The sequence below is a fragment of the Poromitra crassiceps genome (genome assembly GCF_964638095.1).
Source record: "Poromitra crassiceps genome assembly, chromosome: 2".
Classification (NCBI taxonomy): domain Eukaryota; kingdom Metazoa; phylum Chordata; class Actinopteri; order Beryciformes; family Melamphaidae; genus Poromitra; species Poromitra crassiceps.
This window is the reverse complement of record NC_139624.1, coordinates 111134534-111278712: the sequence shown is the minus strand read 5'-3', so window position 1 is coordinate 111278712 and position 144179 is coordinate 111134534. Positions and strand designations below refer to the sequence as shown.

General features: G+C 44.8%; 3 protein-coding genes across 4 annotated transcripts; all 3 read right to left on the bottom strand.

Moving 5' to 3' along the window:
• Positions 1 to 7934: 7934 nt before the first annotated feature.
• Positions 7935 to 21979, bottom strand: LOC310771342 (uncharacterized protein; the record flags this gene model as incomplete). The annotated part of the gene is made up of 5 exons (XM_083631904.1): positions 7935 to 8295; positions 11548 to 11697; positions 16224 to 16313; positions 17054 to 17143; positions 21912 to 21979. 5 exons carry the CDS (start codon positions 21977 to 21979, stop codon positions 7935 to 7937), a joined length of 759 nt encoding a protein of 252 aa, XP_083488030.1.
• A 9769-nt stretch (positions 21980 to 31748) lies between these two features.
• LOC310772003 (MICOS complex subunit MIC26-like) lies at positions 31749 to 54370 on the bottom strand. Its single transcript, XM_083631963.1, has 9 exons — positions 54331 to 54370; positions 53859 to 53960; positions 50883 to 51005; positions 45570 to 45602; positions 40634 to 40688; positions 37699 to 37794; positions 36918 to 37009; positions 35088 to 35177; positions 31749 to 32841 (listed from the first exon to the last, which is right to left on the bottom strand). The coding sequence occupies exons 1-9, from the start codon at positions 54346 to 54348 to the stop codon at positions 32797 to 32799; spliced, it is 654 nt and encodes a 217-aa protein (XP_083488089.1). The 5' UTR covers positions 54349 to 54370; the 3' UTR covers positions 31749 to 32796.
• Positions 54371 to 63077: 8707 nt separating this feature from the next.
• Positions 63078 to 137452, bottom strand: klhl15 (kelch-like family member 15; the record flags this gene model as incomplete). Of its 2 annotated transcripts, none has more annotated exons than XM_083658489.1 (9): positions 63078 to 63834; positions 76958 to 77148; positions 78823 to 79032; positions 88791 to 88952; positions 93882 to 94106; positions 96587 to 96775; positions 115508 to 115649; positions 135842 to 135929; positions 137386 to 137452. In XM_083658489.1, 9 exons carry the CDS (start codon positions 137450 to 137452, stop codon positions 63078 to 63080), a joined length of 2031 nt encoding a protein of 676 aa, XP_083514615.1. The 2 variants fall into 2 exon arrangements, with proteins under 2 accessions (XP_083514615.1, XP_083514616.1); XM_083658490.1 differs by having other exon boundaries at positions 115508 to 115646.
• Positions 137453 to 144179: the final 6727 nt, after the last annotated feature.

Below are 144179 nucleotides of genomic sequence, written 5' to 3'. Positions count from 1 at the left end.
CGACCAGCAGCTCTAATAAGTCACTCTGTTGGTCAGTCAGCAGCTCTATAAGTCACTCTGTTGACCAGCAGCTCTATAAGTCACTCTGTTGTTCAGTCAGCAGCTCTATAAGTCACTCTGTTGTTCAGTCAGCAGCTCTATAAGTCACTCTGTTGGTCAGTCAGCAGCTGTAATAAGTCACTCTGTTGTTCGACCAGCAGCTCTAATAAGTCACTCTGTTGGTCAGTCAGCAGCTCTATAAGTCACTCTGTTGACCAGCAGCTCTATAAGTCACTCTGTTGGTCAGTCAGCAGCTCTATAAGTCACTCTGTTGACCAGCAGCTCTATAAGTCACTCTGTTGACCAGCAGCTCTATAAGTCACTCTGTTGTTCAGTCAGCAGCTCTATAAGTCACTCTGTTGACCAGCAGCTCTATAAGTCACTCTGTTGACCAGCAGCTCTATAAATCACTCTGTTGACCAGCAGCTCTATAAGTCACTCTGTTGACCAGCAGCTCTATAAGTCACTCTGTTGTTCAGTCAGCATCTCTATAAGTCACTCTGTTGTTCAGTCAGCAGCTCTATAAGTCACTCTGTTGTTCAGTCAGCATCTCTATAAGTCACTCTGTTGACCAGCAGCTCTATAAGTCACTCTGTTGACCAGCAGCTCTATAAGTCACTCTGTTGGTCAGTCAGCAGCTCTATAAGTCACTCTGTTGGTCAGTCAGCAGCTCTATAAGTCACTCTGTTGGTCAGTCCACAAAACGTTAACCACCCTTTAGCGGAGGGTGAGATTTGGCATGGAGGGCAAGTGTGTGTGTCTAAAGGTGTGTGTGTTCATGCCTATTGGCTAAAATGGGGGCGCTAAGGGGCATATTTCAAAATGCAGGGTGGCAGGGTAGAGTGGGCTGCCCCTGCCATCCTGCATGTTGGTATGTGGTCACAGCTATTCACGCTTGTGATTATTTACCTCTCCTGTGGGGACATGGCTCTGGAGCAATTATTCTGTTGTTGGTGGTTCTACAGCTGGGTCATCTGCCCTGAGGGTCCTCCGTCTTGGTAGTCCCCTCCCTGACACCAAACGTTTCCCAACAATGGCTCTCTGTAGGTCAGGGATGTAAGTGTAGGTTTTGGCGCTCTTAATGTTGTGCAGGCTATACCTCCTTGACTTCTTGTTGTAGACCTTCTTGTACCTGGGGAGAAACAGGTGTAAAGACCAAAATCACATCACCACATCAGGCAAAGCCACCTTCACAGCACAATACTGACAGTTAACTAATAGTTAATGACAACAACAGATAGACAAAGCATTTGCACTAGGGTTGAGCGATGTCAGCCAAATAACCATCACGATGGTTCCACAAGTGTTTTCGCTCCACCTCCTGCCCTGACCACCGCCATCGTCATGACTCCTGATTGAAGAATTCCCTATGGGGGATTTCCTATCCTATTCTTCACTGACGACGCCCTCTCATCATCTCAGGAGAGCGTCATCATATCATGGAGTCATACGCCAAAATTAATTTGTTGTATCATTAAAGCTTGTTAAACTTTCTACTAGTCTCTCAATATTGAAATTGTCTTATATGGCTATTATTGGGGGGGGGGGGGGGGGGGTTCATTAATGATTTATGAAGTCGTTGCGGTGCTGTTTGGCTGCCCGGCACCGCAATACACAATACAGCCAACTTCTGCTATATTCTCCCCTCCCCTCCCCCCTCCTCTCCGACCACTCTGAACTGCGGTGTTGGTTTAATTCCACCCTCGTGTCGCGGGTGAGTGCAGTTGGCCTTTTTATTATTAAATCTGTACAATTTTAATTTTAGAACAGTTAATTAATCACGATGGTCTGATGTAGAAGGCTCAGAGGTCGATGGGTGTCGGAACAATCATGATGGTCGATGCCATCGTCCATCGCGCCAACCCTAATTTGCACACAAACTATGGAACTCTGGAATAACATGGCATGACATACATTCTGTTGCCTTGTTTGTCCATCATTGGTGGTCTGTCGTGGTGGTGGTTGTGATCTAATGCAGCAACCAAAGTTCTGGTTTCATCATCCGATGGATGAGAGGGAGAGGTCTCCGGGTCACATGTTTTCCTAGGTAAAAAAAAAAAAAGTATTTGATGAGAGAAGTTAATCTATTCAAATGTAATATAAATATATATATATATATATATATAGAGAGAGACAGACAGACAGATAGAGATACATACATTCACAGTATATTACATTGCATTCTGGATTATGAGAACATGTCCTTTACAAGGCAGATAATGGCTGACCTGTTCTCCTGCCAGAACTCCTTGATCGTGTCAACACAGTAGCAATCTTGCACAGCAAAGAAAGTGGTATCAACCACAATGCCCATGTTCATGAATTTGAACAAAAGTGTAATGTTATGCAGACTGTTTTCAGAGAGGAGTATATTTGTGGCCAGCATGAAATCCCCTGCCTGCATGCCAAACTTGAAAACGGGCTGAGAGTTCCACTTCCAAAGGCTGTGACCTCGCGAACACACCTGTGAAGGACAGTAAAACATACAGTGAATGTGAAATGATGCATAAATAGTGCCAACACCACACAATGTACAGTCTATGCCACAACACCACACAATGTACAGTCTATGCCACAACAACACCACACAATGTACAGTCTATGCCACATCAACACCACACAATGTACAGTCTATGCCACAACACCACCACACAATGTACAGTCTATGCCACAACACCACACAATGTACAGTCTATGCCACAACAACACCACACAATGTACAGTCTATGCCACATCAACACCACACAATGTACAGTCTATGCCACAACAACACCACACAATGTACAGTCTATGCCACAACACCACACAATGTACAGTCTATGCCACAACACCACACAATGTACAGTCTATGCCACAACACCACACAATGTACAGTCTATGCCACAACAACACCACACAATGTACAGTCTATGCCACAACACCACACAATGTACAGTCTATGCCACAACAACACACAATGTACAGTCTATGCCACAACACCACACAATGTACAGTCTATGCCACAACAACACCACACAATGTACAGTCTATGCCACAACACCACACAATGTACAGTCTATGCCACAACAACACCACACAATGTACAGTCTATGCCACAACACCACACAATGTACAGTCTATGCCACAACAACACCACACAATGTACAGTCTATGCCACAACACCACACAATGTACAGTCTATGCCACAACACCACACAATGTACAGTCTATGCCACAACACCACCACACAATGTACAGTCTATGCCACAACACCACACAATGTACAGTCTATGCCACAACACCACACAATGTACAGTCTATGCCACAACACCACACAATGTACAGTCTATGCCACAACAACACCACACAATGTACAGTCTATGCCATAACACCACACAATGTACAGTCTATGCCACAACAACACCACACAATGTACAGTCTATGCCACAACACCACACAATGTACAGTCTATGCCACAACAACACCACACAATGTACAGTCTATGCCACAACACCACCACACAATGTACAGTCTATGCCACATCAACACCACACAATGGACAGTCTATGCCACAACAACACCACACAATGTACAGTCTATGCCACAACACCACACAATGTACAGTCTATGCCACATCAACACCACACAATGTACAGTCTATGCCACATCAACACCACACAATGTACAGTCTATGCCACATCAACACCACACAATGTACAGTCTATGCCACAACAACACCACACAATGTACAGTCTATGCCACAACAACACCACACAATGTACAGTCTATGCCACATCAACACCACACAATGTACAGTCTATGCCACATCAACACCACACAATGTACAGTCTATGCCACATCAACACCACACAATGTAGTCTATGCCACATCAACACCACACAATGTACAGTCTATGCCACAACAACACCACACAATGTACAGTCTATGCCACATCAACACCACACAATGTACAGTCTATGCCACATCAACACCACACAATGTACAGTCTATGCCACAACAACACCACACAATGTACAGGCTATGCCACAACAACACCACACAATGTACAGTCTATGCCACATCAACACCACACAATGTACAGTCTATGCCACATCAACACCACACAATGTACAGTCTATGCCACATCAACACCACACAATGTACAGTCTATGCCACAACACCACCACACAATGTACAGTCTATGCCACAACAACACCACACAATGTACAGTCTATGCCACAACAACACCACACAATGTGCAGTCTATGCCACATCAACACCACACAATGTACAGTCTATGCCACAACACCACCACACAATGTACAGTCTATGCCACAACACCACCACACAATGTACAGTCTATGCCACAACAACACCACACAATGTACAGTCTATGCCACAACAACACCACACAATGTGCAGTCTATGCCACATCAACACCACACAATGTACAGTCTATGCCACATCAACACCACACAATGTACAGTCTATGCCACATCAACACCACACTATGTACAGTCTATGCCACAACAACACCACACAATGTACAGTCTATGCCACATCAACACCACACAATGTACAGTCTATGCCACAACAACACCACACAATGTACAGTCTATGCCACATCAACACCACACAATGTACAGTCTATGCCACAACACCACACAATGTACAGTCTATGCCACAACACCACACAATGTACAGTCTATGCCACATCAACACCACACAATGTACAGTCTATGCCACATCAACACCACACAATGTACAGTCTATGCCACATCAACACCACACAATGTACAGTCTATGCCACAACACCACCACACAATGTACAGTCTATGCCACAACACCACCACACAATGTACAGTCTATGCCACAACACCACCACACAATGTACAGTCTATGCCACAACACCACCACACAATGTGCAGTCTATGCCACATCAACACCACACAATGTACAGTCTATGCCACAACACCACCACACAATGTACAGTCTATGCCACAACACCACCACACAATGTGCAGTCTATGCCACATCAACACCACACAATGTACAGTCTATGCCACAACAACACCACACAATGTACAGTCTATGCCACAACAACACCACACAATGTGCAGTCTATGCCACATCAACACCACACAATGTACAGTCTATGCCACATCAACACCACACAATGTACAGTCTATGCCACATCAACACCACACAATGGACAGTCTATGCCACAACAACACCACACAATGTACAGTCTATGCCACATCAACACCACACAATGTACAGTCTATGCCACAACAACACCACACAATGTACAGTCTATGCCACATCAACACCACACAATGTACAGTCTATGCCACAACAACACCACACAATGTACAGTCTATGCCACATCAACACCACACAATGTACAGTCTATGCCACATCAACACCACACAATGTACAGTCTATGCCACAACAACACCACACAATGTACAGTCTATGCCACATCAACACCACACAATGTACAGTCTATGCCACAACAACACCACACAATGTACAGTCTATGCCACATCAACACCACACAATGTACAGTCTATGCCACAACAACACCACACAATGTACAGTCTATGCCACATCAACACCACACAATGTACAGTCTATGCCACATCAAATGAAGTGGGCAGAGTATGTAAGATAAACATGCTTTTAATGGTTTAAAGGAGAATTTAGTTTTCCCCCCCCCAAATGTACTTGGCCAATTCTCCCTGCTGTCCCGGTCATTGTGCCACCCCCTCTGCCCATCTGGGGAGAGATGTAGTAGACACACATGCTTCCTCTGATACATGTGCAGTCGCCAGCAGCTTATTTTCACATGCACGTCCTGTAAAGAGCTTATTTCTGCCACGCACAGGCTCATATCGTTATTATAGATACAGAGAGAAATGGAAGCGCTTCTATTTACCTCCACCTGCCTGGGTCTGTCTAACCGTGAGAGTCTCGTGAGAGTTGCATTGCTGCAGGAAAAGTCAGCTGTAGTGGGGCAAGCCGGGAGCTGCCATGTGTCGCTTAGAGTAACAGAAAGTGTAGCTGAAAGATTTTGGAAGTTATGGCTGAATATTGTATAGTGCTGATTTCGAGAATATGGATGAGACATTTGAATTCGATGGCTGCACGTTTTTATTTGAGTCGGAGTAACGTTATGTGGATACAAACGGAAGAGCCAGGCATGGAGAGACAGGCAGAGAGAGGGAGGGACACGCTGCTGCAAGGTAATACAAGGGTTCATTTTCTCTAATAACAATCTGAGTCTGTGTCCGTTGCAAAAATAAGCTTGTTTAGTTTAGCATGCGCGCAATTTCAAAAATGTCTGCTCACATTAGTTAAACACAAACGATTACAAAAGGAGGGTCCAGGTTGAAAAATACCCAAATTCTCCTTTAGCAAGTTATTAGAAGCACTGGAAAAACACAATAAAACTTCAGTGCAACATGGTTACTAGGGCTGAGTATCGGTACTCGATACCGAAATAACCCAGTACCAAGTAGTATTCCAGTCAAACAATACCTGCATTCCATCCTTTTGTACACAGAAGACTCCCTCCCGCACACTGACTTCACTTGAGCAAGACTTTTATTATAAACACACAATGTTTCGGTCAAGCGACCTTCATCTGGTATATCATAAGCCAAGGTCGCTTGACCGAAACATGTATTTTATAAAGTCTTGCTCAAGTGAAATCAGTGTGTGGGAGTCTTCTGCCTCTATGACTTGGGGTTCCTCCTACGCACCTGACGCACACGGTAGTGCAGAGATTACTTCTCATTGGCGCCATGTACACAGGTCTAGGGGGAAAAAACACTTTGTATAGTTTTGTTCACAGCCAATCACCGCAAGACTAATGCCTACCCCACACTACAGGATTTTCAAATCCTTGAAGATTATAAAAATCTTGAGAGCCCACACACTACAGGACAGAGAGAGCCGATTTTTTAACATTTCAATCTTGGGACACACACACAATCGCGTCTGTTCAAACGCAACCCCACACACTAGAAGATTATGCCGAAGATTCACCTTGGAAGCAGGGCTCGACATTAACTTTTAAAATGCCTATTCAGTGTGCGCACCGGGTGTAGTACGGTAGTAGTAATAATGATAATAATAATAATAATAATAATAATAATAATAATAATAATACATTTGTGTCATTTCGTTTTCTAAACAAATCTTATTTTTTGTTTTTATAATGCATTTGCACTGAAAGGATTTGTTTAACTAATATTTGCGCGGACAGCCGCGTCCATTCGGGGTGTAGGCCTACTGTGCACGGCCAGGCGAAAACCGTCTGTAGGTGCCTTGTGGAGGGGCGCGTCTGCTGATTAATTTTGACTCACTTTTCCGTGCGGACATTCGCCGATGCGGGAAGCATATGAGACCTAAGCGCTTGTTGTAGGCTACATGCTTTGCAGTATAGCATTAGTTTTCCGTCCCGTTCAAAGACGCACGGGTATTTCACCTCGATGACAATTTCCTCGTTTCTGTGCGGGGCTGCGGGCGGACGCGGACCAGATTATTTTGCGAAAAACTAATGGAAACGCAGCTACTACTGGCTCTCTGCTCAAGATGCAATCGCCTGTCGGGTTGTAAATATCTAACATGTTAGATATGCCCGATTCACAATCGTTTGAACCCCACACACTACAGGATCATTTGGGAAGATTATCTGCCCGACGCGCTTCAAATCGGGAGCACCCCCGAGAAAATCGGGAGGGGGGAATCTTGGCCATAATCTTGCAAATTATCCTGTAGTGTGGGGTAGGCATTATTCGATTTAATGTGACGTGTGATAAAGTATCGAATAAAGTACTATTGGTGATCGGTATCACTTTAATGGTACTGGTATTGGTACTGTTATCGTATTTTTTAAACGATACCCAGCCCTAGTTGTTCCATAAGAGCTTCCTCACCCATTCAATAATGGTTCCAGTTCCCCGTGACTTAATGACGACATCAAAGGGTTGAACAGCGTCACATTCAACTCCGAGGACAGGGTCACTGTAGAAGCACTTTGTGGCTGGGAATTTGAGAAAGCTTGTAAGTTGCCTGAGGCTCTTCTCGTATGCTATGGAAGCTTTCTCATCAACAATGTCATCTTCACGTAACACCTGCAGGCAATCTGGAACAGATAAGATGTCAGGCATCGGGGGTTCTTCATTCTCTCTGAGATCGGGCGCCGTTTCTCCAACGCCTGCTGTTGGGAGTGTTTCAACTGGAGAAGGTATCTTTAGGGCACCGCCAGTTCTGTGTTGAGAAACACAATATAGTGTCATAGGAAGGAAGTACAACAGTCGTCCATCAATCTCACATAGCTTTTAAAGCCCTTACACACAGTCGATTTTCAGCCGTCGGCAACGTGTGGGCTGTCGTGAGCATCTGTCGCCCTAGTCTTTGCGGTGTGTCCCGCACCGTTGGGTGTAGTAATGGCTTTTTTGGACGATTCTACTTCTTGATTTGGCATCGGGCCAACATCTGGCAGTCAGTGAGAGAAATCACTCCGATTGGCTGGTAACGAAAGCAGTGCACACAAAAATTCTTCTCATTTTTCAACTCTCATTCACACCTATCTCGTTTGGAGCAGTTGTTCCGAAACAGAGAGCATTTTCCCCCTCGGTGCGGTTCGTTTGGGGGAGTGTGAACACAGCAATCGCACTCAGATGCGGGACAAAACAAGCGGACCGAGATCGCCAAGAAAGGGTGGTCTCGGTCCGCTTTAAACAAACTCTGGTGCGGTTCGTTTGTGGTGAGAACGTGATCCGACCTCGATCCGACACAACTGCAGGAAACAGTGCGCATTTTGATAAAACAGCTGCAGTAGTCAGCTGCGCTGTGCTAATGGCCTGAAGAATGAGCATTTTTATCGTTTAAAAACATCTTCATTCAGATCCTACCCTGCTAGCCGGGCGCTCCTAAATTCAGATCATGTTTTGGCGACTTGTGAAATCATCACATCACATCACATCAGCAGTTCGAACTCGATCAACTTATCTGGTCTCCATTAAATAAATGAAAACAAGTCGTGGTAATCAGAGCCAGCCTTTTTTGTGATAAGATTGTCATGGTTCAATCAGACAATCAAACGGATTGCATGTCTTCCTCGAAATGTCCGTATAGATGATTATGAAATTATTTATTAATATTTTATTCCTGACAGGACAGGTGTTCATATGCGTAATCCTCTGAAGTCTCCGTGATCGTAATAACAGAAGTTGCAAGGGTCTTTGATCTTCTAACTCCAAATTCCCGATAGATAGATAGAGATAAATAAGATAAATACATACTTACATAGGCTACATAAATAAATAAACAAATAAATCTCTCTCTCTCTCTCTCTCTCTATTCTCTCTCTCTCGGGGCACGCCCGACGTAGCCTACAATGTAGGTCTAACAAAACGCATTCTTATAATCATATAGAAAAATCTCCGGGAATTATGTTTTCCATCCCATCGGAATAAAGCAAACGACCCAGAGGTGTGAATACACCCTTAATCTCATCTGAGAAATTCTAAAACAGCAATATTTTCATGATGACGTGCCTTTGCGAAAGCCCCTTGAGCTTGCCTCTTTTCTTCTTCAAGCAACAGACCAGGCAAGGGCTGATAACGCCAGTGCCATTTGCAACTTTTTATCAGATACATTCTAGATTAGAAGTAGCTATCAGGGATGCAAAGTCATGGAGTGAAAAAGGTGACATACCAGGACAGACATAAAACCACTCATAAATCCTCCTATTTTGGGATGAAAAAGGTGACTGTCACCGAAAGGTGACTAGTTTGCATCCCTGAGCTATTAGGGCTGTGCCGATTCACTTATCTCCCGATTCGATACTATCACGATACTTTGGTGCCGATTCGATATATATTGCGATTCACGATTATTGCGATTCTACGATTATTGCGATTCGATATTACGATTTATTGCGATTTTTGTTTATTTTTTTCTTTTATTTTTTCAGTTTGTTTGCTTTTTTACACTAGATTAGAACATGGGAAAAGTTGAATCATACACTAGAGACTGTATATTATATATCATGAGTAGGGCTGGGCGATATAGTTAAAAACAGGGGCGGACTGGGATCATAATTCAGGCCGGGCATTAGATACCAAGCAGGCCAGGCCGATATGGGCCAACGCGCGTGAAATTTGGGCCGTTTGAAGCCAGATTTGGGCCGTTTGAAGTCCAATTTTACAATGAGATGCACCCACTTTAACCCTGAAGTGTAATTATTACTTCAGACTAACTAATAAAGTAATAAAACCACTAGTAAACCAGTAGGCGGCGCCTAGCCTGCTGTTCAGTGAGTGGCCTGACTGCAAGCACCAAAAAAAAAAAAAAAAAAAAATTTAATTTGCGATTATCGATTCTGGAATAAAAGATCGATCCAAAAAATCGTGACATTAAAAATCGCGATACTTAGGTGAATCGATTTTTTCTCCCACCCCTATGAGCTATATTACAAAAGCGTTGAAGTGGTGAGGTAGAGTGGTGTGTACATGGTCTCACGCGTGACGCAGGCACAGAAAGTTTAAGTTTAAGTGGTGAGGTAGAGTGGTGTGTACAGAAAGTACGTGCTAGTTTAAGTGGTGAGGTAGAGTGGTGTGTACAGAAAGTACGTGCTAGTTTAAGTGGTGAGGTAGAGTGGTGTGTACAGAAAGTATGTGCTAGTTTAAGTGGTGAGGTAGAGTGGTGTGTACAGAAAGTACGTGCTAGTTTAAGTGGTGAGGTAGAGTGGTGTGTACATGGTTTAAGTGGTGAGGTAGAGTGGTGTGTACAGAAAGTACGTGCTAGTTGACCGTCGGCTGGTGTGTTCAAGTGCAACTTCTTGCTCCTGACAAAGGCGATGTGAGGCGACACAACAGTCAGCCTTCGTTGACACTAGTCCTTTCTAGTTATACTGGTGTGTCAGCTCCTTTATAAACGTTACACATGAAAGATGAAGTTTTAGGCAGAACACTACTGTAAGCTATCAGGATCCCCTCTCCCACTCAGTTTACCCAACATGATTAAAGCCATGGCAAGGAAAAAGATCAATTAAAATGTTATCTCTTCACCAATCTGGGAACCCAGAGTCTATTTTTATTGGAAAAAAGACTCTAGGACAACCCTACCTTTTCTCCCAGCTTCCTGTACAGCGCGCCTCTCCTACCACCGTCACTTCCCTTTCCGTGTCCGTGCTCCACTGTTTACAGTCTAAATAGCAACTTGCGCCGTGACTTTAGAGTAATTTCCCACTGTTGTTGTAAGACTAGTTGACGTCTTCTATGCAGTTTTAACGTTATTAGTAAATAGCCGAAATGGATGCAGAAAAGGAAGTGACGGTGGCTTTTCCGTCACTTCCGCTTTCCTTTTCCACGTCCATTTCGGCCCAGGAAGCTGGGAAAAAAGGTAGGGCTGTCCCAGAGTCTATTATCCAATAAAAATAGACTCTGGGTTCCCAGATTGTCTCTTCACCTACTACTCCTCAATGTAATATCATTATTTTCAGACAAAACATACCGCACACTTTGAGGGGGAACATATTCTTCATCAGAGCTGTTTATAAGGGGAACATAGACTTCTTCAACAGAGCTGTCTGTGTCTTCCTCTGGGCTTGACAGATCCTCCTCATCAGAAGTGTCTCCGTCATCAGGCACCTCCCACTCGATACTAAAAAATAAAACAAAAACATATGTCATACATTTGTTGAAATATTCAATATGGAATGAACATAATCTTTACTATAAATTTGTGGCCTCTGTCTGTCTGTACTCTGTCTGTTATCTGTTATCTCACAGCTATGCCAGTGATGTCACAGCTATGCCAATGATTTCATCAGTGATGATGACTATTTTGGGACCCGCCATGTGGCGGGTACACCCCTGAGCGTCACACTCCAAATGTAAAATCTAGTCGCCATTGGCGCTTGGTGGGTGTTAATTTCGGGCCTGACATTATGTATGTCTCCTTCGCGTATCTCCAGAAACGTTGTTTGGATCGACTTCAAACTTGGGGAGTGCGTTTAGGAGGACCTGACCGAGTGCAGCGCAAGATTCTTTTTAAATAAATGCGCCCACGGGGGGAGCTACAGCGATATTTTACATTTTAATTGTGACATCATCAGTGATGTCAAGGGGGAGGGGAACGGGCACTGTGTAACGGTACTGCACCATTCGGGGGGGGGGGGGGCTGGCAGTGAAGAGTGGGAGAGCATGATGTATGAATGGGGGGAAGGGGAACGGGTAGATGTACCCATGGGGGTAACATTTCTCAGTCATTGCCACAATACCTATAGCCTATTGTTTCTAAGATAAGTCAATCATTTCTATAATAATAATAATTCAGGCACCACTAATGGCCTGATTGTTGATGCAGGAGGTCTGATTTATGATCCGATGTGTGTTATTCCTATTCCCACATTACTGTACCATATGGTGACAATATGGAAACATATTACTCCACTGGTATAATGTTAGACACTAGGCTGGCAGAAAAAAATACGTTATGCATGTATCTTTAACACTGTGTGTGTGTGTGTGTGTGTGTGTGTGTGTGTGTGTGTGTGTCTCTCTCTCTGCATGTGTTTGTGTGTGCCTGCTCAGGGAAAGAGACGAGCAGGTCTAATACACACAGACTGTAAAAGTTTAGACTAGGCTTCGCTTGGGCGGTATTAAGGTATTACCATATACCGGGGTATTTAGAAATACCAATGGTATTTTTGTTCAGCCAAAATAGGTGCAAGTGTCCTTGCCTGTGCTGGGCTTAGCCTAAATTATTTTTATTCATTTATTTAGTTTTTATTCGACATTTGTAGGCTACCGTACTTTTTTTTACCTTATTAATAGGCAGGCATCTACGCGTTACAAGCAACACTATATTGTTTGTGAGACTACTTTTAACTGAGCTTGCCCATAATGGTGTCCATTCCGTTTAATTGTCATTCTCCATTGAGGACATTTGTGAACAACATTGATCATGTAAATAAAGTTTTCTGAAACGCAGAAGTAGAATAGAATCTGTTTCAATTCTGTCCCCGAAGTGATGTCACTCAACTGGAAGTGATGTCACGTGAGCAATTGTGCATTGTGACATCACTGATGATGTCATAGGCATTGTGACATCATCAGTGATGTCATAAGAGCAATTGTGATGTCATCAGTGATGCAAAGTTGTGACATCATCAGTGATGTCATAAGAGCATGTGAGCCCGCACAGCGGTCGAGCTGCAGACCCCCTTCCCCCCCTTCTATCTTGTAAGGGGTCCTTGGCTGAAAGAAAGTTTGAGAACCTCTGCCCTAAGTGCACTCCCCAAGTTTGAAGTCGATCCGACAAACGCTTCTCGTGATACGCGAAGGACAGACATACAGTACATACATTTGGAATACGGTAAGTCCAAATTGCATGAAATGCAGCACCGCACTCCATCGGAGTCCGAGCAGCGCACTCCCCAAGTTTGAAGTCAATCGGACAAATCTTTCTCGATATAAACAGCTTTTTGTGTTGCCAGTAGGTGGCGCAGGAAATTGCAAGATTTGCAAGAAATTCAGCGCCGTACTACTTCAAGTTCCTTCAAGTCAATCGGATGAACGGTTCTCAAGATAAACCACGTTTTGTGTTGCCAGTAGGTGGCGCTGTGCCGAATTGCACAAAATCCGCTGCTTTATGTCAGGTTCCCAGCAGAATTGCAGCAGAAGGGCACTGCACTGCACAATAGGGCACACTCCCAAAGTTTGAAGTCGATCTGACCAACGGTTCTCGATGGCATGCAGCAGATGATGCTCATCCATAAGCAGTTGTGGAAATAGCCAGGTTTTACTCTGGGAACCCTACTTACACAGGATGGGGGTTCCCGGAAGTGGTGTGGCCCTAGAGCACGGATACTCAACTTGCTTTACCTGGGGGCCCCTTTTGCAAAATAACAGGAGGCAAGGGGCCAGTCAATAAACATTAATATTAATTTTTCTGTAGCAGATTGTAGGATTTTGGGGTGTCAGCCGGAGTTTAGTCTCACATTTCTTTGCATAGTTTATACATATACTGTAAGTGCCTGGGTGGCAAGCAGACAGCCATATTTGACAATTTAGCTGGAGCTCAGTCAAATTATATTTAACCTTGGTTTTCATTGTGAATTAGGAAATTGTCGGGGGGCCACTCTGCACCCTATCGCGGGCCGCATCTGGCCCCCGGGCCGCAAGTTGAGTATCACTGCCCTAGAGGATATTATTTCCGAATGCGTGACTCATTATAGCCTACCATTATAGCCACATAAAAATCTCTTAGAAATCTCACTTAACTAAGATCACTGAGCTCTACTGATTATTTCCCCTTCACATGAATATTAATGCTGCTTATTCAGCTTACAAATACACCATTCTCATACTGGCCGGCCCCCCTCATTTTGTAAGCTGAATAAGCAGCATTAATATTCAAGTCGGTCATGAATAAAATCAAGGGTAAAAATCAGTAGAGCTCCGTGATCTTAGTTAAGTGAGATTTTTAAGAGATTTTTACGTGGCTATAATGGTAGGCTATGAGTCACGCATTCAGAAATAATATCCTCTAGGGCAGTGGTTCTCAAATGGGGGTCTTGGCACTTTGCCAGGGGGTCCGTGACAAGCTGAGCCCAAAACAAGCTGAGCCCAAAATCACAAATCAGAATGAGGGGGTCCCCGGTATATTTTCCCAGGAGCACAGTCCCCAAGTTTGAAGTCAATCGGATGAATGATTCTCAAGATAAACAATTTTTTGTGTTGCCAGTAGGTGGCGTTGTGCAAATTGCACACAATTTGGCACTGCTCTATGTCAGGTTCCCAGCAGCACACTTACCAAGTTTGAAGTCGATCAGATGAATGGCTATCGAGATAAACCGCTTTTTGTGTTGCCAGTAGGTGGCGCTATGCCAAATTGCACATAATTCAGCTCCCTGCACCTCCTTGAGTCCCCCTAAGCGCACTCCTCGAGTTTGAAGTCGATCAGAAAAACGGTTCTCAAGATAAACCACTTTTTGTGTGGCCAATAGGTGACGCTGTGCCAAATTGCACGAAATTCGGCACTGCACTGTATCGAGTTCCCTTCAGCACACTCCCCAAAGTTGAAGTCGATCTGACGAATGGTTCTTGAGATAAACCACATTTTCTATGTTGCCAGTAGGTGGCGCTATGCCGAATTGCACAAAAACAGGGCACTGCACTGCACAGTAGGGCACACTCCCAAAGTTTGAAGTTGATCGGACCAACGGTTCTCGATGGCATGCAGCAGATGATGCTCATCCATAAGCAGTGGTGGAAATGGCCAGGTTTTACTCTGGGAACCCTACTTACGGCTCGTGCACACCATGAAATGCTCGCCGGCATGCCTCCTGTGAAAGCCTCTGACGCTGCATCTTGATAGGCTGTCTTGCACTATTTCTGCGTCTGATTGGTCCATTTCAACCTCGCGCCCCCTGCCGCTGGAACCGCCCAGCGTTTCGCTGTCGCAGACTAGAGGCGGTGGGCGGTTCCCCGAAGTGGTGTTGCCCTAGAGCAGAGGTTCTCAATGTTGGGTCAGGGATGTTATGGTACATCTCAAATAGGAGAAACAAATACGCCATACGTGGTTCGGCTCAGAAATATCTTAAGAGTGTGGGGTCCTTTTCTGGATTACTTCGATCAAAAATACCTCTCTCCTGCCAATACTGCCTAATTGAGATTCAGAGATTCAAGTGTTGGCTTTTGATTTGTCTAGGGTTTGACACTGTACTGTGTATTGTGGATGTTATAGTATAGTATCTGTCGTGTCGAGATAGCAAAGCTCTTGACAGTGGTTGCCAGAGAACATATCCTCAGCACTTAGCGTATCCCCTGCAAACTGTATTGTAATTGTTTTGTAGAAATTATTTTTAGTCTTAATTGTCTGTGTCTCTTGTATTTTTTGTATTATTATTATTATGATGATTATGATTATTTATTTTTTGGTGCTTCATGCCTTGCTTTTCCTTATGTCTCTGTATATATGTAGTATGTTTTGAACTGAAAAACCCAATAAACAAATTTTAATAATAAAGTAAAATGGTGAGATGTATGTATGTATGTATGTATGTATGGTATGTATTTATGTATGAGTAATTCAAACAATAATGTATTTCCAAAGAACTAGAAAGCCCTAATAAATAAATCCTGCTTTACTCATCATAGCTTATTAAGATTTTTTTGTTTTACCCTTCCTGCTTGATCTCCACTTTGATCTCGTCCGTTTGCTCTTTCTTTTCGTGAGCACAAACTTCAGGACTGTGGAAGATGTCATCATCCCTGAAAGTACAGACAGATTTGTAGGTACATTAATGAACATAACAAGAAAACACTATTGCCATAAAATAAATATACAATAAAAATCTTGAATCTTCAGCCTGATATTCTTCTTCCTATGTGTGAAACTGTGTCCTGTACTCCCTCCTCATGCGACATCACAACCTTAAAGCAGCTACTGGGAACTTTCACTTGAGTTAGGGTTAGTTTTGATGCACTATTGACCTTGGCGGAGTGCACTTCTAGTTAGGCCTGCACGATATGAGGAAAATCTGCGATGTGCGATAACATTGTTCAATATAGCGATGACGATACGACTTGCGATAAATAAACAAATATTAAAGTATGCATATTACAGTAGCTATACAGTTCCTATGTCTTTCTGCTTTAATAATGCTAACATAGGCCCCAAACACAGCCTATGCCCACTGAATAAAGAAATGAAATACACACTGACTCTAGCGGAAACTATACACACAGCGTGTTTGGGCTTTGGCAGAGGGGCGGAGCGCACTGTTGCAAGGGAAAGGTGTACGCTGGATTTACAACACAAGACAATGATCAGATGCTGAGTGGGAATGCATGATGCATGTAAATAAAACCACTTTTGTTATTCATTGCGTTTCAGGCAGTCTTTGCGATGTGTTTATTGTGCATGCTCATATTGCGATGACGATGAAAATACGATTAATTGTGCAGCCCTACTCCTAGTCATTATTTATTTTTACATTTTCTATTTTTACCTTTCTTGTTTGATCTCGACCTTGATGTTGTTCACTTCCTCTGGCTTTTCAGGAGCACAAACCCCAGCAGGACTGTGGAACATGTCATTCCTGCAAGTAGACACATTTGTAGGTCAATTAATGAACGTCATAAGAAATGACAATGTGCTGTGATTACAAAGAGTGCTCATGCAGCTGGGGGGAGGGGCCACGTAAATGCACTGTCAAGCGACCTGGGCACTTTCTCTCAAGCTGATACTGTGGGGAGGCGGAGAATGACTTGATAAACAAAACGTGTGCGCTGTTGTGAGGACCAAAATTAATTAATTCACGTAAACTTTTATCAAAATATTTGGACATATATGCTATTCACATCGGAAAAAAACACATTTAAAGGGTCTTGAATTTGAAATCGACTTAAGACTTTTTAATACTTGTCAAGGGTCTTGATTTTCCCTAAATTGATTTCCCAAATTAAATACTTTTCAAGCCCCCGTGGATACCCTGTTGTACAGTAAACATGTTTGATTTACAGAACACCCTGCAAAACTATCTCTCTCTCTCCCACACACACACACACACACACACACACACACACACACACACACACACACACACACACACACACACACACACACACGCGTGCGCGCACACACACACACACACACACACACAGATTTGGAAACAAAGACAGATGCACAGATACAAAGTCATACTGTAGATTGGCAGCGCTATAGGCCCTTTTCACAGTGGCCATTTTGTGTGGAAAAGGCAGGATAAACACAGGTGCAAGCAAAACAGTAATGAGGGTTTCCAAGGCGTATGACTCCATTGTAAGACGGCACTCCTCTCGTGGTGAGAGGGGGGCATCTGTATAGGCTAGGATAGAGAATCTGAGTGGAAACGCTGCCTAATTCGCAAAAACCTCCAAATATCGCAAAAAAGTTTTCACGCTTGAGGGAGGCGGAAAAGTCGGGTGTATCGATAAAAAGAAAATGCGAAACGTGCGGTGGAAACAGTTTAAGCGATATTCTGTTGTCTCTCCATTCAAAAACAACACAGTTTGCCTTGATCACTGCAAAACATGACATGCCGTGTGTAGCCTCCACACAATGGGGCTACACATGGTAAATCATGGTAAATACGCAGCACAATACCCGCCGTGGTAAACAGAAGAAGACTGGGATATTAACTTTAAGGCGATTCACTTCTAGACTTGAATGAAATTGTATTCACTTACTATCTGCTCCGTGGATTACCATTTTACAATTTCGGAGCCGAAATTGTAACATAGCAACGTTGGTTCACAAACGTTGCTATTTAAAAAAAAGAAATTTAGATCCGGTTGGGATTATAACGTTAATTTGCCGAGTCGCACCTGGTAATCCAGAAATGGCGTTATGGTACCTTTGTCTACTTGTAGATCATCAAGAAACTTTAAATTAATAACGTTAGATGTGTTTAACAGAGCTGTATTTATTTTATTTATTTTTTATTTTATTCGTTTATTTGGATGGGACAGTGCAAAATTAATGAACACAGAAACCACAGAAACAGATAGTAAAACCTGGAACATAGTAAAAGTGTAAAAATTGCCGGATTTAGCACGAGGCTAATTTCCATCCGTTGTCCCATAAAACATAAAAACACAAAAAACATAGAGCGTAAAACGTAGAACATAATAAAAACATACATAAAACATAGGTAGCAGCAGTACACTCTAAAACTACATAAAACATGAGTAGCAACAGAACACTCTAAAATACATGGCAGCAATTACACTTCGAAAAATAAAAATACATAATAATAATACACACAAAAAGAGAAGAAAAACATACTACCTGTGGACACATGACTGGTTTGTTTTCAGCCATTTTTTAAGTCCACCTTTAAAAGCGGCAAGGGTGGGGCTGTCCCTTATGGAGACGGGGAGACTATTCCATATTTGGCTGCCTTTTACCGATAGGACATTTTGACCAAACGTGGTCATTCTGCGATGGACCTTACAATCACCTCTGGTGTCTGATCTAGTGCCGAGTCCAGTGAGTCTATTTTTTTGGATGAATTCCTGTAGCGGAGGGGGAGCTAGTCCATGTAGGCATTTGAAGAAGAAACAGGCACTCTTTAAGACCTTGAGATTTTCAAAGCTCAGGAATTGATGTTGTTCCAGAATGTTACAGTGGTGGTATGACAAAGGTTTTCTAGCAAATGCCTTGATGGCTCTGTAATATAGCTGTTCAATAGGTTTTATGACAGTGGCACCTGCAAACGACCAGTTTGTGAAGCAGTATTCAGTGTGAAAGAAAATCATGCAGTGAAGATATTAGGGGTGGGGGAAAAAATCGATACACCACAGTATCGCGATATTTTGCCTGACGATATTGTATCGATATTTGGACGCCAAGTATCGATATTGCAAAAAAAAAAATTTTTTTTTTTTTTTTTTGGCAGGCCATGTCAGGCCACCGGGCTACTATCAACTTTAGTTCCAAGGCCAGCAGTAAACAAACGGTAGCATATTTTCATTTTGTTTTAACAGTAACAGTTTTGTCATAACAGTCATTTACAAATTCCCCAGTTACTGAATGGGCTGCACAAGATGTTTTGTGTAAGTGAAGTGAAGTTGCAAAAACTACATAAGTACAGTAGTCCACACACACATCCAGTTAAGGTGGACTGTAAGTAGACTGTAACAAACAGTTCAGTTTGTCAGGTGCATGCAACTATGACATGACTTTATGAAAGTTGTTGGTCTGTCTACTTGACAATGTTGATGCAATAAAATAGTTGAAGTCAGATGTACAGACTGAAAAATTGTTCTTATATAAACCAGATGTTGACAAAGTTTTCCTTTGGGGAGATCATTTGCAGTTGAAAAAGTAAGAAATAGCAATATATAAAAATATCGCAATATTCAATATATCGCAATATCGATATATCGCAATATCGAAAATATCGCAGTATCGCAATACTATCGTATCGTGACTCAAGTATCGTTTCAGTATCGTATCGTGGGCATCTCGTGATTCCCACCCCTAGAAGATATGTTTTAGCTGCATCAACTGTTAAGAAAGGCCGGGATTTGTCTAAAATTAACTAAATTAAAATTAATTGTGCTTTTCATTTTTTTGATGTGTTTCCTGAAGGAAAGGTTCAAGTCCAAAATGACTCCGAGGTACTTGAAATGGGAGACCAATTCCATCCCCCCCCCCAGAAACACATTGGACCTTGTGATACCAACTGGTCGTTTGCTGAACATCATGCATACAGTTTTTTTTGTATTTAGCAACAGGCATGTGTTTTGCAGCCAGTGTTGGACCTCTTCCAACACATTTGTGAGTTTACATGAAATCAGGTCGGTTGTTTTTCCCTGTACAAAAATGACCGCGTCGTCAGCGTACATCTGCACGCTGAAGTCAGGGCATATGTCCGGCAGGTCATTGATGTACAGGGAAAATAATAATGGCCCAAGGATCGATCCTTGTGGCACACCAACTGGGTTATCAAGAAAAGGGGACTTGACACCATCAACCATATCGGGTCTAGCAGCTGATCAGCAGCTCAGACAGCCTCAAACACGAGGTGATTGACAGCTCTATAATTCGCAAAATAGCAGTGGATGGAAACACGCATTGTTTCGCATTTTATTTTGCCGACTCTGAAAATTCGATTAAAAGTTGCGATACATTTGGATGGAAACCCAGCTATTGAGTCACACAATCTAGTTGCTGCAACTTGAGATGGTATTGGATATGCATCATGTGTGCTGATGCTCAAAACACTGTCGATCCAACCACTCGTTCAGGCGTTTCTGTGTATTGTGACAGCCACGCACTGCACAATGTGTTCCAGAATAACCCATTGTTAATAACGTCTGCTAACGTTAGTGTAGCTGATGTTAGCGATCGTTGTAAAAAAGTTTGGATATTTCGGCTGCTGCCTTCTGATGTGCTCGCTGCTGTGGACGCAATGTGGACTTAACCGGAAGCCGGAGACATATAAGGCTGCTATGGCGCCGCCCTAGGCCAGCACGGGGAAACTTGTCTATATGTACAGTACTTAGGATGAGCTGACGTCAACTGATGTCACAACTGACGTCACGGGCTGATCAGATACAGTATGGGAATATGGTGGCCTTCATGATTGAAATTCGGTCTCTGCAAACCACACTTCAACCATGAGAGACCAGTTGGTAAGATTTAACAAGCGGCTTAATTCAGCAAATGGCATGGCAACTACTTTGGCCTATGACCCCATTGTAAGATGGCGCTCCTCTCGTGGTGAGAGGGGGGCATCTGTATAGGCTAGGATAGAGAACCCCCCCCCCATGGGGGATTCTTCAGGAGTCAAGACTCATTGGTGGTGGACTGGGGAGGTGGGTGGGGCGAAACAACAGCTTCAGAGGAGACGAACAGCCGTGATGCTGCTGCTATGATCCAGCCTAGGAGGGAGGTGACGTAAAACCCTCGCTATATGTACAGTACTTAGGATGAGCTGACGTCATATCTGACATCACGGGCTGATCAGATATGAGAATATGGCGGCCTTCATGATTGAAATTCGGTCTCTGCAAACCACACTTCAACCATGAGAGACCAGCTGGTAAGATTTAACAAGCGGCTTTATTCAGCAAATGGCATGGCAACTACTTTTGCATATGACCCCATTGTAAGATGGCGCTCCTCTCGTGGTGGAAGGGGGGCATCTGTATAGGCTAGGATAGAGAAATTTGAAACCCTCATTATGGTTTTGCTTGCACCTGTGTTTATCCTGCCTCTTCAACACAAAATGGCCATTGTGAAAAGGGCCTATTGCAAGAAACACACACACACACACACACACACACACACACACACACACACACACACACACACTCTACCTTTGAGATTCAGTGCCATTGCTGGACAGTGATGGGGGAGGTAGCTGGGGGTCACCATGGGCCTTCATGGGGGCTGATGCCAAGAGACCCTTGGTGTATTTTTCATAACTGTAACAAAGAAGATTGGAAGTTGTAGGCAGTGTAGGAAATTCAAAAGTACAAAAAAGGCACACACATCCAGTGAGGGGTTAAAACCAGGTGCAGGACCGAGGTGCAAATAAGTAATACAAAAATAGAGTCCGCACACTGGCAGCTGCTCCCAAATATTTATTTGACCACAAAAATAATGTGACGTTTCGGGCAAAGCCCTTCCTCAGACATGAATATAGTGTAGGGACACACCCCTTAAGTACCCTCGCAGGGGTCACCTGACACATCATGTGATACATAAAATTAAACATACATTGCACTTGTTCACATAATCAAATGTCAACTGGCAATATCAAAACATAATTGTCTCAAAGGACAAGTAATAATGGACGTTTTCAGAACAACTTGAATATCACATAGACTGGGGTTATCAGGTATAAACCGTCATAATGAAATGTAATATTTAAGAAGAAAGTGTGAACTATTACAAGGTGGTCTCTACTACTTTGAGATTGTGGTAGTAGTAAAAAAGTATATGAAGATACCACAGCTGTGAAGAAAATGACACAGGACAGAGATACTAGACAGAGCAATATTCACTACAATGTGGACATAATGAGATTAGCACACACAAAAGCACACCTACAAGCACTCCTGCAAAAGGACTACAAATGACTACAAAAATGGCCACAAGTCAAAATCTTCGTTCATCCCTTTTGGGGCTCGAGTGTCCAGGGTGAAAATCCAAAAGGCCTCTCTTTTAAGTAGTAGAGAGTTGATGTCACCTCCACGTACAGGGTGTTTAACAAGTTCACTGCCAGAATATCTAAGAGAAGAAACATTGTGAGAAGCTTGTGTAAAGTGGACAGCCACTGGGCTTCTGATGTCATTGTTACGGATGTTGGATCGGTGTTCTGAGATTCTGGTCTTAAGTGGTCTGGTGGTTTTGCCTATGTAGGCGAGGCCACATGGACATTTGAGCATATAGATGGCATTATTACTTTTACATGTTATTATCACTCCTTTGATGTTAAAGGGTTTTCCTGTACGTGGATGAGTAAAAGTGGTGGCTTTGTGTGTAAAGTTACACTGTGTGCAGTTGCCGCATCTGTAGTTACCGTGAGGGATAGACTGTAAAAAGTGGGGCTGGGTAGGAGGTAGGAGGTAGGCTCTCACAAGCAGGTTTTTTAAGTTAGGTGGTCTCTTATAGACGATCCGAGGTGGTGTGTCAAGGGACTTGAGAGCTGGATCAGATTCTATAATGTGCCAGTATTTTTGAACAATAGATTGAAATTCCCTGCCAAGGGGTGAATACTGGATTATACAATTAACTCTAGATTCAGATGCTCTGGATCTGGTGTGGCTGAGACACTCTGCTTGTGATACATTTTCAAAACGGTGACGTGCACGTGTGACCCATTGATGTTTATACTGTCTCTGTTGGAAACGAGTCCATTCTGCATGGACATTCGTTCCATCCAATTCCACTCAAAAGAAGTCTGCCCATCTCTCAGTTCAATCGCATTCGCCGTATCTGTAGCTCTGATGATGATTTTCAAGCCCAGGCTGCTGACCTAGAAACTCATTTCCAACAGAGACAGTATAATCCAGGGGCAGCCCTATTAGAAACTACAGAATATTTCGGAGTACCTAGGCCAGTTGGCCCCGTAGAGTTGGAAAACAACATTGTGTCTGAGGGGGGTCCACCCGCTATGTCGACCACCCGCAGTGCCGACAGCCCAACACATTTCTCACTCCCAACTCCTCAAGCGTCCGACGTTAGGTTTAGGCTTGGGGAGTGGGACAGGTTAGGTTTAGGCGTGGGGGCTGGGAGAGGTTAGCTCCAGCCGGTCCACCGAGACGCTGCCTCGCTCAGCTGGTTCTGCTTGTGGGCTATCGGCATTGTGGGCTGTCGGCACATAGACGCAGCACCGTCTGAGGTAGGTACAGTTTTATTGTGATTGCATGTACAGTATATCGCATGCAACCATTGGAGCCGACCTCCCAGTGGATATAGCATCTGTGACTCTGAAGGAAGAATGACTGATGAGTCTCGCGTTGAGGCTAACATCACTGATGTCATAGACATTGTGACATCATTACTGACCAAAATCATCATAAATCTCACAATGTGACCAAAAACGTGGAACAAAAACCGCAGAGACACAACCCACGGCACTTAGTCAATTTTATGATGATAATATGATGATGATGATGGTGGTGGACCCGGACGTTGATGGAAAGTAAATATATTGACATTTTAGCTGTATAAAGCTTTTCATAGTCATTTTATATGTCTGAGTGAGGAACATGTTGATATTCTCAATAGTCTCATTTCGTTTCCTCTGTCATCATCATGCCTTTGCATTTCCTGCATTAACGTAGTTAGCCACTCGCTACTACTAGCTAGTGGTAGCTAAATTGTTAGCCTCGGTGGCATTCTTCTAGTTAACTGTGCATGTTCACGACGTGACCACTTGAATGCCAAGCATGTCGAGTACACGACTTCCGGTCTTGTATTCACTCACGGTAAACACGAGCCGACTTTCTGCTGCGTTCCTTTATCGCAAAATAACTGGCATGTGGAGGCTAAATGACGTCACACCCGTTTTGTTAGCATTCCATTTGCAGAAAACTTGAGCTGGGAAGTTCACTGTTCATTGGTCAGATCCAGTCGCTAGCCAGGCTAGCCATTGTTAGCAATAACAGTTGATAACATGGCATTTCGCGGCATTTTGGAGAAGGGTCTGCCTGCAGCTGCTGGGCGGACCTCATGCCTCCGCAACTGACAGGAAGTCACGTGACCTCCGCAGCGTAAGTTCTTCTTGCATTACCTCCAATCAGTGTTGCCAGATGGCAAATGTTGAATTATCGTACCAGAGGGTCAAAATTATCGTTTTTGGAGTGAAATTATCGTACGCCCCCTCCCCGGCGCGCCTATGTCAGGGGGGCTGCGGCTGATCACAGGCTACTTTTTGGACTTGGCATGATTTTTCAACACTGTGATCTCAGCCTGCGTTGCAACAACAACAAAACACCCTGCACGTATTGGCTGCAAATATGTTGTTTGACGATTGTATAAACAGATAGAGTGATAGACGTAGGATTCGTCTAAGTGTCACAAAATGATGAAATTATCGTACATTTGGGGGATTTGGGGATTATTGATCGTACATCGTACAGAGGTCGAAATTATCGTACAAATACGATAATTATCGTACGACAGCCGAAACTCCAGTAGGTGGCGGTAATGCACATACATATGTTTGCCAACCACTGTAAAACAGAAGAAGATTTTGATGGTCGCTGACTGTCGGAAGAAGAGGACTTTGGTTTAGCTTGTTGGCTGCCTGAATAAATAAGTAAAGTTTTATTGATTTGTGTGTGGTGGTGTTTCTTTTACCCCCCCCCCCCCCAATTGACTATTGATTGATGTTCTGAAAATAATATAGACTGTAGGCTACAGTATATAAGTCAGACACTGCCTCTCCCCCCCTGCTGCTCAATCCCTCATCCATGCCTTCATCTCCTCCCGCCTCGACTACTGCAACTCCCTCCTCACCGGCATCACCTCCCGTTCCCTCCATAGACTCCAGATGGTCCAAAACTCAGCCGCCCGCCTGCTCACTCACACCCGGTCCCGCGATCACATCACCCCTGTCCTCCACTCTCTCCACTGGCTCCCCGTCAAGCAACGCATCGACTTCAAACTACTCCTCCTCACCTTCAAAGCCCTCCACAGCCTAGCCCCCCCTTACCTGACTGACCTCCTCATCCCCCATCGCCCCTCACGTACACTCCGATCCTCTTCTACTGCCACCCTCACCGTCCCCCCATCCAGACTCAAAACCTTTGGTGACCGTGCTTTCTCCCGCGCCGCACCCCGACTTTGGAACTCCCTCCCCCAGACCGTCCGAGACTCTCCCTCACTCCCCACTTTCAAAACCCGACTTAAAACCTATCTGTTCTCCCAAGCTTACAACCTCCCCTACCCCTGACCACCTCCTCCAAACCATCACCCTCCGCCCCCCCCACCTGCCCCTCCCTCCTGTTCTCTTCCTCTCCTCTGCTTCTCCATACAACCTTGCCCTGAACCGTCACTGTTATCTGTACCTGTCCCCTGTTGCCTGTGTCTGCTGCCTGTTGCTTGTTTTACTGTTAAGCGTCTTTGAGTCTTGAAAAGCGCTATATAAAATAAATGCATTATTATTATTATTATAAATATAGACTGCAGGATACAGTATAGACTGTAGGCTACATAGGCCACAGTAGGCTATATAAATATAGACTGTATGCTACAGTAGATCAATATAGACTGTAGGCTACAGTAGCCTATATAAATATAGACTGCAGGCTACAGTATAGACTACAGTATACAAAAATTTGAAGGGTCCAATATGAATGTTTTGTTTACACGTTTTTGACAGGGCTATGTAGCCTAGGTGTGTGTGGGGGTCTCCATGGCGACCAATAATTCCGACTGTCACTTATTAGTTAGATCTTTACTTTAGAAATGCTATCCATAGCACATTTACCTGCTAACTTCTCAGTTTTATATATTGTATAAAGCCTTTTAAATCTGTGTTCAAAACATGAAGACGAACTGCCGACGTCATGTAGGCTACTTCATTGGCAAAGTTGCATTTATGTTCATTGTGTGTCTGTTTAACTTCAATATGTCAATAAAGATTAAAAAAAGACAAACTTCCGCTGCCGAGGTGTGAGTAGTGTGGGTGTGAGGTATGAACAACAATAAGTACAACAACAGAGGGGATATCATTACATTACTAATGTTAATAGCAAGTCAGCTGATTAGCTAGTTACTTACTGATCCAACAGCAATATGCCCAGATCGGCGTCAGTCTTGCAGCCTTTTTCTTCCCGAAGCTCCCGCCAACGGGTAAAATAGGGTCCCAGATTTACTCTCGTCTTGTCTCTTGCTCGGTCAACCTCTTTTTTTCTCTTCTTAGCTGACTCTGTCAAAGCTTTCCTGACTCTTTTCTTTGGCTCTGCCATGATAGCACCCGTGCGGGGAATAGAGAGCTAACGTTAGCTTCCTAGTGGCTCTCTTGTTGTGTGGGGCTGAGAGTCTCGCAGAGAAGAGCCTGGTGGGAGTCCTGCCGTAAAGCAGGACCACACATGCGCAGTTCGCGCCGCAGCGGGACGTGGCAGAGAAACTGCTGAGTCCCAGGGCTGGCCAATGGAGGGCGGTGTGGGATAAATAAAGAGTCTCCCTATCAGTAAAAAATGTCAAAAATCTTACTGATTTAAGTCTAATTTCTTATGGATGTAATTTATTTGGCACTACTACTAGCCTACTAGAGGGGGAAACATTCCAGCCACTTGAACGTTTACACGCTCATCAACTGATTCAGACTAGAGCAAATTTGATTGATATAAATTTAAATATACTAATACAGAATGTTTCATAAATAAAATCGACATATCGGGCTACAGTATACCTGTCTAGGAGGAAGCATCGGTTTGGAATCCTTTCAGATGATGCAATTTCTTCAGTAATCCTGATATTCTTACCCTAACCCCAACCAATCATCACTGCCCATTCCTAATCCCAACCAAATAAATCAGAGGTAGAGTAGGGCGCCCCTACCGACCCCCACCACGCTGATTGATGGTCTTAGTTTTAAGCCTAAAACCATCAATCAGCGTGGTGGGGGATCCGTTAAAACTGCTGAATCGACTCTCGCCCATGTTATAGATGGGCAATAGGCTACTTAAAAATTATGCATCAGTTCTATTTTTGTCGGATCCTGCATAAATCTGCTGACAGATTACAGTACATGAGTGTGGGTCTGTTCAGATTACAGTAGGCTACATGAGTGTGGGTCCGTTCGCAGCCGTAGGCCTACCAGAGCTGTACCGCTCTGTTCTGGAGCTGGTGTACATTGCCTATTTATTAGTGTTACTCGGTAATTCATCATTACTTCACCATTATACCATAGTTGTGCCCCCTCAAGTAAAGCAGGGCTTCATAGGCTGTTACTAGGGAATCATCATTACTTAATTCAGGAATTACCTATTAACTAGTCATGAACTAGTGGTTCATTCCTTAGTAATTACACACGTTTTTGTGCTACAGTATTGTAAAGTGTACCACAAAGACATTGTGTTAATGGATAAAGATGAGCCGATTTAATTGCACTGAGTTTTTAAACGTGCTGCTCCACATCTGACATCCTGTGTATTCAAATGTTTTTGTTACTAGTCTGACTCACTGGAAGCGGGTATAAGCTCTGCCATTGGCTCCGACCATTTCAGTCGGTGCAAAGGGAAATCCCTTTCCACTCCCCGAGTGTCCGTTCTCAAATGCCCTCGCTGTGAAACAACAATGCTAGCTAGCAACCTACATGCTGAAAATGGCAAGTTTTGATGAAGATTTGGACTATGCAATAAAGCAGGCCTTCTTGGTACTTTCAGTGGATGGTTGTAAAGATAACAGAGCATTTTTCCCCCACTGGACCAGAGACAGAGAGAAGAAATAAGAGACGAAAGTGAAACAGAGCAGAGCTGTGTGTGTGGCGTCTAGACTGGCCAGCTGCAGCATGACATCGGGTTGCATCCCCCCAAAAGTTAGATCGCCCTGAGCTCTCTCGACGTACGACCATTGCATGTCTTTCACGCAGCCCCCTGCCGGAGCCTGATGCACTACCCCCATTGAATATGACTGGAGTGCGGGGGGCCAATACAGAGCGCCAGGGTCTGTGTGAATCCAGCCTTACTGTCTGACCATGAAAAGCCCTCAGCATCACCATAATGTGCATAATGCAACCCAGTCGCCACTCATCAGAATACAATTTTAACATTTTACGATTCTGCAAAGTATGCATGGATACATTGAATATCAATGTTTCTGAACCAAATATAGTAAAATATGTTGCATATTAACATTTCAACAAGTCCTCCAATCACAGGAGCTTCCAACTTAAATTTGAAGACCGGTTCATTTGAAAACGTTGCCGCGTTTCCAATGTTGATTTAAAAACGCTACGCAAACAAAAACAACGTCGCTTATGTTATGACAACTGGGCTGCATAACGCATTGTGGAGTCCCCCGAAGGGTGGGCTAGGGTTAGGTACTGATCTGTCTCTGAACACCCTGTCAGCCATTTAAAATGTTGAGTTAATGTGAACAAAGACAATGAAACACAGGTTTGATTACATTATATTGGGACAAAACCACTTCATATATATATATATACAGTATACAGTGCATTGTTGGACACAGACAATCAACACATTATCACAGTTCATTGTCAAGTCAATCAAGCGCAACATCTGTCCTTTACTGTAGCATAGTCAAACATTTGTTGTATCCTGCAACCTGAATAGAACATCTGGGTTAATAAATACGTCAAGATGTCTGATACAAAAACAAAAATGTCACTCGCTACCAATACGAGGGCCGCAACTTTGCCCCCCGTGATACATCCCTAGCCGGATTAAGGGTATGTGTCCTGGTCGCTGCACTAGCACCTCTTCTGGTCGGTCAGGCCTTTTCGGTGGGGGGTTGTCTGGGGGGAATAACGTGATCCTCCCACGTGATACGCCCTGCCGTTGAAACTCTTCACTGTCAGGTGAAAAGAAGCGGCTGGTGCCTCCACATATATCGGAGAAAGCATATGAGTCTACACACCCTCTCCAGATTGACAGAAGGGCTGGAGCAACGACCGGGACAGTTTGTCAGGGGAATTGGCTAAGTACAATTGGGGTGAAAGGGGGTGGCGGGGGGAGGACATATAATTCACACCAAACGCTCCGGCTTGCACTAGACAAGAGTTTATGTAGAGAAGACTTCTTACTTCTCCATACAGAAAGTGACACAGAAAAACTACTGACATCACTGCACAGGATTTGTGCCTGGGGTTTTAAAGTATCTCGCCTCTCACCACCGACGTGTGAAGTCGCCTTAACAAATAAACCAGTCGGCCCATGAGAGTGAAGAAGTGAGCGGTAGACCTACAGTTACTAGCAACAATGCTTTTCTGCAGCTTGCCAGCAGCTTGGAGGGTTAAAGCTGTTAAGACGTGATGACAGGTTGGTCCTGTATGTAAAGGGGGACGGGTTGTGTTACAGGTTAGGATTGACTGGCTGTTAAGACGTGATGACAGGTTGGTCCTGCATGCAAAGGGGGACGGGTTGTGTTACAGGTTAGGTTTGACTGGCTGTTAAGACGTGATGACAGGTTGGTCCTGCATGTAAAGGGGGACGGGTTGTGTTACAGGTTAGGATTGACTGGCTGTTAAGACGTGATGACAGGTTGGTCCTGCATGTGAAGGGGGACGGGTTGTGTTACAGGTTAGGGTTGACTGGCTGTTAAGACGTGATGACAGGTTGGTCCTGCATGTGAAGGGGGACGGGTTGTGTTACAGGTTAGGGTTGACTGGCTGTTAAGACGTGATGACAGGTTGGTCCTGCATGTGAAGGGGGACGGGTTGTGTTACAGGTTAGGGTTGACTGGCTGTTAAGACGTGATGACAGGTTGGTCCTGCATGTAAAGGGGGACGGGTTGTGTTACAGGTTAGGGTTGACTGGCTGTTAAGACGTGATGACAGGTTGGTCCTGCATGTAAAGGGGGACGGGTTGTGTTACAGGTTAGGGTTGACTGGCTGTTAAGACGTGATGACAGGTTGGTCCTGCATGTGAAGGGTTGTGTTACAGGTTAGGGTTGACTGGCTGTTAAGACGTGATGACAGGTTGGTCCTGCATGTGAAGGGTTGTGTTACAGGTTAGGGTTGACTGGCTGTTAAGACGTGATGACAGGTTGGTCCTGCATGTGAAGGGGGACGGGTTGTGTTACAGGTTAGGGTTGACTGGCTGTTAAGACGTGATGACAGGTTGGTCCTGCATGTAAAGGGGGACGGGTTGTGTTACAGGTTAGGGTTGACTGGCTGTTAAGACGTGATGACAGGTTGGTCCTGCATGTAAAGGGGGACGGGTTGTGTTACAGGTTAGGGTTGACTGGCTGTTAAGACGTGATGACAGGTTGGTCCTGCATGTGAAGGGTTGTGTTACAGGTTAGGGTTGACTGGCTGTTAAGACGTGATGACAGGTTGGTCCTGCATGTGAAGGGGGACGGGTTGTGTTACAGGTTAGGGTTGACTGGCTGTTAAGACGTGATGACAGGTTGGTCCTGCATGTAAAGGGGGACGGGTTGTGTTACAGGTTAGGGTTGACTGGCTGTTAAGACGTGATGACAGGTTGGTCCTGCATGTGAAGGGTTGTGTTACAGGTTAGGGTTGACTGGCTGTTAAGACGTGATGACAGGTTGGTCCTGCATGTGAAGGGTTGTGTTACAGGTTAGGGTTGACTGGCTGTTAAGACGTGATGACAGGTTGGTCCTGCATGTGAAGGGGGACGGGTTGTGTTACAGGTTAGGGTTGACTGGCTGTTAAGACGTGATGACAGGTTGGTCCTGCATGTGAAGGGGGACGGGTTGTGTTACAGGTTAGGGTTGACTGGCTGTTAAGACGTGATGACAGGTTGGTCCTGCATGTGAAGGGTTGTGTTACAGGTTAGGGTTGACTGGCTGTTAAGACGTGATGACAGGTTGGTCCTGCATGTGAAGGGTTGTGTTACAGGTTAGGGTTGACTGGCTGTTAAGACGTGATGACAGGTTGGTCCTGCATGTAAAGGGTTGTGTTACAGGTTAGGGTTGACTGGCTGTTAAGACGTGATGACAGGTTGGTCCTGCATGTAAAGGGGGACGGGTTGTGTTACAGGTTAGGGTTGACTGGCTGTTAAGACGTGATGACAGGTTGGTCCTGCATGTGAAGGGTTGTGTTACAGGTTAGGGTTGACTGGCTGTTAAGACGTGATGACAGGTTGGTCCTGCATGTAAAGGGTTGTGTTACAGGTTAGGGTTGACAGGCTTCATGAACAATGTGCACATTCAACACTGCTGCTGCCAGCCAGGCTGCAGTAAATTATCATATACTAATAACATCCACCTGCAGGCATTTAGCACTAGGGCTGCAACTAACCATTATTTTCATTGTCGATTAATCTGCATGTATGGCTCTGGGAGACGGCATAGCTGTGTGTGAGGTATGTATTATAGTTCAGATGAGTAGGTTCATTTGTTTCCTCATCCATCGCCTGTGGCTCTGGGACTCGGTCACATAAAGTTACAATCTGTGGTGTGAGGTACCAAGTGGATAAAACTGTTCCTTACCGGTTTCTGATTTCGTATCAGATTTGAAGATTTATATTCTTCTTAAAGAAGGCAGTAGTATGTCCAGAGGTGTTAAAATGATATTCCTGTGTGAAAGAACCGTTTAAATACAGTCTTTCGACAGCCTGTGTCGAATTTACAGCAGAGTGTGTTTCATATTACTATCATGGTGCACCACTTGCACGCGGCGAGCAAACATTTCAGACACACGGATTCGGCGGCGCAGTGAACAATTCCAGCGCACCTGGGAAGTAAAACGCATCATGGAATACTCAAAATCCCAAGGTTCCTGTGTCGGCACTGGCACTCTCCTCTCCTAAATTCGGCACAGGCTGCCGAAAGACTGCTTTTAAATGGTTGTTTCACGCGGGAATATCATTTTAACACCTCCAGACATACTACTGCCTTCTTTAAGAGGAAATATAAGATCTTCAAATCTGTGATACATCGGAAACGGTTAAGGAACCGTTTTATCCACTTGGTACCTCACATCACAGATGGTCAACTTTACGTGACCAAGTCCCAGAGCCACAGGCGATGGGCGAGGGAACACATGGGGATAATACAAGAGGAGCAAGTGTGTGTGTGTTTCTTCTTGCAGTCTCAACTGGCTGTGTCGTTGCTCTCCACCTGCTCTTTCTTCTCCGTCTTCCAAGAAGAATCACAATCAGAATCAGACGAGACAAGACATGAACAGAGTTGACTAACACAATGAAACAAATACATGATGTAAAACTGTTAAAGGCACTATTTGTAATATTTTTGCCCACTAAATGTCACGCTGGAGCTGTAACGTCAAGACGTAAACACATGCAGTCGATAAAACAGTCACGGCTTCCCATGCCACCATAAACACTCGCATTGCTCTGATATAGCATCTGCCATCTACACTATGCAACCCCAGACACTCATCTGCCATTGAGACATGCATAGCGAGCCACACACCCGACATACCGTATTGTAAACAGACCAGGAAATACACAGTGCCAAAACGCCATACAAACGGAGACTAACCTTATTTCCACAGCCATGGTCGCTTTATTTTCTCAATCAGAGTCACGGCTTGATCCAGCATAATGCTGTCAAGCCTCACTGGGTCACTCTGTCCATTTATAAATGCGAGGAAGAGCTAAAGCCACAGAAACGAAGCAGGAGCCTCGCACCGACGCTCCAGCAGGCTCGAATCAACAAAGCGTGTTTTCACAACACAGAGAGGGGGCGTGGCTTCTTTTACTGGTCTGAACATTATAACTTGCATGTTTCGCTAGATATATAATAGTCTTTCGCGGGCATCTAGTAGTGCTGAATATCACATTTAGTGCCTTTAAAGGGACAGTTCACCCCAAAAACAAAAATACATATAGTCACAACCGGTCCTTGAATGTCCATCTACTCAATCTAATAATTAATTAGCTGCAACTCGTTAATGGACAATGCCAAAAGAGCTGTGAGTTGTCCTCTTTATTAAAAACATGGAGACTAATGCTGGCTCCTGTCGCCTCAAACCAGTAAATTAACAGTTACAGCGACGGTCTTTGGAATGTGGATAGAGATAAGCCTAGACACTGAGCATGGTAAATGAAAATATCGAGTAGATGGACATTCAAGGACCCGGTTGTGACATGTCTTTTAATGTTTCCACATGGTATGGATGAGCTCCACTGCAGAAGACAAAGTATTATTTACCATCAGTGTTCAATATTCTCCATACCAAACACTTTTCCATCCACATCCTCACAGCGAGCACAACAGGGACAAACAAGACAGATTTCCTAATGCCAGGCTCAGACTACACAAATTCAGCCCGATATTAAAACTATTTGGTCGCGCGCGACACATTTCCAGCGTCAGGCCTGACCATGACCATCGGGAATGACGAGTGGCCGTCTTCAGCTCTTGTAGTGCGACATAATCAAAGACCAGCGTTGGGGCATCTGGGATGCCTCACCCCGACGAAAAGATTGGCATGCTAGTCTTTTCGTCGGGCTGAATTATTTTCTTGCCTAGTTTGACAACTAATTACGACGAGTTCCTTTTGACTTCCGCTTGGAGTGCGGAGAAACACAGTGTCCCCTCCCCGTAACGATAGCAACTCACTCACTCTCTGCCTGCCTGTTGAGAGAGGAGAGGGAGAGTTACAGCAGCATGCAACACAATCATTTATTATATTGTAGGCTACAAATATACCTGGCTGGATTTTGTAACCTATAGGCTATTTCTTGTTTCCTGCTGTGGCGCTGTGCTGTCTGTCTTGCCTGCCCGTGCACTCAGTCATGTTTTCACTCCGTGACGTTATCAATTATGATTTTGTTTTTCACCGTGTGAGAAAATGGACTTGTGGCATGCGGGTCGTTCCCGATGTTCTACGTCAGAGTTGGCAGGCCTGGTTCGAGATCAGACTTGTAGTGTTGCCACTCTCCCGGCCAAGACGCGTCACAAATCTATGGCAGAATGATTGCCTCGTCTGATATGGTGACATCGTGAAAGACAAAAAATATTGTGTAGTCTGAGCCCGGCATTACCAGTTTGGCCTAGAGCAGTGGTCCCCAAACTGGGGTACATGGAGGTACTACAGGGAGTACTCGAGAGAAAGGGGGAAATGGAAAAATGTAAGAATAAATCATCATGAAAATAAATGAAACATTAAAATAAATCTGCTCAGGAGGCACTAACTGCAACTCTTTTCCTCCATTTTGTAATGTTATCTTCTTCAAATGGTGGATTATCATTCATTCATTGCATCATGTGCTATGGTTTTCTCTTGCAGTTTTCTAAAGGGGGTACTTGGATTCAGAAATCAGGGAAAGGGAGTACTGAAGACAAAACAGTTTGAGAACCACCGGCCAAGAGGAAATATTTCAGCCTGTGTGCAGGTTCACTGGCTGAAGACTCACCTTCTTTTTGCCAAATGGCAGCTCTTTCCAGAGCGTCTCCATGGCAACGCAGCCCTGCTGCACCCGGCTGTACACAGAGTCCCTGCTCACCTAGTGAAAATACATGACTTTGTTAACCAACCGCAACACACGTGCGCACACACACACACACACACACACACACACACACACACACACAACACACACACACACACACACACGTGAGACATGATCCCCTAATGGAAAAACACTCCAGTCTTGTCAGTTCACTGATCAGAAACAAGGCTTGGATTTAGACCAGAGGTTCTCAACGTGGGGTTTGGGGACCACCGTGACCAAGAGTCCTTGAGGGGGATCCAGGGGGTCCCCAGCAAATTGATTAATTGTTCAACTTCACTGTTACTTAATTTACAAGAAGTTAACACCATAAGAGAATGTAGAAGAATTGTTATTTTGATATCGGATATCTCTCTACTTGCAAGCCATCTGGACAAAATCATATTGAACAACTAGAACGACCGCACCGCGGTTATATGCCTCCGCCAACAAGTGAGCAGTCGACATCCATGTCTGTCCAGACGTGAGCCAAATGTGAAGAAATTCCGTCAAGATGTTACTGAGATATGGCGTTAACGAGCTTGCAAATGGCGTTCGTGAGGTCACAGTGACCTTGAACTTTGACCTTTAAGCACCAAAATGTAATCAGTTCATCCTTGAGTCCAAGTGGACATTTAAGGCAAATTTGATGAAATTCCGTCAAGACGTTCCTGAGATATCGCGTTAACGAGCATCGGACGTACGGACGGACAACCCGAATCCATAATGCCTCCGGCCTATCGCCGGCGGAGGCATAATAAATATATTCTCAGATTTGGGTCCTAGAGACAAAATCTCATCAAATGGGGGTCTGGGGTAGGGTTGTGCCGATTGCGATCGGATCGTATATTGCCGACTCAATGGCTGAAATGACGATTGCTTTTCCCTAGCCGATCTCCATCGCCCCGCCCCCCGTGTGTGGCTGCTCCCTGAGAGCAGCAGTTTGACTGAGCCAAGTGTGTGTTCAGACCAGACCATTAACAAATGCTAGTAGCCTACTGCATTCAAACATGTTTCTGATGTCCGCAACGAGCCCGCCACCAAAATCTTTAATTACAAATCTCCCCGCCGTCGCCCGTCCCCCGATCTGTCTCATCTCATCTCTCTTCTCATTCTCCACATGCCGCGCCACCTGACATGCAAAACTACTCTGTGCTCAGCTCCATAAGAGTAACGTTATATGTAGATGTAGGCAGGCACAATGACTGATGAATAAAAAGTTGTTACACCTAGGTTTCACAAGATCTACCCTTCCGTCTCACCACTATGTGATAGGTGTCAGGTGTTAAGAGGGTACACTAGCCCATGCTTTTTGGTTTTGCCCTTCACTATCTGGATTATGGGCCAACATATTTGATTGGTACTCTAAGGCCTATAAAATAACCCTTCAGCTGGAGGCAGAACTCGCCATCTTCGGCTGCTTGGAATCCTCTCTGCTCCTCCCTACAGCTGTACAACAGTCTCTGACGCAGGGGATGACATTCGCAAAGAGACTCATTCTGAAGGAGTGGAAGGCCCCCTCTCCACCTTCCTTCCAGCTGTGGCTGACGGACATGGTCTCGGTTATACGCATGGAGAGACTCCGGTTCCTGAGGATCAATTCACTTAAGAAATTCTCAACTACCTGGGACCCGTTTCTAGCCTACTTAGACGAGGTTAAAAGCGACAAATAACTGGCTCAGCTTGACTTTTCATGGACCCCTCGCGTGGAGTGCTCATTATAGACTCAGTGGAAAACAGACAATGCAAATATACCTTGAATAAGGACGCAGCCTGTTGAGGGTAAAACATGGAGGCACTCAGAGCCATGAGGCCAACTGGAAACACCAGCCTCCTCACCCTGGAGCCTGAGAGAGACAGAGAGAGGGGGGAGAGAGAGAGGAGGAGAGGGAGAGAGAGAGGAGAGAGAGGGGGAGAGATACAGAGAGAGAGAGAGGAGAGGGAGAGGGGGGAGAGATACAGAGAGAGAAAGAGGAGAGGGAGAGAGAGGGGAGAGAGAGGAGAGGGAGAGAGAGGGGAGAGAGATACAGAGAGGAGAGGGAGAGGGGAGAGAGAGAGGGGGGAGAGATAAAGAGGATGCACAAAGTGAAAGAGAGATTCATTCGAAGAGCCACAGGAGTCCAAAGCGATAACACCTGACCTGCTAAAAGCTACCAGCCAAAAGTTTGGAGACACACCACATTTTTCTTTATTTTTAGTTCCAACGACCTTCATCAGATTTTTCAAAAAAAGAAGAATGTGATGAAGGTCGTGTTGGACCGAAACGTTATTCTTTTTGTTAGATAAACCTCTATTTGCAAGTGTAGACAGTGTGCAGAAGTTCTCTTTTCTTTAGATTCTTTAAAGTAGCTGCCCTTTGATTTGATGGAAAGCCAAAGGCTATGGATTGGAAATAAATTAATAACTAGACATCAACTTCACTATTTATATTTGTTTCAGAAACTAATTCCAAGCATTTAAGCAGAAGCCTTTAGATCAGAATGGCTTTAAGAGTGTGAGAAACAGAGAACATTCAGTCAGGTGGGTCCAGACTTACCTTTGGCCAGATAAAGTCCCAGGAAGCCGGAGAAGCCCACCAACCCGACGCTCGGGTAGAGGTGAGGGGGCGGGTCGCTGAGGACGCGGTACACATCTGGAACACAGAGGAAGAGGAGGAGGAGGAAGAAGAGGAGGAGAGACGGCAGGTCAACATGTCAGCTCGGCATCTTCCCACCATTTACCCTATCAAATATGGACCCTAAAGTGAAGCAAAAACATCTCCATCACCCCGTGGTGGCTGGCTGCAGTATAGAGACACTGCATGAAATAGGCCACGCCCATCATGGGGGAAAAGCTCTAGTGCTGCACGATTTGGGGTAAAGGTGCGATTAGCGATTAGGGTGGACAATATTGCGATTGCGATTGTGATTGCGATATAATAAACAAGAGTTTTTTTTTTACCTTTATTTATACAGGGGGAGTCTCACTGAGAGCAATGCTCTCTTTTTCAGGAGTGCCCTGTTCACATTCACACACACATTCATACCTGGAAGCTGACCAGTACAACCACAGTCTGATCTGCTGGCCACTGATCAGCTCCACTGGAGCAGTTGGGGTTAAGGCCTTGCTCAAGGGCACCTCAGTGGTGGTAATGAGGGAGGGGCAAGCGCTGCCTTTTCACTTTCCCCACCCAGATTTATCCTGCCGGTCCCGGGGATTGAAGCTCGCTTCTCTAACCGTTGGGCCACCACTGCCACTAGGTATCTAGGGATGTGCCGGCATGAGTTTTTGACGGTATGATAACCTTGGACAAAAATACCACGGTTTCACATATCACAGACTAAAATACATGAAATATGTTACAATTTAAAATATATTAAAACTAAAAAAATAAAACAATTTGAAATTAAATTATCTTTACAAAAAAATAAAACATTTTGAGACATTTGCCTGCCCCAAACATGTAAAAAAGAAACACCAGTCAAATAGAAACTGCACTGTGTTACAGCACATAGAAGATGGCTCAGCAAAGTTGCAAAGTTAGTTACATGTCTGTCCAGCAATACTAATGAATGATACACCCCGTTTATTTATTTTGTAGCGACAGATGGCCTTAAACGCCACACTCACGTGACGCTTCTTGAGAGAGAGAGGTGAGAACGTGCATCTGCAGACTTTTAACGAGGGGACCATGAAGGCGTCATGTGACAGGCTAGTTAGCTAGCCTGGAGGTGATGCTGCCAGTGCTGGCAGCTGCGACAGTGTTTTGCTATCAACCTTGTTAATCTCGTTATATTCTTCATCACAGCGGGTCATCCCCACTGTGTACTTAATCGCGCACTAGTTCTGCATAAGCACCTGCAGCTCTCTCCTTATTTTACTGACGTTCTCACTGATCACACGGCTGTTTACATGCGTTTCTGAACGAACGGCTAGCTAGTTATTAGCATAGCTTGCTGTTAGCGATCATGGATGTTCTCTCTCGCCCTCTCTGTAGATAATATGTACCTTGCTGCACATAACATTACTTATTTGCGGGAGTGCATGGGAGAAGTCTCCCGCTAGTATTGATGCCCAGTGTGTCGCGTGTAACGTTAGTTTAAAGGAGGCTCTCACACACAGTGTGTGTGTGTGTGTGTGTGTGTGTGTGACTCAAAAAGACGTGAAAAAAATAAAATAATCGCACACTTTTGCGGTTATGCAATCGCACGTGCTGACATCGCGATTGCGATTGCGATTCGATTAATCGTGCAGCACTAAAAAGCTCTGTTCATTTCCACACACCAGCGTCATTTTCCTTGAATTAAACATAGCTAAAAGCTGTTGTGTGGTGGGCTGCGCAGACAACAAATGTAAAAAATCGCCAGTTAAAGTTTTTTTTGTACTCCCGAGGAAAACAAGGAAGCCATTGAGAATTGGCGAGAAGAAAAATCTGGATGTTGCTGTCAATGAAGTAAGTTGGAGTGTTCATCTTCCGTATATACGATGTTTTTGTGCAAAACCCGACCATGCACGCGCCATATGAGAACGCCAGGATTGGACAGGAGTTTGTGTTTTCCCCGATTTTGGGCGTGGTTTCTGGTTTCTAGTAGGGTAATTTTGTTTCCCGAAAATCGAGATAAACATGATTCATCATAATGGTGATCTCAATATTCAGCATAGGAATCATGATTACTGCCATAAGCATGTAGTAGCAGATGATTTAGTCTTAGCCCTGTGGTGAACTGGTGACATGCCTTTCATCCAATGCATGCTGGGATAGGCTCAAGCCCTTCAGGGAGAGACCGTCAGGATGGAACGGAGAAACGCCATGAGACTCTTCAAACATATTTCATTGCATGTTTTTTTGTTTTAAGGATCTTGGCTGTTAGTGTTAGGCAAGTAAAACAACTTGGCTAAGGTTAGGGTTTTGTCATGGTTAGTCTTGCATGCCAGACTTGCCATTTTCAGCATGTAAGTTGCTAGCGGCGGAGTCATTTGAGAGCGGACACACAAAGAGCAGAAAGGGATTTCCCTTCGCTCCGACTGAAATGGTCTGTGCAAATGGGAGAGCTTATCCCTGCAGCCTACTTCCAGTGAGTCAGACTAGGTTGTGGTTAAATAAGAAAAACATTCATTACAACTTGTGGTCGGGGTGGCAGATGGACATAAACTTTTGCCTTTAATGCAGATGACCGGAGTTCAATTCCCAGGTAAGCCACATTAAAATTTTTAACAAACATTTTCCATGACCAAACCCCAACATTAAGGAAGTTGTTTTACTAGCCTAACCATAACCAAAACAACCAAACTTTGGGATGTAATTCAACATTTTCAGTTTGTCGGACCACAAGGCATTTTGGGGATTGAAGGTAAAGACGATGCTCTGGTGGTTGTTGAGGCACAAGAGACTGCGCCTCAGGCTCTCTCTTTCCCCACCCAGTCCTAAGATCCAAACCAGCTCCTAGCCCATCACAAGCGGCATCTGGAACCCTGTCAGTGTGTTTTCTCACCTGTGACTGTTGTAACAGAGGTGTTGATGATCGGCTCTACGGTCCTGTACGCTTCCTGTGGACCGAAGATTGATATGATTTGATTGATTTGAAAATGTATTTCAAACTGTTAAAAAAACAATTATATTAAAACAATACATTAAAAAAACAAGAGTAGAAAAAGACAAAAGTATCTCAGTAAAACAAAAAAGATCATCAGTGGACAGAGAGACGGACAGAACAGGTTACAATACACCCAACTTCAGCCTCTGTCCAGACCAGTGACTTACTCTTACTGGCTCTGTGCCTGCTTTTCTCCCTGGCTTTCTTTACCTAGCATTTCTCTATTGTGTATGATCCTTCTACTAGTGTCACACAAGAATAGTGTTATAAGTGTCTTTATTATGACATCCTCCGTGATTTCATTGATGACAAAAATGTTTTTATAGTTCAAATTAACTAGGGTTGACTTCAAATATTCGGATATCCGTTCATAATGCTGACATTCGAATTTAATATTTGATTAATATACATATATCTATACATATATATATATAATAATTTTTTTCTTTTCTTTTTTTTCTAGAATGAACCTATCCCCAACTAATCATCACTCCTTATGTCCTACAGGCCCATTCATTCATGGATATTAAAGGATGGCTTTACCAGTAACCAACCCACTTTGTATCATTAATAATCTCTGTAATATAAGCACATGGGCAGTGTTCACGGAGATCTCCCATTTCCTCCTGTGGCAAAGCGCCCTGTTGTGACACGTTTTACGTCACAACGAAGCTGCGGACGTTCTGCTATTGTTTATTTTAAATTTTTTAAGTATGCGCACATTGAGAGCCTTAATGAGCCTTAACGACTTGCAGCTGGGGGGGCAGAGTTTCTGCAGGAGGATTTTTCTCTGTGAGGTAAACAGAGAGAGAGAAAGTAAACACTGCCCATGTGCTTATATTACTGAGATTATGATACAGAGTGGGTTGATTATCGGTAAAGCCATCCTTTAAGGCAGGGGTTCCCAAACTTTTCCGACCAAGTATCACTACGTACCAAACCAAATTTCCCAGGGACCACTTCCACTGCGTATACCCCCCCCCAATAAAATAAAATTAGCTGATTTAACCATGCAATAGCAGCAGATTAACTAAATAACAATATAAGGCTACTAGCTGATTCAAAATGGACACACACATTCACACACACACCTGCCAACTGTGAAAAAAAGGACCGCTTTGAAAGGTTTTTTCCCTCGCCAAAATGTAGCCTAAATTTGGAGTGTTATTTAGCTACCTTCCTGACAAGCTAGCATGACATGGTTGGTACAAACCCATTCCTTAAGTCTTCTAGTTTCATATGATACCAGAAACTTCACTCTGGCTTTAAAACTGAGCCTGCTGCAGCCTTTGAAAGTAAATGTTCAAAATTGTGATGTTTCCCAAATATCACGATATTTCCAAAAATCTGCCCAATCCGGCAACTGCTCAGGGTTAATGTGTATATAAAAACTGTTGTCTGTAAAAAAGAGATTTTTTTTTTGCAATTCCCTGGCGGACCATCAGGCGGAGCCCAGTGGTCCACGGTCCATTGTTTGGGAACCAATGCTTTAAGGAATTAATCCATAGAGAGCTCCAGGAACGAGTCCGGAAATCATCGATGCTAACAGCCCTGGTTCTTCACAGTTTTCGCCTATGGGAGTTTTGAATGGGTTTTTGGCGCGATGCTTCTAATAATCTCTCTGGGCAACGCTGGCTTAATCAAACGCGAACCAGTGTTTAGTAACATCATCTTCACACATGAAGACCACTTTTATGAGTTTTGAAGCTTTTATGTGCCGTTAAAAGGGTGGCTAGCTAGCAAACGGCTAAATGAGACTACAATGTCGACGCGGATATTATACGTCATCACGAGTGAACGCGGAAATTCTTTCTCTCGCAATCAATGCGTGGATGCCTATGCGACACTGTGTGTAGTTCTGGATTAGCTTAGCACGAGCTTTTTACCTCTAGGGCTCGCAGTTACGCTTCAAAACTCATGAAAGTGGTCCTCATGTGTGAAGATTATCCCGCTGAACCTTGGTTCGCGTTTGATTAAACTTGCGTTGCCCACAGACATTATTTGAAGCATCGCGCCAAAAACCCATTCAAAAATCCCATAGACAGAAACAGTGAAGAACCAGGAAGTTCGGGACTTCCGCATTCAGCCTACAAAAATACGTCATCCCTGGAGCTCTCTATTGATCCAAGGATTATTATGTAGCTTTAATATAACAATCCAGTAGGTGGCGATAATGCAACACTTAAGTCACTGGGCTCTATCTTCCCCCTGGACTTAAATTTGCATTTATGGCTTGGCCCAGCGCTATTAGTGGGCGTGGTCAGGCGCATTCCCTAATTTTCCCTTGGCGCTAAACAGCAGAATCCACAGCGCTAACCATTTAACTACGCCTTTTTAAATTATTCACAAGTGCTGGATTGGTGGTCTTGAGTAAACCAATCACATTCTTCCCTTCCAAGGTCCCAATCCACCGAGATACTCCAGTCCGGTAACTCCGGTTGCAGCTGCATGCTGTCATCTCTTCATGTCAATTTGGATATCTCAGCGCATCACAGATCATTGCCTGAATAAAACTATTCAACCTACAAGCAAATACAGATCTGTTCAGCAGGGCTGATGGTCTCCCTGTACAATATAGAACGTTAACTCATTGAGTGCCAGCCACTTTTGGAGAACGGACGCTCCCAGTGCCAGAGTTTCAGAGCGTTTTCAGTGATTTCTCGAGGCCCACAGAATATTGTGTGATATTACTATGTAAACACCGAACACGCACAAAGAACGATGAGACTCTCTTCTATCATCTGCAAAAAAAGTTTATTGATATCATTTTCCATTCTTTAGTTATCAGCCGGAGAAGATAGGTTGATTTCAGCAAAAAAACGCGTTTCAATTTAGAAGCTGAGATATTCAGCCTTTTGTGAAATTAAGCATTTCAAGCACATCACTGACTCTGAAGGTAATATTTTCTGATGTAATGACACCTCAAAAATAATTTCCTTCAATAAAACAGTGAAAACAAAGGAATTTTGTTTGGCCAAATAATATTTTTTAGCTGCAACCAGCAGCGCTGGCCCCTGCGTGCGCAGACCCTACACCTTCTTGCTGGTCTTGATTTACTGCTGGTGGGCATCAGATATTCTAGCTTGTTTGCCTGTCTCTGTGCATCGAGCCTGCTGTCTGGGTCTGTGTTTACTGTCAATGGTTGTAGCCTATGCTGCCCTGCGTGCCCCACCCCCCCCCCTCCTCCTCCGTGGGAGTGTCTCTGGGGCTCTGCTGCGTTTGCTCTGCGTTTGCTCTGCACTGAAAAGTGCGCTGCACCCCGCTTTTTCACAGCATGTCGCCGGCTCCCAGCTGAGAATAATGTAACTTTTCAGAAAGACGCTGGTGTCGGCAACTAAATCATATGGAGGGGCTATCGCAGCGGAGACGGAGGGGCTCAATTGTGGCAGCATATTGACTGCTGTTCACAGGCACAGCTAACGTTATGCTTCATGCATATCGATGCGATTTCCGTTTCCCCATGACTACTTCTCTCTTTTTTCCTCGCCTTTCTCTAATCTGGAGAGCACTGTCGCCACCTAATGGGTCGGTAAAATAGGTTATACACATTCAACATGCCCCAAAATTTTACAGGAGATGGATCTGGCTTTGATCCACGTCCCACCGTCAAAAAACGCAATTGACGACTTTAGTCGTCATTGGCACTCAACGTTACTATCCGAATTGACGACTAAAGTCGTCATTGGCACTCAATGAGTTAACTATCAGTGACATTCCTGATACCATCCACTTCCATGATCTTTATATGTTGTAAACACATAACTTTCACAATAGTGAACAAGCCCCCCCACTCGGCTCATTCAGGACAGTCTTAGTTTTATAACTTGTAGGCTACCTGCTGCTCCTGCACATCACAGCACAGGCTAAATGATGCAACATAAATATACATTATGTAAAGTCATGGCATAAATGTGTTTTTATTGAAAAAGTACGTGTCAAGTAAGCCAAGTCTTATTGGAGACAAGACATCACAGTATAACTGTGTTACGGTTGTCACTCGACTATAACACGTTGTATTTGCGACGTATATACGGTACTCTCGTAACGGACAAGCCCGTCTTTTATTGTCACACGAACACCAAAATACATGCATGCGGCCACAACACACTCATGCTGACGGTGGCCGGTGAAAAGTGTCCTATAGTGTATATATATGTATAAGTGTATATGTGTATATATATACGTGTATATATAAGTGTATATATATACGACCTGGATTACATGTATGTTTCACATAGGGTTGTGTTTTGATTTTTATGTTTTATTTTGTCCAATATTGAAATGTTCTAGAATTGCATGTTGTGTTAACATAAATATAATTTCTATCTACCACTTAGCCTACTTCGGCTGATTTGGTTGCTTTTTCTTGTCAAAATGTATTAAGCCCCAATGCATGCTGGGAGAGATGCACATGTGTGTCTGTGTGTGATGTTTGGTAGGGGAGCTGGCACACTGAATAAGGCCTGGTTTTGAAAAGCATTAACCGCAAAATTAACGCCAGTTGGGAAGATCGCTTTAGGCTGGTATTTAAGCCCGAAACGCCCATTCTGGCCTATTCTGGCACTGCGCCACGCCTCTTCAACGCAAAGCGCATTTCGGGGCGTAAAAACATGACTGTATCCTCCCGAGTCACAGGTAGGCAGTGATGACATCACAGCAGACATTTGAATATTTGTGGAAAACCTCAATGGGATATTCAAATTTGAAAGAAATGTATTCGAGGACAGCCCTAAAATTAACCAATTAATTTAAACAAGGAAAACAGGTCATTTTTGCAAACATACTGAACATAAAAGAAACCAAAACACTCTTTACAGGCCCGACAGTCTCTTACCTCGACTTTCTCCAGGACAGTTTGACTCGTTTGCTGCAAAAAACCACAACACTCATTACTATCACACAGGTCTCTTAGGGCCCTATCATTGCAAAAGCGGTAATTTAGTTTGCGCTTGTTTAGCGCTGAGTGCAATGCCGCGCCATTACCTCTATGCCTGTTATAATTGTACATGCATGGGGTAGGCGTGCCACATGCCAAACCAGGCCTTTCTGCGCAGAATGCGGGGCATAGATGGCATTCTCCTATCGTTAGCATGCGCGCAAAAGCACCTCTTAGGTGCAAAAATACCCCTCTGCGCTTGAGCGCACCAGAATCTCCGTGCTGCACAACGCAGAAACATCATGGCCAAACAACTAACGAGGCAGCTGGATTAGCGCGAGATCATGAGATCACAATCACATGACAAATCCATCTCGCCACGCTCCAATCTATTGGTTTCAATCCCAACCATCAGTGGTTTGCACCAATCAGCATCCTATGAGTCAGCTATGGGCGGGCTTTGGTGTGACGCCAGCAAGAGTGAGCTCGTGATAGACAGATGGTTCATCCAATCACCTGCCAGGTATGTTTTGAAAATGCCTGCCCTTTGAAATGGTTTCCCGAGCAACTCGTTCCAAGATGGTTATGTGAAAACAAGCCATCTGGCAGCGTCAGGTTAGCCATTCACATTATCCATGGATTTCTTGTTGCATTCTTGCTCTATAGACCCTGTTTATGTTTGTAAACACTGATTACGTATATTGTGGGCGGAGCCGAACTGGTTGCAGAAAGTTACAACTAGCGGTTCAGCTGTCAGAAATATGGAAGATCCGGACGCCTCCCCCACGTATTTTAAAGCTTTTCCAGGAACAGACAGGTTACCTCTCACACATAAGCTAACTCTTTCAATGGGGTGAGATTTTCTGACTCATACTCACTGTCAGAATGGGTCTAGGATCTAACTACATCGCAAAGTTGCAGTGCCGGACATAGTCATATTCATAGTGGGAATGTCCAGCGTCTATCTATACGCATACGACACAGGACATATTTTTCCTGTATTCCAGGAATCTCTCTCGTTTCAGCTTCAGTTCCTCAGTTTTGGATACCGCGATGCATGCGAAACTAACCCTGTGACGTCCACTCCAAATGGATCTATAGGATATGTTGAGAAAAATAATTTCCAAATTGGAGATTTCCCATGAACGCAGTCCAAAGTTGGATGATTAGGTCGGAAAATCAGAGACACGATTTGCTACCAGAGTTTCAGAGTTATATGACACAATGTGACCTTTAACCTTCTCAACAAGGTGAAGAAGACATACACAGTTTTGTGATTTAACAGTAAGAAAACAAACACATGCATGTTTATTGCAAGTTTGAAGTCAAACAGTCTAGTTTGTGAATTTAGCTTGTTAAACTACAAGACGTCTGTTTTTGTTTTCCTTGTTTGATTTGCCAACAAATCAAACAACTTGAAAGTCAGAGATGTCCATAGACAGGGTTCATACACATTTTGACCAATGGATTTCCATGACTTTTCCATGACTTCAAAACAAATTTCCATGACCAAACATTTTGTGAAGTCTCTGTGTATACATGAAAAAGTGAGTGAGTTACGACATTCTGCTTTAAAATGTCACTAGCCTACATTTCACCGGCTGTAATGCAGCCTTTAAAACCAGGAAAAGACAACATTTATGCCGTATCACCATATTACCATATCCAACATCTAAGACAATATCTACTCTCATATCACAAACAATATTAATATAAAATCAATATATTGCCCACCTCTAATATTGAGTGCCAGAATCAACCTCCCAATGATGCAATTTCCAGAAAAACATCATTATTAGATTTTATTGATTATCAATCACTGCTTTCAACTTCTTTCTGATGTACGGTAAATATATCTTGTGAAGTTACCGTAAATGAGCCTGAGGTCAGTTGTTTATTAGTTTTAAATCGCTCACTTTCACTCTTTCAAGTTGCTTAAATGCTTTGTGGTTGACTCTAAATTAAGGGATCCACTTTCACTTGACCGACCTGTTCCTGCCCTGCTTTTGAGCCCTGACCAACTATAGCCTATTATAACAATGAATGCTTGCTATGCTGATATCACTTATTGGTGATCTGATGTCCCCTATACTTGCAACCAGATCACTTATTAAACAGCGTCACCATGACTCAATAACGTTACTTGGCACTCCAAGGCCTATAAAGTAACCCTTCAGCCGGAGGCGGAACTCGCCATCTTCGGCTGCTCTGAATCTTCTCTGCTCCTTCCTACTGCTGTGCAGCAGTCTCTGACACAGGGGACGACCGTCGCCAAGAGACTCATCCTAAGGGAGTGGAAGTCCCCCTCCCCACCTTCTTTTCAGCTATGGCTGTCAGACATGGTTTCTGTTATACGTATGGAGAGACTCAGGTTCCTGAGGACCAATTCACTTAGGAAGTTTTCTACCATCTGGGACCCATTTATGGCATACTTGGACGAGGTTAGGGGCAACGGGTAACTCACCCAACTGATATCTCGTTTATTCCTCACACTGGATTCTATATATCATGGTAGCACCTCACTACGATGTTGTAATGTTGATATGTGTATGCTTTTTCTTTCTTTTCCTTTCCTGTGACTGAGCTTGTGTGTCTTTGTTTTTGTTTTTTGTTTTGTTCTTGTGTGTCTTTATTGCATATAAAAAATGAAAAAAAAAAAAAAACGTTACTTGGCAGAGGGTCTGCGCTCGTACTGAGTGCATTTCCTCGTCCAACTCAAACGGTTAAAAAAGTTTGCTTGTCACAAAATAACACTCGTTTGACGACTTATTTGAGGGAATGTAATTATGATATCGATCACATACATTCGTTAACCTGTTGCTCTTTGAACAAGTTTGGATGTTATGGGCGGCTGTGGCTCAGGAGATAGAGCGGGTCGTCCACCAATCAGAAGGTCGGTGGTTTGATTCCCGGCTCCTCCAGTCCGCATGTCGAAGTGTCCTTGGGCAAGACACTGAACCCCAAATTGCTCCTGATGGTGTGCCAGCACCCTGCGTGGCAGCCTGCCGCCATTAGTGTATGAATGGGTGAATGTACCTACTGATTGTAAAGCGCTTTGGATAAAAGCGCTATATAAATGCAGGCTATTTACCATTTACCATGTTTATCAAGCTGGCCGTGTCGGCTTCGCCTGCGCACTTTTAAACATTGTTTACAGACGGGCTATGTTGTGTCCATGCGTGGGCTTCCACTGTCAGCAATGTAACGTAAGCAAAAATTATTCCATATTTCGATCTCTGTGCATGTCCAAGACAAGACCGCGTGTGGTCAGAGCAGCCATGTTTGTTGTGCTGAAGCTAAGCTACAGCACTGAATGAGTGAGAGAGAAGAGGGGGCAACACCCACGACTGGGAGTCAGAGCACTTGGCTCTGCCTGCTGCACACACACCCACACGGACACACTAACTACCCCACTGTCACATACATGTAATGTTACATTATTTATTTTAAAAGCACACAAATTATTTTAAACTCAGGGTAAATGAATGCCATGAAAATATTTATTAAACAAATTTCCGTGATTTTTCCAAAACTTGGGCGATTTAATTTTTTTCTATAACTTTTACAAGACCTGGAAATTGTATTTTAAATTTCCGTGACTTTTCAAGGTTTTTCATGACCGTACGAACCCTGATAGAGCGAGAACAAAAGCAGTCTGCAGCAGAGAAATTCCTTGCATTTCACAAAAGCGGAATCTAAAATGCTATTATTCCAGTTCTTTGTTGCCCATTGTTTAAATGGAAGGTAGTGACAGGTGTAGGGCTGCCCTCGACCAAAGATTATCCTGGTCGACCAGAAATCGACCACAGCTCCGTCCAATCGATTGGTCGAAACGGGGTCTAAATTATTATTTTTTGCAGTGTACTTTTTGGTTTTCATTTTTTGCAGTGTATAAATAAAAGCTATTTGCAGCGTTGTAACGTTACCGGAATGGACAATGGACAGACTGATCAGTGTGCCATGCAACACCTGGCCACCTGCTCAGTTCAATGAAAGCCTGTGCGATGGTTATGTAACGTTAGCACACGTGGCATGGTTAATTAGTTGGTAGAAAGAACAACTAGGTAGTAGGTAGCTTTTGCGATTTATTCCAGTAACATCTTATAACAGCCTGTCTAACATTACCGGAGTTGGAGTGCAAGTGAGTGCGAAAGCAGCTGGATGTCCAGTCTCACTGATGACTCAGGGGCACTTTACACGAGGACGGTTTCCTATGGTGACGGGGAATTATTTTATCGTTAGTGCCTCCCTTTTAGACGGCGACGGCGAATTTGGGTTTAGGAAACGACACATTTTGAAACCACCCTCCAGAGTGGAATTCTTGGTGACGCTCCCCGCTGAGCGCTCCATGTAATCGCTTGAGACGGCTCATTTCAGGAACTCTGACGTGCCTGCACACGCGACACACGCGATTACGCCATAGCCGTGCGCGAGTTGGCAACCATTTTCAAAATAAAACGTCAGTATCAATGAAGTTTGGCAACATTCAGAATTAAGCTACACTGTGGCCAACTTCAGTTACATGTTCATAACGTTACTGCTGCGAGGAGCCGATGGCTGTACCCGGTCGGCATTTAACGTTAGTTACAAAAGCACGTCGACAGTGTTTTCTCACTGCCAGTAGCAGTAGGGTTTGACAGATCACAGTCAGCGCTCCCGGTCCTCGCTGCTCGTTAAAGATTTCCAATAGGGGTTATTCTGATAAACTGGTCACATATACGTTACGTTCTCAGCTTTTACAGTCTATGGTTCTCACCCGACAAATATTAAAACTTTAAAACAGTTTGGAATTTAAAAAATTCAACAGCGCTCATGTAAACAGGGAGAAGGTGTGAAGGAAAAGGTGTGAAGGAAACGCTATTGTGTCATTTCTTCCAGAAACTGTCCTCGTGTAAAGGGCCCCTCAGTCTCATCTCATAAGGTGCGTACTGCGCTCGTTAACAGCTTGTTAACAGCTGATGGTGGCTGCGTGCGTCCATTGTTTGCACTGATAGCTGCTGGGTTGCTCCCCTTTCTGCTAACTGTGGTTGCCTGTCTCTAGCCTGGATCACTCCCTTTGTGCTTCTAGAAAAGGTCTGTGTTGCAACTTGCTTCCGCGGCACGCTACTTCGTTCCGGATCGCTTTTATTTTTATGAAATTGAATTTCGCCTATGAAATTATTAACACCAGCGATTGCTCGACCAACGTGAATCTCGTCGACCAAGAGCACGTCGACCAAACAATCGACCAATCGACGTGGAGGGGGCAGCCCTAGACAGGTGTGAGCGTACCTGACACTGGTTGGTGTACGGCTCGGCCCATTTCCTCAGGCTGGCCACGCCCTGCTCCACTGGTCCTGCCTCCTGCTCCACATACTGAGCCTCCGCCTCTGGACTGCTGTAGAGAGATGGCAGCTGCAACCCCCACACACACACACACACACACAAACACACACACACACACACACACAAACAAACAAACAAGATGATGCATGCTAGTGTTCACTCAGCAGCCTAACTTATAGATAATAGAGTATAGCAGGAATGACGTATTTTTGTAGGCTTAACCAGAAATCACTGCCATGTTGGGTCGTCACTCGGAAAAGGCCATGGGATTTTAGAATGGGGATTCAACTTAAATGCATGAAATAAGGTCTGTGATTAACAAAAGTTTATGGGAGTGGTCATTTGTGTTCAGCAGGATAGTCTTGACAAACAAGGCCCACCTTTATGGCTTTTTTTACATTTTCTGAAAATCGCATTAAAAAAACGCATTTACGCTTCAAAAGTCATAAAAGTGGTCCACATTTGTGAACTTGAAGATTATCCCTCTCTCTCTCCCCACCCTCCCTGTCAACCTACTGTCCTATACAATAAAGGCAAAAATGCCCCAAAAAATAATCTGAAAAAAACAAATGCTATGTAATATTTACCATAAATACCACCTGTCATTAACCTTCCAAGGCAGCTGGATTCGCACGAGATCATGAGATCACAATCACACAAGATTCAAGATTCAAGATTCAAGATTCAAGATTTTTATTGTCACTCCATGGTACAAGTACCACGTGTGAAATTCTTGTGCAGTGGACTCCGTTTACGACATAGTACAAATAGGCAACAGCAATAAGTAATAGGCAATAAGAAATAGGCATCAATAAGCAATAAGACAGCAATAAGGCAATAAGAAATAGGCATCTTATAAGCAATAAGACAAGTCGGTGGCTTATACGACAGTGGCATATTCATTGCACATAGGTGCACATGTCATGTGCATACGTTAGACGTGTTCAGACATTCCAAATTCGACGTTTTATACATACATGTGCAAATAGCATGTACCTTATTAAACATACACTTAAATTTACAATTAAACGTTAGGCACCTTATTAAACATACACTTAAATTTACAATTAAACGTTAGGCATCCGTAATAGTAGCAGCTGCAGTACGGTACTGCGGTACGACTACTGCACTATTTGTGCATATTTAGGAGTCTCGTGGCCTGCGGGAAGAAACTGTTCCTCAAGCGATTTGTGCGTGTTTTTGGAACCCTGTATCTCCTCCCTGAGGGTAGCCGGGAGAACAGGCTGTTGTGGGGATGGTTTGTGTCTTTGATGATCTTCAGGGACCTCCTGAGGCACCGCTGGTTATACAGTTCGTGCAGTTCTGGCAACTCGTCTCCTGTTACGTGCTGGGCCGCGCGCCTCACCCTCCGTAGCGCCCTGCGGTCCATGGTGGTACAGTTCCCGTACCAGGCGGTGAAGCAGCCAGTCAGCAGGCTTTCAATGGTGCCTCTGTAGAAGTCCCTGAGGATTTCTTTCCTTAGCCCAAACTTCTTCGGCGCCTGAGTCCGTGTATTCGCTGTTGGGCCTTTTTGACAACAGTGGCGGTGTGGCCGGCCCAGGTCAGGTCCTGGTGGATGTTGACTCCCAGGTACTTGAAGCTGTTCACCCTTTCCACCACTGTGCCGTTGATGGTGATTGGGGGGTGTGTGCCCCCCCCTCTCCTGTAGTCCACAATGATCTCCTTGGTCTTGGAGACGTTCAGAGAGAGGTGGTTGTCCTGGCACCATTGTTCCAGGACCCTCACCTCCTCTCTGTAGGCCGTCTCGTCGCCCCCCGAGATCAGCCCCACGACTGCTGTGTCGTCTGCAAACTTCACGATGGTGTTTGAAGTTTGAGTCGCCACGCAGTCGTGGGTGTAGAGGTCGTACCAGAAGGGGCTGGAGACGCACCCCTGGGGTGCTCCTATGCTGATGGTCAGCGGGGAGGAGGTGAGGTTGCCCACCCTCACCACCTGGCGGCGGTCTGTCAGGAAGTCCAGGATCCAGTCGCACATCGCTGTGTTTAGTCCCAGGTCCCTGAGTTTGCTTACAACAAATCTATCTTGCCAGGCTCAAATCTATTGGTTTGAATCCGAACCCCCATGGTTCGCAGCAATCTGAATCAGCATCCTATGAGAGGCGGGCTTTGGTGTGATGCCAGCGAGAGCGAGCCTGTGAGGCAGATGGTTCATTCATGGAAAGTGGCTGCCATTTGAAATGGTTTCCCGAGCGACTCGTTCCCAGATGGTTATGTGAAAACAAACCATCTAACAGCATCAGGTTAACCTGTCATGCCTACATCAAAATAAACATAAGTAACCTGAAGGGCTGGGTTGTTAAGAGCAGTGAGTTTGCTGGGTTGTTAAGAGCAGTGAGTTTGGGTGGCACTAGAGCACCTTTTAAGATGTTTCAACCTGTTAAACAAAACTGAAGAAGAAAAGGAGCAGCAAGTGTGTAGTCGGAGTGTTAGGCTTGTTGACGCCTCGCTTGACTGCACTCGGCTACTCTCACCTATTTTCCAGGTGAGCGAGAAGTCATCTCTAACAAGCTTAGAGGGTGGGGCATCCAGAACCTAATGATGTGCCAACATTTGTTTCCCTGGTGGTACGTGCCTTGGTTTCATGCCAGCAAATAGAACATCATTTCAATATTTAGATAGTTTTCATGGCTTTTCAAACAATACAATATTTTTTAAAACATGCTGTGGTATTACAAAGAATGAAAGTAACCTAGCCCAACAAAAAATATCCTGCCTGGTTTCCTCATAATGAATAGATATCACACGTCTTTCTGTTTATCTTAAACCATAAGCATCCACTGGTTCTACAAGGGCAGGGTAAAACAACAACACAAAGGATGCTCACACGCTGTAAACAAGGACACACAGCCAGAGAACAACACCCTGTGCTCCCTCCCTGTCTCTGTCCATGTCAGTGTTGTACCTCGTCGATGCTGAGAGCTGGCGCTGTGTTCTTCTTCTTCCTCCCGGGCTCCATGCTGGCAGCCAGCAGCGAGCCGCTCAGGGCAGCGACAGACAGCGACACCTGGCGTCGGAGGGCCGGAATAAACAAACGGTTGATGCTGCTGCTGTGCTGCAGCAGCGAAATGACGCGGCAATGTCAATAAATTACCTTAAAACATGATTCAGAGACCGTAGACTCTACCAGAAATATATGACGTTCAACTCAATGTACTCTACAAAAACGGACTCAGAAACACAGCCTACGTGACCTGTGAGTAGCTAGCAACTTGCTAACGTTAGCTGTTAGCTAACTTAGCAGTATGGAAACCAATCATATCGTTCTCAACATCGTTCTCTCTCCGTTGTCAAACAATACCTTATAACACTGTCGACTATTTATGTGGTCATAAGGTTAACCTGGTGAATGGTAAATTAATTCACGTTTACGTTACCAATTTCATGTGTGACATGTCCGTACGGCAATGCAGTGCGCTTTTCTACGGCAAGCCCGAGAGTCTCTTCTTCTTCTTCTTCTTCTTCTTCTTCTTCTTCTTCTTCTTCTTCTTCTTCTTCTTCTTCTTCTTCTTCTTCTTCTTCTTCTTCTTCTTCTTCTTCTTCTTCTTCTTCTTCTTCTTCTTCTTCTTCTTCTTCGTTGGTGCTTTGCTGCCTCACACTGTTATAACTACTTCACTGCACATTGACCTATTTAGTATATCTTCTGATACAGGTCTGTAGTATAAGGAAGCGTTAGCGGACTACTTCCAACATTCTTTATTTGTGCCACGCCACCCCATCACCCAGCAGTGTTTTAAGGGAAAAACCTTTAACTCCCAGTTTGCCCAGCTCTATAAATAGCTCCCTCCTTTCCTTGGCATAGTGTGGGCATTGCAACAAGACATGCTGCACAGTTTCTATGACTCCACAGTACTCACTTGCCATCTCTGTGTTCCCCCATTAACATCAGCCCACTTGGAAGTGATGTTGGTTTAAATGGGCCATTGTACAGTATTCTACCATAGTGACCTGTATGCAGAATAGATATGTAGGGACGGAGAGATTCGTTCGTCATTGTAAAGCAACAGCACAGTAAAGAGGATATTCATGTGATGTATGTAGTTCTTCATAGATCTCTTCTTTTGGTCTCAAAGTGTACCATATTGACATGGGCGGAGTTAATGGGTCGTACATTTTTTTTAAATGCTCACCATTGTATCTCCATCTCACTGTCTGGCTGAATATGATCATACAATTTATATCCACTTTGACAAGAATCACAGGTATCTCTTTGCTAAAGCTGTGACAGGGGGGCCTCTGACAGGGCCTTGCTGCAGCCGCCCCCTCCCTCTGGAATGCCCTCCCCAGTTACATCTGACAGGCCAAAACTCATTGTCTTTCATACTCATTATGTCATCTTTCCAAAAAAGCCCTTTTCACTGTTTGCTTTTGACCTATAATATTTATCTCTCTCTCCCCCTCTCTCTTCTATTTTAATATTTTCTCTCTTTATTAAAGTTGTTTTATCCTGTATTTGTAAAGTGTCTTTGAGCACGGTCAAAAGCAACAGTGAACAGTGAAGCACTATATAATATACATTACATTACTAAACATACAATAATGAGTATTACCATCCACCATATATATATATATATATATATATATATATATATATATATATATATATATATATATATATATATATATATATATATATATATATATACATACATAATTAAAGGAGTGGTGTGAGATCCAAAAAGGTTGTTTGTTGCCAATATATATATATATATAATTAAAGGAGTGGTGTGAGATCCAAAAAGGTTGTTTGTTGCCAATATATATATATATATAATTAAAGGAGTGGTGTGAGATCCAAAAAGGTTGTTTGTTGCCACCTGGGGGAGGTCAACATTGGCAAGCTTAGTCACTGAAAATAACATTACTTGCCAACACCATCTGACAACATTTAACTGGCACTAATTATGCCTCACACACTTTATCAGAGGTTTTCTCTTTCACACAAAACAAAACTACACAGTTGAAAGTTGAACAATATGAACATTTATTCCTGGAAAGAAATTACAAATCGTTCCAAAGAGTTACTACTCAGATTGTAGTTACGTTAATCTGATTTCTTTTAACTTCCTTTTTCAGATACAGTCGTTGTAACAGGGTATGTTTGTTTTGATCCTCATTCTATTCTTTTCTCCTACTGAGAGACTGAAGACAGTGGACTAAAGGACAGGATGTGCCTCCAAGGAAGGACAGTAGTATCGGTTACATGTTTCCAAACGGCAGCGGAGAAGGGGAGCAGAGTGGATTTTGGCATTTTCCATGTTCATGATACTGTCTGCACAATACACGTTAAGACACAAAAGACGTGCTTTCCCAATCCCACTTGCCGCTGTTAATGCTTCACACACACAGTAGCCTACCCTCAACAGAGATTACGATTGATTCTATCTGGATGTTCAGCCGTAGTCTCAGCCGACTACCGGCAAAATTACCTGATGTCTCCCTTTATATTGACCCTACTTTTCCATACATGAAGTCTTCATGTATGGAAAAGTAGGTAATCACAAAAAAAACAGTACTTGCTACTAGGGGTCTAATACTTCACAAAATTCACGGTTCAGTAACCGTTTGATAGAACACAATGGTCGGTGTCACGGTTCGGTACGTTTTCAATAGAGCAAAAAAGTAGAAACGCCAGAGAAATTTCCTTGATTTAATTTTTATTTATTTATTTTACTTAGGCTATTTATTTTATTATTTTCGAGTTTATTTTCTAGTTTAAAATTTTTATTTCAATTTAAGACCGTTTTTTTCTTAACACCTTTCGTCTTAGTTTAGTTTACCATATCGTTGTAGAAAACTTGCACTGTTCAGCAGGGAAAGTTCGGTTTGCAATGCATATTGAACCTAAAGCCTCGTACCTAGGCTAAATGGACGATGGTTCAATACAAATGCGCATATTGTTAAACCCCTAGTACTTGCATAAAGCCACGGTTGTTGTTCTTAAATATTGCGTAGTTTTCAATACAGAGGGTTTTTTGTCATGTCTTTTCTGTTCTTCAGCTATGTAATTCCAGGTTTCCACCAATAGCCACAGAAGAGAGGGTGCCGTTTCCCGGGTGTGAACCTGAAGCAGTTTTCAATTGTTTTTGAGAGATATGACATGACTGTGTTTGTTGTGTTCTTGTTTTGCTTTGTGTATGGAAAAGTAGGGTCGATAAAAAGGGAGGCGTCAGCAAATTTTGGCGGTGAGACTATGATTGAACATCCAGATATCAAAATCAATCATAGTCTCTGTTGAGGCTACACACACAGATCGTGAAGTATGGAGTTAGTTTTGTGTCATTATTTTCAAAGTGGACGGGGTGGGGCGGTGGGGGTCGATGGGGGATATCCTGGAAAACTCAAAAGTGAAAGTATTTAGGTTATTAAAAAAAATGCAGTTTTGAATTATTTTCCATTTCTAATTTCCCTGTTCTTTTATTTTGTCACATAAGTTTAGAAACTGGCCATATATTTTTCTCTCTCTTGTTAGCATAGAGCCTGGAACTGGTGCTCAGTTTACTGTCATGGGAACAAGGAAAATGAAGCTAACAAAACAAACATTTACAAAGGCGATAAACTGTATAAACAATGTGCAGTGGCTGTTACCATCATAAATTATTAATCCAATTTTATCTCACTCATTCAATTCACACAGTTTTGCTACCTCACAGAATAAATTCAAACTAATATGCACAATTCCCATTATAGCTAAGCAAACTATGGAAACTTGCACACAAACAGACTGAAAGTGCTGTTTCCTGGGGTTGTACGAGAATCCAATTTCAAACTTCGCACCAATCAGTGCTGCCTTTGGCTCAGCAAGGTTGCGTTGTGCCACGTTTTACGTCAAGAATTTATCCAGACCTCTGTTGATTGAGCTGCAGGTGTGGTTACGCAAGATTATCTTAAGGGTGATATGATTTTTCTGCACAAATAAGGGATTCAAGATACTGAAATGTATACAGAGGTGTAAAACAATTGCCTTTAATTGCGTCCAAGACTACTTTACTTTTTGCTTTCAAAGGTTACTCTGTTTGCATTTCTTTAATTTGTAGAGGTTAATTCTGATTAGATTTGAAACTGCAATGAAAAAACAACAAACACTAGCCATACTCTTGATTACATTAGTATGACGACTGCTTTGGCTACTTTTTATTTCAAAATTTTCACGTAAATTTTTTTCTTTCCTCATTCAAACATTTTTTCATATCTGAACTTTTTTCTTTTTTTTGCCACTTTCAAAATGAAGACACAAAGGTAACTCCATAGAGAAATAAAACACTCACTGCTGAGGCATTTATATGGAAGGTTACACAAACTAATATTTCTCATAACAGTGCCACAAACCAGCAAAGATTTCATCACAGACAAAACCATGTTGATGTGCTGCTGTGTGAAGCCTGCAGGTGGCATCAGTGAGATAATTGGTAGAACTAACCATAAATGAAAGGAAAATAGCGGTGCTTCTTTAGAGTTTGCGCCAATGCTCTCGTTCCCTCTCTGGTCTCTGCACAGTTGGCATAGTTGCAGATATCATTATTACCTGCAGAAGAAGCCATTTGCTGCCATTCATTCTTTCTGATTAAATATCGGCGTGTTCCGCTCTGCTTTTATATAAGGCGTCTTTGTTAGCTGGGACATCAGTATATTTCAAGCTAGGTTTGACAACATGAATTATGGAAAACAAGTAAATGTTAAAAAAAAAATCAAATTGCATACGGCATGCAAAACGATTGGGCTAAATATAAACTAGCTGTAGAGGGTAGGGGGCTACAAGTCTAAATGACACCGGTATTCTCCTTTAAATGTAGCAATTTCTGCTTGATTGACAATCCAAAACACCTGACAATTGTCAACTTTTTCTACTGTAGGCTAGCTGGTGTTGTAAATCCCACTTCTTGGCAATCCGATCGAAAAAAGAAAGTCTGTCCTCAAAAGCATCCCTTCATTAACCAGGTACAGTGAGGTGAGATGGAGAGGACAGAAGATACAGTAGATAAGGATGATTAAATGCCATGGCCCCTCTCTCTCTCAACGCAAAAGAATGATTCACAATGAAATTAATATCAAAATAAATAATCCCACTACTGTTATACTTGGTGCATAGCTTGGTGGAAGCGACGCCTTGGAAAATAAATAAATTAAATACATGGCCGAAAGACAGAACTGCATCAGTATGTGCTCTAGCCCTTTTCACAGTTGGCTCATGAAAAAAATAGGGGGGGGGCAATAAATACAGTATACAGAGAGGACTAGGTCCAAAACATTTAGTTGGTTATCAAGCTGGGCTGCAGGATCAAGGTGAATGCGCTGGACAAAAAACAGATGCAACCTGTAAATATGAGTCTTCTGACATAATAATAATAATCATAATAATAATGCTCTTTAAGCTGTGTTATTTAATGTGCAGGGTCCGAAACTAACACGGCAAGCACCAATCACTGGTACAATTTGTCTTTGGCAGGTAAATCAACAAGGGCCAGTAACATTTTGAGAGGTTAACATTTAAAGATATTGGGTTCCATTATGCTCCATGATGAATTACAAACTTGGATAACTCTCAGTGAGCAAGTTTTAAATTCGCACACAGTGCCTGATTCTATACATGAAAAGGTATTGCAAACAGGTAGGGTCATGATTCCGTGTGTTTATCAATTATTTAGGCAGGTAAAAATTATGCTTGGCAGGTACATCTTTTTTTTGTTTACCAGCCTTTGGCACATGAGCCAAGAAGTTATTTTCGGACGCTGCATACTGTATGTCCATAATCGTACAATATGTTATAATGTTACCGGTTGATCTCACAAGAGCCGCAATGAAAACCAATCAAGTACAGAGAATATTGACATGAAGAAGTACAGCAATGGTGATGACTAGAGGGATACGAGGATGGCCTTTCACATACAGGTCCTCTCCAGAAAACACAGACCAGTGTCACTGCAGTGCAGCCATGACATCATCACCACCATCGTCTTCGTCACCACTTGAAGAACGTGGCCTCACACACCAAGTAGTTTTTTTTTTTCAATCTACGTGCCCTCACACACAAAGTAGTTTTTTTTCAATCTATCATTGCCTATGTGCTCTCTCTCTCTCTCTCGCTCTCACACACATTTGCTCAAACCGAGAAAGGAGGGAGGGCACAAAAGGACAGTGATGTTCCATGAACGTGAGTACAGTACAGTGGATATAGGGGAGTGAAGAGCAGAATTAAGACTAACAATCCAAACGCACTGGAAGCCATAAGCAGGGTTCCCACAGGTCATTGAAATCCTTGAAAGATTGTGAATTTGAGAATGGGGCAAAAATCAAGGCCTTGACATTTTTTGAAAATAGACAAATAGACATGGGTCATTGAAAGTATACAGTACATAAAATAAGCACAACCAAACGTCGGATTGGTCGGACCACCGTGTTTAACTATTTTGTGCAAGAATAGAAATTGAAGTTCTTTTGATATTTTTTTATACTTAAAGTTATAATCCGGAAGATCTTCATGTAAATAAATGTCTGTAAAGTCACTATATATTGCCAGCTGAGTTAACGCAATGGTGATTGAGCCTATGGCCCATTGATGAAAGCCCTTGCATCTCTCTGTATTGCAACATTTCTGAACTTGTGTCTGTGGCAACACTTTCCCCGCCCCCCAAACAAACCCCCCCCAAAAAAGATATCACAAGCGGCGCACAGTTCTTGACGTGTTTCCCATCACCCAGCAGTGATTGGTCCACCAGAGAAGGTAGGCAGAGTAGGAACAAGTTGCTGTTGTTTTGGTGTGATTATGGATCCCACTGGAGATTTGGGCAGAACACACCATGCAGCATTTATGTGCGGGGATTGGCCAGGAGCAAGCCTTTTGTTCCCTTTTGACAGCTGAAATCTCCCACACACACACTCTGCGCCCAGCCGCCCACGTGTCATAGCAATCTCCAATGGGATCCATAATAACGCACCACTGACCAACTTCTTCTTTTGAGTTGTGTAGCAGTTGGTATCCAAGGGAATGTATTAAAGGATGGCTTTACCGATAATCAACCCACTTTGTATCATTAATCATCTCTGTAATATAAGCACATGGGCAGTGATTACCTTCTCTCTCTGTTTTGGTCACGGAGATCTCCCATTTCCTCCTCTGGCAAAGCGCCCCGTTGTGGCGCGTTTTACGTCACAACACGTCACAACGGAGCTGCAGAAGTTCTGCTCGAGGCAGAATCTGCTCCGAGGGCTGCTGTTACGGTTTATTTTTATCTTTTAAGTATGCGCACATCCACGGAGAATCGCATCGAGAGCCTTAATGACTTGCAACTGGCGGGGGCGGAGTTTCTGCAGGATTTTTCTCTGTGAGGTAAACGGAGAGAGAAGGTAAACACTGCCCATGTGCTTATATTACTAAGGTTATATATGATACAATGTGGGTTGATTATCGGTAAAGCCATCCTTTAAGAAGAAAAAAAAAATCACGTCTCATATGCGACACTGTTCGGATCTCACCTGCAATTACTGCTCATGGCCATAGGTGTTGTCAGGGACAACAACACTGAAATCTTCCGGATTATAACTATAACGTGTAACTGCACAGTTGAGAAGTGTTCACACATTCAAGCCTCTCTCTCTTTTTAATTGTGCGCTTCTGTAAAGCCTGCTAGTTCTCATTATAATACTGTTTAATTACCCTTGATCCATGTCTCAAACTATGCCATGTTGGGTCCTTGAATTTGAGGGAATTGGGCCTGGAAAATCCTTGAAAAGTGCTTGAATTTGATGTTTAAGAAGGGGTGGGAAGTGGGAACCCTGGATAACTGATGCGCATGATGTGATATATTTTCAGATAATGGCCTCTTCTACAGTCTGCATCATATATTTGGAGACAAGCTATTAGACCAACTAGACTATATAGTGTTCATATATTGTCCTGATTGTATGCTACTAGCTAAATTAACTGTTTAGCTTGCAGTTATATATGACCAACATGTCCTCCAACTCATACGATCCATGAGGTCGTAATACAGCAACACCTGGCACGTCTGCTAGACTAGCACCCCTCAGTGGCAGAGAAAAAGTACTATGTGACTTCTGCCCAAGCAAGATGAAAAGGTGACTTTTCTTTAAAAAAATGTTAGGATTAGGGCGTGGGTTAGGGTAAGAGTTAGGGTGTGGGTTAGGGGTACCAGCAACGAACTGGTAGCTGAGTGGTTATGACAGGCGGCTGTCAAGCCAGCGGACCCAGGTTCAAATCCCGCACGCCTCGAGGTTACCCAGTCACCAAACTCAGACTGGGCTGTTATTCACATGACCGCTAGAGGACACTTAACGTTTCAACGTGATGTCAGGTCGTATTCGGCTGCTTGTACAAACGACATCGTGGGTCATATCCAGTTGGAGGTCAGGCTGTATATTACAGGACGTTTACAGAGTTCATTAATTAGCCTGGGCCATTTCTTGACTTGCTGTACTTGCAGCAGGAACAACCTGATTAGGTACTAAAACACAGGATGTCTATTTGGCTTACAGAGGTCAGAGGTCAATGGTCCAGAAACCTCATGAAACCAGCAGCTTGGTCATCTACTGATGCCCCAAAATCAAACCAACTTCAGAAAAGATGCGTCACAGAGGGTTGACAGGCCGGTTGTGTGCATTGGGCCATTGGAAAAAATGAAATAAAATAAGAAATACAGCAGTAACAAATACATGTACATTTGTAAATGTGTGTGTCTGACGCTTCCAGTGCATTTCTGCCATAAGCCTGCCTGGACATCCTAAATACAGAAGGTAGAATAGGAAGCTGACCATAGTCCAAAATAAACCAGCAGAATGAACCCCTCCCAGCTCCCCCCCAACCGCAAATAATATTTCCCTTTATTTTCTGAGAAAGCGAATTCTGAAAATGTTCAAGCTGACCGTTAATTGTGACTCTAGCCACGCTCCCATTGCCTTCGTTGAGGACAGCAAAACGAGGGCCTGTGCCATCTTTTCTCTTCCTCACCTTCAGTAAGCACTGGTCTCTAGTTTAAAAGCTTGCGCGTCAGTAGAGTATTACTGTAGTCTCACACCTGTAAACACCTAATCTCCCAGTTGGAGGCTTCAGTCCGCGTAGGGTGCATTCCCGTAAAAAAAAAAAAGGCGTCTGGGTGTGGAGCAGACCTCAGCTGCAGCGTCTGACGTGCTCCAGCACGTACTCTGGGAAGTGCAGACTGCACACCTGCAGACCGTCCAGTTTGCAAGGCATCCTGGGATACTCGTCCTCCTTCCACTTGTTCTCGTCGGGGTCGAAGGTGAGGATGGAGTCACTGTAGTGGCCGTTATAACACAGGCCGCCCAGCACCATGATCTGCCTGTCCAACACCGCCACCCCGTGGCCACTGCGCCCGATGGGCATGGAGGCCAGGATGGTCCACTCGTCCGTCTCGGGGTCATACACCTCGGTGGACGGGCAGCCCTGCGACTCGAACGACGCCCGCAGGATCACGCACACGCCTCCGAACACGTACAGCTTCCCGTTGTGAGAGATCATCTTGTGGAAGCAGCGGGCATAGTTCATTTTGGACTTGTTCTCCCAGCAGGTGGTATGGGCAGCGGGGAGCAGCGGGCTGCGGCCCGTGCGCGTCCGATGCGCATCCGCCCCGCCCAAGCTCCCCCCTCCCCCGCCTACCCCCTCCCGCCCCGGGTCAAACACGCACACCTGCTTGGAGGTGGATGAGGAGGTAATTCCCCCGGTGATGTAGAGTTTGCCGTTGAGCACCGTTCCCTCGTGGCCGTACTTGTTGACCGGATACGGGTCCACGAACTCCCAGCGGTCCTCTGTGATGTCGTAGCGCTCAGTGGAGTAGAAGGTCTCGTCTCGCGTCCGGCCCGCCACGGCGTAGATAAACTTGCCGATGACGCCCACGGCAAACTCTGACCTGGAAACAAATAGCATCAATATGCATTAGTCATTAAAGGAAAGGACGCAATGGAGTCTGGAGTCGAAAAGTCCAAATTTAAGCACCAGGCAGAAGAAAAAATAAATCCGAGGAGCAAGTTTTGTTTTTTTCAAGAATAAAGTCAAAATGTTGAGATTAAAGTCAAAATTTCGTGAATAAAGTTGAAGAATAAAGACGAAATGTTGAGAATAAAGTTGAAATTTCGTGAATAAAGTTGAAATACTGTAACGAGAATAAAGACGAAATGTTGAGAATAAAGTCGAAATGTAAAAAAAGAAAAATCAACTCCATCAAAACAAGTTAGGAGAGCACCGCCTTACTGTTTTTTTTTTTTTTTTTTAACCTTTATTTAGACAAGCGAGTCATTAAGAACAAATTCTTATTTACACTGACGGCCTGTGGGGTAAGGGAGAGGGGCTGCAAAAAGAGTCATGTTAAGGATAAAAAGGATAAAAACAGTGCATTATAAAACAGGGTATAAAACATATCAACAATCACATAGGATAGAGCCAAAACACAACATAACACAACACGGCACAACATAGAACCAACACAACACAGCACAACGCAGCACAACACAACAAGACAAAACAATACAGGATAAACCAAACAAAACACAGCATGATGGGGGAAGGGGGTAGAGGGAGGGAGGGGTAGAGAGGGAGGGAGGGGGGATGGGAAGAAGGAAGGAGGGAGGGAGGAAAGGAGAAGGGGAAAGGGGGTAGAGGGAGGGGGGGAGGGAAGAAGGGAGGGGGAGGGGAGGAAAAGGGGAAGGGGGTAGAGGGAGGGGGATGGGAAGAAGGGAGGGGGGAGGGAGGAAAAAGAGAAGGGAAAGGGGGTAGAGGGAGGGAAGGGGTAAAGAGGGAGGGGGGGATGGGAAGAAGGGGGGGTAGGAAAAGGAGAAGGGGGAGGGGGTAGAGAGGGAGAGGGAGGGTAGGAAAAGGAGAAGGGGGAGGGGGGGGTACTATGAGGGGGGGAAGCAGACACAGCGGTCAACAAAGAGCTGTTGGAGTTTCTGTCTGAAAATGGAAAGTGATGTCAGGGTTGCGAGTTTGAGGGTGCTCTGAAGAATATTCCAGTCATATGCTGCTGCAAAACGGAAGGAGGTGCGGCCGAAGACAGTTCTATACGCGGTTGAGCTGGGGATAGAAAGTTTGATGTACCCGCTTGATCTTGTACTATAGGTGTTTGTTGCTATGTGGAGGAGAGATGAGAGGTAATGTGGTGTCTTGCCTAGTATAGACTTAAAAATAAAGTGGTGCCAATGGAGGTATCGTCGGGTTTTAAGGGAGGGCCAGTCTACCAGATTGTAGAGGTCACAATGGTGAGTCTGGAAGGGTGCATTGGTAGCGAAACGGATAGCTGAATGGTGAAGCGTGTCTAATTTTTTGAGGGCTGATGCTGAGGCTGTTCTATAAATAATATCGCCGTAATCCAGAATCGGAAGAATTGTCAACTTGACGAGGGTGTGTTTGGCCGGGTGAGTAAAGGAAGATTTATTGCGGAAGAGGAAAGCTAATCTTGCTTTGATTTTAGTCTGAAGGTTATTGATGTGTGTATTGAAGGAAACGGATGAGTCCAGCCAGATGCCCAGGTATTTGTATGAGTCCACAAATTCCAGGGCCACGCCCTCAGGTGTGCCATCGGCACAGATGATCTTGGGGGGGCTGGGGGCATCCTTAATTCGGGAGAAGAGCATACACTTGGTCTTTTTTGTGTTAAGGCGGAGATGGAGATTGAAAAAGGAATTCTCTACGTCCGTGAGGCTCTGTTGGAGAGTGGTTGCTGCAGATTGGAGGGAGGGGCCAACTGAATACAGGATGGTATCATCGGCGTAGAGGTGGATACGGGAGTTGCCCGCTGCTTTAGCAACATCATTAATATAAATGGAAAATAAGGTAGGGCCCAGGATAGAGCCCTGGGGCACACCTTTGAAAACAGCGAGAGGATCAGAGATAATGTTCCCAGTTTTCACCTGCTGGATACGGTTAGCGAGATAGCTCGCGAACCAATCACAGCAGGAGGGGGACAAGCCGATGCTGGAGAGTCTACGCAGCAGGGTATTGTGTTCGACAGAGTCGAAGGCTTTAGCCAGGTCGATAAAAGTGGCTAAGCAGACCTGCTTGCTGGCCAAAGCTGTGGTGACATCATCGAGGACCTTCATGGTGGCGGTCAGACATCCATGACCGGATCGAAAGCCAGATTGTAGGTCTGATAGGATATGGTTAGTTGTAAGGAAGTGGTTGAGTTGTTTGTGGACCAGCTTCTCCATGACTTTGGCTAGGCATGGCAAGATGGAGATCGGCCGATAGCAATTAGGATCAGAGCCAGTGCCACCCTTGAAGAGGGGGAAGACCATGGCTGTTTTCCATGGCTGTACAGTGTGTAGCCTACATAGTGGCTGTACTGTACATAGTGTGGTAAACTTGTGGTAGGAAAGATGTTTGGGAAGGGGGGTGTTGCGCAATCACAGACTGATTGAGGTGATTGCCTCCAGCTAACCTCGCGTCACCAGGCTCTTCTCGGCGAGAAAGAGCCTGGCCTCCGTTTACAAGTGATTTTGTCACCCGGCCTGTTTGCGGCCTAGAGCCCGCCCTAGACAGGAAACAAGCTGCGGAAATAGCTCGTTAACTTGAGAATCAGACACAATGAATAAGAAAATAAAACGGCAAACAACAAAACAAAAGATGGACGTACCGAACAAAGTTTTTGAAGAAGTTCTTGTAGAAACATCGCGGATTCACAATATCACATATTTTAAGCCAATACAGAAGCTTTACTTTTCAAACAAATGGCCAGTGGATGGAATAGTTATAGTTGTCTGTCCACTGTTATTGATAATGGAGGATCAAGTACAACAGTTGAAGCATCTCTGCTGCCTGTGCTGGGAAAGACATGGACATTGATCATAAGATTTCACATGGCGAGTACTCCATTGCCTTTGCCTCTCCAGAAACCTTCCTCGGCAGTGACTACTAGAGAAATGTGCTAATGCTACAATACAACTCCAGTGCCCACAGGAGATGAGGCTAGCTACCTCCCTTAGCAGATAGGGCCGGAGGGCAACCCTGCTGAATCGAGCAAAGCAATGGAAAACTTGTTGACTTGTCACCATTGGTTATAACTGAACATGTTGGACTAGCATATATGAGCTTTACCCAGGAAATGAATGAATCGCCAAACCCGAATCTGTGCAGTGACTCGAACATATAAGGCCACTCAACCTGATCCAACGCCTTTACATTAGATTACATTACGTCATTTGGCAGACGCTTTTATCCAAAGCGACTTACAATAACACATTTTTGTCAGCAATAGAGCAATCAACTATGCAACACAGTCTATGACAACTACAACTTCTGAAGGAATAGTGGTAAAGTTGAGTTTAGGTTAGTTTTTTTGTTTTTTTTAGAGAGCTAGAGAGAGAAAGAAGTTAGTTTCAAGAAGGCCCCAGATGGAGCCTGAAAAGGTGTGTCTTTAGTCTTTTCCGAAAGATCGGCAGTGATTTGGACATCCTGACCGAAGGTGGAAGCTCGTTCCACCATTGTGGTGCCAGGGACGAGAAGAGTCGCGAACGAGATGAGCGACTTTTGAGCCCCCGTAGCGGAGGGGCGAGACGACCTGCACTGGTGGAGGAGCGGAGGGAACGGTGAGAGTGTTTTGAATTTAATGCGTGCCGAGACTGGAAGCCAGTGAAGGTCACGGAAGAGGGAAGTGACATGAGGAAAGGTAAAGCTGAGTGTCATCGGCGTAGCAGTGATAGGAAAAGCCATGAGATGAGATGACATGACAGAGAGATCTGATAGAGAAGGAAAAGCAAGGGGCCCAGGACAGAGCCCTGTGGGACACCGTGGTAAGAGGGCAGGATCTGGAGAGAGATTCTCTCCATAAGACCCGGTATGAGCGGTTAGAGAGATAGGAAGCAAACCAGGAGTGTGCAGATCCTGAGATGCCTAGGTCAGACAGGATGGAGAGAAGGATTTGGTGATTGACTGTGTCAAAAGCAGCAGACAGGTCAAGGAGGACAAGGACAGAGGAGAGGGATGAGGCCTTAGCAGTGTGAAGTAGGGTTTAATATTTTTCCCGAAAATGAGCCATACCGGGAAAGGGGAAATGAAGCCCTCTTTCCCGGGAATCTGGTAGTTTTTTTTTAATACATCAAGGAGAAATATACCTATTAGTTCCAAACCTGACAAATGAATTATTTGGTGCCATTAATATTTATTAATTAAGGCAAAACATCGCAATTTAACTAACTTCTTAGGCTGTTTTTAGGCTGTATGTAGGCTGTACCTAAATGTATTAGGCTATATAGTGCCGTTAGGATTTATATACTGTAATTCACCAATCGCCTGGATTGGCGTATGAATAAATCCTAGCTTTTAGTCTAACATTTAGACTAAGAGCTGAGCTCAAGCTGATTCCTTTGAAAATAAGTGGTCGAAGTGGCTTGCCTATGTATCGGATATAAGGCCTGACTTTGTATAGCGGAGAAGAAACATGAGAACTGTATGTGGGTGCAAATGAATGACTATGTGAATGTAGATGAGTGCAAGATTGAATGTTTAAAGATCCTCCCCTGTCTTTTTCATTCATTTATGTTTGTTTTGCTTTTGTACTGGTTTGTTCGGTATTGTATTGTTTTGTTTGTCATTGAAAATAATATTAACAATAAAAAGTAAATGACAAAAAAAAAAAAAAAAAATTACTGGCTATAGCATTGTTGTCAGAGAAGCTAGTATTAAAATCTGCCTGCAATACCTCGTTATTTGGCGCTATATAAATAGAAAATTGATTGATTGTTAGTTGATTGATTCACTTTGATGTCTCCGAAATGCATATAGGCCTACATTGTGATTATTTAATGACTTTACAATGCTTACAGCAGCCTAATATATTACATGTTCTTTTAAAACATAGGCTACATCATTTAAGAAAGTAAACTGTCGGCATATTTCTAAATATAGGCCTATTCCAATATGTTCTGCATGTAAAAATAAAAAATAAATCCTCGGTTTCCCGTCATTAATTTTCCGGGAAACGGGTTGGACGGCACTTCCCGGGAATCCCGTTTCCCGGGATTAAACCCTAGTGTGAAGGGCCTCTGTGACTGCAAGGAGAGCTGTCTCAGTAGAGTGAGAAGCCTTGAAACCAGACTGCAGAGGGTCCAGGAGGTCGTTATGCGATAGAGAGAAAGTTGATCGGAAGCTGCTCGTTCGAGGATTTTGGAAAGGAATGAGAGAAGAGAGACAGGTCTGTAATTTAGTGATAAAATCGCCGCACCGCTGGTCTTACTATGATCTGCATATATGGTGTTGAGGAGGCGTCTGACTGACATCAGGATAAACCCTGTCTGGTCAGGATGAATAATGGATGACAAATGTTTATTTAGCCGGGTAGCCAGCGCTTTAGTGATTACCTTTCTGTCAAATTTCTGGAGCGCTATGGGTCTGTAGCTCCTGTAGCATACAACCTGTAGCAGTCGTTATCAGCTAGTTCTCATTAATGAAAAAATAGACAGCTCACACTGTCACTCTGGGGACCCGGCTCCACGATGGAAATCCTCCACTTCCTTCGGTGACGAAAAGAAGCGCAGTCTCCTGTTGTGGAGAATCCTCATCTTGCATGGATTGACCTGGATTCCGCGGAAGGTTCCCTTGTCAACAAACACTTTCTTGACCGTGTCAAACTCACATCGTTGTCGCATAGTCTCAGCGCTGTCAAGTGAAGCGGAAGACGAGCTCCCGATCTTGAAACTTCAGGAATCTGATGAGGACCGCTCTGTGTTGGTTCGTTTTCGGCGGTGCTAAAGTTCTGTGAACTCGCTCCAGCATGAAGAGCCCATCGGCTGTGTCCCGCTCTAGCCAGTGTGCAGCATGTCCTGGACTTATTCCAGCAGTGGTCGGCTGCCCTCAGCGCTCTCCCGGAGGCCAAACAGCCGTAAATTCTTCCTTCGACTCCGGTTCTCCAGGTCTTCAGTCTTGGTCTCCAGGTAAGCGATACGTTTTGCAGCGCTGGCTAGCTCGGCCTGTGTTTTTTCCAAGTCTTCTTCTGCCAACACAATACGCGCTTCAGCCTCTCCCATATGTGTGGAATTGTCAGCAATCTTTCGCTTCACCTCCGACATAGTGGTTTCTAAGGCAGCGACAGAGCTGGCCATCTCGCCCATGCGCCCATGCCCCTGCCCATGCCGTTATCTATGCTGTCCAGTTTGTTTCCAAACCCTCCAAACTCTGAACGGAGCGACTTTAGCTCAGCTAGCTATTTCGTAGTCAGCGATTGTTTTGGGTTGTTTGGATTGTTGCTTTGCCATTCCAGGTCACTAATTCAGGGTTTTAAAGCAGTTTCTAGTAGTGTTGGAGTCGAGACCACCTAACCCGAGACCGAGACAAGACCAAGACCGAGGCGAGACCGAGACAAGACCAAGACTGAGGGGGTGCGAGACCGAGACAAGACCAAGACCGAGGGTGGGCGAGACCGAGACCAAGACCAGACAAATGCGAGACCATTTTCAAGACCATTTAACCTTTACACCATTGCTCTGCTAACAACAAAATAAATCATTATTTAGGAATTATAGTAAAATATAAATGGCTGTACAGCAGTGTTTCTCAAACTTTTTCAGACCAAGGACCACTTAACCAATAAAAAAAACTCAGGGACCACCTAACTCCCAAAACATCCCCAAAAACAATAGGCCTACTACTTCAACTGTAGATGACAAATTATAGGCTAATTAAATGACAAATAGCATTAAGGCTGTACAATTAATCAAATTTCTGGCTTGCCACAATTATGAAAACAAGATAACCGATATAAAAAATATTTATTTTAGTCCATTTACCTTTTTTTTTACCTTTTCTTTTACATTTATTTCTCCTTTTCAGTTCAAATATATTCAAAGTTCAAAGAAAGTTTTTTCAAGTTCAATAAATGCACAATGTTGCCAAAGTCAAATAGGCTATCTGTTGCCCTCTTAAAGTTGCATTCAGTGATGTTTTTGTGTTCAAATAAGTGTTAAATGGCTCTATATTCTCACAGCAATCACTGAAATAGAGTGTTTGGTCAGTAACTTGGAACTCCCAACCCCCTGCTGTAGCCTACTCTGTCTCTCTGCTGTAGCCCTGCATGCAGAGTGGACCTATCTCCGCAACCATAACTCGTAGAGACTCGCGGGTGGTGGCGTTGGATTCGGGGTGAAGAAATACATAGTCCTTAACTCATTGAGTGCCAATGACGACAATCGTCGTCAATTCGTTTAGTGACGTAGAGTGCCAATGACGACGATTGTCGTCAATTGCGTTTTTTGACGGTGGGACGTGGATCAAAGCCTAATATATCTCCTGTAAAATTTTGGGGCATGTTGAATGTGTATAACCTATTTTACCGACCCATTAGGTGGCGACAGTGCTCTCCAGATTAGAGAAAGTTGAGTAAAAACAGCAGAAAAAGCCGTGATGAAACCATTCTCATGAGAATCGTTTGGCTTTTCGCTGTCGCGCTGGGAGCCGGCGCACAACGGTGGGGGGCTCCGAAAATAGACTCTGGGTGCAGCACACTTTGAAACGCGCAGCAGAAAGCCCAGAAAGCCCAGAATCGGACGCAGCTTCATCCCAGCTCACAACCGAAACCCCAGAAACGAGCGAGCCCGATCCAGACTGCCCCGACGAGCGGCCGCCACCCAGGCAGCAGAGACTCGCCTGACACAAGCAGCACTCAGAGCGAGCAGAGCCACCAGAGACACACCCACGGAGGAGGAGTTTGCAGTAGAGGGGGGTGGGGGTGCTGTTATATTGAAGGAAATTACTGTTCAGATGTTTCAGGTCAGAAAATATTAGCTTCAGAGTCAGTGATTTGCTTGAAATGCTTAATTTCACAAAAGGCTCCATATCTCAGCTTCTAGATGGAAACGCCTGTATTTGCTGTTTTTGACCTATCTTCTCCGGCTGATAACTAAAGAACGGAAAATGATATCAATAAACTTTTTTTTGCTGCTGATACAATAGAGTCTCATCGTTCTTTGTGCGTGTTCGGTGTTTACATACTAATATCACACAATATTCTGTGGGCCTCGAGAAATCACTGAAAACGCTCTGAAACTCTGGCACTGGGAGCGTCCGTTCTCCAAAAGTGGCTGGCACTCAATGAGTTAAGAGGCATCGTGATCTGACCTTCCCTTTCCCAGAAAACGGAACATTTCTCTGATTGGATAGTGGGAGGGAAAAAAAGGGAAAAAAGATAAATCTACTCGCGGACCACTAGGGGGCGCCGGTCCGCGGGCCACTGTTTGAGAAACACTGCTGTACAGTATATACTCAGTGACAGAATGCAATCCTTTGATCTGAAACACTTTAATTCCATATCACTGACCTTCAGAAAGGCTCAACACAGTGAACAGAATGAAGCATGAAAACACCTTCCTGCTGCTAAATTATGATGGACGACATCTGTCGAGCCACCTTATCGACCTGTGTTGTCTTCCTTTGTGCATGAACGTGAGGGGAGTGGCTACAGCATTAGAAGCTTTCAACCCGCAAGGTTATTGGTTGCGATTGAAGTTGGGAATTTTACACCCAATCACAGTAAAAAAAAATATACCCAGGCAAGTAATGATGTCACTGCAGTTGTGGTCTCGGCTGGTCTTGAAATAAAATCCAGAGTCCGGCTTGCCCGAGACCGAGACCGATGGAGGGCGAGTCCGAGACGAGACCGAGACCATCAAAATGTGGTCTTGAGACCGGTCTCGAGTACTCCAACACTAGTTTCTAGTGCGGAGTTGTACCGAGCTTCAAGGCTAAACCGCCATCTTGGTTCTACGGAAGCCCCATTCTCAGAGACACTTGACAGTAGAGTCATATATCCTCAATTCTTAATCAATGTATTTATTTGCCAGCCTAATTTTCGGATTGCGGCCGTTAAATTCGGCTGTGTCAACCACGCTTATATAACCAGCAGATCAAAAGCGACGATGTGCACTGCAGGCCAAGCCATGGCTTGTTGAGATGAGTATATGACCACTTGTCTTGCCGACAATCCTTTCTCAGAGGAATATACTGTCAATATGTCAACAGAACTGGCTGAGATTCCTACAAATCAGAAACTATGTTCGATCCAAGATTCAGGCCTTTGAAGCGCTCCCAAATGAACATGCTCTTTTTGATGTTTTGCTGAGCCCTCCTCACTCCAGGCACCTCATCTCTAGATTTGTGTGTCTATTTGATGATTGTACCATGGCCTCTACTGAGAGGATCAGAGAGGCATGGCAGGAAGAACTTGGTACTGAATTATCTGACATTATATGGGAAAAGAGCCTGTCGGCTGTACAACTCTGCTCAGTTAATAGCAGACATCAGCTGATTAAATTTAAAGTCGCTCACCGTCTCCACTACTCTAAGCAGAAATTACACAAGATTTATCCTACTATTTCACCACTGTGTGAAAGATGTCAAGTATCGGAGGGCACACTGTGTCATGCCTTCTGGTTCTGCCCTTCACTGACGGGATTCTGGGCCAGAATATTTGACTGGTACTCTAAGGCCTACGGGGTGGCCCTTCAGCCGGAGGCAGAACTCGCCATCTTCGGCTGCTCAGAGTCCTCTCTGAACTTTCCTATAGCTGTGCAACAATCTCTGACACTGGGGACAACTGTTGCCAAAAAACTAATTCTGAAGGAATGGAAATCTCCCTCTCCACCCTCTTTCCAATTGTGGTTGACGGACATGACCTCTGTTATAGGCATGGAGAGACTTAGGTTCCTGAGAACCAATACACTTAGAAAGTTTGCGACTATCTGCGACTATCGTTTTTGGTCTACCTCAACGAGGCTAGGGGTGACGGGTGACTCGCCCAGCTGGCTTCCCATAGACCCCTTGAGTGAAATCCCAAGTATATCGTTTACAAGAACATAAGCACTTTAGGTGGCTGGCGGCACCACTTTGTAATGTTGATTAATGTTGTTTTGTTTTGTCTTTCCCCTGTGTCTGAGCCTGTTTGTCTGTTTTGTCTTGTTTGTGTTCTATAAAAATTTTAAATATGAAAATAAAATATATAAAAAATAAAAATAAAAAGTCAACAGAAGTGAAAATAAAGTGTCAGAATATTTGTAATAAAATCTGAACAAACACATTTTAATTTTTAAATCAAGTTGTGTGTGGTTTCTGCATTGTCAGGCTATTTGATGTTGTTGAGATGAATATATGACCACTTGTCTTGCAGACAATCCTTTCTCAGAGGAATATACTGTTAACACATTCACTGCCAGCCATTTTTTTTTTACTGTAGGTAGCTTCTGCCAGAGGGTTTTTTTGAGGATTCTGGCTCATCTTTCAAGACCCGAGGATTCTTTTCTGCTAAGATTTTGTGAACACAAAATATCTCAAAAGAACTAATAGAATGTGTGCTTTCTCTGTCTAAAAGAGTTAGTTTGTAGAGTTAGTAGTTATGTAGGCATTAGCACTTGAATACAGCATGGTTTCAGCGTCTGAAAATTTAAGCTGAGATAAATAGCTTTTTGTGAAATTCGATAGAACAGTCACTTTAACCATTCATTTTTGGCATCAGTAAGACGTCAGACATCTAAACAATAGTTTTGAACAGTAATTTCCTCCATAACAGCAGGAAACCCCCCTCTACTTCAAACTCCTCCTTCCGTGTGTGTTCTTCTTGGCTGCAGCGGGCGTGTCACAAGCTCGTTTCTGCTGCTGCTCCTGCTGCTGCTCCTGTCTGCTGGCGGCCGCTGGGCGAGGATGGGCTCGCTCGTTTCTTGGGGTTTCGGTTGAGAAACCCCAAGAAACGGGGTTTCTTTTGCGATTCTGGTCTTATTTATGCTGCGTGTTTCAAAGTGTGTTGCACCCATAATCTATTATGCAAATTTGCAATCCCCCACCGCCAGCAATCAGCGCGAAAGCGTTTTCGCCAATCCATTTTACAGTATAAGAATGGTTTCATCGCGCGTTCCCCTGCAGTTTTGGCTCGGCTTTTTCTAGAATGGAGAGCACTGTCGCCACTTAGTGGGTCGGTGGAATGGGTTGTACACGTTCGGTGGCTTCAATATTTATATAAGAGATGTAAAAGGGTTAGATCAACGTCCCACCGTCAAAAAAAAATTTTTTTTTTTTGACGTATTAACACGTCATTGGCAGTGAACCGTTGGATTTTTTTTGACGTATCAACACGTCATTGGCAGTGAACGTGTTAATATGTCAACAGAAGTGAAAATAAAGTGTTGGAATATTTGTAATAAAATCAGAACAAACACATTTTCATTTTTAAATCAAGTTGTGTGTGGTTTCTGCAATGTCAGGCTATTTGATGCAGATATCACGGCATTTTGAAATAATGGACATCTCGTTAACAGGATGGCTATTGTATTTATCTTAAACATAAAATAGGCTAAATAATGCACACACAAAAACTAGCCTACCTTTTTTATTTAGCTGCCAGCCATATTTACAGTATGATTACCAGTATAGCCTATTTAAAATTCATATTTGAAAGGTTGAATCATCCATCCTTTCAGGGGGCAGCCCATATAATCCCGACAACAGTCTATTTCAGAATATGAAAATATCTATATACCGTACTATAGCCTATATAGCCTGCAATGGGGAATTCCAAGCCTCTGCGTTTTCCCCATGTCCACACTCCAACTCTACTGCGGATTTTGGTGACGAATACGTTTACATTTCATCAAATGACTTGATACTCAGAACAATAGAGGTAGTGTGGACAATAGGTGCAAAAGAAAATGAAGTGCCGACCCATCAAATACGAGGTAATGTAGGCATTGTCACTGCAAAGGTCCCAATGCGTTCTGGCATATGGATGGGTGGGTACGATAAACTGAAGTCATATGCATTGTGATCAATACAGTGGCAACACTTCAGAAACTCACGTTCAATCACATTCCAAGGATATAGCCTACCACTGACTGAGTTGAAGACTGAGCTATGTACAGTATGTAGGCTACACACTGTACAGTAAGGCGGTGCTCTCCTAACTTGTTTTGATGGGTTAGGGTTAGGGTTGATTGAGGTTGATAGAGTTGATTTTCATTTTTTTACATTTCGACTTTATTCTCAACATTTCGTCTTTATTCTGGTTACAGTATTTCAACTTTATTCATGAAATTTCTACTTTATTCTCAACATTTCGTCTTTATTCTCAACATTTTGTCTTTATTCTCGTTACAGTATAACTTTATTCACGAAATTTCGACTTTAATCTCAACATTTCAACTTTATTCTTGAAAAAAAAGACGCTCCTCTGACTTATTTTTTTCTTCTGTCTGGTGCTTAAATTTAGACTTTTTTCACGAAATGGAAACTAATTTTTTCCACCTGTCATTGGAAAAAAATCCTCCTGTAATTTTTATTTTTCATCATGCATGGCCCTAATACTCCGTCGTACAAAGGCCATTGCTCTATTGACATTGTGAAGAGCGATTTTTCTGAAATGTGTGTTGAAATGAGCCACTTACACATCCTTTGCATAGGCATGTTACATTAAACTGAGACCACTGACACTTTTAAAGCAACTGACAGTAGCAGGCTGGTAGCAGGGCACTGCCAAGGTGGCCTTAGGGATCTCAGGGCATCACGGCAAGTGGGAAGGTCAACGGAGGCCTTTGAGTAATTCCCACCCTGATCATGAGTTTGATTTCTATAATCAATTTCCACTTCAATAAATTAAATCGTTCCATACAAATTCAAAAAACAGAATTTAAATTCAGGCCCTTCACTTTCAATCCAAGTCATTTACACAAACACAAGATCTCAAGTCAAGACTTTAGAAAACCTCTCAAGTCACCAGAACCCAAGTCTCCACTTCATGCATCAAGTCAAGTCTCAAGCAATGAAATTTGTGACTCGACTGCCTCACCTGACTTGACTCCCCCACCTCAGTAAACTGTCGTGGCTACATCTGTTCCTGTATTAAACTTGTAAGATATGGAGAGCCCCCCCCCCTCACCTGGGCACAGACATGTCGGCCATGTGCAGCCAGGATATGGAGAGCTCCATTCCCCCCTCATCTGGGCAGACACATGTCAGCCAGGAGTTCTGTTATTAAACTTGTAAGATATGGAGAGCTCCGTCCCCCTCACCTGGGCACAGACATGTCGGCCATGCGCAGCCAGGAGTTCTGCCGCGGGTCGTAGCGGTAGACCTTGGAGGAGGCGTGGAACTCCCCGTCCGGCCCCAGCTCCTCTCCGCCCAGCAGGAAGGCAAAGTTGTTGACGATGGCCAGGCAGTCGGGCCGCAGCGGCACCTGAGGTCCCTCCAGCTCCCACCACACCTGGGGATCAGAACGCACGTCACCAAACACACTTATTATACTGCAGACAGATTAGGGGATTACAGGTATGATGTATGACTATGCAGGAGTTGGCCGGGCTTGACGTGCCAGGACGGCTTGTACACAACCCAATGCTGTAATGTCTGTCCCCATGTGACATGGCCACATGACACAAAGGCCGCAGTTTCATAAACTTTTGGTTACCACAGACCTTATTTTATGCATTTGAGTGAAATCCCTAATTCTAAAACTCCATTGACTTTTCCCCAATAAGAACCAGGAAGTCCAGGACTTCCGCCTTCCGACTACAAAAATATGTCATCGCTGTGGTACTCTATAGTGTCATGGAACAGTCTTCCAGGGGAAAAAAAGTAAACTTAGATTTTACCTACATTCACACAAACCATCCTAATTTACAATTTATGCTTTTAACTCGTTTTCTTTTTCTTCTTAATTCTTTTTCTTTTATTCTTATGTGATACATGTTTTTTTGTATTCTATTTCATTGTTTGTCTGTCATGTAATGTATATTGTTGTCTTGGACCCCAGGAAGACTAGCTGTCATCTAGGCGTCAGCTACTGGGGATCCTTCCTTTTAATAAACAAATAAACCGTTGTCCCACAGACACAGGGAGATCCACCTTGGTCCCACAGACACAGAGGGAGTCACCTTGGTCCCACAGACACAGAGGGAGTCACCTTGGTCCCACAGACACAGGGGGAGTCACCTTGGTCCCATAGACACAGGGGGCGTCACCTTGGTCCCACAGACACAGGGGGAGTCACCTTGGTCCCACAGACACAGGGGGAGTCACCTTGGTCCCATAGACACAGGGGGAGTCACCTTGGTCCCAAAGACACAGGGGGCGTCACCTTGGTCCCAAAGACAGAGGGAGTCACCTTGGTCCCACAGACACAGGAGTCACCTTGGTCCCACAGACACAGAGGGAGTCACCTTGGTCCCACAGACACAGGAGTCACCTTGGTCCCACAGACACAGGGGGAGTCACCTTGGTCCCAAAGACACAGAGGGAGTCACCTTGGTCCCAAAGACACAGAGGGAGTCACCTTGGTCCCAAAGACACAGAGGGAGTCACCTTGGTCCCACATACACAGGTGGAGTCACCTTGATCCCACAGGCACAGGAGGAGTCACCTTGGTCCCACAGACACAGGGGGAGTCACCTTGGTCCCACAGACACAGGAGGAGTCACCTTGGTCCCACAGACACAGGGGGAGTCACCTTGGTCCCACAGACACAGGGGGAGTCACCTTGGTCCCACAGACACAGGAGGAGTCACCTTGGTCCCACATACACAGGTGGAGTCACATTGATCCCACAGGCACAGGAGGAGTCACCTTGGTCCCACAGACACAGGGGGAGTCACCTTGGTCCCACAGACACAGGGGGAGTCACCTTGGTCCCACAGACACAGGGGGAGTCACCTTGGTCCCACAGACACAGGAGGAGTCACCTTGGTCCCACAGACACAGGAGGAGTCACCTTGGTCCCACAGACACAGGGGGAGTCACCTTGGTCCCACAGACACAGGAGTCACCTTGGTCCCACAGACACAGGGGGAGTCACCTTGGTCCCACAGACACAGGAGGAGTCACCTTGGTCCCACAGACACAGGGGGAGTCACCTTGGTCCCACAGACACAGGGGGAGTCACCTTGGGGCGGTGCAGCAGCAGGATCTTGCTGTTGACCATGCTGTGTCCGATCATGCCCCTGAACACGGCGGTCTGTGGGCGGGCAGAGCGGATGCGGTTGCAGCGCGTCTCCACCAGGGGCTGCTGGTTGACGTCGTGGAAGTAGCTGAGCGCCTGGTCCACCTCCTGTCTCAGCTGCCTGGAGTACCGGTAGAACTCTGACGTCTTCACCTGCGAGGAGGCGGAGGTAAATACCAACTACAAACTAGGGGTGTCACTTTTTCAAAATTTTATTTCGAACAAACTTTAATTGACACACAACTTGTTCGCTTATATTCTAAGTTAATTGCAAACAGCTCAAATGTTTTTGTCCCCATGTTCGAAGTTACTTCAAAATTTTGAAGAAAAAGTGAAAACTGCATGCTCCTGTCAGGGCAAGGAACAAACCTTTTCATCCATTGGGCATAGTAGCTTGTGGATCAAAAAACGTATAAGAAGTGGAAAAAATTTATGGTTGGCAGATAAAATTTTGATTAAAAAAGTAGAACGCTGCACACTGCTTCCAGCACTCCTACATTTATTCAACTATTGCACAACGTTTCAATTCTAGGGCTTCATCGGATTTCTTTACCAATCACAGATGAGACCAATTCCTCTCTTTCAGTTATGGTAATCTGACAACAGCACGATAACATCTATATTAGAAGGTGAGACTCATCCCACTCCCGCACAAATACTGCCGTCTCAGGAGATTCGCCCCGTCCAGCCAGCTCCCATTTTTAAGTGGTGCAGCCGCTTCTATAAGTAACTTTGTGTGTGTATGGCGAGATGCGTGTGGCGGGATTTGTGTGCACCGAGATTTTTTATTTGTGTGCACCGAGATTTAGATTTGTGTGCACCGAGATTTAGATTTGTGTGCACCGAGATTTAGATTTGTGTGCACCGAGATTTAGATTTTTGTGCACCGAGATTTGGGGGAGGTGTGTGTGTGTGTGTGTGTGTGTGTGTGTGTACAGTATGTGACAAGGAAGGGGGTGTGCTGTGTGGAGTGTGTGTGACAAGGAAGTGCTATGCCAGGGATACTCAACTTGCTTTGCCCGGGGGCCACTTTACCTAAATGACAGGAGGCCAGGGGCCAGCTAATAAACAAACATTAATATAAATTTTTCTGTAGGGTACTGTAGGTTTTTGGGTCATCAGCCGGAGTTTAGTCTAACAATTGTGCACACACAGGATAGTTAGCTAGGTTAAGTTAGTTAAGTACATAAGTACCTGGGCAGCGAGCAGGATATTTGCAATTTAGCAGGACCTCAGTCAAACTTTATTTAACGTTTGTTTTCATTGTGAATTAGAAAATGATCAGGGGGCCACATTGCACCCTATCGCGGGCGACATCTGGCCCCCGGGGCGCAAGTTGAATCATTTTAGATACGAGGATGCTTCGCTCCATGTGATTATATCTCAATTCATTCAGCCGATTCACAGCTGTCATGTGTGATGTGATGTGCGATATGATGTGCGGGAACGAGTTGGTCGTTTAGAACTGTTTCACGACAAACTGGGAATACCTTGTTACCACAGTACTGTGTAGGGCCGTACCGACGCGTCGGCGTCATCGACTACGTAAATGCATCGACTTGCATAACGTGTAGGGATGCACGATAATTATCGGACCGATAAATTATCGGCCGATATGGCCATTTTGTGTTATTTATTATTCTGATAATGGCCTTTTTCCGATAAATTATCAGCCAATAATCATTCTTTATTTTTGCCTTGGAAGCGGAGCTATTGTTGTCGCACGCTCGTGACATCACAGCTGCGACGCAAACATGGCTGCTGCCAGTTACCAGTATGTTTCTGTTTTTCAGTTTCAGATGATCAGAAAGCTACTGCAATTTGCAATCCATGTCCCACACAGGTTCCGAGAGGAGGGGAACCTCTAAGCTGGCATTACGTTAAACCAAAGCTGGCGATGATGCAGCGGATATGTTTGTTGTTTTTGTTAGCGAGTGTTAGTGTTAGCATTAGCTCGTAGTGCGGCCTACACTTCAGGCTCGTCTGCTTGGCAGACAAACTGCTTGTGACATTTCCAGTCTGTGGCTTGTGATCAAACAGCCCCGCAAAAGCACTTCATACTCACAGAGCTGGCGTAAACTTATAGAAACTAATGGAAACCCCTTTACCCGAAATGAAACATCCAGGGATTGTGTATTTAACTCCAAAAAACAACTCGTTAACGTTAAGCTAACCGCGCTAGCCGGGAGTCCCACTATAAACCAAAGGGACTTTGGAGTTGAGCTAACGCTAGCTGCTGGACAGAGCCATCTAACAGAGCCAATAATGGGACCAATAATGGGCCAATAAAGGAAAACAAAGGTGCAGTCGCGCACATTAGGCTACATAAAAAGCATCAGTCAACATCACATAGTGTCTTTTCTTTAATCTGGTGGCAGCATTTTTCAGTAAAAGGTGAAACGAGACAGATGGTTTATAGTGCCTGCCTGCCCCATTCATTGGGCCCAGGCTACAATTCACTGAGAACTGGAACCAATGCAAAATTTGAACAGATCAGTAACATGACAATAAGAGTCTAAATTACTATGCCTTTTGTCATTGTGTTTTATCTGCAGACTAAGCAGTCATTGGCTTTCCGTTCTATAAAAGCCTTTGTTTTTGTATTGACTATAATTGAGTCATACACTTTATTAAAACAATCATATTATATCAGAAGTTTTCTTTGTTTTGTGTTCACAGTGATGTCAGTTAAATTTGGTTAGGTCAGAGCTATGCTCACTACATCTGCCTTTTTTTTAACCCCAGGTGTGCATAAAATACAGGTTAAAAACAAAAACAAAAATATATATATATATATATTTTTTTATTATAATAATGATCGGTTATCGTATCAGTTATCGGCCAGGAGAAGCAGATATTTATCATTATCGTATCGGTTGAAAAAATCCATATCGTGCATCCCTAATAACGTGCATCGATGAGTCGAAACTAAGTGAAGAAAAGATCATTAATACACTAGATAGCTCCGTTCCAATATCAAATTCCAAAATAAAAGTTTTTAATGGCTTCTGTGTGCATTTGACTTGTGCAGAATGGCTTTTATTTCTAGAAGAATCCGATCGGAGCGGGATTCTTCTAGAAAGCGGAATAGGCTAACGTTAGGTAGTGAAAGTGAAGTTGGCTGAGCGTGGCTCTGTCTATCACATGGGATTTGTTATTCCCTACTGGTGACAGTGAATTTGGCTTTGTCTATCTATCACATGGATTTGTTATTCCCAACTCCCAAGCGACAGGGACAGGACAAGCTACAAAACATCGTACACAAGCATCTAAAGTGTGGGAGTATTTTAGACCGAGAGCCAACATTGTGCTGCTCTGTAACGTTAAACTCTGCAAATTGGAAATGATGTAAACGTGTATATACACCCGGAGCACACATCCTGTTGATGGGCAACAGACAGCACCAAGTCAGTCCTGCAACACACTTTTTGATCACACATATTAAGATTATCAACACGTGGAACGTGTTTGTTAGTATAAGGTTAGTCACTTACAGGGATGTAAACCTTTAGGTGACAGTCACGCTTTTCATCCTAAAATAGGATGAAGGATTTCTGAGTGGTTTTATGTCTGCCCTGGTATCTGTCACCTTTTTCACTACCAATGACTTTGCATCCCTAAATAACTTCAATTACTTTCCTTGCCAGACACTATTGAAAAAACATTTATTTGCCAGTGGATTATTACTCCAGTTTAAACATTAATCTGTCAGCAATCTTTTTGAATTTGAGGTTCAGCATATATAAAAAATAATAATCGTTAGATTAAACGACTAATGGAAAAAATAGTCAGTTAACGTGCCAACATCTTTGAGAAGGTGGGCGCCACCTCCCAACACTAACTGGTTTTATGCTTACGCGAAATCGCCAGCGCCAACTGCGCCGAGGGGTCAGTTAGATTAATCGAGAAGAAAATAATCGTTTGGGACAGCCCTAGTATTGTGACTTGTTTTTGATCGAATATAATATATTTGTAATCAATAAACAATTTATAGTAGGCTACCAGTGCCACTGGTAGCCTACTGTGACATACTGTTACCAGTGGTAACAAGGGATTCCCAGTATGCCATTAATACGCTCAAAACGATCGACTTGTTCTCGGTCGCACATCATAGCAACGATTCTTTCTCTGTTTAAAGTAACGTTTCACTTCTTCTGCTTCTCTCTCACACTCTACAAGTCCCCATATTCTTGAAAGGAATATTATAGAAATATTGTCATGATAACAGATACAAGAGAGGCAGAAAGCACAAACTCGTGAGTACTATACTGTACACACTATAGGAATATTAGATGAATATTATAGGAATATTATCTGGTTTATTTCCATATAGGAATGTTATCATGTTTATTTCCGTTGTGGCTGGATTTAACCCTTGACACTGTAGGACTATACACACACCTTCACATCGACTGATGTCATACACCAGAGGTTTTCAGAGTGGGAGGCGGGCCTCCCCAGGGGGGCTTCCAAGCAGTTTCAGGGGAGGCTCAGTGAATGAAAGTGAAAAAATATTACACTATTTATTAAAATAAGATCTCATAGAACCCATCATAGAAACCCCTGTCTGTCATACACTATTGAAGACTGACGTGAGTTGTGAGGTATTGCTTTTGCAAGACTGGTTTTTGTGAGATGTATTGCATTGCTAGTGAGATGTGTGTAGATGAGATTTAGCCTAGGCGCTCCCCCCAGTTCAAATGTACAAAAGAGTGATAGTGGAGAGAGAAGGCACCATGGCTCCAAGCCGGTGAAAAACGCACGGATGCACACACACGCCCATAGATGCATGCACGACCTGCAAATCCTGCACCGCTTACTTCAACACCTGGGTGTGATTTTTATTTTCCACACGTCATGCATGCACGGTCAGGTGTCTGCCTGCAACCAACCAGCAACCAGCCACCAGAGCTGCCATGGAAAAAAAGAATAATAATTACAGCGTTTCTTCATATTAGAACTGCATGTGCATATTTATTAGGGGTGTAACGGTACACGTAATCATACCAAATTTTTTCGGTACAGGACATCTGGTCCGGTACAGCTGTGTACCAAATTTTGGGAAGAAGAAAAAATCCAAGTTCCCGCATGGACATTTTAAGTGGCGGACCGGCATTTCCATAGCAATGACTCTGTGTACTTTCAGGCTTTTTTTACATAATTGTCTGATAACGAGGTGTTAAGAATAGGCCTAGGCCTACATATAGGCAATAAGTGACAATAGGCAATATTGTCATACACACATATTAATTAAGTGCTGCTATTATCATTCACGCATATTAATTAGTTAAACAAAGGAAAGGATATAAGATATTACACAAGATAAAAAACATAATGATAAGGTAAAAAGGCTGTACTCTATGAGTCCCTATAGGATAGGATTATTAGACTTAGCCATAACCTCCGTGGGAATATTATAGCAGACTGTACTCTGACAAGATCTTGGGAGCTCAATGCTGCAGTCTCAGAGTAACTGTGGAATCCAAGTAAGTCTTGACTGATACATACATAATGACACAGACTGTTGTTTAGTTCATATAAACAAGCAATTTTATGTTTTGCAATTTTTTCCCTTACTGTACCGAAAATGAACCGAACCGTGACTTCAAAAGCGAGGTACGTACTGAACCGTGATTTTCGTGTACCGTTACACCCCTAATATTTATATATATATAAACTGGTTTATTGTTATGATTCCCACTCCCGTTGACTTTTTTCCTGTCCTGTCCCAATCATGTGATAGTGAAAATGATTTCAGTCCCATCCCACGGGAATCCCATGACCCACAGGACTCCCAAAAAATGTCACCCTCTAATCTAAGTATGGGGGGGTATTTCTTACAGTCACCAACATTTCTGCTCCACAGGTCACAGTAGCTGCAACTTCCTAAATTCACCAGCGAGCAACCATCTACTGGCCAACTAGATTTTTTTGGAATATAAATGATGGCTGGCTACTAGCCTCAACAGAGGCTAAGATTGATTTGTCTTTATCGAGTTTGATATCTCTACTATCAATCTTAGTCTCTGTTGAGGCTAGCTGGAGGAGTATACATACACAGCCAAAACTTTCCAGGATTTAGCGGATTCTAAATCCCCCCCCACCACCACAGATCCCTCTCCAGTGTTTCCTTTTACATTCATTTAGCAGCAGCGGCCCATCCACAACAGAAAAGTTGCTCCCCACAGCTAGAAAAATATAAATAGAATGGAAATTCACCATCTGCCAGGCCCTACTGTATGCTTCATCTACTGCTCAGCCCACCAGCATCAAAACATTACAGTTACAGCACGACTGCCCATATGTGTGTGTATGTCATGGTATCCGAATCGGAGCCCCGTTTTAAGCTACCATACTGATGGTGGAAAAGGCCCAGTAGTGAACCTGAGTTTCCAAACCAAATTCACCCCGAACTAGTGCTGGGCGATATGGACCTATCTCAATATGTTTAGGCTGAATGGCGATACACTGTATATACTGTATATCTCTGTATTTTCTACAAAATGGGTTAAATGTTTAGTTCTACGTCAAAGTTGGAAGTTGGAGATGAGGACTTGGACCCGTTTTTTGTAATGGGCCCTAATAATTTGGCATAGGAGGATACAAACAAAAGGGAAACAGCGTGCTGGGGAGGTGGCGCCCACCTTCTCGAAGATGTTGCCGTGTTAGGGTTAGTGTTGGGAGGTGGCGCCCACCTTCTCTAAGATATTGGCGGGTTAGGGTTAGTGTTGGGAGGTGGCGCCCACCTTCTCGAAGATATTGGCGGGTTAGGGTTAGTGTTGGGAGGTGGTGCCCACCTTCTCGAAGATATTGGCGGGTTAGGGTTAGTGTTGGGAGGTGGTGCCCACCTTCTCGAAGATATTGGCGGGTTAGGGTTAGTGTTGGGAGGTGGTGCCCACCTTCTCGAAGATATTGGCGGGTTAGGGTTAGTGTTGGGAGGTGGTGCCCACCTTCTCGAAGATATTGGCGGGTTAGGGTTAGTGTTGGGAGGTGGTGCCCACCTTCTCGAAGATGTTGGCGTGTTAGGGTTAGTGTTGGGAGGTGGTGCCCACCTTTTCAAAGATGTTGGCAGGTTAGTGTTAGTGTTGGGAGGCGACGCCCACCTTTTCAAAGATGTTGGCAGGTTAGGGTTAGTGTTGGGAGGCGACGCCCACCTTTTCAAAGATGTTGGCAGGTTAGGGTTATTAGTTGTTGGGAGGTGACGCCCACCTTCTCGAAGATGTTGGCGGGTTAAGGTTAGTGTTGGGAGGCGACGTCCACCTTCTCGAAGATGTTGGCAGGTTAGGGTTAGTGTTGGGAGGTGGTGCCCACCTTCTCGAAGATGTTGGCGTGTTAGGGTTAGTGTTGGGAGGTGGCGCCCACCTTTTCAAAGATGTTGGCAGGTTAGGGTTAGTGTTGGGAGGCGACGCCCACCTTTTCAAAGATGTTGGCAGGTTAGGGTTATTAGTTGTTGGGAGGTGACGCCCACCTTCTCGAAGATGTTGGCGGGTTAAGGTTAGTGTTGGGAGGCGACGCCCACCTTCTCGAAGATGTTGGCAGGTTAAGGTTAGTGTTGGGAGGTGACGCCCACCTTCTCGAAGATGTTGGCAGGTTAAGGTTAGTGTTGGGAGGCGACGTCCACCTTCTCGAAGATGTTGGCAGGTTAAGGTTAGTGTTGGGAGGTGACGCCCACCTTCTCGAAGATGTTGGCAGGTTAAGGTTAGTGTTGGGAGGCGACGCCCACCTTCTCGAAGATGTTGGCAGGTTAAGGTTAGTGTTGGGAGGTGACGCCCACCTTCTCGAAGATGTTGGCAGGTTAAGGTTAGTGTTGGGAGACTACGCCCACCTTCTCGAAGATGTTGGCGGGTTAGGGTTAGTATTGGGAGGCGACGCCCACCTTCTCGAAGTTGTTGGCAGGTTAGGGTTAGTATTGGGAGGCGACGCCCACCTTTTCAAAGATGTTGGCAGGTTAGGGTTAGTGTTGGGAGGTGACGCCCACCTTCTTGAAGATGTTGGCGGGTTAGGGTTAGTGTTGGGAGGCGACGGCCACCTTCTCAAAGATGTTGGCGGGTTAAGGTTAGTGTTGGGAGGCAACGCCCACCTTCTCGAAGATGTTGGCGGGTTAAGGTTAGTGTTGGGAGGCGACGGCCACCTTCTCAAAGATGTTGGCGGGTTAAGGTTAGTGTTGGGAGGCAACGCCCACCTTCTCGAAGATGTTGGCGGGTTAGGGTTAGTGTTGGGAGGCGACGGCCACCTTCTCAAAGATGTTGGCGGGTTAAGGTTAGTGTTGGGAGGCGACGGCCACCTTCTCTAAGATGTTGGCATGTTAGGATTAGTGTTGGGAGGCGACGGCCACCTTCTCGAAGATGTTGGCGGGTTAAGGTTAGTGTTGGGAGGTGACGCCCACCTTCTCGAAGATGTTGGCGGGTTAGTGTTGGGAGGCGACGCCCACCTTCTCGAAGATGTTGGCGGGTTAGGGTTAGTGTTGGGAGGTGACGCCCACCTTTTCAAAGATGTTGGCAGGTTAGGGTTAGTGTTGGGAGGCGACGCCCACCTTTTCAAAGATGTTGGCAGGTTAGGGTTAGTGTTGGGAGGTGACGCCCACCTTTTCAAAGATGTTGGCGGGTTAGGGTTAGTGTTGGGAGGTGACGCCCACCTTCTCGAAGATGTTGGCAGGTTAGGGTTATTAGTTGGGAGGTGACGCCCACCTTTTCAAAGATGTTGGCGGGTTAGGGTTAGTGTTGGGAGGCGATGCCCACCTTCTCTAAGATGTTGGCAGGTTAGGGTTAGTGTTGGCAGGCGACGCCCACCTTCTCTAAGATGTTGGCAGGTTAGGGTTAGTGTTGGCAGGCGACGCCCACCTTCTCGAAGATGTTGGCAGGTTAGGATTAGTGTTGGGAGGTGACGCCCACCTTCTCTAAGATGTTGGCAGGTTAGGATTAGTGTTGGGAGGCGACGCCCACCTTCTCGAAGATGTTGGCAGGTTAGGATTAGTGTTGGGAGGCGAAGCCCACCTTTTCAAAGATGTTGGCAGGTTAGGATTAGTGTTGGGAGGCGACGCCCACCTTCTCAAAGATGTTGGCATGTTAGGATTAGTGTTGGGAGGCGACGCCCACCTTTTCAAAGATGTTGGCAGGTTAGGATTAGTGTTGGGAGGTGACGCCCACCTTTTCAAAGATGTTGGCGGGTTAGGGTTAGTGTTGGGAGGTGACGCCCACCTTCTCAAAGATGTTGGCATGTTAGGATTAGTGTTGGGAGGCGACGCCCACCTTTTCAAAGATGTTGGCAGGTTAGGATTAGTGTTGGGAGGCGACGCCCACCTTCTCAAAGATGTTGGCATGTTAGGATTAGTGTTGGGAGGCGACGCCCACCTTTTCAAAGATGTTGGCAGGTTAGGATTAGTGTTGGGAGGCGACGCCCACCTTTTCAAAGATGTTGGCAGGTTAGGGTTAGTGTTGGGAGGTGACGCCCACCTTCTCAAAGATGTTGGCATGTTAGGATTAGTGTTGGGAGGCGACGCCCACCTTTTCAAAGATGTTGGCAGGTTAGGATTAGTGTTGGGAGGCGACGCCCACCTTCTCAAAGATGTTGGCATGTTAGGATTAGTGTTGGGAGGCGACGCCCACCTTTTCAAAGATGTTGGCAGGTTAGGGTTAGTGTTGGGAGGTGACGCCCACCTTTTCAAAGATGTTGGCGGGTTAGGATTAGTGTTGGGAGGCGACGCCCACCTTCTCAAAGATGTTGGCGGGTTAGGGTTAGTGTTGGGAGGCGACGCCCACCTTTTCAAAGATGTTGGCAGGTTAGGGTTAGTGTTGGGAGGCGACGCCCACCTTCTCAAAGATGTTGGCATGTTAGGATTAGTGTTGGGAGGCGACGCCCACCTTTTCAAAGATGTTGGCGGGTTAGGGTTAGTGTTGGGAGGCGACGCCCACCTTCTCGAAGATGTTGGCGGGAGTCATGAGGCAGAAGCGGACGGACTGGACGATGGTGTCCGTGTGTCTCCAGCGCCGCCGGTCGTGTCGCAGCCATGCCTGCACCGCCTCATATAGCTCGATCTCTGGGAAACGACTCAGAGTGTCGCTGTCCAGGTACGCCTGGAGAGAGACAGACACACAGAGAGAGGGGGGGACAGAGACAAGAGGAGAGAGCGATGTTCTTAACAACCATACGTGGTGATTTATTGCGGAATGTAAATGCAAAGTGGTATATCTATGGGCAACAGGATGACAGTGAGTACAGTGACCAACAGAGGCTCCAGGTTCAAGTCCCAACCAGCTTCTGCCCTCTGACAGTGCAGACACACTGAAACGGAAGTGACGTGGAAGCAAGGCCAAGTGTCTGGAAGTGCAGGCGGTTTCATTTCGGCGTCCTTGTTAACAGATTTGACCCGTCACACCAGCCGTGGCGTGGGCGGCTCGTGGCCTGCAGCGATAGTTTCCGCGTCTGGTGGTCTATTTTTGATGAGAGCCACGAGGGATTTTGGTCTCTATAGCTAATTTCCCCATTCATGGCAACTGTATGGGGTGTGAAATTGTATATACTGTAACTCACCCGTTTATATATTATGACTGCAAAGAGAAGTCTGATTGTATAGAAGTCTATTGGAAATGACCCAACTTCTCACTTGATTCAGTAAAAAAATTCCTAATGAGTTTACGATCTCAATTAGTTCTTTTTTCAGTTGTTTCCAATGAGGGGAGAGTGTATGCGGGCGCATATTATGGCCATCTAGAGAAGGTGCACTGCAACCAGCGTCTCTTTTCCAGAGCGCTCTGGCTTTTTTGTGCCCCGGGCTCCCAGCGTTTTCAGCTGAAAATAACTGAAGTTTTCAGAAAGGCAGTGGTGTCGGGCGCTCCTTTTCAGGCAGCTAATCATATGGAGAAACTATCACAACAGAGACAGAAAGGCTCAATTGTGGGAGCAGATTGGCTAGACACTGAATATTTTTGGTGAGTTGTGCTTTTATCACAGTACGTGTTGTCAGCTTGTTATCTGTTAGCTATCAAGCTAGCTACCGCTGCTGAGCGAACGTTACTTTCAATCTGCTTCCTTGCATCTTGTCGTGTTTGTCCATTGTCTGTTGCACTTACGTCGTCCCCGCCCCTTTAGTGTTTCTTTTTTGTAAAGCGTCTTTGAGTCCTAGAAAAGCGCTATAAAAAACCCATGTTTATTATTATCTTGTGCGCTGGGATCAGTGCTCCCCAGCGCTCTTCCAGCATTTAACTGTCATAAAAAGAAGCTTAGTGGACATCAGAGGTGGTAATGCTGCGTGTAAATTACAAATGATCTCTTTAACGTTACACTAAAGTGTTCATACAAGTGCAGTAACGTTGCAGGTAATGGACGCATGGGTCACAATGCTTTGTGAATCTATGAGTTTGGGAGGTATTTGAATGGCGACAGTGCACAAATGCGGTCAAAAAACAAAACAAAAAACCAACCGGTTAACCCGTTACACACTGCCAGAAGGTTCCATGTACACATTTAGACATTTCTGTAACCGTTGACACGCCGAGTCTCAATCACTAGTTTCAAGTCTTCTTCAATACAGCATGATGATGGTCCAATTTAGAGTAAAACAGAGAGTTCCCCAAACTTTTGAGTAGCCAGTCAGATTGAAAAAGTAGCCGGATCATGTTTGCGGTGTTTGTTCCGGTGGTCCTTTTCCCAATTAATAAACAAACCTCAAATATGTATCCATGAATGTGACAATTGAAATAATACAAATAAACATTCTTATAAAGGCCCAATGCTCAATTTAATTATAAATAAAACAATATCCATATTGTAAAACACAAACAGGCAATGTATATTTTTAAGAACAAAGTAAATACTAATAACTATGTTTCCCACAGGATTTGGAGAGATTGTGGTGGGTAGACCTTGCTTGGGCCCTCTTGGGGGGTTTGGGGGGCCATGCCCCCTGTAAGATTTGTTTTTACATTTTAAACTAAAATGCATGAATCTGGTTCACTTTGAGAACCAATTTAAGAGGCTAGATCAGGGGTGGGCAATTATTTTTCATAGGGGGCCACATGAGAAACCCAGATTGTTGCCGGGGCCCCGAACAAATATTGTCATGCCGTAACCCAGGAACTTTGATGATAGAGAGGACCACAAAAAAATGTCCTCACCACCAGAGGGCCAGATTTTGCTGAGGGTTGGGGGCCCGAACGGTGCTGGCGTGGAAAAATTTGGGGCATTTGAAGTCAGGTTTAGAGGAATAACTCATTTTAAATTAACAGTTGTGATGTCATTATTCAGTCTTAAACACCAATATTTTATCCTTTTCTCACTCACTCTTATGTCACCACTTTCTCTCCCTACAGGGCTTGAAATTAGCTTTTTTGATCACCTGCCAATATGGCTGCTAGAAGTTACCAGCCAATTAGAATTTCCACTAGCCAAAATGTTTTTCTTGAAATAAACCAGAATATGAGTGGGTTAATTTAAGCATGAGTATCAGTAAGTGGCCCGGGATTCTCAAAGCCTGTGTTGAGGGTCACACGAACAAAAATGCACTCTTGAAGTTAAATAAATCCAAAACAAACAAGTTCATTATTTACATTTTTACTTCAATGTAGAACAGTAATTTCTTACACATGAGATTACTTTTAGCCTAAATATTATTGAAAGATATTCCATATTCCAGACTGAAATGTTATAACAGAAGTGGAGTATTGGCCAGAATGACATGAACATTTGGACACTTATTCAGCGGGTATCTTGTTTGTTGCGTTCAGGTGCACTGTAAAAAATAATAATAATAATATTTTTTCTTACAGTGTATAAAGTAACCGGTAGGCCAGAGGCCAGTAGGCGGAGAAATTGCCGGCTACCGGGGCTTGGGGAACTCCCTGGTAAAATGGATGATAATGCAGACTATGCTTTTGGGCATGATTGACAGGTCACTTGTGGTCACAGGTCCAATGATCGCGAAGCTCGCCGATCATGGACCAACAGCAGGCGGCCTTGCGGCTCTGTGGGAAACCTCTGGTCTCGCGCTAGCTGCTTATGGCTCCAAAAAATAACCAAGATGGCGACGGTCAAAATGCCAAACTGGAGGCTTCAAATTTGGACTCCACAAACGAATGGGTGACCTAATGGTGGCTATGTCCATATTTATATACAGTCTATGGTTAAAAGCAATGTACATTTTGTCAACGAAAACAGGTGAAAAATGTTCATCAACTACCTATTTTCACTGATGAAAACTAGACGTTATCGAAATAAAAACAAAGTTGTGATGACAAAAACTGGGAAATCTATTGACATTTTATTTAAACAATAAAAATTAGACAAAAATGTTATGGAGGGACGAATTGGGAAGAGATCCAATCAGAAGAGAAGAAGAAGTTAAACAGTTAAATCTGTGTCTGTATTGCACGTTCAAACTTTAATAGCATTCCATAATAACAGATTAATAGATCTTTCCATTGAGTTTGGAAATTCAGAAGAAACGATAGGTATGTTTTCTTTGACTAAGAAACTTGGCTCCCCAAGCCCCGGTCACCGGTGATTTCTCTGCCTAGTGGCCAATGTGCTGCTTTATAGATAGAATTTTTGGGGGGTTGAGGCCATAGATATAAATATCGTAAATACGTATTTATATCTATGGTTGAGGCAGGCAGGTAGTGTGTGTGAAGGCAGCACTGCGCACAACCAATGGTGTCCATTGAAAAAAGCATGTGATCGACTCGTCAGTGGAAGGATCCTGGCTAGCTCAGTCTGAGCGTCTGAGCTCAGCCAGTCGGCTGGCTGTTTTGCCTAACAGCCAGAAAAAGTGTCTGTAACGATACGCGTTCGCTGGCTGGCAAGACAAGAGCCATAATAACAGATGGAATTAAAATGTGTCAGACGATGGATCATACACGGGAGACAAAACTATCGCTGCAGCAGATGATACTTATGGCTAGAGTTAGCTGGCTAGCCTAGCTTGCATCAATGACATCGCTAGTTAGTTAGCAGCTAATGTTCACATTACCGTATTAGCAACGCAAGTGCTAGCTAGCATGCCACTAGGCCGAATTCACATAACGTTATCGTCAAAAAAGACCTGTTGACGATCAGGCTAACTTTATGCGGTCTGTTAGATAGACCATCTATATCAGCTATCTGAATAACGTTACACAGCTATGGTTTTCAACAGTCCTTGCTTCAACTTCCTTGCCAAACTAATGGCAAAGCAGCTAACATTAGCTGCATATTCAACACCCAAAATCTAACATTATCTGTTATCTGCCTGATGTCACACTGTGGGATATGCCACTTTCCACCACACATCAGATGATGATAATAATAAACTTTATTTGTATTGCACCTTTCCTAACAAGGTTACATGGTGCTTGTACAAGTTTAAAAAAAGCAACAAGCAATAAGCTGTACATACAAGCATTTTCTTTATAAAAGGTCTAAATAAAGGTTTATTATAGCCTAATTAAATTACAACAATAGCCAATGAGCTGTATTGAGCCATTCTGGTAGCAAATGCATGTTGCATCATGATAATACTTTGAATTGAATTAATCTTAAATTTAACGTATCAGAGATTAATATAATCATATTGAATACATGCTATATCTTTCTGTATCAAATTGTGCCCCCGTATTTCATAGACCAGAGAACGTTTTCCTTGTTCTAACAAATGTACATTGCCTCTTTGTGTTTTGAAATATGGATATTGTTTTATAATTAAATTGAGCTTTAGGCCTTTATAGGAATGTTTATTTGTATTAATTCAATTGGCACGCTCATGGATACATATTTGAGGTTTGTTTATTAATTGGGGGGGAAAGGACCACTGGAAGAAATGCCGCAAACATGATCCGGCTACTTTTTCAATCTGACTGGCTACTCAAAAGTTTGGAGAAACTCCCTGTAAGATGAGAGTAAAACTTGACTAAATATAAACTGGATGAGGTGGACTATGATAAAAACTGACAAGGACATTTGACACAGGACTAAGACTAAGAAAATAACTGACAAAATTAACACTAGTTAAAAGGCACGGAGGACGAGCCGACCTGCAGTCTCTCCAGGCTGAGGTAGGACAGGAAGTCGGCTCGGCTCATGAGGGGGACGAAGTTGTGCAGCAGGAAGTTGTCAAGCTGCTCCTGCACGCCCTCCACACCCACACTGAAGTCCTCCAGGAGACGCATCACCTCCGCACAGTTCTCCAGACAGATCTGAGCCAGCAGGAATGAGCAGCAGAACTCCACCGCCTCCGTCAACTGTACGTACATGGCCGCCTGCCAGGGGGGGCGGGGAAGGAGGGAGGGAGGGGAGAGAGGGAGAGGAGGGAGGGATGGGGGCAGATGGGAAGAAGAAGACAGGTTGTAAACAAGCACCAATTCACAATAGCTGAGACCACATGTGCGAAATTCTGAAATGCAGGATGACAGGAGCAGCCCACCCTACTCTGCTTCAGCCTCTGTCACCCTGCATTTCAAAATTTGCCCACTTTTAGCCAATTAGAATGAACATAAGATTCAATTGAGCAAGTCTGTGCACCTACTACTAGGTGTCAGAAATGGCTATGTAGGACAAAGATAAATACAATAATTTATCATTTCATTTTACAGAGCAGAGGTCTCCATGATCAGTCACGCTCAAAGGTGTTTCCCATTAGGTGAGATACCTCACTCGAAATATGAGGTTACATTGAATAACCTTACATTTTACATGGCTATGTTTGTGAGTGTCAATGGGAAAGAAAACCCAGCAGCTGGAGCTGGAAAACGTCCGGTTAAAACTTTCAAAATAATGTTACTTAAATAAAAGTAAATAGCTTATTTATGCACTTTGGAGGAGAAAAGGGTATTTCAACAAACAAAGCAGCAAAACTTGTATCAAAATACTCGTGATGTTATATGGCGTGAAACTGTGGCTCTAACGCATTACTCAAAATAAATAAGGTTACATTACAATAAGCGTTTTATTTTGAAAGCAACAAAGCGGATGACATACTTGTACATTCTGACTGACTTGACGCCCGTGCAGTTCATGCTGCCAGATCCACAAGACGATGCGCGCGTAGATCTAGACGATTTTTAAAGGGGTTGGGAGTGAGGCGAGTACCCGAACAGCGGAAACGTTACTCGAGTACTGACGTTATGAACGAGTACTCGAGTACCCGAGTACTCCCGCCCATCCCTACAATAGACCTGCATTTGCTTGGGCGGTTTTGTGTGCATTTTGGTGGTTTGAGCAGTCTTTGTGCTGGAAACTCCTCGCTGTATCTGGCAACCCGACCCAACGGAGAAATATTTCCGCTTCAGTCTTGGTAGTTCAAGGTTCAATCAAAGCAACTAACGTTGAACTTCCAGAACCATTGTTTACATCGTTTGGTGTTCATGCCACTCTGATGTTATAAGCAGGACAAGAGTAAAGACTAGCAAATCAACCAACGTAACGTTACCCAGCGGCTAGCTAGCAAGCCAACTAGAGCTAACATAACTAGCCTGAGTGCAGTACGGTTCTAGTGAAGGAAACATGAGGAGTTGCTGTTATCATCGTGCTCAACTGTCTGCTGCAAGGATTACTACACATCAGAGCGCCAATTAGGCCCCGCCCCCTTTTAGGGGGAAAACACAAGCCTCTCCCCGTTGACTTCAATGTAAAATAGCACTACCAAAACAATTATAGAAAAATAACAGCATCAATCTCATTTATTAATGACCCCAAAACACCAATATATTACAACTCGTCTGACCATAGAATGGGCAAGATACACCGGAAATATTACTTTGACCCATCTAAAATCATGTGACTCATGTCACTACAGCCCCGAGCCAAGTAGCCTACAACGACGCTGGGCTCCACTACAACAGCATTTAATGTCGGAAGACTAAATTAGGTGTGGCCACCGGAACTAGGTCAGAGACGGGTCATGAGTCACATGATTTTAGATGGGTCAAAGTCATATTTCCGATGTATCTTGCGCATTTGTGGCCTGCCGCCGAGTTGTAATATATTGTCATGTCGTGGTGTTTTGGGGTCATTTAAAAACCAGATTGAATCTGTTATTTTTCTATATCTTTTTTTGGTAGTGCTATTTTACATTGAGGTCAACGGGGAGAGGCTTGTGTTTCCCCCCTAAAAGGGGGCGGGAACATGTGCCGCCAGCAGCCGTCTACAAAATGACGTATTGGTATCTGGTGTATTGCTTCTCCCACAAGGTAATTTATCCTGGCATACTGTACATTACAGATGACGTGTTGTGTCTGTCTCATACACTTAATGACACTGCCGTTATGTTTCAACATGGTTTCAGCTGTGTTTACCTGCGACCAACTCCACCGAAAATGGCTCCTGTGTTTTGCGTTGTCAATCGGTTTTGACAATTGGCACATAACAGCATAAATCGGAATTCTCCAATCTCATATTTAGGCTGAAAATCATTCCGATCGCTGACCAATCGATCAGTGCACCCCTAAAGCACAGCAGTAGATAATGATGCTTGCTTCAGCACGGGTTGGTAAATGCGTTTATGCAGTGCACATGGCTCTTATACTAGACATCACAATGTTACGATGGTGGGGGCTGAGACCATCAGCTGTGCCCGACATCGTCGATGATCGCCACAACCCTAGCGTGCGTGTGCGTGCGTATGTGTGTGTCTCTGTCTGTTTGTCTGCGTGTATGCGTGTGTGTGTGTGTGTGTGTGTGTGTGTGTGTGTGTGTCTTGTCTGTCTGCGTGTGTGTGTCTCTGTGTGTGCGTGTGTGTTACCTGCAGGATCTCCTGGACAGTGGGCATGCTCAGCTCCAGTGAGCCGTAGTACATGAAGCGGAGGACGTGCTGGAAGCCGGCAGCCGTCAGCCCCTTCATGTGGATTTTGTCCTGGTCCCTCTCCCTCATGTCTGCCGTGAACATAACCCGGAAGTAGTCGCTCTGCGTTGCCAACAGCGCCTTGTGGGCCTGCAAGACAAGGGACACAAATATTTATACACACACACAGACACACACACACACACACACACTCTGTCAACAGATACAACTGTTGTCCGACTGTCCATGTATGTGCGCTTTAAACCCTTATTTATCCGGGCAAGGTTGACTAAAGTGAAATATATGGTCGGGTGTCAAAGCCCTCGCCGCATATAGGCACCGTGCAGCTCCCCACAAATGTGACTGGACGCAGCTGACGTGAACAGTGCAAGTACAGTATACTATAATGTACAGGAGAGAATGAAAGCTATGACCAGTGTAGTCAAGTCACTATATCTTGAGTCCAAGTCGGGTCTCGGGTCCCCAGTGTTCAAGTCCCAGTCAGCAAAGATGAATCCCAGTTGAGTCCGCGTCGAGTCTTCATTACCTGAGTCCAGTCAAGTTCAAGTTCAAGTTTATTCTTACGTCCCAGAAGGGCACTTTGGGTTGCAGCAAAACATAAAAACATAGAAACCAGGCATAACATCACGCAACATCCTGGATAAAAACATAAAGTGCAGACACAGTTAAACACAATATAAGTACAAAGTAGCAGTTTAAAGTGCTAGTGTGGTTTAAAGTGACCAGTGCAAAGTGCAAGGGAGGCCAAAGTGGTCGTTTTGACACTCAGCACTACACAATTACAAGAAATAAAAAGCTACAACAGTACATAATGTAGTCAGAGCCAGAGTCCCAGTCATCAAAGTTGAGTCTGCAGGCTTGGAATATCATCACACATTTTTAGGGCACAAAGACCATTGAGTGAAATAAGAGGATTTGGAGCCTACAAATAAATAAGCTTGACTTTCCAAAAAGAATGACATGAAAAACATAAATGATTCAATTTTTTAACAACCATTTGAAGCTGTCATATGCCCCTAATGTTAGCTGATTGATGATGGCATTGGCTGCCCAGCCTAAGCCTATACATATTTAGTTGTGTCTAAAGTTTACAGAGAGGGAGAGAGATGAGCAGGCACACACTCAGCACAGGCTGTTTTCTTTAGATTTGTTTTCTTTATTATTTTTCTATTTGCAGTTTTTCTATATATACCTCCCAGTAGTATATCTATTTATGGTCCTACCTGTTGTACTGGGAAGTTGGAACAGAAGGACCACTGGCCTAGGTATATACTTCTTACCTAATCTGCTACAGGTCAGGGTGGCCAACCTCACTTGCAGTACACCTATGCTATATACCTATGCTGGCATTAAAACCTATTTGAATTGTTTGAGAATGGAACTTTTGCTATTCAGTGGTTCTTGGTACATACTGTAGCTTGATATTGAAGTATTTCTGACTGTGTGCTAGACATATTTTGTATTGGTTTTTTTAATGTAGCTTTCTATGACGTGTGTAACTTGTAAACGCTTTTCTTTATAACAGTATTTTATACCCTTTCTTCTATCGGTGGTTATATGGTGTTTTTGTAAAATGCTTTATTGAATAATTGAATGTATTTCCGGTACGATTGTATATTGTTGTCATTTCCGCTTTATACAGCACAACGCTGAAGAAGGCCTGTTGGCTGAAACATTCGTTGCTGCTGCCCAGATGATCTAGTAAACTTGTGAAATGATATTTAGCATCCTGGCTTGTTCTCTCTCCGAAATGGTTCCTTTTGCCTTGCACCTACGTTTTTCTCTTTGCATCGAGTGCGCTCGCTACTACTGGTGAGTTTGGACAACACGCACACACACACACACACACACACACACACACACACACACAGAGAGAGAGAGAGAGTTACAGTGTAACGTCCCTTCTGTGCCAGCCTGGTGTCTAACGTCATACCCGGTGAGTAAATATGTTTCCATATTGTCACCATATCAGTAATGTGGGAATAAGAATAATGCACATCAGATCAAAAATCAGATCTCCTGTGTCAACAATCAGGCCATTTGAGGTGCCAAGTATGGCTGTGTAAAAATACCATGGCTGCTTTCTGGGGGCAATGATTACTACTAGTAGCCTTATTATTATAGAAATTACTGACTTATTCTAGAAACGATAGGCTGGCCTATAGGTATTATACATGTAGCAATGACTGAGAAATGTTAAAGTAGCCTACAGTTATTGGAATTATTGACTGCTCATAGAAATGGTACATTCATGAGAGGGAGGGAGGTAGAGAGGGAGGGGAAAAGAGAGAGAGAGATCCCTACATTGAAATGGAGAAATTTGCCATTTGTTGCGATGGCAAGAAAGGCGCAGACTGAAGGAGGGCAGCGGGGACATATGACTTACTGTTTGGACATTCAGGCAGACAGTAAAAAGGTGAGAAACGAAAGATGTCACGTAGGAAAAGTCAGATGAATCTTGCAGCGGTGATGCGAGGTGAATATTAGCGCTCACTCTCGTCTCATGCTTCATTGCTCGGGTGTGCGCGTGCACACGCCACACCAGGGGAGAAGTCCGCGCAAGCAGGGACTTCATTACAAAAACTAACAAAACAAAACAGAAAACGGTCTTCATCAATTAACAAGTCTGAGTCCTCGTCTCCAACTTCTGAGTCCGAATGCATGAACGCTCGAGTCCGAGTCCAAGTCCGAGTCATCAGTGCCTCAAGTCGAGCCACGAGTACTGAAAATTGGACTTGAGTCCGAGTCCTGGACTGGAGTACTACAACACTGGCTATGACCAAGGATATGCACTTACTACATTCTCTCCTTGGGCTAACTTCTAGTCATTGAAACTAGGGCTGCACAATTAATCGTATTTTCATCGTCATCGCAATATGAACATGCACAATAAACTCATCGCAAAGACTGCCTCAAACGCAATGAATGACAAAAGTGGTTTTATTTACATATGTCATGCATTCCCACTCAGCATCTGATCATTTTGTCTTGTGTTGTAAATCCAGCGTACACCTTTCCCTTGCAACAGTGCGCTCCGCCCCTCTGCCAAAGCCCAAACACGCTGTGTGTAGTTTCAGCTAGAGTCATTGTGTATTTCATTTCTTTATTCAGTGGGCATAGGCTGTGTTTGGGGTCTATGTTAGCATTATTAAAGCAGAAAGACATAGGAACTGTATAGCTAATATGCATACTTTAATATTTGTTTATTTATCACAAGTCGTATCGTCATCGCTATATTGAACAATGTTATGGCACATCGCAGATTTTCCTCATATCGTGCAGGCCTAATTGAAACCATGGTAAAATCACACACAATTTACTCATTTTGCTGGGGACTCCCAAGCTGACGTTCGAGTATGTATGTCTCTCTGCCACCATCAACATCCTAAAAATGGTAAATGGACTGCATTTATATAGCGCTTTTATCCAAACTCCAAAGCGCTTTACAATGTGCCTACATTCACCCATTCACACACCGAAGGCGGCAAGCTGCCATGCAGGGTGCTGGCACAGCCATCAGGAGCAATTTGGGGTTCAGTGTCTTGCCCAAGGACACTTCGATGGGGGTACGGTGGCTCAGTGGTAGAGCTGTCACCTCACAGTCAGAAGGTCCTGAGTTCGATTCTCGCCTGGGACACTGTGGGCGCTGTGGTTGTGTTCCCCCCCATATCTTCAGTGCCTACTGCCCAGGTGGGGTATCTCGTCGTAAGGGCCTTTCTGTCTGTGTGGAGTTTGCATGTTCTCCCCGTGCTCCCCCAGGGGGTTCCTCCGTATATAACCCCCCCACTAAAAACATGCAGAAGATCAGATCGTCATCGTCATCCGACCAGTGACGACAACATCCGAAGTTGGTCCCCGGGCGCTGTACGAGAAAGCGACCACTGCTCCTGGCCTGCCCCCCGGAGGAAAGGACATGCCTGGATGGGTTAAATGCAGAGGACACTTTTCACCGGCCACCGTCAGCATGAGTGTGTTGTGGCCGCATGCATGTGTTGTGGTGTTCGTGTGACAATAAAAGACGGGCTTGTCCGTTACGAGAGTTTTACGAGAGAGAGACATGTGGACTGGAGGAGCCGGGGATCGAACCACCGACCTTCTGGTTGGTGAACGACGCGCTCTACCTCCTGAGCCACAGCCGCCCCTAAACTAGAGGCTACGTTGAAGCATGCTTCTTGCTTCAGTATGTACATTTTCTTTCACTAACAGAGTTTCACACATTGGGTGCTGCCAGCCATGACAGGTTCAGCTACAGTCTTTACTGTTTTACTGAGCAGTTAGGGGTTAAGAGAAGCCTGGCTCCAGATCTTCGAAGCCATGCCCACTCTACAGTTGTGGATTTGGCTGTTCTTGAGTTTACAGGTTGACAATTCAGTCTGAATATCAGGCTAGGTTAAGAGCCTTGCTCAAAGGCAACCTGATGCTCAGACTGAGATGATCAGACTACACGAATTCAGCCTGATTTTAAAACGATTTGGCATAACACATTTTCAGCGTCGGGCCGAATATGTTGGAAATGACGAACGGCCGTCTTTACCTCTTGTAGCGTGACATAATCAAAGACCAGCGTCGGGGAGTCTGGGACGCCTCACGAGTAGAGACGGAACCATATGAAAATTTCATATCACGATTAGAGTGACCAAAATGATCATGGTTATCAGTATTATCACGGTTTGTTAAAATGTGCTGAAGATGTTCAAAAAGTACTAATAAACTCACAGAAATAATTTCACCAAGTTCTATATTGAAAAATCTCTGAACACACTCACTGAAATCATTTCACCAAGGCTGCGCGTTTGCATTAAGGTTAGGATTAACTTTGGTTGATGATGGACAGTATTTACCATGTTTTTGAAAGCACTGTAATCATGGTAACACGGTGATCACAGTACCACGGTTTTAATGATAATGAAAATTTGAAATGGTATGGTTATCGTAAGGAATTTTATCACGGTTATCTTTAAAACCAGTTATCGTTTCATCCCTACTCACGACACCCCGACGAAAAGACTGGCATGCTAGTCTTTTCATCGGGCTGACTATTACGAGTTCCTTTCGACTTCAACTTGAAGTGCCGAGAAACACAGAGCGTCCCCTCCCCGTAACCATAGAAACACAGAGCGTCCCCTCCCCGTAACCATAGAAACACAGAGCGTCCCCTCCCCGTAACCATAGAAACTGTGGAGTCTCGGCAGCTTACCCCCCAGCAGGTGAGAGGGGGAGGACGACCAGCCACCACAGTGACATCAGAGCCTGGGGTTCCCAACAGAGACGCTGTTTGGGCCGCGTCATCAATGAGAGGTATTTCCCAAATTACCTATTGAATCAGTGGGAGCGTCAAGCGTGGCTCACCCAGCTGAGACAGATTCCTAATCAGTCTGACTAGTTAACAGGCTCTGCTCTGAATGATCACTGTGTGGCTGGCTCTCCTCGAGACGGGACCTCTCCTTGCTGTCGGGCGGTATGTACTATTTACACTCCTCTCCTTAAGCATATGATGTTGGCTGTCTGCTGTGCTCTGACCGCTCATGTCTCCTCTCGCCCGCAGGCACGCTACTGGAGCTCGTAACCGAGGACTGAGCCCTGGCAACGTTGAGGGGAAAACTCCCCTGCGTTGGCCCGCAGGCTAAACCTAGCCTAATTTGCTTCACGTCATTCTGAAACCTGCCCCGATAAGGGAAGATCCTGATTTAAGACTTTAAATAAAACAACGCACCTTGCGTTTAAACCTGCTCATTGTGTCTTGGCTTGGATCAGAGTCCACAAATGGTGGAGAATGCAGGCACTCTGATTCAACGCCAACCTCACATATCATGGAGCAAGCACAGGCTCTATTAGCGCTGATAAAAAGCCAAACGGAACTACAGCAGGCTGTACAAGAATTGATAAAAAAAATAGATAAAGACGAAACTACTTCACGGGCACCCGGAGATGTACTCACCAAACAGAGCCCCGATGATGATGTCGAGGCCTACCTGGAACTCTTTGAACGCACGGCGGTGAGAGAGGGATGGCTGGCGGCCAACTGGGGAGGCATCATCGCCCCGTTCCTCACGGGACAGGCGCAGAGGGTCTGCAGGGACCTGTCCATGGGAGAGGCCCGGGACTTTGTAAGGTTACGCACCGCCATCCTTGCCAGCTACGGCTATAGCCTCCCTGCACGCGCGCAACGGTACCACGGTTGGGCGTATGCCACCGACCAGCCGCCCCGCTCCCAGGTCGCCGATTTATTGAGACTAACACAGAGTTGACTCACGTCCCCGGGGGAGGCCCCCTGGATAGAAAGACTCGTCATCGACAGATGCATTCGCTCCTTGCCGCCCGACGCCAGAAAGTATGCAGCCCAGGTGAGCCCCACCTCGCTGAATGCCCTGGTGGCATTGTTGGAGAACCACCAAGTCAGCGCGGACATGATGCGCTCCACACAGAGTGATCCCATCCACAAGCCAGCCACACAAGACCGACCCGGCCGCGACAGCCACCGCCGTCCGCCGCCGACACCGGGTCCCCCACCGCGCGATCAGCGCCCTCCGTCCGACAGAGCGGCCGCCCTCTGAGGAGGTGCTACGTCTGTGGTCAAGATGACCACATCTCCTGGACCTGCCCAGACCGCGATGTCTCCATGCCGTCCGCCGCCGGAGACGAACCCCGGCCCTCCCTCCACACCGGAGGTTCCCCTCACCAGCAGGCGACCCTACCGGTCCGAGTCGGCCACACCGACACCCACGCTCTCCTCGACTCTGGCAGTGTGGTGACGCTCGTCCGGGGCGACCTAGCCGAGGTCATAACGAAGGAGAACATGCCGGTGACATGCGTCCATGGAGACGTGAAGCAGTACGCAGTCAGCTATATCCGGGTCCAGACACCGAGAGGCGAGGTGAGAGTCGCCGCCGGCGTGGTGCCCAACCTCCCGGTACCGCTACTGATTGGCACCGACTGCCCCCTGTTCGGCCGGTATTGGAGTCCCGGTTGTCGCCCTGGTCCCCCTCGACGAGGGAAACCGAGGGGAAAACGGGGTCCCCGTCCGCACCTCGCCTGCCCAGCCTTTCGACCCGGTTCTGAAGGCCCGAGGTCCGAAAGCTCGGCTGCTGAAGACGGCCCGGCCGGGCCAGCCGAGGATGACACGCCCCCCCTAGAAGAGGATGCGTTCGCTGAGTTTCCGCTCCCAGACGACCCTGGACCTCCGCCCCGCGGAGAGTTTGCTTCCGCCCAGTGGGCTGACCCAAACTTAGACGCCGCCCGCAGAGCCGTCGCCGCCATAGATGGCCACCACTGTACCGGGGTGAGGCAAACCTTTCCTCATTTCACATAAAAAAATGGATTGTTGTATAGAGCCATCAGAACTAAGGGGGGGGAAATCGTGACCAAATTATTGGTGCCGAAAACCTATGTGACCCAGGTGTTGTATTTGTAGCCTGGGTAAACCCATCCCCCACGTGACCTGCTCTCAGACCTGTTCTCAGTCACTATGGTCTGGTCCCCCGCCTGTGCTAAACGATTTCCTGCGGTTGTTGGGCCCCCCCCGATAGACCGCTCCATTACGCAACCTTCATCCAACCAGCTTTGTGCACAGAGCACATGCGCAGTGCAGCAGATGGTGTCATCGCTCTGCGACCTTTGTTGTTAGCGCTCGAGCTAACTCCACCTAGCTAACTCACTAGGCTACTGCTAGCAACCACAGGTTGCAGGTTGTGTAAGAAACCTTCGTTCTAAAGGCAAGTTGGGCAGCTGCAAACCACTCGAGAAGGGGGTATTTCTACGCCTGGAGAGGGTTGGTGTGAAACTACACCAACAGGATAGCAAATCATGTCGGATTTGCCAGAGTCTGACTGAGGTATGTACTTATAACCTAATGTACTAGTGCTGCACGATTAATCTCCACTTCCCCCGTGCACTCCCGCAAATAAGTAATGTTATGCGCAGCCAGTTTATCAGATAATTTCGCCGTAAAATGTGTCCAGGTGATGAGAAGCCCCAGCTTGTACAAGCTGTCCTTTGTATGGTCGCTGCCCGTCCGCTCAGACCCGATTTCGATATAGCGTTTGGTGATCTTTTGATCAACAGACCTCATAACGGGGATATACTGTTACGTGTGTCTACCAACATCACTAAAAGATCATAAATGTAACGCTGTTTTAATCGATGGCTACGTTGCTAGCTACTAGCTAGCCGCAGACCAGCTATGAACCCGTTTGGATGATCGCTGCCCGTCCACTAAAACGCGATTTCGATATAGCTTGAGGTGATATTTTGATCAACAGACCTCATAACGGGGATCTATACTGTAACTGTTACATGTGTCTACTGTACTGACGTCCTCTCTGTTTATTCTTTCAGGTATTAATTCTAAACCCTTCTCAGTCAGCTGCTGCCAACCTGATGAGGAAACAGGCGTGCTTGTTGGACACTGAATGCAAGAGCCTAGCCAGTCTGCAGACTTCATCCTCCGGTGCTGTTCGCCTCAGGACTTGAAGGCCTAACGTTGTACCATGGACTGTATACATTCTGTGCTAATAATGCTAGCATGCTAACATCCTTTTCACACACACACACTGAATATACCGAAATGCTAGATTTGATCATGGACTTAACGCTAATGTTAATCAAAAACGGCCGCAGTCATAACGGTAAGGTGTGTTTGACCTAATTGAAATATTAACGTTAATGCCCTCACATTTCAGCGTGGTTACAGATAAACCTATTTAACGCTAGCTAGCTACAGTAGATTTTTGGAGGCGTTAATGTGAATGTCATGACCTATAGCGTAGTATTATACTGTATATTATACATAATCCAGATGTAACCTAGCTATAGCTAGACGTTAAGAGGTTAGCGTGAATGCGACTGAGACCTGACATTACTGGCTTGATATCATATTCCAGGTGCAACCTAGCTAGATGAGCTTCACACTGCTGTATGAGTAGGCTACAAATGTATCAAGCCTTGATATCATATTCCAGATCCAACCTAGCTAGCTATATGTTAAGAGGTAGGAATATACCGAAATGCTGTATATTATACATAATCCAGATCATATTCCAGATGCAACCTAGCTAGATGTTAAGCCATTAATAATGACATCAGGTGACAAGCTGAAATGTCAATTCTTATAGCAAATCTAGGTAAATTTCAGACTTTAACGTAGTGTCTTGTCTGAAGTGAATACAAGTGACCTATATTTTTCAATCCTGTCTTTGAATAAAAGTTGTACATTGTGTTATACTTGAAAACCATGTCTTTGCTCCCTTATGTGTTCACAATTACAGCAAATCTGTATGGTTTATCTGTTGGCATTAAACCGTGGTATTTCCTTGGGTGATATTCCATATTTGTCATTAAACCTAGCTGTTCACATCTGCAATTTGTACAAATTGGGCTAAATTTGCAATGATGATCGACCACGTGAGATATCACAAGTAGCCTACTTTTATTAAAAAACAAAACAAAAATGTTCACTTCCTCCCAGCATGCATTGCTACTCCATTTCGCTACTAAATAGCAACCAAATGAGCCGAAATAGATATGAAGGTAGATCTCAATTTTGTGTAATGGTAAGACAACCTGCAATTGTAGGACATTTCAATATTGGACCAAATAAAACATCGAAATGAAAACACCACCCTATGTGAAACATATATGTAATCCTGGGTCTATATATATCTCTCGTCGATTTAACGTGATTTAGGTAAGTGACAGCGTAACGCGCTTGACATGACAGATAAACTTAACCGACCAGCACTCTGCTTCAATCAATGAATGCTTTATATTTATTGAAATTAAATATGGTGATATCTGGTGCTCTGAAATAAATTACTCTCTCTAGCTACAGTATTGTGTCTTATTATTGTAACGTTTGAATCAGCGTTTCATAACTATAATAGCCTATTACTGTAGCCTGGATGACGTTAGCTAATGCTACCCAGCCTTCCATTGGCATATGCTGCTTTAGCTTGTGGTATTATGGTACAGTAATATTCAGTGCTGTAGTGGTAAAAAAAAAGGTGGGTAAACTATACTTTTGACTCGAGGCAGCTTTCTCACGCGGCACCGGCAGTGTTATAACGGCGGATAAATAAGCTTCCGTGACCGATATACAAGACAAAATATGAGAGTATATAGAACAACTTAATCTGAATCATATAGCCCTATAAGGTATATCAGGGGGTTCCCCCACATTTCTGAGTAGCCAGCCAGATAGAAAAAGTAGCTGGCTATGGGATGGGCCTTGCCCCTCGGGGGGTCCGGGGGGATTCTCCCCCGGAAGATTTTTTTTTTACATTTTAAAGTAAAATTCATCAACCTGGTGCATTTGAGAGCAAAATGAACTACACACATCTCTAATGTGTTGTGACTTTACAAATAATTAGGCCTAAACAATCAATATAAAATGTATTTATTGAACATTTGTTGAATTTCTCCAGGTATGAAAAGTTAAATTATACAGTAGGTAGCCTACTTTAAAGGACCTTGTATGAACCCAGTATATACAGTTTGAAGAGTAATATAGTTCTCTCTCTCACACACACTGTACCTGTGATTGTCAGCTTCAGCTTTATAGCTAAAAGTATGTAGACAGATTGAATCTGTGATTCTTGAATACCAATATATAATTCAAACTGTCCACAAACACATTGGGCAAGGATAGGTAGACAACATACTGTACATGGAAATAAAAGTGGTTCTGCCACTCTGGCCACTAAATTTTAGTCAGCCAATATTTATTTATACAGATCTCGGCACAACAACCACAAGTATGTTTCTAGATAGTTTTCAACATGGTCGTATTATATTGGCTTTATACAGTAGCACCTGGACTATTCAAGTCGACTCGCACGCACCTAATGTTACAAACTTTACTTGATCAGAGGGAAATCAATCATGTTTCTTACACCAGTGATTCACTCTTCAATTGTAAAACGGTGAGCCTATATGATTTTCCCCACTCCGGACACACATTTTTAACCAACCTTACCTACCGTATGTTCAGCTCTCCAAATGCGCATTGCGCATCGCTGGCACAATGGCACCGTTAAGTTGTTTGAAGGGAGCGCTGTCTGGGCAGGCAAGCACAGCTCGATAAAGGCACCAACGTGACCGGGGCCGTGTACCTTTCCCGTGGAGCGCTCCACAAAAATAGGCTACGGTTCGCGGAGATCCTGGTCAGTGCCATGCCCATGTGTAATCTTTTTCCTTTTCTTTTGGTGTGTGACGTGCTTGGCGTGGTCTCCGCATCAACGGAGTTTACGCGAACGTGTTAAAACTCGTGCAATAATAAGTGTGCATAAACGATTCAAACATGTGAGTAAACGATCTTAAAAGGTGCCTAAACGCTGCAGAGCATTGAAAAAGGTACGTAAACGCCGTTTACGTGCGTTTAGCCACCACTACAGCCCTGGTAATATTGTATAGCTGGCTAGACAGACGGGTTTATCTGGAATCAGTGTGACAAGATCCCTGCTGCTAGCTTGTCTGCCTTTCTGTGTCACAGAGTATCTAGCTACAAGTATCTTAACAGACTGCATTACATGCTACACCATGCAAATATATTTCGATATAATTCAAACAATTAGCCCACCATACCACTGGACTGTAGGCTACAGTATTGCTGTGATGTGTTACATGTTATATTTTTATAACTGGCTCACTCTGAATGTAGTTAACACTTGCTTTGGAGAATTGTCTGATTGATGACTGCAGAACAAGTTATGAATGTATAACTTTAACTACACTTTTTTTGCTAAATAAACAAGCACAGGTCTAGCATCACATTATTCAGTTTAAGGATCCTTATGTGGAAACATTTTGAGAACCACTGTTTTGAAGTACTATTAATATAGCTGTTTTCATTCTCACATGACAATACAACAGAATAGAGTATCAAACAAAAACATTTTTATTCAGTTCCATTCAAAAAAGTACAATTTGAGTATGAACAGTACAACATGCAGTACAGTATGGAAACAATATGAAGTTCTGTTGGCTGCCATTAACCTCACAAATCAACCATTGCAGCCGGACTGGTCATTTGGTTCAGCATCAACATGGGCTGAGAGATTGAGTAGGCTAAATAAACAATACACATGAGAATTACAGTTAACGTTACAGCATTTAATAACGTTAATTTTCGTGTACCCGATGCCAGGATATTTTGTCACTTTGTTTTCATCAAGTTCTCTGGACTTATATACACAAGCTCACAGCGTCCTAACAGGTTAACGTTATAATCTCAGAAGAGATTGAGTAGGCTAAATAAACCATACACATGAGAATTACCGTTAACGTTAACTTACAGCATTTAATAACGTTAATTTTCGTGTAGCCGGTGCCAGCATATTTCGCCACTTTTTCTTCATCAAGGCCTCTGGACTTGCATACACAAGCTTGCAGCGTCCATGTCCTTGTCTTTATCATTCACCCCACCGATCTGCAACGCCTTGATTCCCAGATTAGAAGCCTCGCGTATCTGGTCCTCCATTAGCGCATTTAACGGCGACACAACAATACGTAGCTGTAGCTGTTCATAGCCATAGCTAGTAGCTAGCTCGGGAGCTATGCTTTGGAAAGACCAAAAGCTAATGGCTAGCCGCTGCAGCTGTTATACGTCATTGACAAAGACGCACTCTCTGATTGGCCGATCACGGCAGGACTGATGTTGGCAGTCACGCCGTCACTCATTGGCTGCGGGGTGGCTGCGGGTCTGCGCGAGTCTTTCAATCGCCGCGGAAATCGATTTGAATGGCCCGTTCGCTAGACCATAGTGACTGGGAACTGAGAGAGCAGGTCACGTGGGGGCTGGGTTTACCTAGGCTATTGTATTTGGCCCACACACACCAATTGGGGGCTCATTTAGGAGTACAGAAAACGTATGACCGGGTGCTAAGCCACTTCTATTGGCCAGGCCTGAAAAGAGCCATTGAGGAATTTTGTATGTGTTGTAGTGAGTGCCAAAAAACAGCCCCCCGGACGCTGTACCGGAACCCCCTGATTCCATTGCCCATCATCGGGGTCCCATTCTCCCGGCTGGCAATGGACATAGTGGGCCCACTCCCGAAGTCAGGCCGAGGACATCGCTACATTCTGGTAATCGTTGACTATGCCACTCGTTACCCTGAAGCCATACCATTACGCACGGCTAATGCCAAGAATGTAGCCAAAGAACTTTTCATGTTGTTTAGCCGGGTGGGAATAGCGGAACAAGTGCTCACGGATCAGGGGTCCTGCTTTATGTCGAGGGTCATGACGGCACTATACAAATGGTTATATATTACCCGCATCAGAACCTCTGTTTATCACCCACAGACCGATGGCCTCGTAGAGAGGTTCAACCAAACATTAAAAAAGATGTTGAAAAAGCTGATTGACGTGGACGGGAAGGACTGGGACCAGCTGATCCCCTATGTGCTCTTCGCCATCCGAGAGGTGCCCCAGGCGTCCACCGGATATTCCCCCTTTGAGCTACTGTACGGCCGCAACCCCCGCGGTCTCCTCGACCTGGCCAAGGAGGCGTGGGAAAGCCAGCCTTCCCCCCTCCGGAGTGTCATTGAACATGTGGACCGGCTACAGGAGAGAGCGAAAAAGGTGTGGCCGATGGTGAGACAGCACATGGAGGAAGCCCAGGCAGCCCAGGCGCGCACCTACAACAAAGGTGCCACCCCCAGGCAGTTCCAGGTCGGCGAGAAGGTCCTGGTGTTGGTCCCCAGCCACGACTGTAAATTCCTGGCCAAGTGGCAGGGCCCATTTGAAGTTACAGAAAAGGTGGGAGAGGTGAATTACCGGGTCTGTCAACCGGGGCGGAGGAAAGGCCACCAACTCTATCATGTGAACATTTTGAAGCCGTGGCACGGCGCCGAGAGACCCGCCCCCCGAGCCCTCCTCACCTGCACCCAAACACGACCTCCCCCGACGGTCACGGTGGACATCGGGCAGGACCTGGGTCCCGCGCAACTACAGGACATCAAGGAGCTCATAGGACGAAGCCAAGATGTCTTCTCTGAGCTGCCCGGGCGGACACACACCATACAGCATGACATTGAGACAATACCGGGGAAAGTGGTGAGACAGCGGCCCTACCGTATCCCCGAGGCCAGAAGAGAAGCAATAAGGGGGGAGGTGAAGAAAATGCTCGAGCTGGGGGTGATAGAAGAGTCACACAGCCCATGGTCCAGCCCAATAGTCATCGTGCCGAAGCCAGATGGGAGCCTACGGTTCTGTAATGACTTCAGGAAATTAAATGAAATATCAACATTTGACGCATACCCGATGCCACGAGTGGATGAACTGATCGAGCGGCTGGGCCCCGCTCGGTTCGTCAGCACACTGGACCTCACCAAAGGTACTGGCAGGTCCCCCTAACCAGACGAGCGCGGGCCAAGACCGCGTTCGCAACCCCAGACGGCCTTTTTCAGTACCGCGTCCTCCCATTTGGCGTACACGGCGCCCCAGCCACCTTTCAACGCCTCATGGTTCGAGTCCTCCAGCCCCATCGAGCTTATGCGGCGGCATATTTGGACGACATAGTGATCCACAGTAGCACTTGGGAGCAACATCTGGAGCAACTGGAAGCGGTGCTGGGAGCCCTCCGCCGAGCAGGACTCACAGCCAACGCACGGAAGTGTCGGTTGGCCTGGACGGAGACAAACTATCTGGGGTACACCATAGGCCGGGGGTGCGTAAAACCACAGATACAGAAGGTGGAGAAGATACAAAATTGGCCCCGACCCACGACAAAAAAACAGGTGAAGTCCTTCCTAGGACTAATAGCCTATTATCTAAAATTCGTGAAAGATTTTGCCACCATCGCAGCCCCCCTATACGACTTAACGCGCCAGAAGCTCCCCCACCATGTCCAGTGGACGGACGAAACCAACGCCGCCTTCTGTGCCCTGAAGGAGGCACTCTGCAGAGAGCCGGTGCTCATAGCACCAGACTTCGCCAAGCCGTTCGTCCTCCACACAGACGCCTCCGGGACAGGAGTAGGAGCAGTACTGGCCCAGATGGTAGACGGGGACGAACATCCCGTTACCTTCATAAGTAGAAAGCTACTGAAACATGAGCGAAACTACTCGACAGTGGAGAAGGAGTGCCTGGCAGTGAAATGGGCCATTCACCACCTACGCTATTACCTATGGGGCCGGGTGTTTACCCTCGTCACCGACCACGCCCCCCTCAAATGGATGTCGACGAATAAGGACAAAAATGATCGGGTAACGCGGTGGTTCCTGGAACTACAGAACTATAAGTTCAAAGTGGAACATAGACCGGGCAAAGACATACCACACGCCGATGCCATGTCACGAAGAGATGGAGCAGGGGATAGTGAAGCTCACCGCACAGGCAGCGAGCTTAGGGGGAGGATGTGTGGAGTCTCTGCAGCTTACCCCCCAGCAGGTGAGAGGGGGAGGACGACCAGCCACCACAGTGACATCAGAGCCTGGGGTTCCCAACAGAGACGCTGTTTGGGCCGCGTCATCAATGAGAGGTATTTCCCAAATTACCTATTGAATCAGTGGGAGCGTCAAGCGTGGCTCACCCAGCTGAGACAGATTCCTAATCAGTCTGACTAGTTAACTCATTCACCGCCAATGACGTCTTTGACGTGTTATCAGCAATGGCCTTCCCCGCCAAGGACGTGTTTGACGTGTTTTTGTTTTTATTGGTGCAGCGCCTGCAGCAAACACTTGCCCAGCCTGTCACACAGACACAGGTCCCTGCCTTCAAAGGGTAGCCGACAGCACGCGATCAAACACATACCGCAGCTGTTGTTTTGAAATTGAGCAAGAGGGAAAGCAGAGAACGGGTAACGCTTCCTTGTGCAGACAGGAGAAACGCAATTGAAACGCCGAGCTGGAGTCGCCTTCCTCTGTGCCAGCCAGGAGAAAACGGGAGAAAGTAATCAAGAGATGTGTTTGATCATCGGAGGAATGAGGAAATGATCGATCAGTTTGCGAGGGCGGTGAGGACGTGTTGAATAGCCGAGGGGAAAACGGGAACGATCATAGATATGACAGGGAGACATGGAAGAGGGCGGTGTACCAGAACAAATCAAAATAAACACAGGAACAGCTAGGCAGCAGCGGGCAGAAGGCACTCACAGCAGCCCGCTGTCCTTCTCAAGAGCTCTTCAGTTGGTTCATGAAATCGCTGGGCTGCTCGCCCTCCAGTGTTGCTCCTGGCCAATCCCAGCGCCACAGGGCGTGGTTATTGCTTATCCTATGTTGGGTTAGAAATCTAAAAGGGGGATCGTGTGTGTGTGTGTGTGTGTGTGTGTGTGTGTGTGTGTGTGTGTGTGTGTGTGTGTGTGTGTGTGTGTGTGTGTGTGTCTGTCTGTCTGTCTGTCTGTCTGTCGGTGTGTCTGTCTGTCTGTCTGTCTGTCTGTCTGCACACTCACACCGAGTAAACTGTATTGTTGAATGTAAAAAAAAAGCACTTCATGTGTGTATATATATATATATATATATATATTTTTTTTGTCATTTGTGTCCTAACGAATAATATTTACATGTCTGATGTCAATACAGTTCAAAATAAAAGAATTGAGAGTGAGTTATGCCTGAGATTGTGCCCTTTTACAAAAATGCTTTTTTCTCCCTTTTCTCTTCCCAGACAGGCTTTTTTGGTGAACATGGGGTGTATAAAAAGGGTTATAAGTAGAGTACAGAACATGCTAAAAGCTAACTTTCTTTTTGGGGGTGAAAGTAGAGACTTAGATCTTCATTTCGAGGTATTGGACATCACTGTAGTCCTAGTACAGAATTTACTGTGGGTCTTGAAAGATGACCAAACATTATGGAAATACTTGGCCTGTGCCAAAAATGCCAGTCAGATATTGGCAGTGAATGAGTTAACAGGCTCGGCTCTGAATGATCACTATGTGGCTGGCTCTCCTCGAGACGGGACCTCTCCTTGCTGTCGGGCGGTATGTACTATTTACACTCCTCTCCTTAAGCATATGATGTTGGCTGTCTGCTGTGCTCTGACCGCTCATGTCTCCTCTCGCCCGCAGGCACGCTACTGGAGCTCGTAACCGAGGACTGAGCCCTGGCAACGTTGAGGGGAAAACTCCCCTGCGTTGGCCCGCAGGCTAAACCTAGCCTAATTTGCTTCACGTCATTCTGAAACCTGCCCCGATAAGGGAAGATCCTGATTTAAGACTTTAAATAAAACAACGCACCTTGCGTTTAAACCTGCTCATTGTGTCTTGGCTTGGGTCAGAGTCCACAAAACACAGAGCGTCCCCTCCCCGTAACCATAGAAACACTGAGCGTCCCCTCCCCGTAACCATAGAAACACAGAGCGTCCCCTCCCCGTAACCATAGAAACACAGAGCGTCCCCTCCCCGTAACCATAGAAACACAGAGCGTCCCCTCCCCGTAACCATAGCAACTCACTCACTCTCTGCCTGCCTGATTAGAGAGAAGAGGGAGAGTGAGGGAGAGCCACAGCAGCATGCTGTGCGCTACACAATCTATTATATTGTAGGCTACAAATATACCTGGCTGGATTTTGTAACCTATAGGCTATTTCTTGTTTCCTGCTGTGGCGCTGTGCTGTCTGTCTTGCCTGCCCGTGCACTCATCATGTTTTCACTCTGTGAGGTTATCAATTAGATTTCACTGCATGAGAAAATGGACTTGTGGCATGCGGGTCGTTCCCGAATCCCGATGTTCTGCGTCAGAGTTGGCAATCGTGGTCGGGATCAGACTTGTAGTGTCGCCACTCTCCCGTCACAGATTGATGGCAGAATGATTGCCTCAATGCCTCGTCTGACATGGTGACATCATGAAAGACGAAAAATATTGTGTAGTCTGATCCCGGCATGAGGGATACAGTACAGTTGTTGTCCCAATAGACCCTTTTCACGGGGGCCATTTTGTGTCGAAAAGGCAGAATAAACACAGGTGCAAGCAAAACACTAATGAGGGTTTCAAAAATTCCAATCATGGACGTTTGAACCACTCATTAGTATTTTGCTTACACCTGTGTTTAGTGTTTACCCAGCCTTTTCGACACAAAATGGCCCGCGTGAGAAGGGTCTATTTCACCACGTAATACGGGATTCAAACCCTCCCTCTTTATTGCCCCCCACCAAAGGAGGGCGACTATGGATTGGTCTCCTTCCATTAGTTTGTTTGTTTGTTTGTTAGTCACACTGTAATGTTGACTTTCTGCCGCTAGGGGGCGACATTTTCAATGAACGGGACTGACCCAAGGGTGGAACTACATCACTGCTCAATGCTATATATATTAAACGCTATTTATGCTAGTTAACCATCCAGGCAGCAGCAAAACAGAAGAAACACCACAACAGGCAGCCAATCAGGATCCTGTTTGATGCAGAGCCATCACAATCCATGTGCCTGTGCACACTTTGCAGTGTTTGTTTCACATAAAGTACCATGCATAAAAGCTGTGTGTGTGTGTGTGTGTGTGTGTGTGTGTGTGTGTGTGTGTGTGTGTGTGTGTGTGTGTGTGTGTGTGTGTGTGTGCGTGCGTGCGTGCGTGTGCGCGTGTGTGTGTGTCAGGGTGGCGACGATTATTTTCATAATCGATTAATCTATTGATTATTTTCGACTAATCGATTAGTCGTTTGTTCTATAAAATGTCACAAAATGGTGAAAAATGTCGACCACTTTTTCTCCAACGCAAAAGATGACATCCTCAAATGCCTTCTTTTGTCCTGACCAACAACCCATAGAAGACAATATTGACATTTAAGTAGCTGGAAGAAGATCATTTTAGGTTTTTTTCTAAACAATTAATTGATAATAAAAAATTGTTGGCGATTAATTTTCTGTCAATCGACTACTGGATTAATGGACTAAACATTGCAGCTCTAGTGTGCATGTGTGTGTGGTTTTGGTTGACCTGGAAGTGGTGCTCCTCTATCAGCAGCGTGACGTCCAGCAGCAGACGCTCCTCGTACAGCGCCCGGAAGCCCGACGACACACTCCCATCATGCACCTGGGACAGGTACACCTCCACATCCCCCCCCGACATAACACACCTGCTGAGGTCAAGGAGAGCAGGGGAGGGGGGAGGGAGAGGAGAGGACCTGGTCACTCTAGAAAACAGGTTATACAATCACTAGTTCTGTCTCATCTTGACTATTGCTCGGTAGTTTGGTCAAGTGCCAATAAAAAAAGAACTGCAATTTTTTTTTTTTTTTTTTGTCAACATCTTTTTGTGGCAGTCAAAATCCTTTTGTGGCGGCCCGCCACAAATTCCTTTATGTATGGGAAACACTGCACAGTACGGTATATTATATTCATTCGTTTATAGCTCTCTTTTCTTGTTTTTTCTTCTCTGTGCATTTTTTTCTTGTCATTTGTGTCTCCTCTCTGTGATTTAAAGTATCCATTGTAATTTTCTTTTTTGTGCTTATTTATTGTCCATGTATGTATTTTCTTGTTATGTTTGTACCTCAGGAAGAGTAGCTGTCACCTTGTATGACAGCTGATGGGGATCCAATTAAACAATAAACAATGACTGCACTTATGGCTGTGTTTACTCTAACGTTAACGTTACCGCTCGTTGCTTCGGAAACCGCCATACAGTTTTGCCAGCGGTGTCCCCGATTGGTCGGTTACGTTGTCAAATATGAGGCCGGCCCCTGATTGGCCCGTGTACTTTGTCATTTCTGGAAATGGCTGGGGCGGGCTGGAGGCCAGACTGATCCACTGAACCAAACAGGATCTGAATTCACGTGATCAGGTTGGTTTACCAGGTAGGGCTGTCCCAGCGAGTCGACGTAATCGATGACGTCAACTACGTAATTACGTCGACGCACGCTACATGCATTGGTTAGTTGTTAACGTCGTGACTATATTTATAACGTTATAACGTACTCCGGTTTGCGGGCTGAATCTGTGTGTTGCGCAATAGCTACAACCCCTCAGCACTCTGGCTGTAGACCCGAGTTATAAACTGGAAACCGGAGTACATAAACGTTATAATAAATATAGTCACGTTATAAACAACTAACCAATACTGGGGGTCCATATGGAAAGTGGAAATCACTTAGTTAAGACCAGAAGTAATAGCCCTGTTGGTGCAGTAGTCCACTCTAAAGACTGGTCTTAACCGACGTAGGAGTTACGACCAGGCATAGTTAAGACCAGTTGGTGCAAGCCAAGCCCCATGTTGGGTGTGGATGCTACAGACACAGTCTTGTGTCTGGATGATGTGTGACCATCTTACATGGAGCATTTTGTCTTTCTCCAAAATTTAGAGCACTGTTACTGAAAATTGCACATCATTGTACTGTAAGATGATGATTTTATGTTGGACTGCTGCTAAACTCAGTTGACATTGCACAAGGTTTTTGGTATTCCTCCTGAAAGTGACTTGAATTTAATTTATTCTACCATTTTATTTTGAATTGCACTATATTCATTTTATTTGAGGACAAGCTCTTGCTTTAATTTTATTTGAGAGATTTTATGTTGGACTGTTAAAGAGAATGAGATGGTTAAATAAAATACTGAAATTGAGAAGTTTTTGGTTATTTATTTGTTTTGGGTAAATGTATTGATATATAATTAAAAAAAATATATAAAATAATCGTTAGATTAATCGACTAATCGAAAAAATAATCGTTGGATTAATCGATAAGAAAATAATCGTTTGGGACAGCCCTATTACCAGGCTAGGCATGTGTCACGTGATCAGGTTGGTTTCAAGTCAAGTCAAGTTTATTTGTATAGCCCTAATTCACAAGCATGTCCCAGAGGGCTTCACAGAAAATATGTCTAGATAATTCTAGCTGACACAACAGTAGTAAATTACAGTAGTAATGATAACACATTGAACAATTGATAAAGAAATATAGAAAATATAGAAATATAGGAGAGAGCGGAGGAGAGAGCAGGAGAAGGGAGGGAGAGCAGGGGGAATGTGAGAGAGGAGAGAGCAGGAAAGTGATGAGGTGGGGAGGGGATGGGAAATGTTTGGGAGTAGAGGAGGTGGGGAAGGAGCAGGGGAAGGGGGAAAGAGGAGAGAGCAGGGGAGGGGGGAGGGAGAGCGGGGGGTGTGGGGGAGGGGAGAGCAGGGAGAGGGAGGAGGTGGGGAGAGAATGGGAAATGTGGGGGAGGAGAGAACAGAGAAGGAGAGGTGGGGAATGAGCAGGGGAAGGGGGAAAGAAAGAGAATGGGTGTCATGCTTTAAAATAGGATGGATGCCATGCTTTAGAATAGTGGGGGGGGGGAGTTCGGGAAGGGGAGGAGGTGGGGAGGGAGAGCAGGGTGAGTATGAGAGAGTATATGGAGAGAACAGGGAAAGGATGGCTATCTGACACAACAGTAGCAAATTACAGTAGTAATAATAACACATCGAACAATCATATGATAGAGAAATATAGAAAATATGGAAATATAGGATAGAATGGGTGCCACGCTTTAGGGTAGAATGAGTGCCATGCTTTAGAATAGTGGGGGAATAGTGGGAGAGATCAGGAAAGGGAGGAGGTGGGGAGGGTGCAGGGGAGGGAGAGCAGGGGGAGTGTGAGAGAGGAGAGAGTTGGAAGTGGCAGGGAATGGGGAATGTTGGGGAGGAGAGGGGAAGGAGCAGGGGAAGGGAGAAAGAGGAGAGAGCAGGAGAAGGGAGGGGGAGAGCAGGGGGATGTGATCAGGTTGATTTACCAGGCTAGGCATGTGCCACATGATCAGGTTGATTTACCAGGCTAGGCATGTGTCACGTGATCAGGTTAGTTTACCAGGCTAGGCATGTGTCACGTCATCAGGTTAGTTTACCAGGCTAGGCATGTAAATGGTAAATGGTAAATGGCCTGCATTTATATAGCGCTTTTATCCAAAGCTCTTTACAATCAGTAGTAGGGATGGGCATCGAATTTCGAATTTTCGAATAATCGTTGTTATTATCAAGGTCGACTTTTATTATTGAAATTCGAAATTCGAAAAAAAAAAAAAAAAAAAAAAAAAAAAAAATTTAGTGAAATGTTGCATTGTCTCCCCTGATTCTAAGTATAGTCAAATCGCTTGGTTTGAGCAAGTAAAACAATTTTTATAAGCATTTTAAGCAAGGTTTATGGAAAAATGAATGGCGGATGAAATCCCATGAAGAGGGAGAGGGGGTGACTTTGGCACCCCTTTGGCACTCAGACCTGAGCCTACTAAATATTTAATGAACCACTCATGATTGTCAAAACTGTTTTTTATTTTCGAAAATGTCAATGTCATGTAACATGTTCTTTACTTCAGTGGTGCAATGCTTGTTTGAGCTAAAAATCCACAGCAGAAGCTTTTTATATTAATTAATAAAGCCGTAGACTTAGAATCAGGGGAGACAATGCAACATTTCACTCACAAAAAAAAAAAAAAAAAAAAAAAAAAAAATTTTTTTTTTTTTTTTTTCGAATTTCGAATTAAATTCGAATTTGGCCAGCGAATTTCGAATAGTGTTTTTGCTAGAAATGCCCATCCCTAATCAGTAGATAGTCTACATTCACCCATTCATACACCGATGGCGGCAGGCTGCCACGCAGGGTGCCTACACACCATCAGGAGCAAGGAGGGTTAAGTGTCTTGCCCAAGGACACAACGACAGCAGCTGGGAGGGAGCGGGGATCGAACCGCCAACCCTTGCGTCATTGGCCGACCCGCTCTACCTCCTGAGCTAAAGCCGCCCCGTCATCAGGTTAGTTTACCAGGCTAGGCATGTGTCACGTGATCAGGTTGGTTTACCAGGCTAGGCATGTGTCACGTGATCAGGTTGGTTTACCAGGCTAGGCATGTGCCACGTGATCAGGTTGGTTTACCAGGCTAGGCATGTGTCACGTGATCAGGTTAGTTTACCAGGCTAGGCATGTGTCACATGATCAGGTTGGTTTACCAGGCTAGGCATGTGTCACGTGATCAGGTTGGTTTACCAGGCTAGGCATGTGTCACGTGATCAGGTTGGTTTACCAGGCTAGGCATGTGCCACGTGATCAGGTTGGTTTACCAGGCTAGGCATGTGTCACGTGATCAGGTTAGTTTACCAGGCTAGGCATGTGTCACATGATCAGGTTGGTTTACCAGGCTAGGCATGTGTCACGTGATCAGGTTGGTTTACCAGGCTAGGCATGTGTCACGTGATCAGGTTGGTTTACCAGGCTAGGCATGTGTCACGTGATCAGGTTGGTTTACCAGGCTAGGCATGTGTCACGTGATCAGGTTGGTTTACCAGGCTAGGCATGTGTCACGTGATCAGGTTGGTTTACCAGGCTAGGCATGTGTCACGTGATCAGGTTGGTTTACCAGGCTAGGCATGTGCCACGTGATCAGGTTGGTTTCCCAGGCTAGGCATGTGTCACGTGATCAGGTTGGTTTACCAGGCTAGGCATGTGCTAGCCTGGGTAAACCCATCCCCCACGTGACCTGCTCTCAGACCTGTTCTCAGTCACTATGGTCTGGAATCCCACCATTTTTAAACGATTTCCTGCGGTTGTTGGGCCCCCCCCGATAGACCGCTCCATTACGCAACCATCATCCAACCAGTTTAGTGCACAGAGCACATGCGCAGTGCAGCAGATGGCGTCATCACTCTGCGACCTTTGTTGTTAGCGCATTAGCTAACACTTTTCATTTCAGTACTGCTAACACGCAAATGGTTACAACCAGCTACAACCAACCAAGCCCCCCTCCGCCCGAAATGTAAACAGACTCAGAGCTGGCCTACGGATCGATGTGTGATTTCCAGGTAAGAATATGTTATTCACAGGTATATGCCACACTATATATTATCTCAGAAACTAGCGTAATTGTGTTTGGTAAGAAAGACATTCGATAAATGACTGACTTTTCCTCATCGGCTGTGTGGGGGTTAGCTAGATTACGGGAGCATTTAACGATCTAATGAATTCTAGAAAAACATGTCAGAAGCTAGCTAACGTTAGCCACGTGTAACATACAGTAACTGCTACGTTTTATATTATTAGAGCTTCCAAGAAGAGAGAACATCGCCTCTGCCAATGACTCCTGTGACGGTGGTCAGGGAATGAACAGGACAACTGTCTACACGGACCCAAACCTCGATCCCTGCTGCAGATGGCCGCAGATCTGGAGAGATATTTGTGGCTGTGAAGAACAGTCATCATCTATACAGTTATCAGGGACACGCTGTCTTATCTGCATAAATCATATTGAATAGTACCAGACAAAACCTTCAAAACAAATCAAGCTCATGCAGGGTGTCGGGCAGCAGCAGTGCATCGCGCACCCCTCTGGAGCTCGCAGAGCTCCAGGCTGCCTCCGGGGCTCGACTCTGCTGCAGCCCGAGGTCGGGTGCAGGGTGTCGGGCAGGCAGCAGTGCATCGCGCACCCCCTCTGGAGCTCACAGAGCTCCAGGCTGCCTCCGGGGCTCGACTCTGCTGCAGCCCGGAAATGATCGTGGACTTAATCCAGATGCTTTTCTTCTCTAGCCTTCAGCGTGTACGGTCGTGTACAAGCTGTGCTCCGCTGCTATCGCTTGCCTGCTTCTGCTATCTCCCGGCCTACGGCCTTTATCTACCAGCCTGCCTGGCGTGGATTTGGGACCCTCTGTTACCTAAGGGCATGTCGCCCTGTAAAGGTTTTACTGGCCACCTTCAAAAAATTGCAATACTGGAAACTACCATCTATTGTTTGAAAGACACTGGGATTACCTCTACACAGCCTCAGAGCTCCCTCTCCAATGGATTCACAGAAGCTACGATGCCGAATGCTAACTTAGCGTTAGCTACTCCCTCATCGGGTAATGTACATGCATCTTTCATCACAGATACTACGAATGCTAACAGTCTGCTAGCTCTCCCACCCTTGGGTAAACTGCCCACACATGTTCCCGAAAACATTGCCTCCCAAGCCTGTGCTATCTCGGGGAAACAAACTGATACTGTCCTCTGGAATGTCCAGGGAGCGAAGCCGAAAAGATTAGTGATCCCTGGACCCTCAGAGACTGCCTCTTATCACCCGGAAATTAGCTCAGCCACGGGCTGGCCTGCATTAGCTAGTACACCCCCTGTTAGCACTAGCACAGATCAACCATGGATTATTGTGAGAGGTGGAAAGAAGAGTTTTGCTCCTCCACCACTGATGTCCCTACAGCTGGTAAACAGATTTCAACCGCTATTGGGTAGCCCTGTATCGACTGCCGATATGGATATTGGACCGGCCCATCGGCTATCTGACAACCTAGGTAGCCCCAAAGCTAGGAGGCTATCAAGAGCTAGCAGGCCACAGCCTCAAAGGCTATCAAGAGCTAGCAGGCCGCAGCCCCCTATAACATCCTTGCTCATCGGAGACTCGGATATTAAACACATTGGGATTAAAAACAATACCGCTACACTCTGTTTCCCTGATGAGATGATCTGCGACATAACAGAGAAAATTCCTGAAATCCTGTCTACTCACAGCTCGCTAAACAAGATTACCCTGCATATCGGAGCCAACGACATTCTGAAACAGCAATCAGAAACACTAAAACGTGACTTCCTGGACCTACTGAAGCTCCTAGCCTCACTTGATATTGAGGCATTCATCAGTGGCCCCCTGCCCCCCAATGGATACAAAGTCAATAAGTTCACCAGGTCCCTAAGCTTAAGCACGTGGCTTTCAACCATCTGCCCTCAGTATAATGTGAATTATATTGACAACTTCAATCTCTTCTGGGATCGAAGCCATCTCTACAATCGTAATGGTCGACTCAACAGAAGTGGCACAAGGCTGTTTGCTGCTAACCTCATCTTCAGCATCAATCACCCAACATATGATAGCTCCACGGCCAGGAATGAGCCCCCCCCCCTCTCCACTATCTCCAGCCCTCGCCGCGAGGTCACACTGCCAGCTGGCGCGTCTCATCAGCAACAATCTCTGTTGCCACGGCTCGAGGCCAGCCGACTAGACGAAATATCCTCTGCCATGCAGGCGATATCAGCCCATCCCCCCCCCCCCTTCGGAGCCTCTACTCCCCCCCGCCAACTCCCAGCTCATCAACAACCAACCATGATGTCCATCCGGGATGAAGTGGAGGACGCTGCCCCCCCCTCCTCCTCTCCTGCCCTCTGCTCTATCTTATCCCATCCCCCCCCCCCTTTCGCAGCCCCTACACCTCTCTGCGTCCCAGTTACGTCTTCCTTACAGGAAGCGGAGGACGCTGCCCCCTCCCCCTCCTCTCCTCCTCTCTGCTTCCAGGATAAAGTGGAGGGCACCGCCCCCCCCTCCCCCTCGCCTCTTCTCTCCCCCCCCCCCTTCCGGGCCTCTACACCCCTCCGCGAACTCCCAGTTACGTCTTCCTTACAGGAAGCGGTGGACGCTGCCTCCTCCCCCTCCTCTCCTCCTCTCTGCTTCCAGGATGAAGTGGAGGGCACTGTCCCCCCCTCCCCCTCGCCTCTTCTCTCCCCCCTCCCCTTCCGGGCCTCTACACCCCTCAGCGAACTCCCAGTTCATCAACAACCAACCATGACATCTTCCTTCCAGGATGAAGCGGAGGACGCTGCCCTTTCCTCTACCTCTTTGCTCCTCCACCTCTCCCCACCCCCCTCCCCCATTCCATTCTCCAGCAGGATGAACGAACTGATAAGCTTTGGACTGTCTATGATCCCCCAGTCCCCTTGTCCATCTAATCCCCCTCGTTCTACCCTCCCGACCCTGAACCTGGCCCCTCGACCGTCCCCTCCCTCACATGCCCTCCAGCCCTCTCCCATACTGCCATGCCCCACGCCCCCCCGACCTACCCCCGACCCACCACTCCTGACCCCGAACCTAGCCCCCCCACAGCCCTCTTCCTCACATCCCCCTCAACCTCAACCTCAACCTCAACCTCAACCCACCTGCTCCCCGCCCCCCCTACCCTCCCTCTCCTCTCCCTCACATGCCCCCCAGCCCTCTCCCATACTGCCATGCTCCACGTCCCCCCGACCCACCCGCGACCCAGCACTCCTGACCCCGAACCTGGCCCCCCCTCAGTCCCCTCCCTCACATCCCCCTCAACCTACCTGCTCCCCGCCCCCCCCACCCACCCTCTCTCCGCCATCCCCCACACCCCCTCGACCCACCCCCACACCCCCTCGACCCACCCCCGACCCACCGACCCCGAGTCGGCAGAGTCGGCTGTGGTTGCAGTCCCACAAGAGTCGACGCGCCCCACCCCCCTCCCCCATTGGGGCGACGCGCCCCACCCCCGACCCACCGACCCCGAGTCGGCAGAGTTGGTTGCAGTCCTACAAGAGTCGACGCGCCCCACCCCCGTACGTCCAAGACCCCCCCCAATCTGCCCCCCCCTCTGTGGTCCAAGTCCCCAAGCGTCGACCAGCCCGACGCCAGACCCCTCCATCCCGGCCTGTCCCCATAGAAACAAGGTCCCAAAGCATTATAAAGGAACAGCGCCAGCACACACTAGAAATGGAACTGCCTGCGATAAACCACTATTGGTCTATCGATCCAATGCTTCGATACCAGTCTGGATTTCATACAGACGTAATACTTTCCCCTCAACACGATCTGTTTCTAAATCAGACTTAATCGCCATTCCCCTTGTGAAGCAAACGATACAAGTTCCAGGCTCTAAAAATATTAAAGCCGCACTCCTTAATGTTAGGTCGCTGTCAAATAAATCTCTCCTCATCAGTGATCTGATTACCAGTCATAATCTGGATTTAATGTTCCTCACCGAAACCTGGCTCGATATGAACAACAGAGTGGCTGTTCTGTCCGAATCAGCACCGCCCAATTATAGCTTCATTGACACTCCCAGAGCTGATAAGAGGGGGGGGGGAGTAGCGATTGTCTTTTCTGATATGTTTCAATGTAAGCAGGTAACATTTGGAGACTTTCCATCGTTTGAATACGTTGCTGCTATTCTGAAATGCTCAACCACTGTGTTACTGCTGAATATCTATAGACCACCAAAATACTCAGCCAGTTTTCTCGTTGAATTTGCTGATCTTCTCTCCTTAATTTTCATTGAACATGACTGTATATCTATTGCTGGGGATTTCAATATTCATATTGATAACCCGACGGATAATTTTGCCAAAGAACTGAATATCTTGCTTGATACTTTTGATCTGTCTCAACATGTTTCAGGGCCTACTCACAACCGAGGCCATACCCTGGATTTAGTTATTACTAGGGGCTTCAAGTCCTCTTCTGTGTCGACTATTGATGTTGCGTTGTCTGACCATCTCTGCGTCTTTTTTGAAATGGAAATCTCCCCTGAGATCATTAATAGGTCACAAACCGTTAAAAGACGAGACATTAATGCAGGCACCAGCGCGCTGTTTATGGAGACATTTTCTTTATCTCCTCCCACATCAGCTTCTGTCAATGAGATTCTTGATAACTTCAATTCGACAATTCTGAAAACTATTGATAGTGTGGCGCCTGTTAGATTAAAATTGCTGTCTGGCAAAATTAAAGCACCCTGGCGAAATTCTGCATCTGTTAGATGCAAAAAGAAAGATTGCAGGAAAGCTGAGCGTAAATGGCGGAAAACTAATCTTCACATTCACTATGATATTTACAAAGAAAGCCTTCACTCCTACAACCTCGAACTGAAAAGGTCGAGACAATCGTTCTTTTCCGAGATAATTAACAAAAATGTGAACAATGCACGCACTCTATTTGCCACAGTTGATAGACTGACTAATCCGCCTCTCTGTTTAGCACCTGAATTCCTCTCCACTGTCAAATGTAATGAGTTTGCTGCCTTTTTTACGGATAAAATTATTAATATCAGGCAGGCTATTAGTGGCTCCACACCAAGAAATGCTGTGACATCATCCTACCCGCAGATCTCCAGTTCGATAAATTTGTCCCAGTTCAGCGTTATCGACCACGACATCTTAGAGAAAACTGTGCAAGGCCTTAAATCATCTTCGTGCTGTCTTGATACCCTTCCAACAAGCTTTTTTAAAAGCGTTTATAACTGTCTGTCGTCGGACCTATTGCAAATAGTTAATAGATCCCTTGTGACCGGCACTTTTCCTGAGTCCCTGAAAACTGCAGTTATTAAACCCCTACTAAAAAAGCGCAGCCTTGATGCATCGGTAATCAGTAACTACAGACCAATATCTAATCTCCCCTTTATAGCCAAAATAATTGAAAAGGTTGTTTACCTACAACTCAATAGATTCCTAACCTCAAATGATCTCCTAGATAAACTCCAATCAGGCTTTCGCCCCCATCACAGCACTGAAACCGCGCTTACTAAAGTCATAAATGACATCAGAATGAACACAGACTCAGGCAAAAATTCGATTCTAGTGCTACTGGATCTTAGCGCTGCATTTGACACTGTTGACCACTCAATTTTATTGGACAGACTGGAAAACTGGGTTGGGCTATCGGGTACGGTCCTCCAGTGGTTCAAGTCCTATCTTCAAGACAGGAAGTACTTCGTCTCCATTGGCAATTACACATCTGACCTAACTAGGATGACCTGTGGGGTGCCTCAAGGATCCATTATGGGGCCCGTTCTCTTCAACCTTTATATGCTCCCTCTAGGCCTAATTATGCAAAAAAACAAAGTAGCCTATCATAACTATGCAGACGACACTCAGTTGTATATAACTCTTTCCTCAGCTGACTATGCCCCCATAGAATCATTGTGCCAGTGCATTGATCAAATAAATAACTGGATGTGCCAGAATTTCCTACAGCTAAACAAAGACAAAACTGAGGTCATCGTGTTTGGCCCCAAAGAACAAAGGCTTAAAATCACTGCATGCCTTGAGTCTCGATCCCTGAAGCCTAAGGATCAAGTCAAAAATCTTGGAGTTATTATTGATTCCGATCTCAACTTTAACTCCCAGATTAAGTCAATTAGAAAATCTGCTTTTTATCATCTTAAAAATATAGCAAGAATTAGGGGATACATGTCCAGACAGGATCTAGAAAAACTAATTCACGCCTTCATTTATAGTAGGTTAGACTACTGCAATAGCCTTTTTTCTGGTCTCTCCAAAAAAGAACTTAGGCAACTTCAACTCATTCAGAATGCTGCTGCTAGAGTACTAACGAAGACTAAGAAAGCTGATCATATCACTCCAGTTCTTAAGTCCTTACATTGGTTGCCAGTGTGTCAGAGAATAGATTTTAAAATACTGTTATTAGTCTATAAATCACTCAATGGCCTAGGCCCAAAATACATAGCTGAATTGCTCCCACGCTACGAACCATCTAGAACTCTTAGGTCAACAGGGTCCAGCTTATTAACTGTCCCTAGGATCAAATCAAATCACGGGAAGGCTGCATTTACCCACTATGCTTCTGCTAGCTGGAACAAATTGCCTGAAGACCTCAGATCTGCCCCAACCTTACTTACTTTTAAAAATAGACTAAAGACTTTTATGTTTACCGTCGCCTTTAACTGCTGACAGCTACTATGCAAACCCAATGAGTCCTCTATAAGTTTTAGCTCTTTCTGCAACTGCTGCGCCTGCTGCCTATTGCACTTTTTTATACTCTTTCTTTTTAAAGTTTTGTTGTGATGCTTTTAAATGTCCATTTTATTTCTTCTTTTGGTTTATTTTACACTTTTTATACTCTTTTTTTTAAGTTTTGTTGTGATGCTTTTAAATGTCCGTTTTACTCTCTTCTTTTATTTTATTTTCCTGTCAACCATTTTATGTGAAGCACTTTGAATTGCCTCTGTGTATGAAATGTGCTATACAAATAAACTTGACTTGACTTAATGTTAATCAAAAACGGCCACACTCATAGCGGTAAGGTGTGTTTGACCTAGCTAGAAATAACGTTAATGCACTCGCATTTCAGCGTGGTTACAGATGTAGCTGACGCTAGCTAGCTACAGTAGATTTTTGGAGGCTATAGCGTTAACGTGAATGTCATGATAGTGAGCGTAGTGTTATACTGTATATTATACATAATCCAGATCATATTCCAGATGCAACCTAGCTAGATGTTAAGCTCCACACTGCTGTATGAGTACAATCAAATCTATCAAGCCTTGATATCATATTCCAACGTGAATTCAGCTGAGGGGTTCGCTCCAGAACGAGACTGTTGCATTCAATATTTGTACACGTGTTTCTGACTTGGATTGATTAATCAAAATTTTCAAAATCTTTACTACTGTACTGTCCATTAATAATGACATCAGGTGACAAGCTGAAATGTCAATTCGTATAGCAAATCTAGGTAAATTTCAGACTTTAACGTAGTGTCTTGTCTGAAGTGAATACAAGTGACCTATATTTTTCAATCCTGTCTTTGAATAAAAGTTGTACATTGTGTTATACTTGAAAACCATGTCTTTGCTCCCTTTGTGTTCACAATTACAACAAATCTGTATGGTTTATCTGTTGGCATTAAACCGTGGTATTTCCTTGGGTGATATTCCATATTTGTCATTAAACCTAGCTGTTCACATCTGCATTTTATACAAATTGGGCTAAATTTGCAATGATGAATCAAAGCCACGTGAGATATTAAGTAGCCTACTTTTATTAAAAAACAAAATAAAATGCAAAGAGAGGTTTCCTTCTCTAACTATTGGTGCGTTCACAAAATATTTACACAATGAGATTTTTTTATAAATAATCTTTAATAACGTGGATAATGATGACATCTGCAGCTGCTGGACGAGAGACAGAAGAAACTACGAAACCGAAGATTGGAGCAGAGGACATGACTACAGAGAAACTTAACCGACCAGCACTCTGCTTCAATCAATGAATGCTTATAAATAAACCATACACATGAGAATTACCGTTAACGTTACAGCATTTAATAACATAAATATGGTGATATCTGGTGGTCTGAAATTACTCTCTATCTACAGTAGGGTAACTGGCTCCTATTGTGTCTTATTATTGTAACGTTTGAATCAGCGTTTCATAGCTATAATAGCCTAATGTTACAGTAGCCTGGATGACGTTAGCTAATGCTACCCAGCCTTCCAGCATTTATCTTCCATAATGCATTAAATCATAATCACAAGTTTATGAAGACATTAGCTGATCACCACAGAGCTGCACAGACAAGTTTATCAGATAATTTCGCCGTAAAATGTGTCCAGGTGATCAGCTCTGAAGCCCCGGCTTGTATGGTCCGCTAAAATCCGATTTCGATATAGGTGTTATTTTGATCAACAGACCTAGCATCACATTATTCAGTTTAAGGATCCTTATGTGGAAACATTTTGAGAACCACTGTTTTGAAGTACTATTACTATAGCTGTTTTCATTCTCACATGACAATACAACAGAAGAGTATCAAACAAAAACATTTTTATTCAGTTCCATTCAAAAAAGTACAATTTGAGTATGAACAGTACAACATGCAGTACAGTATGGAAAGAATATGAAGTTCTGTTGGCTGCCATTAACCTCACAAATCAACCATTGCAGCCGGACTGGTCATTTGGTTCAGCATCAACATGGGCTGAGGGATTGAGTAGGCTAAATAAACAATACACATGAGAATTACAGTTAACGTTACAGCATTTAATAACGTTAATTTTCGTGTACCCGATGCCAGGATATTTTGTCACTTTGTTTTCATCAAGTTCTCTGGACTTATATACACAAGCTCACAGCGTCCTAACAGGTTAACGTTATAATCTCAGAAGAGATTGAGTAGGCTAAATAAACCATACACATGAGAATTACCGTTAACGTTACAGCATTTAATAACGTTAATTTTCGTGTAGCCGGTGCCAGCATATTTCGCCACTTTTTCTTCATCAAGGCCTCTGGACTTGCATACACAAGCTTGCAGCGTCCATGTCCTTGTCTTTATCATTCACCCCACCGATCTGCAACGCCTTGATTCCCAGATTAGAAGCCTCGCGTATCTGGTCCTCCATTAGCGCATTTAACGGCGACACAACAATACGTAGCTGTAGCTGTTCATAGCCATAGCTAGTAGCTAGCTCGGGAGCTATGCTTTGGAAAGACCAAAAGCTAATGGCTAGCCGCTGCAGCTGTTATACGTCATTGACAAAGACGCACTCTCTGATTGGCCGATCACGGCAGGACTGATGTTGGCAGTCACGCCGTCACTCATTGGCTGCGGGGTGGCTGCGGGTCTGCGGGAGTCTTTCAACCGCCGCGGAAATCGATTTGAATGGCCCGTTCGCTAGACGATAGTGACTGGGAACTGAGAGAGCAGGTCACGTGGTGGCTGGGTTTACCTAGGCTAGGCATGTGCCACGTGATCAGGTTGGTTTCCCAGGCTAGGCATGTGCCACGTGATCAGGTTGGTTTACCAGGCTAGGCTTATGTGCACGCTGCTGAAAATATAAGGCTACGTCTTGGAAGCCTGGAAGGGCATTCGATAGGACATCGTCCAACTCCAACATCCCACAGATCATTTCATCACATCTCGTCAACATACTTTAAACACACCAAAAAAACACATAATACAGACAGACCCACACCCACAAATCCACAACAATGAACAGAAAACACACAATTCCACAGAATCTCACTTGCCCACAAGAAAGCAAACAAACACACACACACACACACACACACACCACATAATTACCAGTGCACACCCACACACACAGTGCAAATGAGAGAAAGAAAACACACACACACACACACACAAACAATTCCACAGAATCTCACTTGCCCACAAGAAAGCAAACAAACACACACACACACACACACACACACACACACACACCACATAATTACCAGTGCACACCCCCACACACACACACACACACTGCAAATGAGAGAAAGAAAACACACACACACACACACACACACACACACACACACACACAAACAATTCCACAGAATCTCACTTGCACACAAGAAAGCAAACACACACACACCATAATTACCAGTGCACACCCACACACACACTGTGAACACAGTGCACACCCACACAAAGTAACTTGCACAGAGTGCAAATGAGAGAAAAAACACACACAACACACACACACACACACACACACACACACACACACTCTCTCTCTCTCTCTCTCACTCACACACACACTCAGCTCTGATTGGCCACGGGCATGTCAGAGGGGGTTGTCCGAGCCAATCAGAGGACAGTGCCCCTTGTGTCCAGTAGATGCTAACAAAGTGCCTTTTCTGAGGGTCAATCACCTAGACAACAAAGCCAACACAACCCGCACATTAAAGCAGGAACGTCTGCCGAGGCAAACTGCAAGGCAAAAAAAAGTATGCTAAACAATGTAAAATCATTGTGTAATAAATAAGTGAGAAAGCGGGTTGAGTCAATTTGGTTACAATTCAGAAATGATATACCTAACCTACGCATTGTAATTTGATTTTATATCACAATATTAGGCCATGCGATACTACATAATAAAATGCTTAAAAACGATTAAACTTATTTTACACAATAACTGGAATAGCTTGTTGTCGTTTCAGTAAAAACGCAATATCAAATTAAGTGTAAACACTCAGCACAAGCCCTGTCCTGTACAATAGCTAACAGGGCCTCTGCAGGTTCCAGATTGAAAGCTGTTTAAATGCGATAGAGCACGCATGGCTAAATGAGTGTTCTGAAAGTATAACAGTTACGGAGCAGTGGATGAAAAAAGGACAGCGGGAATTTAAATGCTTAACTCATTCTCCGCCACAGTTTTTCAGAAAAAGTCACTAGCCACCACCAGGGTTTTTGATCATTTTCATTAATTTCCCAAGACCCACAGAATATTTTCTTCTATGACTACGTAAAGACTGAATATCCCAAAAGTAACAAGAGAGCCTCGACTTTCATATGATTCCTTCATCCGTTCTTTAGTTATCGACACCTGAATGTAGGTCGTTTTCACCAAAAACAGCAGTCTGACCAGAAAGCGGAGGAAATGGCATTTTTGTAAATGAAGTCATCTTCATGGCTCCTGACCCGAATAAATGCCTTTGATGGCAGATACTGCAGTGTTACACTCAACTATGAACCACATAATGATTTTGTTTCCCCTTCCGGTCAAACTTGCCCGTGGGCACAGCTTTTACCGTAACACCGGTGTGAGAAAGAGATTCACACCGCTATGAGAGAGGGTTGCCCGGGTCGCACGTTCGTCTTGCGCAGGGGGACGACTGGTTGTCTGTGTAGCCTACTGTATGTCAGGAGCAATCTACCAGCTGAAATTTACACGGCGTCAAGAGTTTAGGAACTAGATTACTATTTCCTGAGGACAAGTGACTTGTGGACGTGGTGAAAACAAAATCCTTCACGTTTGAGTGACAGGCTGCCCCCCCGCTGTAATGGAGTCCAATCCCGTATGGATAAAAGCTGCTGGACCAGCGTTTGAGCCGTGCCATGGAGCTGTGCTATGGACCTTTTCTGATGGGAGATTGTTGCTTTTTTCTGCTTCCTGGTTTTGTTAGACAATCGTGGTCGATCCTGTACACCTTTAGACGTGCTGTACTATTTCACAAGGTGAGTAAGAGAGCCATCTATCACATGACGGTGAAAAGACTTATTGCGGTCCGATGACGTCAATGGCGAGGAAGCGTTGTCTCTTAAATGACGTTCCATGATGCCAATGGCGGAGAATGAGTTAAGGATATGACGTCCACTTATGTTTACTAAAGCAGGTGCAGTGAAAACAAAACACATTTTCAAATGTTCTATTAGCCTGTTGTAAAATGGCCTATGTTCTATAGCAGTGCTGACCAATTTGGGGCCCGCGGGCTCTGTTTGTTTTGGCCCGCCACGGATTTGGGAAAAAAAATTATTATTATTATTATTTATTTATTTTATTAATTTTTTTCCTGATTTTTTATCCAGAATGCAACTCGGGCAAGTTATCAGATATCTGCACTGATTGCAAAGGGTGGACGAGCTTTTTCATGTGGTGACTTTGTGAAACAGTGTCTGAATGTGGCTGCGGATACTGTGTTCACTCCTGAGATTGCATCCCTGCAAATTGCCATGGCAAAAATTACAAAAGATGGACAATAAAGCTGATTTTTCAAGTTGTGAATTAAGTCAAATTTCTCTCTTGATTACAAAGGTGGAAAATACAACTGTTTTTAACTGGGTGTTGAATTAAGTCAAATTTCTCTCTTGATTACAAAGGTGGAAAATACAACTGTTTTTAACTGGGTGTTTACTGATTAAATGTTTAAGCTCCCCACAAATGCAGATGTTTTTTTAAATATATATAACCAATTGCAACTTATTACCATTACCAAACAGATAAAAAGTAGATTATTATATTGAAATGTTATTTTAGATTTAGAATGTTAATTTTCTATAAAACACAATACATTTTAATGTAATTCCACAACGTTTATTCACCCAGATTGAGTTTTGGCCCTTCATAGGAAAGAATTTAGCACCCCTGTTCTATAGAGAGTGGACATTGTGGTTGTCAAACGTCGAAAGAAACGCAGAAGAAAATACCATCAATGCAGCTCCCATTTACATCTTTCTTTCAGTGATGAAGATCGAGAGGGGCCGAAACGTTTGTATGATCAATAACAGTTGTGATGCTGAGCACGACCAGTGTGCGGGATCTTCCTTTCTCAAGACTGAAGTAACAGTGATACCACATAAGTTCGGCATTTGCCTTATTTCATTTGCACTTACTTTCCAAATCTGCCTCGATTAAATGCCACAAAATGTAAAGAATGATCGTTTCATCGCTGCATCAGAATGAAACTTCACTAAAAATAAATCTGCACATTGCACAACATGGTTAAAGATAACATTACAACCTCTAATGACTGTAAGACATTTTAATATTTTCACCAGGCTCCCCTAAACCTGAATCCGAAGTGACAGAAACTGAATGTGTGAGCCATTTATTCAGGGTTTGCTAGCTAGTTGGATGGCATGCAGTTTTAGTTTAGTATGCGTGAACGTGACCTTCACAGAGTAGTGTAAAACAGTTAAAACGATACACCAACATTTGTGGAGATTCACCTATCTGCCATATTGCCAACAGTAAATGAAGAATGTGGATGCCTTTATCCTCACTGTGCGTGCCCTACAAACAGCGGTCCAGCCCTTGCTGCTACTTAGCTTTGCGCTACAATGGCAGTCTATAGCCGTTTTCCCACATGCGTACCGGAAAATTACCTGTAAGTCAATATCGGACATTTCCCTTCACACTTCTGCTCTCGCATATGGGAATCTAGCAGCAAAATTGCCTGTATGTTGGGGGGCGGGGCGGCACTGCAGAGCGGGTGGGGAGTGACGTGTCGGCAAAACTCTTGATGGTGAAATAAGTTTGCTTGTTTATCCGTTCACCTGCGTCGCGTTGAAGCACTTTTTACAGACTGGCTTCGTTTGATGTGTCCGGGCTTGCCTTCGCTGTCGGCAACGTAAGCAAAATACTTCCACATTTCGCTTCGTGCATTTGCTTCGTCTGTGTCCCTGTCGGGCTGACTGAAGGAGGAGGAGGACTGTGGCCAGAGAGCGAGCAGGCAGCAGAGAGGAGAGATCACAAGATCATTTCGCCAGTTTGCTTTAATGTGCGCGAATGATTAGATTATGCCCGCTGGAACATTAAGCAACGTGTGTACACCTCGCCCATGCCGGCAAATGACTGGACCCGTTCTATACTTGCGCCCGTTATCGCGCATACCGCTCTTCTGACTGGCTCGAAACTGGTGAAATGTCCGCGATGACGGGGTCGCGCTTATACCGGCACGACAACTTTAACACATGCAGGCATTAGACCACGTTCCGGTCATTTAGCGGTACAAAGCGCATGTGGGAAAACGGCTTATGGTACTTTAGCTTGCTCAGGTTCAGTCGCCCAAAATACACATTCCAACAGCACCAGAAACACTCACATGTACATGTTGTGACTCGTGTACACAGCGCATGCGCCTCATGGCAAATGAGGAAGCAGTTACTGTGAATGAAAAGAAGCAAACTGGAGCACACAGTCAAACATAGGCAAATTGAATAAGGTGCAAAGAAATCTGAGGAAAAAAATCCTAATTCTGAGATTAAAGAGCACATGAAACGGGTCTCAAGAGAGGGTCGGTGATGTATCAGACTGAAAACAAACATTGCCTGAGATGAAAGAGGGTTGAGAGGTGGGACAAAGCATGTCGATGATTTGATTTGACAGTTCTGGGGACTGGAATTGGCATTGGCCAATCCTGGTGCTTATATGGCGTGTTCTGCCCCCAATTCCAGTGGGATTCAGCATGGGATCCGCAGAGAACTGGAAATGTACGAGGGGCCGGGGCATTACGTTAACGTTATTCATGGAATGCGAGTTAACGATCCAGTTACAGGTCTTTGCGTTCTACATTAAATTAAGACATTACCGTTTGTTTAATTTTTGTATGTTACATACTTATTGGCCAAATATATTTATTAAGTTAAGTTAAGTTAAGTTATCCTTTATTTATCCCGATGGGGAAATTCATCCTCTGCATTTGACCCATCCTCTACTAGGAACCTTCCTAGAACTATAGGAGCAGTGGGCAGCCGCAGTGCAGCGCCCGGGGACCAACTCCAGTTCTTTTGCCATTACCATGATCAGGGGCACTGACAGGAGTGTTAACCCTAACATACATGTCTTTGATGGTGGGAGGAAACTGGAGCACCCGGAGGAAACACACACGAACACGGGGAGAACATGCAAACTCCACACAGAAAGGACCTGGGACGGATCGGGGTTCGAACCCTGGACCTTCTTGCTGTGAGGCAACAGTACTAACCACTGAGCCACCGTGTCGTCCAATTAACATTTATGGGCTAGAAAAGTCTGTCCATGTAGGCACTAAGCAGCCATCTTGCCTGCTCAGAATGTTCTTCTCACAATGAAGATTGATTGACAGCTGTCATGTCGTGATATGATTAGTTGGAATGGGGTTGAAATGTGATAGTTCTGGCTGACATCAGCATACTGTAGATTACAGTTATGAATGAAATCCTGAAAAAATGAACTTTTGAAAAAGTCAGCATACTCTTATTACATGTGACATCACTGATGATATTACTGATGTTGTACCGGAATTTGAATTTCTTGGGTCCCTAGATTTTTGTGATGTCAAACAAGCCAAAAGAAGGTTGTGAACCCCTGCCCTAGGGGTACACGTACCCCTGGTAATCACCACTAGACACACCTGCCAGTGCTGCCACCACAAAATAACGGTGTTCAAGACGAAGTTAAATGAAGGGGGGAGGGGATTGAGACAGTTGTGCTGTCATAGGTGAGATGGAGGCAAGGGTAGCGGTGACAGAGGGGGGCTTCTTCACTGTGGAAACATAACATGACATGTTATGGGATGGAGGACCGTACCTTTTGGAGCCTGGGCGTACAATCACAGGCTTGAATAGCAGGGCACTAAGGGGCCGCTCATATTTCCTATGTTTGTGTTTCCCTGGTTCTAAGTAGGAGAGACAGAGAGGCATCAGACCAGGCAGGGGGTGAAGGACCGAACCAAACTGTGCAGTCCCACCACGCAAGTCATGGTTCTGCAAACTACTGCTGGCTAAACACTGTGCATAGACCCAATCACCATGACGCCGCGGTAACAACAAAAGTCACTTCCAGCTAGACACCTGCCGATTGATTTGAATTGTGAAGATATCACAAAATAGTTTGTTTATTTCTGTTATTTTCAGCTGTAAATGTACCGTTAAAGATATATACCCTAGTTAAACATGGTGGCCCGACCAATCTGACGTTTGGTTGTGCTTATTTTATGTACTGTGTTTGCTCCGCTCCATTAAATTGCATGTACGTGACGCAGGCATGGTCTTCCCAGACGTTATTGTAAATCAAAAGTTGTGATTCGGTCTATAAGTGCAAATATTAGCCATAATCCATTCTGGCAGGGTTGTGAATTCTGACCAGAATGCCCTACATTTTGGTGGATATGGATTTGACATAAGCTATTTCTGAACATGAAAAAGGATTTGTCAGAGGTAAGCAAAGCGGTGAAGTTTTCACAGTTAAACTAACGAACCTAACCTTAACTCAAAATGTTCACAAGATGAATTTATCCAACTCAATAAAGAACCAACATGTTTAGTAGGAATTGATTCTCAGTTGTTATAAATCATGGTGAAGTGACGTTTGACTACAGTTGAATGTCAGTCCTGGCTGAGCTGACCTGAGTTTGACCCTTGATGAAGAGGTGAAAAACAGGTCAACAGGTGAGAGTCTGCATCCACACACCACACTGACCTAACAACAAGCTCGCCAGTCCCAGCATACTACTACCGTAAGTTAACCTTAGCACCGTTAGCTAACGCTAGATGGCTGGAAACGAGTTCGCTTGCTTTTTCCCCCCACAGTCAAGCCACAAAACCACAGAAAAGGAAAACCAGAAAGGATTTAGCGGTAAGCCAGCCAATGCAAGGTAACGTTAGCTACAAATAGGTAACGAAGGCTACGTTTGCAGCGCCGCTGTAGCTGTATTAACCGTTTTATTGCCAAAACATGTAACAGTTCAAGTTCGGACCGTATCAATATAACGTTACACGAAACAGTAAACACACAAAAGAACAGAGGGCTTTTAACGCACGCACGCACGCACACACACACACACACACACACACACACACACACACACACACACACACACACACACACACACACACCTGCTAACGTTATGGCAAAGATAACCAACGCTAGAGGGTAACGTCACTCATCATATCACGTTAGAGACAGTACAATAACATAAAAAATATAGATAAATGACGCAGACATAGACAGTAGTATACAGTATAGCTACCTGGCTAGCTAATGGTCACGATTCCCAGTCGTCTAGCTAGTACGGGGATCCCTCTGTACTCCGACCAGAGGCAGAGCTAGCTGCTAAATCCGTGTCGTCTCACCTCGGCGATGCGATTCCCCACAACCCCTCTTCGACCAGACACAGGCAGCTCTGGCTCCGTCAGACATGAGTTGCGGGTTCGATTCTCGGTATCAGGGAAAGGGACAGCAGAGGTTCACTGCCATGTCGTCCATCACACAGATTAGCCCCCACGGACTGGAGTCGGCTCTAATTTAAAGGGGTAACCACAGCAGTCCACTGTCCGTCCAGACGCCATTTTCTGCACTGGCGTCATTTCCCTTTCGGGCGGAACTGAAGGGCGTTGTTGTGCAGCGCAGCAAAGATTGTATATTGTCTTGAAGATGTATCACTCAATAATAATAACAATAAAAAACAACGTGGCAGGTGTCCAAATGTTATCCTCTAAAATCCTAACCACCCAGGGGTCCTTGAGGAGGTTCCAGGGGGTCCCCAGCAAACTGATGAATTGTTAAACTTCATTACCGGTATTTCATTTATATGGGGACATCTGTAGAAGGCCTCGCCCGCCCTGCAGCTCGCCTGCTCTATTGGCATGCGCAGTGCACAATTATTGATCATTCTTCTTCTTCTATGGCTTTCCGGCAGACTGGATGCCTTGCGGCACATTGCTGCCTCCTCAGTCTTCTTCTTTCAAGTTTCCGGTGTTTCTCACACCTCCTCAATCTTGGCTGTTGCGCCTCGTCTCATGTTCCTGGCCGCAGCAGTTTGCCGGCATGGATCAGTCCTCCACGTATATAATGAAATGTACCCAATAGTGGCGGGCGCGTAAAAGAATAGCAGTCAAAAGTGCAATAAATGCTGCAGTAGTCGCCATCATCAAAAGCTCGCATTCAATCTCCCTTCTGCCCTTCTCGGCCATGATCCAATACGTTAAAATCAGACCCCCAACTAGTCCCTTGGCCCCCCTTTTCCTCATTTCTCCCCGTCATCAAAAACTCTCGTAGTGGGACAAGCCCCGTCTTTTATTGTCACACGAACACCACAACACATGCATGCGGCCACAACACACTCATGCTGACGGTGGCCGGTGAAAAGTGTCCTCTGCATTTAACCCATCCAGGCATGTCCTTTCCTCCGGGGGGCAGGCCAGGAGCAGTGGTCGCTTTCTCGTACAGCGCCCGGGGACCAACTTCGGATGTTGTCGTCACTGGTCGGATGACGATGACGATCTGATCTTCTGCATGTTTTTAGTGGGGGGGTTATATACGGAGGAACCCCCTGGGGGAGCACGGGGAGAACATGCAAACTCCACACAGAGAGAAAGGCCCTTACGACGAGATACCCCACCTGGGCAGTAGGCACTGAAGATATGGGGGGAACACACAACCACAGCGCCCACAGTGTCCCAGGCGAGAATCGAACTCAGGACCTTCTGACTGTGAGGCGACAGCTCTACCACTGAGCCACCGTGCCCCCTCCTGCCATCACATGACCAGATCCTGGTTCCTTCATCACTTCAAAACAACACTCCAGAAATGCAACGTCCCAGCAGAGAACTATTCCAGTCACTCGTTCAGGACATCTGCGGCCACGCAGGGAGTGTCATCTGCCTCCCCTCAACAACTGGGCCACTGATCCTCATCAGCCTATGCATCCTACATCCAACCAGAGCAAAATTTATCAGCCCAAAGATCCCTCCTTCCATGACTGAAAGGAAGCAAGCACTTAGTTGGTGGTGATCAAAACTCTCCCTTTTCTCATTAAAGGTGCCCGTGCCCAGGCAATCCACATCCAAACTCCCATGCATCCCTGCCATTGCCTAAAAAACCCCAGTCAGCCCCTCATCATCCCGGCATTCATAAATCATCCCGTCAGCCCATGTCCTGACTAAAGCATACCCCGGCATCCCGGCATCCATAAATCATCCCCTGTCAGCCCATGTCCTGACTAAAGCATACCCCGGCAAGCTCCATGACCCCCCTGGTTTTCACTCTCCCAGTTTTTAAAAACTTTAAATTCCTTTGGGGGATTTTCTATCTCATACAGCACTGACGCCCCCCCCCTCTCTCATAGCAAGAGGAGCGTCACATCATGGAGTCATATGCCATGCTTAAAACTGTTTATTTTGATTCAATAAAATATTGTTAAATTGTCTTACGAGTCTCTCATGATTGTAGTGTAGTCTTGGACTGAATTTCAATCATGGAAGACCAAAAGGCATAGTTAGAGCACCCCATGCTGTCATACCCCTCAGCCCAAATGACGTCACTAAATGATGTCATCATCTCTGACGTCACCATCTCTATGACGTCACCTTTACAAAGTGACGTCAGTTGCCCAAATGGCGTCAGTTATGACATCATAAATAACCTTCTCCTGGTACTATATAAAGCCCCCTTCACCACAGCTTAAATCACACTTGTGCAGTCATCACTCACCTTGTGCCAGCATCCCGCATCATCCAGCATCCCCAGAGCAAAGCTTCACCCCACCCCCTCCCCAGATCACCACCAATGTCATGACTCCTGTTGAAGCAAATCCCCTCCATGATATGATGACGCGCCTCTTGAGATGAGAGAGGGGGGGCGTCAGTGACGTATCGGATAGATAATCCTCCCATAGGGATTTCTACAGGAGCCATGACGTTGGTGGTGATCAGGGGAGGGGGTGAGGCGAGACAACTGCTCCAGTGATGATGAACAGCAGCTGAGGATGATGGCACAAATGTGAGTAATGACGTAGTAGCAAGGGCTCTATATACCACCACCACCGCTTAGGTGATTGGCTCAGCAGATCAGGAGAGACAGATGTCCTTAGCTGATTGGATATTGGGAAATGGAGAAGGGGCAGTTGTGATGTCACTAGTGATGTAACTCGAGCAATTGTGATGTCACCAGTGATGTCACTCGAGCAATTGTGATGTCATCAGTGATGTCACTCAAGCAATTGTGATGTCATCAGTGATGTCACTAAGGAGTTACACACCCTGAATGACGAGGGGCATGTACGCATGGGGTGCTCTAAACTATGCTGTAGAGGTTGGTCTTCCATGATTGAAATTCAGTCAAAGACCACACTTCAATCATGAGAGACTCGTAGGAAGTTTTAACAAGCTTTATTGAACAAATAATCCATGATATGATGACGCGCCTCTTGAGATGAGAGAGGGGGGGGCGTCAGTGACTCGTGCATCATCGAGTGCACGAGTGACATCACTGATGATGTCATAGACATTGTGTCATCACTGAGGTTCAGAATACAGTGATCCTCACTATTTCTTCGATGAGAGCCGCACTGGCAGGACAAAGTCAATAGGAGAGCCACTTTTACCGCAAAACACCAAAAGCCACACCCCAACCAAGCACATCTGCCTACCATTTTTTTGTGTTTTATTGTTTTCCACACACACACACACACACACACACACACACATATATATATATACTAGGGGTGTCACAATATATCGTCCCACGAAATTTCGCGATAGTAAAACGTCACGATATGTATCGTTGAGATGAAATCTCATATCGCGATTTTTTTTTTTTTTTTTTTTTTTTTTTTTTTTTTTCAAAAATAGACTAAGAAACGTCTTTGTTTGTTGAAGTTCAATGTGTGGAAAGTAGTTCAGTTGAACAAGTCTCTGAAGAGACACATGAGAAGTTATACAGGAGAGAAACCATTCAATTGAGTTTCTGGCAAAACTGTTTACTTGACAGGAAAAACTGAAGATGCATAAAAAATAGACTAAGAAAAGTCTTGTTGTTTGAGTTTGAAGAAAAACTGAAGATGCATAATGAGAATTTATACTGCTGAGAAACCTTTTAGTTCAAAGTAAATCTAAGTGACGGTGTAACTCATTCTATTTCAAGATAAGCCTTATCTCCAATCTCATGTTTTTTCTAGTTGTTATTGTAATAACAATTTCCCACAACAGCATGTTTTGTATTTGTGCATTTAAAATAAAATACTACTTTTCCAGTCATATATTGTCATTATTCAAGTTTAAAAAAATATTGGTAAAATCGTATCGTATCGTTATCGTGAACCCAGTATCGTGATACATATCGTATCGTGAACTGAGTGTATCGTGACACCCCTAATATATACTGTATATATATAGGCTTTCAGGCCTGGAGGGATTTCGAAACGTACCCGACCGCAATGGTGGGGGCCGTCGCTGGCGACGCTAAAGTTTTAGCTAACCTGTTCGCATCTATGTTCGCAATGGCATCCCAAGTATCATCATACTATTATGGGATGCGATGCGAACAGTTGTATTATGGGATGTGCGTTTCCCAGGCAACGACACACGTTGACACATTTTGGAACAGCGCTGCACGCTGGCACAATACTCCTAAAAGCAAAATGCTTATTGTTTTGAATGATTTGGCATCTTCTATTACTGTCAACACCAGTATTGTTGTATTGTAATAATATGCCATAAAGGTTTATTGAAATTTTGGGGAGAGCAGGGGGGGAATCTTAAAAAAAAAAAAAAAAAGAAAATCCCAATTTCTTAGAGCCGCCAACTAAAGCTTCGAGAGCCGCCAGCGTCTCGCGAGCCGCGCAATGAGGAACTAGGCGCTACAGCATGCACTGGGGCGCGTCATCAGTGATGTTGACTGGGGTCGTAAGGTGTTTCGGGTCTCTCAACATCATACACCCTTGCCCAGTAGACCCAGCCGAGGCCAATTAAGACCCCGACTCGCGTCCCAGCAGCATCCGCTCAAGGATCAGCCTTCCTACTCTGTCTGCAACGTTGCCCGCGGAAGGCTTGATCACGCCCAATCCGCTGCAATAGAGTTAGTGCTACACCGCAGTATTGTAATGCCTTCGGTGCATGGAGGGTCTAGGCCCTGTGGGTGACTCCAGGCCGGGCTCCTCCTTCGTCTCACCAGACACTCCCGGGGGAAAAGGCAATCCTACCATGGGCAGAGAGGATGCCTCAAGAAGGCCTGTGCGCTGCACGTCATTCGCCTGCGCCGAGCACCTCGCGTTTGTGGATTTCTCCCTCACGAGAGAGCCAGGCTGGGGTGCCAAACCCATCCTGTACCGGATGCCGTCTCTCCGACCGTCATTACTGTGACATCATCACTGACCAAAATCATCACAAATCTCACAATGTCGGACCAAAAACATGACCAAAATCGCAGACAGACAGACAGACAGACAGACAGACAGACAGACAGACAGACAGACAGACAGACAGACAGACAGGTGCCACATTGGCAATTTTATGTATGATGATGATGATGATGATGGCTATATTGGTCATGGGTTCACTACAATACAATACAATTAAATAGGCTACAATACAATACAGATAGTTAAGGAGTTCTGGACAAAACGATACCGAGGGTGCGTTGGTAAATAGCCACTCCGAGCGCCAAGCAGAGCGCACACCGTTCGTAAATTGAGAGCCCTAATGTAGCCTACCGTACATCCGCGAACTAATTTCAGTGTAGAGCAGCAGATTGGATTTATGAACGCACCCCATATATATATATATATATATATATATATATAAATTTAGCCATACATATCTTTGCAAAAAGATTGCAAAGAGACTGCTTCCCATCTTGAAAAGCTTACATGATTACAGAAATACAGATCGATCAGGCGTACAGGAGTGCCGTGCCGGAACACAGACAGTCACAGATCTTATAGTCAGAAAGCACAGAATGGTATGCCTATCACGGAGAGCAGAGAGGGGAGACCTGGAGCCGAGGCCACAGCTGTGTGACCTGTCACCTGACCCTGTAGAGCAGAGTGGGGGACAGGTTATCTGAATGGTGTAGGCTACCTGTCTGTACATACAGTAGTAGATCAGGACTCATCTAGGCTATGTGTATGCAATTATTATAACTAATAAAAACTAATACCAATAACTATGTGTATCTGCTTTATGACTAAGGCACTGGCAATCGGACTGGAGTTGGTCCAGTCCAGTTTAGTTACAGGCTGTAACTAACTAACTAACTAACTAACTATTAACTAATAAATGATAACGGTAACTAACTAACTAACTAACTTGTACTAAAACTCTTTAGATTATTTGACGCTACCTGGGTCTTTCCTGTCTCTTTGGTGTGCACATTCCACTGTGCTCTGCAGTGAGATTTTCGGTACCCAGAAAAACGGACAGAGTGAGAGCCCTTTTCCTGTTTCCCCCTTCTCAGAGTAGTGATTGACCTGTGCCCATCAACGTCAAAAGAAAAGAAAAGAGAAACCTCTCACCTGTCGGCTCACTGTCAAGTTATCAGGATGCTGAACTCAAGTTCAAGTTGACTTTATTATGTCCCCCGAAGGGCAATTGGTTTTGCAGCATAAGCCATACATAGCCTACAAAAAGTTAGCCTAGGTAAACCCAGCCCCCACGTGACCTGCTCTCTCAGTTCCCAGTCACTAGTGACTGAGCAGGTCTGAGAGCAGATCACGTGGGGGATGGGTTTACCCAGGCTAACAAAAAGTACAATTGACGTATACAATACAATACAAGGGTGGTGACCTGAGTACAGAGGGCTAGAAGGCCACTATCACATCGCTTATATTTTGACATTCTGAGTGAGAGCAGAAGTAGCTCAAGAGTTTGATGTATAATATATGCATTGTGTTAAAGTTGTGTGAACTGTCGCAGTTTTTAAAATGTAAACAGAGTTTAGCCGGCTAGTCAGACACTCACCCTTGCGCCACTTGGGCTCCATAGGGTTCCACTGCCGTCCGTTGCCACCCAGTGCCGTATACGGTTTTCAGTGTTTCCCATACATAAAGGAATTTGTGGCGGGCCACCACAAAAAGATGACCCAATTATTCCAATTATTATTATTATTATTTTTTTACAGTGCACCTGAACGCAACATGCAAGATACCCGC

Excerpts from the sequence above, each read along its gene's own strand:
- LOC310772003 (XM_083631963.1), bottom strand. Across the intron at positions 51,006-53,858 it reads CAGCTCTCAGCATCGACGAG|CTGCCATCTCTCTACAGCAG; the intron begins GTACAACACTGA and ends TGGGGGTTGCAG. Across the intron at positions 40,689-45,569 it reads CTGTCCTGGAGAAAGTCGAG|GAAGCGTACAGGACCGTAGA; the intron begins GTAAGAGACTGT and ends TTCGGTCCACAG.